The sequence below is a fragment of the Thunnus maccoyii genome, chromosome 20 (genome assembly GCF_910596095.1).
Source record: "Thunnus maccoyii chromosome 20, fThuMac1.1, whole genome shotgun sequence".
NCBI lineage: Eukaryota > Metazoa > Chordata > Actinopteri > Scombriformes > Scombridae > Thunnus > Thunnus maccoyii.
The window spans coordinates 7,792,050-7,936,228 of NC_056552.1; the positions used below are offsets into that span (position 1 = coordinate 7,792,050).

The following is a 144,179-nucleotide window of genomic DNA, read 5'->3' on the forward strand; positions in this document are numbered from 1 at the left end:
TGTTAGGAACCAGAGCTTAGTGAAAAGGGAGAGAAGCAACTTTTTCACAACCTGCTGCAAGGCGAGGGTCATGTTACTGACCAGAGCTAGCACTAGTTAGCGAGCTAATCTGTTAGCGTGTTTACTCTATGACAACGACGACAACAACAACAACAACAACCAAATGTTACAATGGAGACATTTCATTAAGACTTGATTAATGAAAATTATGTTTGCTGTCTTATTACAACAGTGTAATTGAGCTGTGCCCTGTTCATTAGCTATGTGTCATTTCTACAGACAGAAAACAGAGACAAGATCCGTACACTGCACTAATAGCTTCAAGCAAAATTAATGGAGCAATTATTTTTGATCTAACAGATCTTTGTCAGGCATTGTCAAACAGGTATCACAAAGCTGAACAGGTAATATGCTTGATAGTGTAAAGACTGGCTTGAAGGGCCATGGCAAACAAAGTGGAATGTACTAAAATGAACCTTGACCTTTAAAGGGGCAGTGTGTAGAATTTGGCCGCAATAATTTTGCGGAAAATAAAAACTGATGTGTTTGCGTTACCTTAGAATGAGCCCTTTATAGCTACACAGGGAGCAGGTCCTCTTCCACGGAGCTGGCCATATTGCACCACCTTGTTCCTACAGTGGCCCAGAATGGACAAACCAAACACTGGCTCTATAGAGGGCCTTTTGCATTTTTTGCAAGTTTCGTGGCCACCATAGGTTCTCCTACATGCTTGGAGGGGGAGGGGGAGGGAGAGGGGTATTCAGTTGGTTGCAGTCTTGCAATCTGCAACCTCACCGCTAGATGCCGCTAAATCCTACATGCTGGTCCTTTAAACCTTCATCTTCAATACAAGTAATGCTAGCAAGGCTAACAAAATGTTGCCAGCTGACACCTTCCGAGACAATCGGTCATGTGAGCCTCGCATTGCATATATATATATATATATATATATATATATATATATATATATATATATACACACACACACACACACACACACACACACATATATATATATATATATATATATATATATATATATATATATATATATATACATATATATAGCAGTCCATCAAGAGTCCCCCAAGACATCAAAACTTCAAGTGTGGCCATTCCAACAGGTATTATTACATTTGCCTCTACATGTGTTTGGACAACATACTAGCTCGTTTAAAGCATACTGAAAGCTTTACAAGGCAGCTGCATTGCTGTGTTGTGATTGCATCTGCAGCAGGCCCTGTTGTTACTTACCAGACAGAATCTCAGTTTCTGCCCCATTATCCCCCATTACCGGCCTGCAGCCAGCAGAAGAGAGAGAGAGTAAGGCCATGAGGTTGATTCAGGACTGTTGGGGTCCACCATAGGGTGTGAGGATCAAACTGGATCAACAACAGCAAACTGCAGGAGGAACCCTGACTCAAATGACACAGAGATTAATTGGAGTTTTAATGTTAAACAGATCAAAATTGTCTTGTTTGTGGAAGCACAGGTGGCAAATGTGTAGCACATCCATCATCTTTCTGCTCTCAAACCACACATATCTGTGAACAAGAAAAGGCACTATCACATAAATGAGATGGCTTTTCCAGCAAGCTCCTAAGAATTGTAAACTAGATGTCTGGATTGTAATTTTCTTTTCACCGGAGAATCAATAGATTCTGCAGCGTTCTTGACTGAACCTGCTGAAGCGTGCTTCTCAGCCTAATGGACCCACAAGTTCCCATCTGTTAGTGAAAGAGATCTCAGCGGGTCCTCTCCCCTTGCAGTGTCCAAACACAGGATACTGAGCACAGACAAAATGGATGACTTTTATTGGAATTCCAAAAGTCGGCTGGAAAACAAGTGCAGGACAAGCACATGGCTGTTAACCTTAGACTGTAACGAGCACGAAAACAGTTTTACGAGCAAAATGTTACAAGACTGACTGTCGCACTGTGGCTTTGTTTTCGTTGCCATGAACTTCTATTGTTTTGTGTCAAATTTAACCCTGACTGTCAACACTGCAGTTTGTCATGTCCCATTTCCCTCTTTTTCTGGCCGTAAGACACCAGTTTGACTTGAAGTAACACTTCAGCCTTTGTCATCCAACTTCCTCGACAGATCTGCAATATTTCGTCCAGGAGCTGGTGAGAGCAGCAGGTAAGCAAACTGTCAATCAACACCCACACAGCAGAGATCAAAACTATATAAGCCTGCAAATCATATTAACAGAGCAATCATTTCCAAAATGACCACCAGTACACTTATTAGTAGGCCTGAATTTAGTGATTGTGACCATACTGACTTGTTGAAAAAATGTATTTACTTATTTCTTGACACTTTTTGAATGGGAGTCAATTAGAACCAGCATCTAGTGGCCATCAGTAATATTGCACTTTAGGGTATTTCCACACTGGCTTTGGCCTCAAGCGGTGGTAATTGCCAGTTGGTAGTAACTCTGGTGACCTACAGCCTCGAAGAAGTTCTTTGAAGGTCTGCAGTGTTTATTTCCTTTGCACCTTTATCCATCACAGACCGCCCACCTCCTTGCAAAGCACAAACCCTTCCAGATGCATTTTTCTCTCAGCTGCATTAAAACATCCCGTGACGGCGCATTATGAAACACTGCTTCTCAACGAGATGAAATATCCCTCGGTGATCAGACTAATGTGTTGTTGTCTGCTGCTCCCTCTCTCCTCTCGGTCTCCCCCCCAAGCCTTCTCTCTGTGTAAATAATGAATGCCTTCTCCCGAAGAGCAACTGCTTTACCCAGAGTGTGGGTATTTAACTCAACATTTAAAACATTAGCCAGATACTTGGGGCGTATGCCATAAGTGACAGAGGAGGACAGATTAAAGAAGGGAAACAGGAAAAAGAAGTCAGAGAGGAGAGACAGGGAGAGGGATTAGACACGGGAAATATGTTGCGGTTGCACATAAAATGGTGAAAGCAGGAAAGAAAACATGTTCCCTCTGACCACACAAGGATTCGATGGGACTTGATGAACTTTGATGTGTGGGTGTGGGATGGCGACGGAGACAGAGAGGGAGAGAGAGGTAGGCACCATGAGGACTTTGGCCAAATTCATCACCCACATGGTTTAATCCAATATGTTGTGTGGCGGCAGCTTTCATTCATCAGTCTGCTCTTAGCCGTGCTGACTAACACGACCCATCAACAGCAGTAGTTAGCAGGGAGACAATCTCTACACTAAACGGTTGAAATTTTCTTTCCACTCTTTCCAGATTTCAATTAGCTGTCATTCATTGTCAGAGCTCTCTCACATTTGTGTGCTCTGAATGAATGTCGGCAATAAACGGCAAAAGTCACAGTGGCATGGTAGTTATGGCGTCTTTACTTTCCGACATATTTCCAACATGATGTATTTTAATTGATCAAAAGTGGGCATAATTCAGCAAGTGTCGAGTCCTTGGAGTTCTCCCATTTCCCTCACCCACGTCATTAGATCAGGAGGTGGGGGATGAGGAAGAAATTCATAAATGAATCCACAACCACACATGCATTTTACAACTGATACACATACCTTGGATCTGTTATATTGCTCTGATACTTTTATGACCCACCAGCTAATGAGATCAAGCAGCAGTCCAGAGCTGCAGCAGTCCAGTCAGGAGTGAGAAAGAAATCCTGTGCTGTACTTGGCTTTATGTGGTTTAAAATATATTGACTTCAAAGGAGGAAACCTTTATCGGTTATCATATTTTTAACTAAAAAGATTCCTTACCATTCTCTAAATTCATATTTTCAACATTCCTCCTGTGACACATTTTATGAACTGCTGAGTGACTGAAAATGTCCAGGTCCTATATCAGGGCTAGTTTTATGTGATGGGAAGGTTACTCCAAATCTGTATACTCAGCTGTCATGAAAAATATTTAAAAAATTTACAGGAAGAGAAAAGAGAGAGATTTTAATATATAAATACTTAAAAATACTATTTGGACACATATCTGACTTCTAACAAGAGCCAGATGAAATCATATTTTTCATTTTACTGTATCTTTATATCTGCACTGATTTATTTATTTTTTGGCCATTTATAGGCCGAACCTACTCTCCCTTTAGCTCTGTTTTGTTCGCCACCAACTCTGGTGAAATATTTTGCTGTTTAGGTGCTAGATTCTCCACTGCTAGTCCACATCTTATTCACGAGTGAGGGAAAGATGGAGTGTGAGTTTGACAGGCGGTTTGGTGCAGCATCGGCAGTAATGCGAGCGTTGTACTGGACTGTTGTGGTGAAGAAAGAGCTGAGCCAGAAGGCAAAGCTCTCAATTTACCAGTCGGTATAACATCCCAACCCTCACCTATGGTCACAAGCTTTGGTTAGTAACTGAAAGAATAAGATCGTAGATACAAAGTGCCAAAATGAGTTTCCTCGGGGGGGGGGGGGGGGGGGGGGGGGGGGGGAGCTTGGAGTAAAGCTAATGTTCCTTTGTATCGAAAGTAGCCAGCTGAGGTGGTTTGGGCACCTGGTTAGGAAGCCTCCTGGACGCCTCCCTCTGGAGGTGTTCCAGGCATTCTAACTGGTGGGAGACCCCAAGGCAGACCCAGAACACACTGGAGGGACTACATATCTTTTCTGGCCTGGGAAACACTGGGATCCCCCAGGAGGAACTGGAGGGTGCTGCCAGGATGAAGGATGTCTAGGTTTCCTTACTCAGTCTAATGCCACTGCGACCTGGTCCTGGATAAACAGAGGAAAAGGGATCAATGGGTGGATGGATGGATGGATGGATTGATGGATTTATAGTCCACATGCTAGTCACTAACTTTGCCTGTCTGTTGTTTGGTGCTGGGAAGATAGTGTGGTCTGAGTGGAGCTTTTACTGAAATACTGAAAACAGGTGCCTACTGTTGGAAATAGTGCTAATGGGAGAAGTGAACCTAAACAATAAAGCTGTCCAAAAAGACAAACAAACAAAAAAACCCAATTAGCTAAAAGATGCTAAAATGCTCCATAGAGCTGAGGGGAACTGCAGAGTTGGTGATTATTTTCTGTGGGTTTGTCACTGTGAGTGACATCTTCCACATTACACATAGTGATTTGATACATTGCTAATATAAAAATATTTATCAATGCAACTTTAAAAATGAACATTTAAAATAAATACAACATATGGCGAGAATCACTGACAGCCAGGAAGTCCTCCACTCGCTTGCTTTGTGAGCTGCTTCCACTTGAGGCCTCAGGCATGACAGACCCCTCACCTCCGCTCCGTGATGTAATTGGACATAAAACCCAGCTTATTTGAACAAAGCTCTGCAAACAGGAAAAGCTATGAATCAGCAAATAAGATAACTTGTCACAGATGTGCTGGTGGGCAGGTTTGATGGTCAATTAATTAGGGGCCATAAAAAGCCAGTTCCTGTAGGTTTTAGGGAGGAGAGGCCGCTGCTGTAATGGGATCAACCTCTCCATGGAATTGGTCAAATTACTCAAATTTGCCTTGTTGATCTGATTTGGGTGTGTCTGGCCTTAACATGAGTCTCCCAAACAACTGCGGTACTACTAACTACTGTAAGGAGCCTGTATAACTTTTCATTTTGCCTGAATTTCCTGAATCTACAGTAGGTAACCGATATTCCATTATTCCCCCTTGACCTTTAAATTTGGGATAACTCCTCAAGTAAACACAGTAATCAGGTTTCCTGGCCCTCAGCTGAGCCTAATTGAAGATACTCAACTGAGAACTCAATTGTGTAAGTGTGATTTAGTTAGTGCCTGGCCTAATTAAAGTCCTGGAAATGACCTCCAAAGTTCTGTGTGGCATTAATCAGCTAAGACACCTCATCAGCCACCAGAGGAAAGTCTGCAAGGGCCTGCACCCACACAGCATTAAGTCCATGTGTGTGTATGTGTGTGTGCGTGTGTGTGCCGTGAGACTGATTTCCTGGTCTTTAACCCCCGGCACAGCTCTGACAGGATCAGCCACACTGTGGTCTATTGACAGCTCTAATCCTACCTCCGTGTTCAAACCTCCATTGCCTGCCACCATTCTGATACCGCACACGTTCCTCATTTCCCGCGACATGTGGTCCACGCACAGGGACCCCAAGTTGTTTTTAGAGTTACACCCACATCAGCCCCCTCGCTCTAGACACCAAACTGGCTTTCGCTCACCTCCCGGCCACCCTCTGCAAACGTTTGCCTAGATCTGTGGAGGTAATGCATGCAAGTTTTGATTAAAGCACTCCCTTATGTTTTTTGGCTCAGAGCTGCTCAACCATTAACGCCTGTGCCATGAACAAATGGATTGTGTGCTGCTGCCAGGGCCCAGCCTCTCAGCCTGCTCTGACTCTCCTCCATCCAGCTACTCATTCACAACCACACCTTTTTAATGCCTCTTAATGTTCTTCTTGCCTTCCCTTGACCTCCGCATCCATATGTTCACTTTGACAACTTTTGAGCAATTTAACGGCTTAGTTGATACAACTTCTACTTCAATTTGAAAGAGTGACACAAAGTTCCAGTACAAATGAATTCAAACAGCTTTTTGAAGGATACTATTGGGGGAAAGTTGATGGAAAAAATAGTAACACTTTTATAAAAAGGATTTAAAAGTATTTATTTCTAACCTTAAGGGATTTTTTTAAAATCAATATATAGCCTTTTGAAATTAAACTATTTAATAACATGGTATACTTGTTTTACCCACCTCACAAACGCGGTCTGTCAAGAGTCAAATCCAAAGAGGTTTGTCTCTCTACCTTCCAGAACCTCCTTTGTGCCCGGGTGCTTAGTGCAGTCGTTTTGTCTTATCACATTTTCACACAGTCCCCTCTGCAGCTTTGACAATTTTGAAATGCTGCTTTTGTTCATAGTGCTTGAAAAGAGAGAATGAGGGGAACGAGGCCTCAGAGGATCGCGGTACCATCAGCGTTAATGCAGGCGCTCTCCATCTGCCGGCGAAAGCTTCAACGTATGCCAAGGAGGCACTGGACACGGCACGAGTAACCCACTACTCTGAAAGTTGTTTTGTACGAGTGTGCGCACATGCATGTAGGTATTCTGTGCTTGATAAGAGCTTACACCACTGCGCCAGTTATTTGAATCATGTCCAGCTTGACCACAAACGGACCAAAACAGAGGCGGCAAGTCATCAGCTTAAAAATAGTGAAAAGCACTGTTTCTATCCAACTGAGTCTGCATGGGCCGGAGTTGACTGCGAATGATGCACACTTTCCTGGTCCTGGTTTCCCTGTAGGTCCTGATTTCGACATGTACAACCTGTCATTGAGTTTTCCAGCCATAACTGGTGCCATGCTTAGCTGCTCTGGCGTTTCACATCAGGGAAAAGTGAGAGGAGCTAGATTGATTGGTATGATGTGTGATTTTATTGGCAGTATTTTTGTTAGCAAGGGACTAGAGGGAGGAAGAAGGAGGAAGAAAGTGGGAAAGTGTGCTGGAATAGAGTTGATGAAGTGAGGGTGAGAAAAAGGAACATTAAATCATCAGCGGTCTCCTCGCACTACCTTAAAAGTACCCTTTAGATGTCTTTTTCTTGCTTTCATGCATGACACATATTCATTGAGAGGGTGCTGCTAATATGTTATGTCATAGGAGACACGGAAAAACTGTGGAGCAAAGTGTTTCCACAGCTGGCCTCATGCTGGGGCTCATGGAGGTGGATTGTGGCCACACCGCAGGATCCGCGATCAGTCACTAACTACATGTGTCAATCATACAGTCAGCTTCTTCTGTGCCAATCACAGATTTGATCCTGCTCTCATTGCCGTGTTTTCTTTTTACATAAAGCAAGAGGCCCATATCTCACATATGTCCAACTCTATTATAAATTATCAGCTCAGAACAGCTCTTTTAAACTAATGCTAACCAAGATGACTTGTGAGAGGATCTACAATTGGAAAGAAGGAAAAACATTTCTGCAACACTAAATTATTCTCTCATCAATCTCAGTTTCTCAACACTTAATGCATTGTTTATAACACACTGTAATAAAGTTGTAAGCAGATATAAGGACAGTTTTGAGTGTTTATTAATGTGTTTTTTTGTCATCAACAATGACCTCTCCTATAAAGCATCTGTACTGGTGTATAAGATATAATATGACATACCTGCAACCATATTCACTAATATATGATTACACACAAACAAACTCTTACAGTGTGTCATAAACAATTATTAAGTGCTCATACACTTGTACAAATCATTAACAGGCCAATTAAAATTTTTTCAGTAATGTGTTAAAAAACTAATACTGGAGTATGAAGGTTCCTTCTTGAGCTTGGAAATAGTAGTTCTCAAAGGTCCACTTACTAGATGTCCACTGATGCTTTCAGCTACATCTTGTGGCCTTCATCAGCAGATATTGTTTGCTCAGTTGTCATGGAGAGTGAAGAAGTATTTATAAATAAATAAATACTTGATTAAGAAATAATATTAAATAACTGTTAATACACCAGTTGTTGACAAATACATTAATAAGCACTTACGTTCCTTATAGCTGCTTACAGATACATTACTATGTTATTGTGTATTCTAATCATTTGTCAAATGTTTATATGCTGCTTATAAATGCTTATAAATCCTCCTTATTATCCACATTATGAAAATTATATGAACCAAGAATATATGGGAGAATGTTTCATGAGGAAATAATAATGTACTAATATCCAAAAGTAATTAAAAAATAATAATTGGTAGACAATATTTACAATGTAAAGTACACAAGTCAATACTTAAAGTGAGGTGGTAAAACCACGCTGTTTTTGAAAGTGCTGAGTGTAGCACAAGCTTAATGTTAAACACCACATTAGCTTCTGGTACCAAACATGTATAAAACAGAGGCAGCAGAGTACATTAATATTAATGGGTCAGCACTAAAGGCTCCTCTCGTTTTTCTCTCCTTCAGAAACTTGCAAAGTTCTGTAATCGACCGTGAGGAGACCTGTCTCAGACCTGAAAGGTCACCGGTGACAAATTAGTTTGTTGACGGGTCAGTGAGAGGGGTCGTGAGCCCGCAGGAACAGGTCAAGGGGTCAAGTTTGTGCAAACACAAACTCACCGTGTTGTAGCTTCTGTCAGGAGCTGTGCAGACTTGAGCTCTAACACAGAAGAAATAGCGTTATATCAACATTTTGTCAATATTTGCTCTTGAAACACAAAAAAAATTCTCTCTACTACACCTGCTTTTTAAAATACCCTTTTTATCCTCTTATCCTCATCCAGTACCTTCTACTCTTCCTCCTCTTCTTCATTATCATTGAACAACATCATTTATTTTGCCTTTCCTATTCCTGAATAAACAGTGTTGTAAGTCCTTGCTTGTCTTATTTTGTGAGATTGTTGTAGAGTGTGTAAATTGGGTTGTGCAAAAGAGAAAGCTGCTTAAATCTACTGTGTGGGCAGGCAGTGTGCAGATATTTTCTATCGCTCCATTACCTCCCTATTGATTGAAGGGCTGGATTTGATGTGTTAATCCGCTCTCCCTGGTGAAAGATTCCTGTCTTTGGAGACACTAAACACACACACACACACACAGTCTCTCTTGCGCTGACTGAAAAAAAAAAAAAAAGTAATCAACTGAGAATTCTACAAGGCTCCTCATTCACCTCGCAGTCTTCTGAAAGCCTTTGATCAAGAAGTGCTTAGGTTTCACATAAACGGTTGGATACCTTTCAGAGACCATGCTAAGCACACAGCTACTTGGGGGATTTAGGCTACTTTAATGCCTGTTTTCAGAGCTTCTCTGTGGTATTTGAGCCAACACGTTAGCCAAGGTGGATGTCGAGTTATGAACTGCCACACAAGTAGATATCGCAAAGGGGCCAACGAATGTATGATTGTCATGAAATATCAGCTAAACCCGTAGGCTCTTCTTTGTTGTGCGCCAACAAAGCACAGCGCCTTCAAGTTTTTTTGGGGATCCCCAACCTTCTTTTGTCAGCTCCTCTTAATGTTCCGGCTCTTCGCGTTAAATCACGTGGAACTAATTGGGTTATGGCAAAGCATCACAAATGAGAGCAATAAATTCCGTATGAAAGGTGAACTCTGTTAATAAAAAGTCACATGTTTTAGCTGATGATTCTGCATCCACCCGTTATTCCAAAAAAAAAAAAAAAAATCTGAAAGCTGTACAACTTACATGCCTGAATAAATACAGACAAAGGTCTTAAGCCAAATGGTTTCCAGTGTGTCCCACTTGTGTGCCGTTTTACCGACTGACGCGACATCTTTGTTTGGAAACACTCTCCCATGTCCAGAGACACTGTGAGTGAAATGAACCTTTCAGAAATCTTATCAAATAAACATGTTTGCGAGTTTGTCGGTGTTGGCATGTACACTTGTGTGTGTGTGTCCTCTGTAATGTCTCATAAATGTATGAGAATCCCTCTCCGATGTCTGACCTTCTTGTTTCTGTCTGAAACTCTTTGTCTCCAGATCCCAGCCAGCCATTTTACTTGCAGATTCATGAATATGTGGCTCAATTATGTGTTGAGACTCCCCGTAGCTAACTGCGGTAAGCAAACATTGTTTTGCAGGTGCAAGAGGGCAGCTATAATGAAAACAGATACAATTTCTAGTGCTGCGAAGTTGCCTGTAGCGATGATGGATTTATTCCTTCTGAGCGTCCTGTCCCTTTTGATTAGATGAAAACTTATTTTCCAAACCACAACATGTCTTAGCGCTAACCTACACCTCCTACTTCTGTTGTTGATATACAGTTCTTTGGCCAGAATGACACAGCAGGCTTTCTTTTTTCATTTCTCTTCAGTGGGACTCCCTGATTCATTTTTCCTTCCTCCTTTTCTCTAGATACAGGGAATCCTTCCACTTCCAGGAGGACTTACCTCCTGGCTAAAAATGCACTGGCTCCACATTTTCCAGTGGCCAGCGCAGTATTGACAAAAAAGCAACACTCACATAAGAGCACCGCTGCCCCCATGAATCAAAGTGCGGAGCAGCGAAAGGTTAAAAGCTCCTGGGGCCTGCAGACACATTTTTCAGGGGGGCGGGTAATAGGATCAGGGCTTCCATAACTCCCCAGAACAGCCAATCCTCCCTCGTTTCTGCCCGTTTAGCCTTCAAAGAGAAAGTTTGTGTCTGTGACGGCTGGTCAGGGGGTTAAGAGGAAAGTGCATTTTTTCGGTCACAAACTCAATTTCCTTGGTGAGCTGAAGAGGCCATGCTTTAAAACCCAGAACATAAAGCCTGTTTAATTTGTCCCACATACACTATCCTCCTGAACCTCTCACTCTGGTTATGGACAGACCCAATCCTGATTGCATGAGCGGAGGTACAAGCAGCGAGAGAAGTCTATCCGGCATTTTTTTTTTTTTTTTCAAAGTCTTGACCCTATGTAACTAATAATAACACACTGTGTATTCTTTAATGTTCCTGTGACATCCTGTCTTTATGTTGTTATCTTAATGTGGAAAATTTGTCAGCACAGGAAATGAGGCCGAACAAATTAACCTTGTTTTGGCAAGCACTGTATGTTCCTATATTTTATGACAGCGCTTTACAGCTCCTATACATGCTGTGTTAAAGGATGGGCTTTTTAAGACCGCCTTGAAACAATAGTCAGATGCACATATGAATGCTGAAAGACATTTTGCTCACTGTAATCATTCTTCTTGCTAATAACGGCCATTAAAACTCCCCCTCCTAACATGCTTATAATGTAAGTGATGGAGGACAAAATCCACAGTCTCTCACAGTCACACATGGAATTAAACCAATGAGATTTCACAGCAAAATCAGTTCATGTCAGTGGAATAACCACAGTGGGTTCGCTCAGGCAGGTGAAGTAAATCTAGAAACATTTTTCACACTAAGTTTAACCTTGGTGAAGTTAAACGATGCAATAGCAAACTGTCTCAACCATGCTGACTTTTGAGGAAATGAAGAGCTATTGTTTTAGCTGTGTTGCACCATCCGCTTCTATATAAACCTCCTCTGTCTGAGTGTCAAGTGCTCCATAAAAGAGGCACAGTTTGAAGTCAGTCGTGAGACAGGAGCTGACAGTATACATCAATTGAATAAACTGTATTAACTGCTTGTCTGGCTATACTGCTGTTGTCTGACAGGGCTCTAACTCTGTTGTATAAAATACGTATAAAAATAAAAGTGAGATAAAAGAGCATGGAGAGATAGGGAGAGAGAAACAGGTGGGTGGTCTCACCTCTAAAACCTCATAGCACAACGACATGCTAGTCGAGGAGGTCCTATAGAGGCTGCATGTGTCCTTTCGTCAGGGGTCTTGGCAGTAATCAGATTAGTAATAGGAGTCTATGAGAGCATCTGTGAGGCTTCTTCGGGTCATGTGCAGCTGCAAATACAAGGAGATGGAGAGACAGGTTAACCAGGTTTTCCGCTGTTGAAAGAAACCTCTGCATGTTGGTCATTCTGACAGACTGCTCAGTAATACAGACAAGAGAGGGTGGTTAAGTAAACACAGACCACAGTGGATCCCGGGGGGGATCTGTGTGTGTGTGAATGTAACTGTATTGTGGTGTACGTGAATATTTGACAACCTCTTTCTGTCTTAGATTTGTATCAGCTGGAGGAAAAATCCACTTAAAACAAGGTCTCTGCTCTTAATGTTTAAGTATTCTGAATATGCCCGCTAAATGCTGCTTTGACACTGGTGGTAATCTGGGCTAAAAGTAACACCGCTCATCTACATGGCCTTTGTATTTTGTACACGACTCTACAATGTGATCAATTATCACCGTGGCTCCGAGGCTACATGCCTGAATGCCTGAACTGCTCGTCTCTGACTGGGGCAAATACATTTTAGCCGTCATCACTTGAGCGAGAACACCGTCCCTGATAATTAAAAGAGCTCTATTGTCATGTGGCAGAGCTGCTGTTCCCATGCATGCGAAGCTGAGATCAGATGACGATGACAGGGCGAGTGTGGACCGGAGCCTGGGAGTAGGTGACGAGGGGGCAGGGTCCCTGAGGGTGACCTCGGCCAGGCTTCGCTCACCAGCTGCTGCCTTGAAACGGGACACCCGAGCCCCTCTGCAGCCATCCACCTGGATCACTTACCTGACACAGACATGCTGCACACACACAGATACAGATGCAAATGCCAACAGTATCTCTTTCTTACTAATACTGTACAGTGTTTTGCACACACAGTTGCCGTTCAGGGAATATAAATTGTGAAAACTCAGTGCAGTCTCATCTGATTAGTCATGTTTACAACTTGCCTTTGACCAGGATGTTAGGCTAGTTTTTAGAGTCTAATCCAGGGGTACTCAGTTACATATTTCATAACAAAAAGTCCAGAACTCTGCACATGAACTGCATTTCTATATTAATGGAGATGTGACACCTTCGTTGTGTAACTAAGTCCTAAAAAGGTCAGGTAGAGACACTGGTTTAAGTGCTCATTAATGAGTCTACTGCAGTATTTCACTGCATTCATCATTGCATTGACATCACAACTTCAGCTTGTTCAGTTTTGTGGTTCTTACCACCGTGTTTTTGGGATAGTTTTGTTCCAAACACGCCTGCTTGGTGTCGTAATGGCGTTTTGCCATCTCATTCTTCATTATTGCCGCTCATTGCAAATGAAGCACAATGGTACTTCCCCTGGGCAAAATGAGCCTCAGTCTAGTCATCTTTATGCGTGTTTTTCACTGTCAGCCTTTCTTTTTTTGGATCAGCCAGTGCTGAACAAGACATTTTATTTCATTAACTGAGGCTCCTGCATTCCACAACAACCCTGTCGGTGACAACTAGTGGGTTGCTTAGAGACGACAGATGAGGTGTTATTCGGTTCGGGGCTGAATAACAATTTAATCAATTAACATTACACTTCTCTGTTATGTGCTTTGCAGTTCTTGGTTTTTAAAAATCATTCAATTATTTTAGGTGCCTTTTCATTAATACACCCTATCTAAAATTTTCAGAAATACTGTTATTCATAGCATTTGCCCAGTTACAGTACTGTCTACAGCCTACATTGCAAGTCTCGTCAGATATTTTACAGTTTAATGTTTTATAGTACCTGTAACACTCACATTTTGGTGCCTTTCATCCTCTGTCAGTGGAAAACATTAGATTTGCACAAGGTCAAAGAAATAAAAACTGTACACAGTGCAGAGTGCTTCTCTTGCGTGGATCCTGACAGCCCTCAGCCAGAGTTACGATTACACTGAAGAGAAGTGGAGTAAGCCGGCATGCCAGTTAGGTTTGTTATGTAATTTTGAGACAAGAATGGGTTTGTAGCAAGCCATGTTGTCCTGTGTTTATCTGAGTACAAAGATGATTTGACTGACATTAAGTTTGAATCTGGGCCTCCTTGACTGATGACTGAAATCATCAGCGTCACCAGAACAGCAACAAGGATGTAATCCCTCACTGGCTTCCCACCAGTGAGCACGGCCAATGTTTTCATGAATGCATAACCAAAGTGCCACTACTGGGATCAAACCCCAGATCTCTGTGGTATTTGACCAATTTTACTTTGTGATTTTGCTATTTTATACTGTTTATAAGACCCTAATTCTGTCCTCGTGATATATATGTTGTGTTACTGTTGGTCTGTAACTCAGCGTTGTTGCTTGGCCAGGACATGCTTGAAAAAGACATTTTTAATCTCATTGAGGTTTTCCTTGTTAAATAAAGGTTAAATACCATGTACCAGCATGACCACGAAGCATGCTGAGAAAAGTCCACCGTGTTAAGAAATGTCCACAAAGTTTATGACTGTTTTTAAAGGCCAGGCGGCATTATGGGCAGCAATACATCACACTTGAAACATACTTTACAACAGCCAGAGTGTGGCGAAATACTTGACAGCACATGTAAATTATCCTCCATACAACCTCGCTGATTACTGTGGCATCCCTTGAAAGAAATCCATCACCTGATTACACCCAAACCTCTATGGCAACACAATCCTTTCGGGAAAAAAAAGTAACAAACTGCCATACTTGTCATATTTATGAGCATAAGGGCCTCTGTTTGGAGCGGCTAGAGCTGGTTCATACTTCACACAATGACCCCCATGGCATTCTCATTTGTCAGAGCAAGACAAACCTTAACTAAAAGGCTAAATGAGGGAGTGGAGAAACCCTCCAAGTTGGGTGGAGTGACAGAATGGGGAGTGATGCTGCATAAACACACACAGTGTTATATGTCATGGGGCGCTCAGTATTAACAACTCCACTCCCAAAACAGGTTGAAAATCTAATTCAATTGACCAAAGGGACAAATTTGCTTCACTTGGCTGTAGTGGAGACCAACGGCTCAGGTTTCCCCATCGCCTGTGCTATATCTTTACATCAAGTCTACACCATGACCCGCTCCACCAAAATATACAGTCTGAGAGGTAATATTGAATCTGTCTGTAACACCTCACGGGGCTCGGCTCCAGGCTAGTTCATCATGTTGGCTCCCTCAAGTAACACTTTGCCTCCACTGCTGTAGCCTTGGGTGATAAATAATTACTCGTCGGAGCCTTGACGTTTTTTTTTTTTTTTTTTTTCTGTGGTGTTTGCATGCTGTCCCCTCGCTCAGCACTGTGGCACTCCAGTAGTGTCAATTATTAACAAGGTCCTTTTGCCTCAGTGTGTGCTTTCTGTGTGTTTGGACTTTTCTTTTGTATGAATAATAGTATGAGGGAGGAAAAAAAAGAAGTTTAGGTTGCGTGTGTGAATGTGGCTTGACAGATGATTATACTTATTTGTATGAGTTGTTTGAGTTTTTGCGTCTGAATGTCTTTGTATCAGATGAGGAAAGGGACTCAAGGTGCTAACAATGCAGCCTGTGTGTGTGTGTGTGTGTTTGTGTGTTTGTGAGGACCTCTGAGCGTGATGGGCCAATGTCTATAATGAGTGGGAGGTAAACAGGGGCGAGTTCTCATTTATTCATGAGGCAAACAGAGACTGTGCAGTGAATGGGAATAAGTGTGTGATGATTTATTTAGAGCTATTTGTTTCAGGCCACACAGGCTAATTTCCCTCTAAAACAACTCTTTATCCAACTCTGTCATCCCCCTCTATCTGACTATACTCCTCCTTTACAGTCTCACTCTCGGTGCCGTATTTTAACGCTAATGTACACACTGCTGAGGAATGATGCGTTTAAATCACCATCACATCATTTATCATAATTTATTGTTTATTATTGACAGAAACTTGGATAAGGTGGTAATGTATAACTAGAGTTTTTCTTTATCGATTGATCTGTCAGTTATTTTTTTCCATGAATCATTTCACTGGTCTGGTCTATAAAATGTGAAAACCAAGGTAATATCTTCAAAATGCTTATTTTGTCAGGGCCAACAGTCCAAAAGAGAAAAGACATTTTGGGAAATGCACTATTACATGCCTATTCCCCCTAAAACCCCAAATTGCCACTAAAATGACAATTAGTGGTTTCAAGGGGGAGTTATGTGCTGTAGCTATTTCTCAAAAAACAATCGTTTATCCATCTAACCGAATACTTCTGTGCAGTGTCCTCACTGGTTGCCCCGGCAACCTGGCTGTTCATCATTAAGAAATAGTTACAGCATGCAACTAGCTCCCTGTAAAACCACAAATTGTCCTTTTCGTGTATTTTTTTTTTTTTTAATTGTTTATAACAAGATACATCATGTAAATTAGTTTTCTAGAGGTGTTGGTAGGTGCATTTTTAGGGTCCAACACTTTGGTTTTTTAGAGAAATATCTCAACAACTATGGGATGGATTGCTATGATATTTTGTACAGGTTTATGACTACAAACCTGCAACTGTTTCCCCTCTGCTTCTAGTCTTGATACTAGTTGCCTACTAACATTTCATCACTGTTTATGTTCCATGGTATCCCAGTGTATTTAGAAGCAACCCACCAAGCATATTTGGGTTTCTGAAGACCAGAAAATGGGCTGTGATGTTTACATGCTCAAACACATGGATGAGATTCTCAGAAAACTTGACCAAGATACTAGCATCCAAGTGAATGTACTCTCTCTGATCGTGTGACTAAAAGGTTCCAGTGCTGAGTGGCAGGGCTGACAGAGCCTTCAACCAACAGGGCAAACGTCTCCTCCCCTGAGGACGTTCTGGGCTCTAGCCCTCAGACGATCTGGCCGTCTTTGTTTAGAGTTCTGTCACCCTGCTTTTCATCCAGGGGAAGGAAAATTTGAGCTTAACATGAACACATCTTTAATCATGTGTCAAGATCAATTATCACCCTTTGAAAAGCAGCAGCTCTTTTGAAGAAGGTTCTTTTAAGGAGAGATGCCGTGAAAACTTCGAAGTCAAAACACACATGTCTGGAAAGAGTCCTGCTCCCAGACAATCTTAATTGCTAATTTTGTGTGTCGTCTGCTGTACTCGGGGCACAGAAGTGACAGTTCAAAGAGCAGTCCCGCGTTTTATTACTAGAATGCAAACCAATGGTGAAATGCCTTTTCATCACGAAAAAAACAATTGGCCATTTTCATGAGAATGTCTTTAAACTTAAAACCAACAATTTTGCTGAAGCATAGCTAAACATTTCTTTCTGTGCATCTTTTTGCTGCCCACAATCCCTCTGTTCTGTCACAATGAGGAACATCTACAATGCAGTCAAAAATAAAATAAAACACAAACTCTCAGAATATGAATAAGACAGATTTTCGTTGCATGAGGAAAAATTCCACATTTGAAACAGTTTAATGAATCAAAAAACATTTGTTGATGGCTAATGTGTGCTATTCTGTATGTTTGATATAAATGTACATATGTTTACAAGTATGACACACGGGTATCTTGGTAACATCTGGCCATAGTGCACCCGATAAGACTCAAAGTTCTGCTTTGAAGTTTGAAGATCTCTCTTTAAGATACAGAGTCTATGATAGATAAAGCAAACTTGAAATTGAAAGTGCGACTCAGTCACCCCCTCGGCTGTTTTGATTAAGGCTGTGTGTGGAGCGTGCCTGCCAGAGATATTTGCTCAGACTAGGCCAGGGATTAAGGGCTTCTCTTCTGGGATCCAGAGAAAACAGGGGTCTGATCCCCTCCATGTCCCTCCGCGGGGTAGAAGTGGGTGGCGACTGTGTGGGTCAGCGTGTGTGTGTGTGTGTATGTGTGTGTGTGTGCAAGTGATATTGTATGTATGTGACAGAGTGTGAGGTCATGTCTGCATGTATGTACTGTAAGTGTGTGTGATTGCTTGCACATGCAGGGAAAGATGCAAGATTCCGGGTGTGCGCATGATTGTGAAACGCTCTCGCTGCTGCCTTCTTCTTCAAAGCAATCTCTCTGATCCCTTCACTTCATCATTTTACATGGCCTATATGATGCTCAAGGCACTTCACATGCAAGCACGCATGCACACACACACACACACATGCGCTCGGAACCTTGTTTTTCTAAAAGCGCTGGCGGTTGTTATCGTACAGCCCACCCATCTTTCGCTGCGCTTCTGTAATGTCTGTGTGTGCAAAAACAGGCTCAGCGTTTGCGTGTGTGGAGACGGGGCGCGGATGAGTGGAGGTTTTGCCGGCTTAGTTAGAGTTAAAGGGCGGGTGGAGGCAAGCTAATTGTGCACAGGTGACTCCACACAGGTGCTTCTGCGTCTACGCACGTGTGTTTGCGAGAGAAAGAGAGAGAGAGTGATGCCATATTGATGGAATTAGCAAAAGAAGCAAAAAGGGGGGAAATATAAGAAGAAAGAATAAGCGGATCAAAGAGATTCTAGAGGCTACCAGAAATGCCTGTCTTTCTGCAGCAGCTCGCCTCACCCTCACAAAAAACCACCGCATGTGGTCAGCTGTTTTTGAATAGACAGACTTCAAGTTCTCCCCGGGTCCGTGCCGTTGATATTGAGCCGAATGTTCTCTGACAGGGGTGGTCTGTACGCCGCCTTGGAGCAGATGTTGCCGTTCCATTTTCTCTTTCATACTTAGCTGCTCTTCAGAGGATTGAGCGGGAGGATGAAAACTGTCTCTGTTTATTACTGTGAGGAACCGTCGTTGAAGAGGCCCCGCTGACCCACTCAGGAAGGAATAACAAGCAAATTGAACAAGTCAACAAATGGACATCAGCCTCCCTTTTCCTCTGCCCCCCCCCCCCCCCCCCCCCCCCCCCACTCCCCTCCACCCTACCTCTCCACACAGGTTGTTAAAGTCACAACATTGTTTCAGCGCGCTGACGATCGGCATGAATAAGCTTCAGAAATTTGTAGGACGTTCAACCAGGTTTCCTCCTGTAATCATGGTTCATCTGCTAAGTGCCTGTCAGTCTAATTATCCAAATCAGTCAGCAGATGGCAGGAGGAAAAGGCCAAGAGATTCCTTTAGCAAAGAAAAACATACAGGTGTGGAGGGAAGTAAAAGAAAAGATGGAGATGGGGTAGAAAAGAGGAGCGGACATAAAGAGAGATTGATATACTGTATACACACTATTACATCAAGACTAAAGTTATTCTGTACCGTGCTGTTTTGAGCTTTACATTTTACTCACTAGCCTTTGTTGCACAGTTTTTCATACCGTCCACTTGCATTTTTCAGATAAGATTCAGGTTCGAAAAAATACGGATGTATTTGAGAAGTTTCTATTCCGAGTAAACAACAAGAAAGAGAAGTGAAAACCTACTACTGTTTGTTAACGTAGCTTCTGGAACCGGTGGAAGTCTGTGGAGAGGCAGCTAACCAAGAGCTAACCAATCAGAACAGAGCGGGCTCATTGGGAGGGAGGCCTTAAGGAGACAGGAGCTAAAACAGTCTGTTTGAGAGAGAGGCTGAGCTGAGGGGCTGCATAAAGGGCCGGTGTAAGATAAATAACAAGTATTTTGAAGTGTAAATCATGCAAAAATATTCCAGCAGAGCCCCAGAATATAAATATAGACCTGGAAATGTGCATGATACGTCTACTTTAAAGGAAGACTGCAACGTTTTGGGATCTTATTTGAGATTTAGATGAAAAGACTGATACTAAAACTCGCAGTAATATGAAACTAGAGCCAGGAAGTGATTAGCTTAGCTTAGCATAAAGTCTAGAAGCAGAGGGAAACAGCTAGCCTGGCTCTGTCAGTGATGATCTGTTATTTCAGTATTGTTGTATACTCATGTGTTAAATTAACCATTAGCTAGGACTAACTGCATTACAAAGTCAAGAGACCTAGCGGTGCTAATACACAACTTCCTTGTTCCCCAAAAAAGCTTGTACCTCCGAGTCTTCAAGTTGCCAAGGAGCTGCCAGGAAGACCCAAAATAAAGCTTTCAGATTGCGAGCACCTTTTACAATCCTCAGCGCCTCCTTTGACACTCTGCCCAGGAGGCTGGACTGAGATAAGCAGAGACAATATGTGAAGGTGTAACAGTGGAGATAGGAAAGGAGCAAAGGAGGTGTTCTGAGCTTGTTAGATAGATGCGTGAGCAGCACTGCAATGACTTTAATGTTCTCTACTTAACGTTGTGGATATGGTATCCCGTTACACGTTCATTTTTCTGGATGAAAATTAAAATATATAAAGGCCAATGTAAATACAGTATTAACATATAACATCATTTATTCAAGGAGTGCCTTAAAAATTCCCACAACTTCAAGTTAACAACAGTCTGAACAGCACAGTTAGATTGGTAACATTATCTCCCACCCTGCCCCCCCCCCCCACCCCAAAAAAACAATCTAGATTAGGTTCTTTTCTGATGCTCACACCAAAAAAACACAGATGATTTTGTGTCTTTTGAGGCACATCTGCTTTCAGAAAGTGGCTCACAATACAAGTAGACATAAATTAGGAACACAACTCGGCCATTGTTCTCATGCTCCCTGGGGTTTATAAAGACATCCACACACACATCGCCTCGAGGCAAAAGGAAGGCCAGTGACATCAAGTGTATTCAATTCACAAGGAGGCATGTTGAGGAAATTTGAGTCACAGTTTGGGAAGGCCTGCCACTGGAGTCGCTGTTACTTGGACAACAGAGTGCTACTTTATCTTTGCTTGTAAATTCATTAGCTGAAAGTGGGGGGGGGGGGGACAACCGTTGGAAAAAAACAGCGCTGGAACTGAAAACTAAGTGGAGACTAGTGTTACGTATTAGAATGAATGAGCTTAAATTAAAATGAGGATAACAAGTTTTTAGTGTACAGTATATGACAAAGAAAACTCTAGAGACATGGGGAGCATAATAATAAGAAAGCAAATAATCACTGAGGAGTTATTCAAAATACATACATACTGCTTGTGTACTTCTTGAATAAATACATTTCAAAAATACATATATTTTTATCTTTTCATATTCTTTTTGCTAGAAAAATGTTAAAATTTGAAAGCAGCTATGTATGTTTAAAATATGGCATTAAATCGCTCAGTAAGGGCTTTTATCAAAAGCCCCTGGACACAATGTGATTTCACCCAACTTCTTATAAAAGCACTGCATACAATATTTTTCTGTGTCACAGCTAAACACTTCCAAACAGAAAAAAACAAAAAAAAAAAAACAGTTTCTTGTAGTGCACGAAGATATGATGCAAATCCTTCAACAACTTTATCGTCTTTTTTTTAGAGGAAAACATCTCCATGATTGTGGATTAGAGGCAGCTCTGAAAAATGTAACAGTGAAATATTGCATATCAGGGGAGCCACTGAGGGGAGATTGGGCCTTTTTTTTCTCTCCTGTAACAGCCACATATTGCTTAGGGTTAGTGCTGAGGCTGTGTTTCTTTTAGCTTCACAGCCTGTGTTGGAGGAAAAATGTTAGACTGTGAGATTAAAATCAGAATATTGTGGAAAAAGTCATAATATTAGGAAAATTAAGATTTTATGAGTTGTATTATTTTGAGGAAAAAGTAGTAATATTTCAAAATTAGAATTGCAGTATTATAAAAAAACAAACAAACTTCAGATATTGGGGCAGAAATGTATAATATTTGAGAATAACCCAATACTTGTATTGTAACATTTTGGTTGTTCTCAAAAAAAAAAACTTTTTTCATGTAAAGTTATGACATTATTCTCACATTTTGACAATATAATGGCAATATTTTGAGATAAACTACAATATGATAACAACTAAATTACAAAAATTAAATAAAAAGTAAATTTTCTTCCAAAATAAAGCACCATTGGAGCACCATCATATTATGAATTATGAATATCACTTTTATATGAAAAAGGTAATATTTCAAGATCTAACAACCAAAATGTTATAATTAGATTGGGTAGATTAGATTAGATGTATGTTTCAGCATTACAGTTCAATTAAATATAATTTTTGCTCACATAAACATGTTTTGACTGTAGTGTACGGCAACCAATATTTTTAATATTTTAATATATCTTAACTTATATAACTTATTTCTCGTAAAATTTTCACCTCCATTCGTTAAATATTCTGACATTTTCCTTTTAATTATGACTTTATTCTCACAATCTAACGCTTTTCTTCAAATATTACGACTGTATCCTCAAAATCTCTCTTTTCTCCCCCTAGAGTGGCCCCAATACTCCGTCATTCTTCTGCCGTTCCTCTGTGTCACCGAGAAAACAAACATTCAGTCATCCCAGCCAAAAAAACGTCCCGTCATCTGGTAGAACTTCATGTTGAAGGGCCTGTAGAAGTCCCGTAGCCTCTGCACCACCTCAGGGTTAATGTTTGGATGGGTCCGCCCTTTGGTTTTGCCCAGGCAGTGGGGCTTGCTGCTGCCCTCTGCCTTCTTGAGGCACGGGAAACCCTTGGTCTGGTTGAAGTAAAAGTGTTTGTCTGTGATGATCCTCTTGAGCCCCAGGAAGTCCTGCACGCGACCCAGCTCTCCGGCCGGGTCGCTGATCAGCCGCTCGCCGCTAACAAACAGGATCTGGCCCATGGGGAAGTACTGCAGCCAGTTGTCCAGGTGCTTGGCGTAGATGCCGATCTGGATGGCGCTCCACGAGGTGTCGATGAGCCCCGTAGTCCTGTTTTTGAAGGTGAGGCTCTCGAAAGAGGGAATGTCAGGCTTCTTAGACAGCGTCTGTGTGTAGTCCGAGATAGCCCTGGTGACGGGGTCCCTCACGACGACGATCAGCTTGGTGTCCCGGGACATGGCGGAGATCCGGGCTGGAGCCTCTCTGGTCACAAAGTAGCTGGGGGTTTTCTCCATGGTGATCTGGCCCTCTAGGGTTTTGGGCATTAATTCCCTGAGAGGAGAAAAGGAAAAAGAGAAGGGGAAAAAAAGGAAGTGAGAAATTTGTTTGACCTGCACCTTTGACTGAGACACACGCGTGAACTACCGCAGTTGTTCGACTGCTCTTATTACAATAAACATTACAATTGGACGAACTCTGTGTCATCAAATATTCTGAATCCAATCAATCAAGAATAACATTGGAAACAGTTTATTTGCAGGAGTTTATTTATTTGATCTTTATCACGTCTTTTTCTCTAAGCTCAATTAGCTGCCAAGAGGCGAAGACCAAATGTTGATTTGCAGTTTTGGCGCAGCACAACGTTCGGGCACGTCTCTGGGTATAAAGACATTCTTGTGGTGATAGCATGCTGATGCTACCTCAAGTATTCCTTAATGTAGCCTGAAGGCATATGAAATCAAGAGCGGCACTCCCATGGGTCCATTTGAAAGGGGATATTCTTCGCTATCATATGGCAAGAAAAGAAGAATGTCAATCTTTATACCCATACTATGTAATGTTGTTTATAAAATATTGATATTTGAGCCGAAAGGCCCTCTCAGCATAATTAATCACCTTCCTGTCTTTCACCTTTTCCAACCAATGATGGACAAACATCAGAAAACTATTTCAATGCTGCAGTTTCCCCTCCGTCGGACAGTGAAAAATGAGTGTTTTTCTCCTCACAGAACATTGTATTTATTTGAAACATAATTTTGGGTATCGCTTTGTGGGTTTAACAGTTCCACTTGGGCAATGTGAACACACTGTGAAACTGTAATCATAGACTGAATCAAAATGTGCTCACCTCTCTGAAATTAAACGCTAGGGATGAAAGTATACTCATAAATCAAACCTCAAGTATTTAGATAAAAAAAAAAAAATTCCATTAGGCAAATCCTGAGGTTATAACATTTATTTGGCAAGATGCTCATGTCTGCTTGAGTCAAAAAACAAGCTAATCCATTTGGCCTTGCCACACCTCCACTCCCACTCCTCTTTCTCCACTTTCCTTCTGCCCAGCCGCCTTAAGGACACTGACCTTAAGCAAAGTGGGTAAAAGCAGCCCATGAATGATTAACGTGCCCTCCCTCTGCCATTTAGAGCCGCTGCAGAATACAGCTTTAAAATTCACCAAAGTACAGAATGCAGGTGTCAATTATTCATCTGCTTGGCTGGTGCTGCTTAAAGTGAGGACTGGCGCTGACAAAGTGGCCGGGCCCGCTCCCAGGGTAGATGAAGTTTGCCGCCCGTGACAGAACTACTGAGACGCTAAACGCAATTTCTAAAGACCGAAGAAGTCTCGACACTTCAATCTGTTGTTTATGGGACCATGCAGTGGCGTCCACTGGCGAACGTGGGCTCCTTCCAACCGGCGATGTGGTGTGATGGGCGCTGTTTTTTCTGCCTTGCAATAAGGCTGGTAAACAATCACGGTCCGTTTCACATAGACAGAACGAAATGAGGCAGAGGACACTGAAATCTTTGCTGAGGACGAGCTTTACACAAACGGAACGTGTTTCTGAAAAACACCAGCTGTCGTGATGAATGCGATGGTTGGTTTCACTGACGTCTTTTCCTCAAACAGGTCCTCCAAATGAAACAGCGAAGTATTCCAACTGCCCCCCCAGAAAGACACATGCATGCATTTTCTAATTTGACGCCTCCATCGTCAAGACGATATATTTGTCTGTTCCTTACAAATCACTGTTACGACAATAAAACCATTTTCTCATCTGGCACCGCTATGGTTAGGGTCCTACTCCCTCTTTGTGCCTCTAAAACAATGTTACACTCTTTCCGCCTTTGCTCCAGACGGACAAGACTCATAATTCAAGACTCATAAGTTGTTTTTCTTGAGAGGAGAGGACAGTCTTCTCTCCTCAGTCGACACTCCAGAATGTTATGTTTTTACTCTTACAAAGAGATGGATAATGAAAATCAAAACATTTGGATGAGACTTTGTAGGAGGAATATGGAAAATAATTCAGTCCGTGATTACTCCAAAATAAACCATGTCAGAGGAAGAACTCCAAACTGCAACAGAGTCATGATTATTGAGAAGACAGCATGAATGTGTCTTCTGTGTTTTTTCATGCCATGCTTTGAAACAGCTGCCGGTTGAGCTCAGCGTATGAAGTGAAATAGATCCAAAAGCTATAAGTCAATACCTTCGGGCCAATGTCTAAACACATCCAGCCTTTGAGGCTGAGTGGATCTACTCAGCGAAGGAACAGATCACGAGGTCAGCACAAGAGGGGACGCGAAGGAAGTGGTCGATAAGAGCACGGGCTGCAACAAGGGTGCGCAGACGTCTTGACATCCGCTGGCAACATTGACCATCACCTGACCCCCTGAGTCCTCTCGGTATCTGCAAGCTCTCATACAGCTGTTTAAAGAGGTACAAGGACAAGGCTCCTTTCCTCTCACATTAGCTCTGCTCCATCGCCTGAAGAGGCAAAGTGAGACTGTATAATGGTGCTTTAAAACAAACACAGGTCACACCAATGCCATCAGGGAATCCGATGGCTACTAAGCTGACAAGTCAATAATAAAGAACATGCAACATGCTGATTTGGGAAACACCACCGTGCTTTCGGAAACAGCCCTTTCCACAACTTTATGACGCAAAAGAGAGCATTATTGTGTTATGAAAAAGAAATGAGCCTGTACTAAAGGAAGCATCCATATTTGATGGCGTGCGTCGAGCTTGTTCTGTGGTCGATGCACTCACAGCGGTGGTGTGGCGGTGCGAGGGCACTCTTGGGGGATTTTCAGGGTCAGCGAGGTATGTGGTATTGGTGTGCAACATGAAGCCAGCCATGTTTGGAAGTCCAAGTATAAAGTCATAAAGCACTCATGTATTCAGGTTGATGTAAATTTTATAGGAGTTATTGGGAGAATGGTTTCAGGTTCATCTGCGAAGTGCAGTCGTATGAAACAGATACATTCTTGTTCAGTTTCTTAGACAAATGAAATTCACTAGAGCTGCAAATTGTGTTTTTTTTATCATGATATTATTATGATTAGTTGATGAATTGTTTAATCTAGAAAATGTAAAAAACAAACCGCTTTTTCAAACTTGTGTGTTTTGTCCAGTTGAATTGGACTCTGGTTCATTTTCATCCCTTGAGCAATTTCTTTGGGCAAATATGAACACAGCAATCATACCAGGGTTACAGGTTTTTAAAAACCATAACTTTGATTGTTGTGGTGTTTACTATTGCTATGACGATGAGGAAAAAGTAACTTTAGGGTTAGGGTTAGGTTTAGAAGGATGTTAAGCAAGTATAATGTTTTCCATTTTCACCATCTTTACCATGTTAGCATGCTAACATTTGCTTGCACATTCAATTTACAATGAAATTAACCAGAGATAAGCAAATTAATTCTCGGTAATAGAGACTTGAACCATGACCTGAGTCATGTCAGGTCCAAATTATTCTACGTCTAATGGGGGTCCTGTTCTATTTCCTTGGGCCTCGGGTCTGAGTGTCAAAAGGTTGTTTCTTGTTTCTTTATTTGTTGTGTTTGGATCGACTGTATTTTGGATTGGGTTTAATTATTCTCATGTCTCATTTGGGTTTAGTCTCTTTTTTTTATGTAAATTAATTCATACATGTCAGGTCCAGGTGGGATTTGCATGGTTCAATTTTGGATCAGATGCATAATTTTGGACCCCTGAAGACCTCTAAAGCAAATCCTCAAATTTTAGAACCTGGAACCAGTTCACATTTGGCATTTTAGCACAATTATACCAATTAATTGATTATCAAACCAGTTGTAAATTAATTTACTGTTGATCAATTAATCAGTCAACCAACTGTTTCAGCACAAATGCACACCAATGTTATACAAGCAATAAAAAAAAGTTTTAGTTGGGCAAAGGCACTTGGTTTTACAGTAAGTGAACGACACTGGAGTATTTCTTTCCATCCTACAGCAGAAGCATGCAGCACTTTCTAATGAAACTTTATTGGCAGAGTAGGTGATGTAACAGATGACAAACCGTCCAAGTGCTTGAGATTTACTGCAGTTCCAGATTCTGCTTTGATGTCTTCATTGTGCTGCTAAAATATGACTCCCTAAGTACATTGATGCATGAAACACAGGCAGCAGGATCTACTCATGAAACGAGACGCAGACCCAAACCGAAATAAGAAACACGGCACATGAACCAGAGCCTCTCTCCTAAATCAAATTCCCTTCTATTGGCATGCGTTTCAGCTCTGGAGAGAAACAAGAAACACTATTTAAGATGACTAATATGTTTAGAAAATAACAAACAAACAGCTTGTGTACATGACAGAACATAGCACATGTTGTTACTGTACGTCATTCCTCTCATATGGAATTAACTAGCTAGAAAAGGATGCCAGGACTCATTCGAACAGCTCTATTCCCTTTTTAGAGACCAAATCCAATGTACACAGTAACGTGCAATACATCACTCAATGCATTCTTTGTAGGCTCGTCTATAAAGCAAGCACTTTGGAATAAGGGTCCTGATGCACTGCTTTCGTTTTCCCCATTGAACTCATTTCACTCACGAACCAAACTCAACTCTGCTCTCATATACGGGCTGTGACTCATGTCTGCCTCTTATACCAACGCCAAAAAAAAGTTCATGTCTAAATGCACCATAAGGTCTTATTTACTGCAAATCGGGTACACGCACAATATGACAGCATGACATATGAATTAGGGAGGAGTAAAAAAAACTAACAAGCGATCAGCTCCGAATGGGCCGTTTCCTGGTGTTATCCTGGACCTTTCAGAAAAAGGGGGGCTTGGATCGGGGCCAATGTCTGTCAATTGACGGGAGTTGTAAAGACATAGAGGCAAGTGGGCATGAATGCTGTCCACTTCTCCCCCCACAAGCCTTTGATTCATTTTTCCTCTTCCAGCAGGGAGCCCTGGCAGGCATAAATACACTCCCACAGTGTTCCCCTGCCACTACCACCAGATAATAATCTTGTAATTGGCTCAATATTTCTGCTGTTTGCAGGCGAAGCAAGGGCCAGTGCCGCTCCTGGTGGCTTGGACTCACCAGATATTTTCCAGGTCAGTGGATGCTAGCGGAGGTCAGAGAGAAAGGAGGGGAGGGTGATTTAGAGTAATGGCTGCTGTGCGATGAGGGGAAAGCCCACTCCTCTGAGCTCAAAGCTTTACTGCTCTGTCAACCTTGTGCAACAACACAACTCTTTACCTGCCCTGCAGGCTGCAATCACCAGCAGTGCTGCCACACAATATGGCATGCGAGGGAAAGATATGATGTGGGAAGTTGGCGTGTAACAACCTCTGCAAATTACTCTGGGATTCCCATGGAAACATAATGAATGACAAAATGGCATGTTTGCTATAAACTCTAATTCACCTCCCTTTGTATTAATTCTTAGAGAGTGGGGAGGGCAGCGAGTGGTGAAATGTGGCCGAGGCTGGGCGGTGAGGGATACGGGTATTTATAATTCAAGGGATTACAGGTGTGAGCTCCCCGGCAGCAGACAGTCCCGCTCGTTTGTTCTGTTACCCCGACAGCCTCAGACCTTCAGGTTCAACCCATCTGACCTTTTTTTTCTCCCCCTCCACTGGATTTATAATCCTTGTGCACTGTGTCACCTTTGCCTGCATACCTGCACTTTACAGCTCTAAATCCTCGCCCCTCCTGGATAGTTAAGTACTCTTCCAACATGGCTACTTGGGATTACTGCAGTCGAAATCACACAGCACAGAGCATCTAGTGTGTTCTGCTGTTTGGACATTGAATAATCAAATCAAATCAAGGGCAAACAATGTGTAGGATTTTATTCCAACCAAGGGATGGTGATTTTGACTTGATTAAACCCTCCTCCCTGGCTGAGTGTGTGTCGATCACTGAAATATTGTTGCCATTGATTGTAATAAAAGCTTGACTGTCCCCTTGGAACATGAGTGGAGATCCCTGCTTTCAAGACAAACTTCAAACTGAACTCTACTTTTCAATATTTTTCATTATAGTGATAAAATATGCATACCAACCAACATTTTCACCTGAGTCTCCCTATTTTTAACCCTTTCCCCGCTGTGCTCCTGTTTGGTTGTTTCTCCTAGGAAACCTCCATAATTTGCATGACACTCAGCTTTTATTATGAATAGTCATCATACACACGGATCCATAAGTTCTGTATGTTTGTCTGACGTTACCCGATTTGCCAGACCGTCTATGAAACGCAATCTGCACACTGTCACTGTCACCACAACCCAATTCAAAGGGCGTGTGCACAGCTGCTCTGTGTGCAGGCAGTCTTTCCTCTTGTCCTCTGTCCTCCTCCCTCTGCTGCAGATGTGATTCACTGCCTGCAGGTACTACTGGTAGAGAGGAGGGACTGGTTTGTCTCAGCCAACAGCTACGTTTACAAGAATTTGCCAGATTTTATGATACGTGGCAGATAAAGAGTGAGGCTACATACAGACAGCTTTCGTGTTATTAGTTTAACCAGCACGCTGTGGTAAAACATACCAGCAGCGGATGGGACACTGAGGGTAAAGCAGTGGAAAATATCACTTTTCTACATGTTTATGCTTGTTGAACAGGTGGTTTGATAAAGTACTTATTGGCTTTTTACTCGGTTTTGTTGCACCTTGTTGGCAGGTATGACCTAATTCTGACTTCACCTAAAACTACTTATGTTGTGTACACTTTTGTTTATGGCTAATTGGTCCAGTATAATACAATAAAAAGTCAAAATATTCCACTTCTTATACAGAACCTAGTTATTCTGTTAATGAAGAAAAAGAAAATTCTCAAGCAATTTTCACTTTGAATTAAGTTGAAATTATCCAGGGTGGGCTCTTGGAAATAAAGAATGAAACCGGAGTGGTACATGGGAACTGTAGGGGGTAGGAAGCAATTTTGAGAGACACACAATTACTAGATAAGGGAGTCGTTTGTTCCTCGGAAAAACAAAATGGGAGGACAGGGTCTACAGTTTTCCTTTGGGAGATGACAAGGTTTTGATAAAGAATAAGTAGGAAAGGAAAGAAACCCTGCGCGACTCTGGGGACACATAAGATAACAATGTCGCTGTGGATGAAAAACTTTGAAAACGTCTGCTTTAAAATAACAGGAAATTCATTCTCAGATTGATGATTATTTCAAATTAGAGGAGAATGATGTGAATGGGTCTCAAAAGCCTCTGGTTGCTGGTAAGAGGCATGGGAGGACGCTCTGGCCGACAGAAGAGCAGGAAATCAAGACAATCCAAAATAGTTTGAGATCAAACCTTTGAAAACGTCTGAGTCATTAATCAAACAACTTTGTTAAAAACTTCCCAGAGATATGAAAAGACACAGACAAGTGGGAAACTATGTGAAGGATAAAACCTGCTGTCCTCCTTTTGGCCTAAATAGGGGGGGGGACACAATGAGGGAAAGTTAATCAATAATACCAGAGAAAACTGGAGAAAAGCAACATGGGAAATAGTACTAAGCCTCACAAAGTTGCATCTCTGATTCAGTTGCATGCACTACTGGCTGCTGGAAACGTTGGAACACAAACTTCTAGTCTCAAACACCAAATTTGAAAAAAAAAAACAGCGCTGGCATCTCGCCATTGTAATTCATCTCGGTTGATATATGTGGCTACACTTGGAAAAATTTCTATTTCTTCATATATGCTGAAATATTAGCGACCTCATAAATAATGTCTGGAGAGAAAAAATAATCAAGACTTATGAAATTTGTTACTGGGTGAAATTGATTATAAATGGAGTACAAGAATAATATTGTATCATACACTGTAGTAAAACATTTTTTTTTTTTTTTTTTCATAAAAGCTTGTACAAATAAATCTCCCTGCTGGACACTCGCCATACCACCGAGCATTGAGTTTTCCTCTCCTTTTTCCTTTCCATACAACAACCGCTATGCGATTTAGTAAAAAATTTATAGAGTTAGCTTTGCAGTATGTTCTTATAAATTTATCAACAGTGTTTTTAACAGAATCCTTCTTTTTTTTTTTTTTTTTTTTTTCCTCGGTGCTGAGTGTAAGTCCCCGGTTTATTGCGTAAGGGGGAAAAATAAGCTTTATCTTTATGGCGACTTGCTTGTGAATTATTCACCCTTTCTAACTGTGGTGGAAGAGTGAGTGAGGAGGTAAAGAGGCTGCAGGACACGTCGGAGCCGACTGAAGCCTTTTAGACATCGACTAGCGGCTCCGGACTGCGTATCAGCAGAGAGGAGAGAGGGGTGAGGTGTTGGAGTGAGGAAGATAGGTGATAGTGATGGAAGGACGGAAAAAAGAGTAAGAGAGAGAGAGAAAGAGAGGAAGTGAAAGAGCAAAAATAGAAAGAAGAAATAGAGACGGACATAAATATCTCAAATACAACTCCCATTTTATATGATATGTACTGACCAGCTGACACTGCCACCCCCACAGCAATATGAGCTAAAAAACAAAAGTTGTGCCATGTACAAAAAAAAAAAGCCAAGTCTATTTGCCAAACAATACAAACAATTTAATTCCCTTCATTCAGATTCTTTTTTTCTCTGGTTCTGAATCTAAAAGGGTTTTCTCTTTTTCTCCCATAGCCTGAGGTTTACTCTCTATCAGCTCTGCTGCAGATCAAGACAAACTTGTGCACAACTGGTCTTTAAAGGGGACATATTATGCACATTTCTAGGTTTATATTTATATTTGGGGGCTCTACTGGAATATCTTTGCATGATTTACAGTTCAAAAAAATCCTTATTTATCATATACTGGCCATTTATGCAGCCCTTCAGATCAGCTTCTGTGTGAAACAGGATGTTTTATCTCCTGTCTCTTTAAGGCCCGCCTCCCAGTGAACCCACTCTGTTCTGATTGGCCAGCTTCAGGAAAGCTGCCCCTCGGTCACAGCAGAGGTTACCTAAACAAACAATAGTAGTAGGATTTCACTCCTTTTTTTTCATTCTATACTCAAAATGGAGACACGTGTACATGTTTGAACCTGAATCCAATCCCAAATATGCGAGTGGAAAACAGCGACAACACATAGCAACACTGAGCAACAAAGCCTGCGGGAAACTGACGGTTTGTGGACATGCACGAACAGTCTGTCGTCAGTTCGAGGAGTATAGAAATAACAGAAAATGTTGTCAACAGAAAATGACAAAAAGCATGATACGTCCCCTTTAACATTGTTGGAGATGCAGTAACTTTGAAAGTGGTACCAGAACACGTATGTGTGTATTTCTATTTACGGTGCTCCCTGGATGGTTTGAGATAGTGAATTTCAATCTGTCCATAATGCTCCTTTAGTGCATTTACACCTGGGTTTTCATGTGGACAGGTGTGATTACAATGTAATTTGAGATGCATTTCAATGCTGGTTGTAAAATATGGTAGTTGTAAGCCTGTGTCTGAATTAGCTGAGATGCAGAACTGAGTCTGATTATTCCCTGGAGAGTCTGAAAAAACCAAAACAAACTGAAAGCAGCCAACAAAGACAAGGCTATATTTTGCATTTTGTGATTCATGCTCCATTAAACCAAATTATGAGGCAACCTAACCACCAAAATATGACCCAAAGAAGAAGAGTTCTGTATATCTAATGTCATCACATGGAGTGTATGTGTCTACTCTGAGTAGATTCTCAGACACAGTGCTCACATTACTTTTTCATATTTCTCTGACCCACTTGTTCGGAGTTACATGCAGTTTGAGACAGAGCATGTGGAGATGACACTTCAGTGGGATCGGCTTTGGCAACAGCTCACTGCTATTTTTCTTTCTGCCAAGTCAGTTTTTAGGGACTCAACAGCGTGTGGGAGATAAGACACCTAAAACTTGGGTTTAATACCAGATCTCATTTTCAAGGTATTGTGCTTCTTGAATGTTCACTTATATACTGAAGGTGGCTTCATTAGGGGAAATTCAAGTGGTCTTTCTACAGCCCTCTTTATCCTTTCTCTATAGTTTCAAGTATTGAAATAATCTGAGGGAGAAAAATCACAGAGAACCACTTGACTCAAACGGAAACCATTTCAATGGGTATTTAAATTCTACATTTAAGCCTGATTTGGATACAAAAAAATAAAAAGCTCTGTGTCAAATGCATGAGAGCAAAATTAAATGTGAATTTGTTCAGAGCCAAATGGAAGGCTTTGAGGGGACTGCTCTGCGATAATTACCCATGACAAAAGGCTAGGGCTTTTGTCTTTGGGACCATTACCATGGTGATTTTCAAGCTGCTGAAACATTCAATATAAACATTTCAGTCTGCTGAATATGCCACATAGACTGTCACTAAAAAGATAGCCGTTATGAGCCACATTTTTGTTCCGCTGGCACATCCCAGCCTCTGCTGCTCTCGGTGTCGAGAAGAAGAAGAAGAAACTCAAATATTAGAGCTCAGAAAAAGACATAAAAGCTTATGATTTAAAAAAATATAGAGGCTAAACTCTGATAACTAAAGCCCGGTTTTCAGATCCTTCTACGAACACAGCTGCAAAATGATGGGCTGGCAAAAAGACAATCCCCATCCCCCTTCTCTACTTTGTAGACTGAGACACACACACTGGCACAAGCATTCCTAAACATTTCTCAAGCACACTGGTGATATTTATTTCACCAGCAAACACTTATCCCATCTGACATTTTCTCTTTTTCATCGGGGTGAAAAACTCCCCCCAAAAATGTGCAACCTCTTGTGTAAGGTGATGCACTGTACTTTCATTTTTCCCTTTTTTAAAGACTTTCGGGGATCTTCAATCATCAAACAGCTCTACGAGCATATGATGGTGTTTTGTAGAGGTTCTCCTCCGTTCCCCTCTGATGTTCTGAGGAAGAAATATTTTTTTCCTGCTCTGCCCTGTTCCCCAGCCCTTCCTCTATGATCTAATAAGTATTCCAAAAGGCGACTTATTAAACACAGTCTTGTAAGATCAGAGATGATGGTTTCATTACAGTTATCAGTGCAAGGAAAACGTGAGTGGACTCGAGAAAACGTTTTATACACACACAGACACGTTTGGTCATTTAACTCCTGGGAATGTGCTTAAATGCCACTGTTCTCTCACTGAGCGTTAGTATCTTCAGTATGGCAACAGCTATAAAAATGTATCTATTGCAGATACAAGAAAACAGTATTATTCATGCAAAAACATGCATGTCTTTTATCATATTAAGTCAAAACAAGCACCATTGTTTTTGTCAGTGCAATATATATCCTTATCAAGCATTGCTCCATTACCTGTCCTGCTATAAAATGCACTGCGACAGTGGGGGGGAATGATAAATTGCAGCTTATTTCAATCTCTGGCAAATGAACAATCCACAATTCTTCACCGCTTTCAATCCCGACTAGATTCACTTTTTTTTTTTTTGTGCCTGCATCTGTTTTCTATTATAACACACATAGCGGTAGGACTTGCCACGGTTTGTGTTACAGCAGAACAAGTCGACAAGCATCCAGCGGGGAGCTCCTGTAAAAGTGAGAGAATTACTGTCACGGTTACACATAGGGAGGAACATTTATGATGGTTTCACTGACAGGTAACATTAACATGTACAGTAAGGCGGGCGTTATGCTGTAGTCTTTCTTTTTGTTAACTACTAATGCCGTGAAAAGAATTAAAGCAACGATGTGTTCGTTCATCTCTCGATACTTGCTGACATCCTGTCTGTGGACCTCAGTGCCAAGCCCATACATTCCTTGTGAAGATGTAAATAAAACATGTCATAAATATATAGTTTAATTTCTTTAAAGGGCTCAATAATTCTCACTGTAGGCACTGTGGGGTTTTTTTTGCAAAAGTTACTCAAACTGGAGGAAATAGTTTATTTGTTGGGGACTATTTTCAGCCAATGATTAATAGACATTTGGCGCTTTCGGCAAAAGGATGGTGTATGTGGGGTTGACTCAAAATGAACTTGTCACCCAGTGCAGTGCAGTGATGTGATGCAATGTGTTTTTAATAGTTTTTGGATAACAATGGAGCTCTAAGAGGAATAAGCTACAGTATATTGTGATTTTGTTACAGATTACTAACTTATTAGTAGGATCAGTTCATTGTTGGTTTGGTCTTTTAATGGAATTTGTTGACAATAAGAAAAATAAAGTCATCTTTATCCTTTAAGAAGAGATGAGGACGGATATTAATCTGTATAAAACAAACAAAAAAAAGAGATGTGGGGAGTGAGAAAGGCGAGGCTGAAGGAAGGGAGGAATGAGATGAGGAGGCGCTGGGTGTGGTGGTGACTGTACTATGTGTGTGTGTGGTTGTTGCTACATCATAAAACAGACTGTGTTTGTCGCATCACTTTACACACACACACGATGCACACTCACACACAAGGATGAAAAGCTTGCAGAGATGATGTCATGTGCACCCTCAAAAACCCAAATCTTATTCAGAATGTCTGCTTTAATCTTCAACGACATTTCCATTTCATACCGGCAGCACAGGTAAGCATACTGATAATAACACAGCGGCATACTGTACCACACACACACACACACACACACACATATATACACACATACAATTAAAAGTAAGAACTTGACAGGTTGAAAGCCCGAGTCTCAGTCTTGTTGGCTTACTTCTGAGAGCTCTGACTGTAAACCACCTGGGATTTTCTAAAATAGAACGACTTCTGAAAAGGAGTCATTGTTCTGTTCAAATACAAGCATATAGAGAAGCCAAAATTAGTCAGGTAGTATCTCAGCCAACAGAGCTGGAGCAGACAGGCTGGCAGATCTTCTCGCTGTGAATTCAGAACATCACTGCATTTTACTCTCTAGACGTCGTGGACTACCTCGCAGCGGAGAGCCGGTGTCGGTTTCGGCTGCCATCATGCTGAATTGCATTACGTTTTTTTTTACTCTGTTACAGTACTTTGTCTCAGGACCTATAGTCAGCAGAGGGCAAGAGGCAGTAAAACATAATTTCCATATGAAATTCGATAGCTGTAACATAATGAAAGCCAAATATTTGACAGTTAACTTTAAACAGGAGTCTAAGCTTACCTAGCTGAACAAAAAAAGTTAACAAGATAGCAAAACAGTGCTGCACATATGCAACACATACAAAACCCCCCCAAGAGCTCAAGTTACTGTTTAGACTGAATAAGAAGACTGAAAAAAGGAGAGGCAGATAGACAGTGTGAGATATTGGGAGTGGGGGATAAGAGTCAAGCGTCACGTGGACAGCGGTATCGGGGAGTGTAAAAGTGATTACACTGTCTCCATGCTTTCTTCTTCTCTGTCTACTGCCTTTTCCTATTTCGTTTTTTTTCCCCTCCCTCCTCTTTCCTCCCTCTATCCCTTCACTCCCAGGCTCAGAATACAAAGCGCCTGGCACCGTCACATCGCTTCCCTCATCTTTGTGCCAAGCCACAGCGAGAGCACACCAGCGAGCTCGCACCCTCCGCGCCGTCCTGCCACCACAGAAGAAGCAGAGAGGGGCAGAGATTAGCATGTATGAATGCTCCCTCTTATCGCTTCTTTTGACATAAACTCATTACAAACGGGCTCGCGGAATCTCTCTGGGTTTTTTTTTTTCCTAGATTGTAGTGCCAGAGAGGAACAGACAGAGGCATATGAAGATTATGTTCCTTTACTCACATCTAGCGGCTTTAAATATTTGATAGGAGTTTTTTCTTCTTCTTCTTCTTCTTCTTCTCCTTAAACACCGGTGAGAATAAATAATGAGCTTGGTAAAAACAAATTACCAAAATGATTTATGCTCACCGGGGGATGAGAGTGAATGCAGTTCAGGAAGGCAGGCAGGGAGGAGTCGGTGTTTAAGACATGGTTGAATGCGTGATTTCCATTTTGCATCCCTTGCATTATCCATTAAATAAATAGCCCGGGGGGAAATGGAACTTTTGGCGCAGCTCGTTTCTGTTGAGGCAAACAGCGCCGCACATAACGAACAGGTGACGTTGAGGTGTGTGAGGTCTCCGCGCTATCCAGCACCGGTTGCACCAGCTAACGGCGATTGTAAAACAGTGCCAGCGAGGTGGGGCGAGATGGAGAACAGGTTGTCGCTGAAAGAAAAGGTGAAAAATTACCCGCTGTAGAATGTTACGGGGGGCTAAAAACGACACAGAATGGCGAGAGCGGAGCCAGCGGTTGCCTGGGGCTGGGCTGTGACCCAGAATTCAACAGACCCCCAGTGAGAAACCAGGAGGCCCCATCACGGCTGAGCTAAACTGGCCGCGTAACAGGAAAACACCTCCTCTTCCTCCGCAGACTGCAGAGAGGTAACTCCATCTGGGAGGCTGGACGGAGGGCGCAAGATAATATGAAGTGTAACGGAGAGCTGCGGCGTCTGAGGAGCCGCTGACAACGTGCTAATGTTTTAGCCTGTCAGCTCTCTGTGAGCAGAGATGGATGGTTTTAGAAATAGAATGTAATTACAGGGCAGAACCTCATTGTCAGAGTTAGGACAATGTGTATAGTGTAGTGTGCAGGTCTTTTTTTTTTCTCCCCCATCCCGGCTAAAAAAAGGCAAACTGCTGAAGCAGGAAAGTGAGTTTGAGCACAGAGACGAGACTGACACAAACCACAAACGCAAATGATGTGCCTTTTTTAAAATAATTTGAAACATCAGCTTTCATTCACTATATTAAAGTGATCTCTTTTTATTTTTTTTATTCTAGTTTTGGGTTCACGCTATCCCCCCGATCCCACCCATGCCCGCGGAGGCACCCAGACCGACCAATAAGGGTTTCTGGTCCAACAACAAGGTTTTTGATCCCTCACTGGCTTCCCACCATGTACTCTTTATCCTTTATTTTGACATCATTGTGTTAATTATGTTTATCATTATGTTGAGTTTAACTGTGCAAAGAGTCAATATTATTGTTCATCAATTTTCTAGGGCTTTCTAGGCTTCCCAGACACAATGTTGTGGTTTCATGGTGCTGTAACCAGTCAATCGCTACTTGTTTTAGAAATGTGAAGAGTTCGGTCTAATGTCGACAACAGAATACAGTTAGAACAGAGAATGACTACGTTATGTGTGATACGGATATCAGAAACTATCCTCATTAACATCATGGTAATGATTTTTATGATGACGGGGAAAAAGGGAGAACATGAAACATAGTGACAGTTCTATGCCAGATGTTGCACGCTGTCATGAAATCCAGATAAATTTGTAATTTTGAAGTAGCGACGCCTCATTTTAATACTTTACCTCCTGCATTCAAACTGTTTCAACCTTGCAGCTGAGCTAGATTATTGATTTAAAGGCTCCTATACATAAAGAGCTATATATTAACACTATCTCCATGAGGGATGTTGCGCTTCATTCTTTTACGAGCAGGTCTGTGGTGTATTTATGTACAGCATTACAGAGGTATGGTCCATGCAGCTGTTTTCCCGTATCAGTCCAATAACGAATGTTCTAATTCTCCCCAGGTCTGCCTGATTACTAAGCCAGTGCCATAACCTGATCTAATGTGAGCAGGTGATTGCATGTCGGCAGTTCCCCTGCACGTTGCCTTGGAGATGGTAAATGAGGTGTTCAAGAGGGAGGGGACACAGGCTTGATGATTCATGTTATCAATCAGAGGGTTATTTTTCAATATTTCACATTGATGTAATCGTCCTAAAAACACATTAACATTGAGGGAGTACTCCGCAGAGAGATAATGGCTGGATATTTGCGCTGTTATTGAGTCAAACTCTGCCAGGCTTGAATGACGGATGTGCCTTACATACAGAGAGAGGCTGCGGGATGAATAAATACGGTCTGTCCAAATCACAATTAGAAAATAAATAAATAGAGTGTAAAGACAATGATGAGGAGGGGCTGGGTGTGCACGATCATTCAAGAGAACACATTTACGGAGAAAAGAAGCAAACCAAAACGAAATGCATATTAATGCCATTCATATTCATGACAGTTGAATGGAGGCTATTATGAACCACTTTCAATCACATTTGCATTTACATTAGGGGCCTGTAATGCACTTGTAAACCTATAGAATAAATGGTGGCGAAGAAAATGTATAATTAGTTGTAAACAATTGGCATGGGTTTAATAAATGGGTGACTGTATGAGAGAGAAAATGTATCATTTACAGTGATACTGGGTTTTTGGGGCTGTTGCTGATACCGATATTAGGGAGTATGAAAATTCTGATATTGATATATCGCCCGATAATCTCCTATATACAGGACATATATATATATAAACACACTTTTTTTGCAGTGATCCCGCAAATGTGGCTCAAATCAAACACTTGTGACAAAGATATGTAATGGTGGCATGATATTTTACAGTTTAACAATAAACTTTATTATTATAGTGACATCAGTGCATTGAAACAGTTAACTTCACTGGAAATGTATTAATTATGAATTACTATAAATAAAAAAAACACATAGAACATAAAACATATGTGCATATACATTAACCTTTATTAAGAAATATTAAGAAAAAAATACATAAAATGCAGCCTATATGACTTTAAAAAATAAAAATAAAAATATTGGACAACATATACACCAATAGGCCAATATCGGCTGACCGATATATATCGGTCGGGCTCTAGTACAAACATATGTTTGTGAGGGCATGTAGTTCTTCTTGACTGAGTCTGTCTGCATGTGCGTGCTTGTACATTCACCTAGAGACTCAAAAGAGCTTTGTAAGGAGCCATTTTGCTATAATGTGCATCCAAGAGTTCATCGGGGAGAGCTAGAAACGCACGCTGGCACTCGATTGCCAGAAGTAAGAGCTTTGTGGGTGAGGGGGAAATCCCTCCTGCTGGATTTACACCTTGCCAGAGCCGACCCTGTTTAAAAGCCAGTTGGATACAAGAAAGAGAAAAGAAACATAAGAGCAAAAACAGGGCAGTGAAAAAGAATATTCACTGCTGCTGCTGCTGCTGCTGCTGCTGCTTGGCTGAGTGGAAAATAACATGATGTAATAAATGGTATGTCAGAAACAGACCAGCCCACGACAGCCACAGAGTCTGTGCATGCATGCGTGCGCCTGTGCGTGCACATGTGCATTCCGGTGCATGTGTGTGTGTGTGTGTGTGTGTTTAGGGCCTCTCCATTACCGCTCACATAACATTTGGCGGTGCAAACAAAGCACAGAATCATCAATGAGGACCACTACAGCTGAGGCGATGGTGGGGTGAGCCCTTGACAATATGAGCCTAATTACACACAGTTGTCTCAGAAGACCCATAAATCAATGCCCCTGGTGAATCCTAAACAACAAAATCAATACTGTTGCGTCTCAATGGCTATAATGAGAATCTAGTTGAAGGGGAGAATTTTTAATCAGCCATATATTGTGTCATTCCAACGCATTCCCTAAATCTCAAACACATGTTAAATTACAGTATAATGATTAAAACAAAACATTCTGACGTTTTCAATGTGCACTTATAATGGGAGGCAGTTTTGTAGACGAAGTAAAATGGCGCGACACCATTTCATTGTGATTAATAGAGTAATGGTTAAGATATTTCTTGGCTACTGTCTATTGTGATAGAGAGTGGTTAATGATGACTCTGGTACAAAGGGCTTAGTCACACGGAGAGTCAATGTGAAGAAAAGCACGACTCCGAATGTGTAGGGACAACATGTAAACCGGTGGGGGTCCTGAACTCTCATTTGTGTTAATCAAACTTCTCTAAATTGTTTGTATAATGAAATTATGGCTGTCAGGGAGGCCTGGGGGACATCAATTAACCAGATAAGCAAATGAAAATAAATCACTTTTTATCAAATGCGCGGCTGCCCGCCTGTGTGTCCAGTAAACACAGGGAAAAAACAGGAAGTGATTTTGTTCAGCGATTTGAGGGTCCATAAATCCAAGTGACAAGCAATCAGGATCACTGCTCTCTTTGTAGAGCCTGGGAAACAGTGGGAGGGCAGCGAAAACATTACTTTCGATACAGAGCTAAATAGGGTGGGCATGATAATTTTAGATGTGCTGCTACTACAAGTAAAAGCCTTAACCCTGGTTTAACGAAGGAAAATTGAATATATTTCGCTCAATCTTCCTTTGAATATGATAAAAGTACTCGGTTTGTGCTGAAAAAATAAAAGAAAAAGATAAAAAAGGTCACTATTAGTGCATGCATATCCACATCGGTGAATTTGCCTGTTACGAAATATGCTGAAAGCGCAATTTGGTGATCAAATATGTGCGTTGTGCAAGTGCAGCATGGGAGAGCCACGATGAGAACAGGCAGCGCCGTTAATGGATGTGATCACAGCTTCCTGGTGAATAATGCAGCCTTGCTAATTGGCTGGATTAATAATTGATGGGGGCGTGTTCGGCGGGAGCTACAGCGGATGAGGAACACACAACCGTCTTGTTAGAGGACACTTTGAATCCTATATCTCCTGACATCTGTCTATGCTGGTGGCTAGTTTTAAATAACCAGGTTCCTCCTCTTATTGATGATATGGATATGACTGTAGGGGAGGATGTGTCCGTGTGAGACGAGGATGTCAGAATAAACAATCACCCTGACAACATAATGATATAATGAGCCCCGGCCCCACCACATGTTTGACGGTTAAATGACTTCGGTTCATGTCAAGTCCCACAGGCTCCACAATGTTGTTACACCCTTAGTCCAAACTGACCGTGGCTGACTCAGAACTAGCCAGCTGCATAAATAAAAATGACTGCAATAATGCAGAAATGAAACATAAGGTATTGATATAACGTTTTTTTACAAAACGCTCGGCGTTGGATCTGGAACTTGGTGATCCAGCTCGAACTCAGTGACAGGAACTAATGTGGCTCACGGGGGGGGGGAAAGGACACGAGCTGATGAGAAAAGATAGGTGTGGCAAAGAAATGAGACATAGGGGGGTAAGAAAAATAGATTTTACTGTAAACTTGATTTATCCGCTGTTCTTGAGGTGTCAAGTTTCTAGAGGATGCATAAAACCAGCCCATAAAAAGTCTTGTCTTCCTGTCTCTTCGGGTCAACACCTTCGAACCACTGTTGTGCTCTTACAGGACACAATAAGATCAATATCTCAGGGTGTGTTCAAAGGATTTCTGACAATCCGACAGCATTTATTATAGAGTTCAATAGGGGCTAGACACAAAAGAACAGAAAAAACAATGACCTGGTCCGATCATTTAAGTCAATAAAGGATACACCTGTGTTTCTTTCATGAAAAGCGGCAGAAAAAATGACAATTCGTGGTTTTACAGGGGTTTAGGATAACACACAAGGAAGTCACTGCACGCAGCCAAAAATGGTCAAACTCACTGTCGTTTCTACACTGTGGTTTTTGTTAAACGAACAATATATAACATGTTAATTAATTAGCTTTAGAGGTGCTGGTAGGTGGATTTTGTTAACAGAGCCATGCTAGCTGTTTCCCCATGTTTCCAGTCTTTATGCTAAGCTAAGCTAAATGTCTACTGGCTGTATCTTCATATTTAACAGACAGATACAAGAGTGCTATCAATCTTCTTATCTAACTCTTGCCAAGAAAGCGAATAAGCGTGTTTCCCTAAGTGTCGGATTCTTCTTTTAAATTGACATTTTGTTTCCACAGATGATTACATAACTCTCTAAAGGGAGAATGTGTCTTCTGAACAGTGGTGAAAAGCTGCTCCTAGATTTTGCATCCATAATTTCCCTGCCATGGTTCATCTCTCACTTTTCTCATACTGGTCCGCAACTGAGGAAATCTGTTCCCTGCTCCTCTCATTAACATGCAAATCCTCATCTAAGGAGAAAGGATAATAGTGAGAAAAAGAAGCCCTTTTGTGCAACTCCAGAGCACCGAGGATGTTCCTTCCTACTTCTATTAGCTGGACATGTTCCTCTGACAGCGATCTCCCTCCTGTCTAATGTACAGTCAGACCTAGTTACAGTAGCAATTACTAGTGCTCAGGTTAAGATTAATTGAATTACTGGGTGGCTTCCCTGCACTCCTCTGTGGGCATATCAATCACGGCCTGTGCGCTACACAGAACCTTTATCACCCTCTTCCATCTTTATGTAAAAAGACACAGGCTGTGCTGTTGCACTCCATCTATCAATAAACGGGTCTAGGGTGGCAAACTCATTTTCTAACACATTCCTCTCTTTAATCAAGCAGCCTGGCATTCGGGGTAGTTAGTAAAAGCTGTCTGCCATCTTTTCTCCAAATGAATAAAATGATTGAGAAAATTAAAAATAGAGCAGCTGGAATTCTAGAGACTCTTGTTTGACTTTGTGAATTTGAAGAAAAGGGTAAATCTTTACTCTCTATGTCATAGAATATTTGTGATACATTTTAATTGATCATTTATAAAGATAAATCCCTCTATAGAGCACAGTGAATTGCCTGTTTTGTGCTATGCAACCTTTCAAATGTGAAATACAAAAGACTATGTAAAGCATTTGTTTGAACAGCTGGATTTGTACTTGAGGAACCAGGTAGCTTTTCAAAAACCGCACATGCAATGGATCTGCAGTGCTTCTGTTTGAATAAAATCACTCTCAAGGCAGATTAAATGCCACTCTGTCATTCTCTCTCCATTCACCACCTCCATTATTAGCTATTTTAAAAATTGTGCAGGATTTCTGGTCATGGTCTATAGTACTGCCAAACCCTAATCTTCAGCAAGTTTTATTTCACTCATCACTACTATACAACTCTTTGTTCGTCATCTAGCAGGAATATACAGAATACACTGGATGTAGAAGTGCTGAAAGCTCCAAAATAACATCTGAAGGAAATAATGTGCTGGCCTCTTTGTCGATCATGCCAAAAAAATGCCAATCCCACATTTCAGATGGACTCCAAGAGCCACACACACACACACACACTCTCTCAAGCTTAGCTACAGTGTAATTCTCTGTTTTGCATGGAGACAGAGGTTGGGCAGTCAAATAGAGGTTGTGCCTGAGGTGCCGTCTGGCATATCCTCGGCCCATGTCTGCAGGGCGGACTCTGCCAAGGCGACTGGCACTGGCCATGTCCCAGTGGAGCAAGAGAAAAAGGATGTTTGGTGCCACCCTATCACCACACAGGCAGCTGCAGATAGCACACATGGCAAGTGTGTCAGAGTCCATGCCTTTAAGCACAGAGACTGAAAAGGAAACAATTCCATGTTTGGCCAGTAAGCCCAAAAAAAGACCCTTGAAAAGAGTGAAAGACTTTTCCTATTGAGTGAACGGAAGTAAAGGGCTGGAAAGATGAACCTCCAACTTCCTTGAGTAGTAAACACTTTAATGTTTTTTAATTTTACGGGGACTTGAAATACAGGACGGAGATGTGTGCCAGAAAAATGAGGAATCTGTGGCAAAAGTATTTTAAAGAAAACACTATAGGAATGGAAAATGGAGGACCCAAGAGGAGAGGGCTTCCTTCTTTTTATTGGTTCCCATGCTTTCCATAGCTCTGGTTCTCCCCTCTCTCTCTGTCTGTCTCTGTCTTTTGCTCTCTGGTGGAAAATACGTAGGACTCCCCGTCCTGTGATAAAGCTGTTGCCTGTGAGATGGGAAAGAGAGATCCATCACGCTGAGGCGTTGGTTTACCTGCCAATCCGCACCACTGAGGGCTATAACATGTACATGCTCCATACATGCATCATTTACCAAGCCCTTCTGTGCCCAAATAACGTGGGTTTGGCTGCACGTTTCTAAAATCCTAAAGCATACTGGCAAATCCTCTGAAAATCTTGATACGCATGAATTCTGGAGGTTGTTTTGCGGTTTGTTTAGTTCACTTCTACGAAGAGAGCTGAAACAGTCTAGTCTAAAGCCCCTTGACTCTCCAGTGCCAAATGATAGGGTTACAGTCTCTCTTTGTTTGTAGAAGGATAACACTTAACTTCCATCAATCTTGGACTGCCAAGAACAAAATATTGAAACATACAGTAGAGGAACAGAAATATAGTACAGGAAGAAAATTGCCAACATGATTTGTTCCTTTTGGCTGGACCACAATAGCAGGTCCAGCCATATAAACGCAAATGTCTGTCACTGACTGACTGACTTAGTGAGTGACTGACTGATGAAGTAACATCACTGGTCAGCCGAAGGTGGCTGAAGCTTGGGACAGCCAAGTATCCCAGAATGCATTTCGCCACCAACTGGCAACAATGGCGGAGATTTTGAGCCAAGCTAAAAGCTGTTGTAATATTCGCTGTAGGACTGATATGTCACTTTGTTCAGGTAAGAAAGTAACTATTTAGATTTCCAACATGTGGTCAGTGTATCCAGATAATGCCTATGTGGGAATTTGCTCAGGCGTTTACGGAGATGTGAGGGACTGATGGGCGGGTGAGACCAGCTGGTCATCTCAGGCTCTAGAGGCCCAACTCCTGAGATTATCAGCTGGTCAACATCCTTCCTCATCCCATGGAGAACATGATCCGATGAACTGATCTGTGCTCTTTGGTGATTTACCCCTGGCTCCAATGTCTCCGTAGCATTTTGATATATGATATAATTCCTTCTGGAAGATAAATGTTGGTCTCAGATGAAACCTAACAATTGTAGCTGCCGCATTAGTTTGTCTGAAAGTAAAGTGAAGCTTCATGTTTTTACTGGACAGAACAACAGCGTAGACTCTGGGGCTCAATATGTACAGATATCACCACATTTCAATATAAATGTATTAAAATGAACAGCTCAATCTATATTAAATTTCATTTTATTTTATTAAGCTACATAACAGTTTGGACTTTATATAGTCTGCGTCACAGACTGAATGACATAAATTACTGTGTCTCTCTGTCAATGAGGTCATTTTTTTGTGAGAAAAAAGTGTTAGTGGAGCTTTGACTGGAGATTATTTTGTCACAGTACAGTCAGGTAAGTTGTGTTGAAGCTGAGCTGCTGCTGACAGCAAGTGCGTTACTGTTCCAACTGCAGAATGATGGTACTGTGTCCTCCAGTCCTCAGAGTTTGTACTCCTGAGTTGAACTTGCCAAGTCTGAAGTAGCAACTACGCAAGTCCGAACTTGGTGTACTTAGTATTGAGAAAGGCTCTTTGTCAAATTGGCTTCAGTCAAAGCCTGGTGCACTTCCTTGGGACTTGGTCGCCAAGTGTCGCCACTTCCTGTATCCCTCTAGCATTTCATACACAGTCCAGCCATATACTAGGTTTTAACCTTGTTTCACTTCAGTCATACTGCTTGTGAGGAGTGCCTGGAGGCAGGACTGCTGCAATGTTAGAAAACATTACCTGGCAGGTTTCCATAGAGTTCAAGGACAATAAACATCACTTACATTCATGGACATTGCTCGAAAACCACTAAATCAGTAACGGTATATCGCCTGAAAATAGACCACCAAGCTGCAGACATGAAGGTAATGTCTCGAAAAGGTCAAACATCTCACATTTCTCCATCAGAAACAATAAGACGATAGAAATGATGACAGCACATTGTAGCTTTACAGTGCAATATATTTTTGTACAGTCAAGCACAATGTGACCTCAAGTGCTCCTTTTGAAATATGAATCCAGAATAAATGTTTCATAATGTATGGGCTAATACCTCATAAAAAGACCAACAGCTGCTAAGCTGAATGGGCCTGAGATATGATGGGGTAAAACAGGTTGCTGACTAGAGTATACAGAAACCCAAAAGTGAATAAACAACAGAATCCTAGAAACAATGCAACCCGATCCCAATGTTACAGTACCATCTGTTGGCATTGTGAACTCTGAGTGTGGCACATTCTGTGGCAGGCCCCTTGACCCTCCTGACCGTGATCAATCACACTCCCTTTCTGCACATGTTCATCAAAGCTTCAAGAGTTCCTGATCCCTGAGACCTGAAATATTTGGACTAAAGGAACCGGTTAGCGTCCTTCAACTTGCTAGGTTGCAAGAACACGACAAACAGCTCTTACTTTAGCTGCATCAGGTGAATACATCAGGTGTGAGATCCAGGTGGTGTCTGCAGAGCACCCTGCACCTGCTACCTGTCCTCACCCACCCATCGGGGGGCAGATTCCCAGGATGCCAGAGGGCAGCTGCTGACAGGCACTACTTTGGATAGCCCCCTAGCTTCTATCTACCTCCCCTGCATGGGGCCTCCTAGGTTCAGCTGCTAAGGGCATGCAAAGTTGTCGGAGGGGGTGGCGGAGGTCAAGGAGTTGGTGGTGGTGGTGGTGGGGGGGGACTGCAGTCGCTGGTGGGTTACATGCTTTCAGCAGGAGGTGAGTGTCCCGGTTTTACAATTATACCCCCCGATAATCACTTTCACAATCCAAAGGCAGCTCAGAGCTCATGCTCAGGAGGTCTCTGGTGATCACGTTACGTCCGCTGTGTGTGTGCCCTCTACAACCCCAACCGTGACCCTTCCACCTCTGCTGCTCTCTGCTCCACCTGCCCTCCTCAAACCTGCCCTTATGTTAGCAGATGCAGTTCTGCTCCAGAAAAACTGCCTCACTCAATATCTAATTCTGTAAACATCCTGCTTTTTTTTTATCATTGTATGCCAAATATATTTCAAAAAACCATTTTTAGTTAACTCTTACATTGAAATTCCATCTTGTGGAACATTGAGAATTTTTGGCAAATACATCTTGTACTTAAGCGCACATTCAATAACCACATAACTTTTCTGACAATCCAGCCAAACATAGTTTATTTTGGAAAGGATTTAATTCTAAACTTGAAGGTAGACCTGCAGGTTTCATACACTGGGAATCTCCTCTCAGTATTTAAAACCTTTCCCTTCCGAAACAAGTCCCATTCCAACATCCTGTTTCATGACGAAACATGTCTAACTACATTAGAAAATTACCACCCACAGGCATTTCACAGGACCTCTGAGAATATTTCATTACTGCCTGGTATTTTTTATTGCAGCGTCAAAACAGGCTAAATCAAACAAGGGAACAATTAGGGGAAATGGGTAAATCTGTTTTCAAAATCTCGACTGAGAATTGCTTGAACAAATGGCTCCTTTCAAAGTCTCTATAACGAGACCATGGAGGAGCATTTTTAAGGGTTTACACACACAGACACATAACACCAGGATGTTCCACATGGTTTTGGCTGATATGGTTATATAAATCCAGATAGGCAAGTGAAGTATTTGAATGTTGGTTTGTAGAGTGGTGCAAAGAGCCCGGGCAGTGAAGACCAAACTATTTTCAACTAAATCTCTCTATTTTAAAAGTCTGAGTAACATGTCATTCCTGTATTCCTTTCTGGGTGACATCCAAGGGCAGCAGCAAGCGCCAAAAGTACCCTGGAGGTGCTTACAGTCTGCATGCTCATATAAATATGGACACATAGTATACACACACATAGCCTCATGCTCCAGCTGGTGTGTTGTTTTGTCATGACAACCTGCTGCAGGCACACAATAAACACATACACACGCATGTTGGAACTCGTTCTGTATGTTTTTACCAACTGTGTATATGTCTGTGAATTGATAAAATCATAGGAGCTGCTTTAGGGTGACTGTTACAACAACTTTACTGTCCTATAAGACACATAACTTTCAGGAATTTCTTCACATTAACATCTCCAATTTAGAGTTGTCATGCTTTCCACTAGTCCTCAAACCTCTCCACTAGGGCTAGGTTTAAAAAATTAAATTTTCCGATTCAAATCGATCTTCATTTGAATGATCCAATATTGATTCATCAAATCTCAAGTTTGATCTTTTAATATATTTCCTTTTCCCGTGGATGCGTGAAGCTTTTTAACCCCGTTAGTCTCGCATGGCCAGCCTTTGGTTCTACGTACGACGGGATCTGGCTACGTGAGAGACTAGTGAACCTCAGTTGAATCAAAAAACATGGAAGGAGCTGCTCCACCGAAGGCAACGCCACGCCTAAAGGCAGATGTCTGGTTGCATTTCGGATTAAAAAACAATATGAAGACAGAGAAGAGCTGGACAAAAGCAAAGCCATATGTAAAACGTGCAAAATGGAGGTAAAATATTACTAATAGTACTAGTACTAGTGATAGTACCATTGTTATCTGGTCACTTAATACTGACTGTAGAGTCTGTAGAGTTGCACTATATTGTGTTGTAGTAGTAACATGGTCATGTTTAATAAAATGATAATTAATGCTTTGAGGTTAATTCTTAATGCAAACATTAATATTTTTAATAATCTACCAGGTTGGAGGGTTCCTTTTACAATTTACAGCATTAGTTCTCTGAATATCTCTTTCATATCCAAGAAAAAATAGTACTGTAGCTGAAATATCTATAACCCGATCAATATTGAATGAGAATCAGAAATCAAATCGACTTGTGAAATCAGTGGTGACACTCAGCGCTACTCTCCACGCTCAGAATTACAAGTTAAAACGTCAGGCAGCAGTAAACAAGGACAGAGTTTTTAAACCCTGCCACCAAATGAATTGACACCCACTGTAAACAGAGCCAACATATGGGAAACTTGGATGTCGGCCTCATTTCAAACACCGAGAATTCAACAGCTTTTCATCGTCAGCACTCGACAAATGTGACTTTATTTTCTTAGTCTTTTTTTTTTTTCTTTTTTAATGGAGTTGTATCAACAAACCCAATGGGCTAGATTAATATAAGAAGAAAAAAAAAACGCTAATCACAAAAGAAAAAAAAAAAACGGCATTCATGGAATTTAAACACAGTCGAGCACGTAATATTATTCCACACATTTACATCTGGATCTTGAATTGCATTTGAAGAGAAGAAGAAAAAGAAAAAAAAAAAAAAATAGACGCATATCCACATCTGAAGCTTGTCTTGCCACACGGACCACTACCGCACAGAAACACACGGATCAGGCCGCACGACCGTACCGCTTTCTAGCACAAGTCCCTACTGGGTCACTGCTTTTATGATTAAGACCCTTTTTTTATTACCATTACAGAACTTCTTTTCAAATACGGCCAGTTTTATGAACAGGGAAACCCCTAATTTAATATGATTTTTCAGCTTTTCTAGCAGAGCACACTCTTTTCATTTACTCTCTCGTGGCTCTCAGTAATGCATACATAAAGAAAACATTAGGAGGAGAAGCTGGAGTGGGTACACTTGGAGATAAGCACAGGCTACAACATTACAAAAAAAAGATCTGCTGGCATACACCTGTTTATTTCCTAGATATTTATTTCAATTCTGGATTGTTTAAAATCTGTCTCAGCTTTGAGGGCTGGAGGGCAAACAGAACGCCTTGTTGTGTGAAGAAAAATATGTGCGTATCCCTGCTTGTGTGTATCCACATTAATATGTGTGCGGTGGAGCCGGCGGCACGGTGCCCTTGTTGCTTAACGGGTCACACATGTTTTTATGAAGGGTAATTAACCCATTAAGGGATCTGGTGAAGCAGACATCAAAACAGGAACTGCGGCAGGGTCTAGACAGGTGAAAGCTGGGCGTTCGGTAACCCAAGTAGGCCAAAAACATAATACTGACTAGTCTGTAGCATGGACCTCTGCCTTACTTCACAGTATTTGCGTTTGACCTCCTTGTTCGCTCCGAGTGTCCATTTCCACAACAAAAGCCTAACAGGTTGTGTGTGATTATACGGATACACCGCTGAGAAATGTGTAGTGAAATGTAACACTGACTGACTGGGCAATTACTGTAGACCGGGTGTTGGTTTCCTGTTTAACAAAAGGCCTGACTTTATCAGGAGAACATGACAGGGACTTCTGAAATATGCCTCCTGACAGAAAGTGCATGAAAAGCCAGAATAAGATTGTATTCAAAGACATATTTTTTGGGTTGAAACACATTAGTAAAGCTGATTACGCTCCTCTTTTGGTCATAGTGAGTTCAACATGCCGAATATGATCTTCGGGAACACCCAGAAAAACTCATTGAAATGTAGAAGAGTAAATATATAAAGTTGTTACCAAGATCTGAAGAAATACAGATGGTGAGACGGAATTTTACACAACTATACGGAGTCATTGGACACATAAAAGTGAAGTTAAAAGTTTAAAGCTACCAATGTTTCATGTCCTGACAGCCGTGCTGTCAAAACGGCAACTTTTATCCTTCTCAATAAATTACAGATTTTTTTTTTTTGCATCATAGCTTTGGGTGTGAGACTGACTTTTTGAGGGCAGTTGATGGAAATTCCCATAACAAGCCAGACAAGTATAATTCTGGGAAAGCTGGAAAAGGAGGCTGGAGGTGTTGCCACGTCACATTAAGAGCTTAGAGGTGTTAAAGTATGTTCCACACATTCCCATAGGGACAGAGACCAGTGATTCACGCTGAGGACACATATCGACAATAAACAAAGAGGCTCCTGAGACGGAAGCCTCCGCGTTTTAAGTATTCAGTGTCGCTAATGAAAGGAATCACATAATTCGAGCAAATTGGATACAGTGATTAGTCACAGAAAATCTGGCCTTGTTTTCTACAAACATGAACAGTTGTTTCTTTATTTCTTTTTTGTTTTCAGGACAGTATTATTCTGATAGTACGGAGTTGCATCCTAGGAGTTTCTTCCTAAATCTTGACGCGTCAGCTTTCAAACCGTCACGTGTCGGACGAGTTTTAAAAACCCTTACAGCCTTGAAATCTTAAACCGGGCAGCACGGTAACCGACTCCGAGTCACCCTGATTGTGACGATTTTCAACGAGGGGGCCAATTTAAGTTTAGCGATTGCAATCAGACTGATTTCCTGCTTCCGACGAGCACTTCTGAAGTGAGCAAAAACACCTCTACGTGACCTCAAGCTGACAACTGTATGGGACTCAATCAAAAGCTTCCACGCAAAACACAAAGGCCATCAACGGGATGACTCAGACGTCGCTGAAGAGAGAGCTGACACAAGAGTGCTCCGCCGCAGAACAGATGAACTCCTGCAGAGCGGGCCACGCTGTTATAACAGTTATTTATTCCTCTTTTCAATTCAAGGGTCTTTTCTGTTTTAAATGGACAGCATTAAGGGGAACCGGCACTAAGGTCTATCCTTGGAGGCACGGTCCAAATTCCAGAGAATCTTGGCAACTCCTTGGGATAGATGGGACCCTCATGGATATAAAACCCCACAATGGATGAATAGGTAAACAGAAGGGTGTGAAAGAGTGATGGCGAAAAGAGAATGTTCACTCTCAGAGAGGCACAAAGAGGGAGGTGTGTGAGTGGGAGATGGGAGAGAGCCAGAATGTTTGGGGGAGGAGAGGAGAGAGAGAGGGGAAGGGGGGGGGGGAGGGTGAGCGAGAAGGGTCTGGAGGGAGTTGTCGGTGAGCGAGAGTAAAAGTTTTGTCTCCAGGCTTTTTAGAGGGTGCTGTGTGTAGTGTTAACTCAATCAAAAGGTGAATTATACCTCCAGAGACACTCAGGTAACCTTTCATTATAGCCCTAATCCTTCTTAATAACAGAGCCGCAATGTCGGCAATGCCCCATTAGACAGAGAACCACTGAGAGGCAGAGCCATTATTCCCCACAGGCCTGTGGAAATGTGAACACACAACACTCACTCACACACACTCGCAGTGACAGATGAAATCAATCACAAATTCGACTTGAGCGAGCAGACCCCTCCACGAGGAGACGGAGAGACATTGACGGAGAGTAAATGTGTGTTTATGTGCGATCCGGAGTTTCTCGAAAGTTCCACTTTTATTAGGCAGGACTGTAACTGAATATGTGAAATCTAGACTGAAATAAGCCTCTTTTTTTTGGAATAAAAAGGTCTGCAAAGCTTTGAACATGTGTTTTCTAGCTGAAGAGTTTGTAAAAAAAACTTTTTGAAACAGTAAGAAAGAAGAAGGGACGGATGCTGGCACTATTTTTGTCGTGCTTAATTCTAATTTAATTTATTCATGTAAATATTCAAGAAACCATAAAACGCTGAAAACTTAAAGCCTGCTTAGAAATAAAATATACAAATTTCATTAAGTGCTTTTTACTTTCTTCACAGTTTAACTTTTTAGAAGAAAACACAGTTTTACTATTTAGATCAGAAGCTTCATTAGACTTCACACTTATTTCTGTAACTTGGACGAAAAAAAAGATTTGCAGTAGGACAAATGTACAAAAACTATATAAATAATTACATTAAATTGTAACAGAAAGTGTGATTATGCTCTGTGTGTTTATAGGATTTATAAAAGGCAATGAATCTTATAAAAAAAAAGAAAGTAAAATTGGGGAATAAGTTATATTAAAAGTCAGCAAGTCTCATGTTTACTGCAAAAGTGCTTCTCATTAGCCTTCAGAATTGTGCATCTATGTCATAAACATGAAATCAACGATGTTAATTTTAGGAATGACGAAACTGATGAAATTGCACTGAAACCTTTAGTTTTACAAGTGGTTTTACAGGCAGGGGTAGACATCTAGGCTGAGGCAGCAATGATTCAACAGAGAAAACTGCCACTTGGTTGAAATTCTAAATAGTTTGATTGAACCTTGTCTTATTTCCCAGCCTAATCAAGCTGTAAACCGTGATTCCACTATGGCCCTGACCAAAGCAACTTAAAAGGCAGTTAACCCTAAAATCTGCAACAAAATGAGCAGTCTGATAACATCTAATAAAAGCAGGCCCTAATGTAGCGTAATAAATCAACAGGCTGTCCACAGTGACCCTTCCAGCAGCAATTAGGCTACTTCTATAAAAGTTGAGATGTTAAATAAAGATTTCTGGGTTGTGCAGACTAATCTCTATCAGTGATGTAGTAGTTGGCAAAATAAAAAGTTGGATAAACACAATCCATCAGTATGGCAATTTAATGACTAATAACAATATACAGAAGTTGAGCCGAGATTTTAGGAGGGACGTTAATTAATGTATTTTTAATATCCTCCCTCTGCAATAACTTATTACCTTGATGGTAGAAATTAATGTAAAAGATTTATCTCGGGTCTGAAAAAGTGTTTAAACTCTGACTTTCAATTGGTTTCCCCCCCCCCCCCAATTTATAATGAATGTATTAAATATTCACCTGTACCACTCCAGCCCGTTCTCATAGTTGCGGTCGAAGAAGTGCGGCTCCGCTCCAACGGCTCTGATGTCCGGATGAACCCGGAGAAACTCCAGCAGAGCCCGGGTCCCTCCTTTCTTCACCCCGATGATGAGAGCTTGTGGCAGCTTCTTGCTTCCCTCCCCGAGCGGACTGAGTTTACCTGCAAACCTCGGCGACACTTTCCTGGAGGCAACTAAATCCGGCGGCGGCAAGATGAGAGACTCCTCTGATAGCTCAAAAACCTGCCCCGCGCGCTCATCATCCGCGAGGACCCGAGAGGAGCGCCTGGTGGCCCCGTAGCCCGTCAGCTCCGACCCGGCGGTCCATTCGTATACCAGCCTTTTAGTCCTCAGCGACCTCAAGTCCTCGAAAACCCCCGCAGCCCGGCTGGATGAGGCTTTGACCGGTGAGGGCAAGGTGGTGCTGTAGCGGTCGGCGAGGCAGTGCAGGAGGAAGAGAGAGGTGAGGAGGGAGCCCAGCATGACCGCCGCTTTCCTGAAGATGCCTCGGGACGGGGGGTCCAGTTTACTGATGCGGCTAAAAGCCATACCGGTCCCTGGGTGGTCGGTGCAGGAGCCACAGCCATGCTAGGCACACATTGTTGAGTCTTCTTGCCATGAAGAAACCCAGGACTGAGTCTTCATCCACAGTGTGCTGCGGATAACACCTCTGTCTCCTCCAAAAAAAAAAAAAATAGCCAAATGATACCTGATGCGCACAGGTGAGAAAGATAAAGCCCAGCCAGAGCGAAGACAACCAGAGCAGGTGCTTCCAGACACTGTACAACGACTTCAGGTAATAAAGTGTCTTCTTCGCTTGCTCTGTGTAGGATGCCACCACGAGCCCTGATGTACCAGCAGCACGTGTATAGAGTTGTAAACTTGTCTCGCACGTCAGGTTGGTTGACAGGCACATCCCTGGCCAATGAGGAGAAGGTAGAAGCAGACAGGAGCCAATGATATTCCAGCTGGGTGGGGACACATGCATTAACCACCTCAGCCAAATTAGAAGGAATTTTTTCATGTAGTCTGCAAAATATAATTATCTGTGAAGTGGAAAAAAAATGCTGCACAGACACACAACAATAGAAACTACAGTAATGTACAAAGATATATGACACAAACGCATTTGCAAACATGCAAAAACAGACAAATATACATTTTAATACATAAAAAACAAACTCCTTAATGTTAAAACAAAACACACACACACACAGCTATTCTGTGCACATGCTGCAGGGGTAATTTTAGATAAATGTTTGTCAAGGTATGTTAAGTGTATCACCTCCATTTTTTTTCCTGTGCCAGCATGTTTTGAGTTTCCTAAAGTATTTCTTGGATCTTCAAAAACACACGAGGGACCATTTCTCCGCCACATGCAGCTCAAGTCAGGCCACCAAGGAAGATGGCCTCTGCCATGAACTCTTTTTTTTTTTTTTTTTATGACACATAGAAGAACAAAAAAGTGAAATAATGATAACAGGGCACATTATTTCTTTACAAGTGAACAGGAACAGAACCAAATGTTTCACATCTGCTCCTGCCTTTTGGGTATTAGCATGAGAATGTGCAGGCAGTGCTTCAATGCTGCACAGCTCACTGCTCGAGAAAGAGGATGGAGACCTCAACACTGGGCTGTATTGCCAGCGCCAGATGTCCCCCCATGTTGTCGGAACAATACATGGGGGTGTCCCGCATTTAACAAATCACACCCCGTGTCTTTTCTCTGTCTCCCTGATGCTGGAGAGATGCTCAACCCCCTCAAACCAACCGCGATGACACTCAGCATTCCCTCACAGAGGTCAAATGGCTTCACACACTCTTCTTATCATGCTGCTAAATAATGATGCTTAAAAAAACAGATTCTCTTTCTTTTCATGAGTGAATGTTGGACACTTGTTGAAAGCACATTTAATTCATTAATTTTTTTGCAGTTATTGAAGAAACCATTAAACAGAACAGTAGTGGTTCCTAGCTCTCTGGATCAGGAGCCTCCAAAAGGGGTCACAAGTTAAATCTAAAGGGTCGGACATGATTGATGGAAAAGGAGAGAATCCAAACAAACTTCTTCAACAGAAAATAATTTGTCATTTTCTGACTTTTCTTATCATTCTTTTTTTTTCTTGGGAACTACTTAGATAAACTGTAAGTTGAAGAAGCGGTCAGATTGTTTACTTCTTTAGTAGTATTTATACCACAGTGTAAAAATTCTACAAGTAAATATCTTGCATTCAAAATCTTAAGTAAAAATACAGCAGTATTATCAGCAAAATATAAGTGTTATATTATTATATATATTATATATTGGATCATTGTTATGGATGCATTGACATGTAAAAATATTTTTTTAATTATATTTTATTTATGAAATTTTTTCTTTTTTTACATCACAAAGAAAACAAACAAAAACACACAACGCTCACCAAAAGAGTACACAAATGCATTTTAATTCATGCAATAACTTATGTAAAAAATAATTTTAATGTTGTAGCTAGTGGAGATATAGCTAATTTAATTACCTTATAAACTTGCCGGGTAGTTTGATCTGTAACAAAAATCATATTTTATAAGATAATGATATGTTTTGTTTTAAAAATCTAAACATGCAAAGTAATTATGGTTGTGGAATTAATTTAGTGAAATAAAAAGTTAGGAATAGAAGTTTAAAGTCACATAAAATTGAAATATTTGAGTAAAGTAAGTACCTCTAAGTTGTACTTATGTGCAACATTTAGCATAAATGCGCTTAGTAACTTTGCACCACTGATTTTTCCCATTAAAGCCTGTAAAAAGGTTTCAAATTAAGTAATTTTTAGGGGAATTCATTCTCACAGGCGGGTCTGAGGGGTCACACATAGTCACACATTACTTCATTTTAAGAGGACATAAGCCAAGAAAGGCATGAATCACTGATATAGACCATCGATTAGTCTAATAATGCTGTTGTCCTCGGTGGCCTCTGAGTTGGGACTCTAAATTTGGGGTGTGCCTTGTGCAGTGTACCCATTTTGAAGAGTGCCTAATGTTTGTGCTGCGACACATACTTCCTTCAAAGAAAAAAAACAAAACAAAACAAAAAAGAAAAAAAAAAAAAAAGCAGCATTTTGTGTGTAATTACACACCCAGACATGGGCACTTTTAGAAAATGTGCAAGCAGTCTAGAAGGCATGTAAAATCGTAATTCGGCTTTCATCTTCACCGTTTATCCAAATTGCAGCACTATGGTTACACTGACGCAGCCTTTTTGGAATCTTGGATGCAGAGTTAGGTTTTAAGTTTAAAGGGAGCACAAACACAAAATGTTTATTATCCTTTGAATATAATCTTGCATTTTACTTTGCATATTGAATAAATTCTCAAGGAATGCCATGGGAAAGCACACGTGTGCCAAGGCGGTGCCAAATAAAGAATGGCTGAGTTATCTGTGTCTGCTTGTTGTTTCATAGAAATGTATAAACCATACCTTGAGTTGTGCATTAGCTCTCTCAAATGCACCATCAACAGCGAGAATATAGTTGTGAAGAAACAGTTTCCATTGCTTAGCTGGCCAAGTAGTTAGACTGTGTGTCTCAGCCATGCACATAATCTCCAGACAGGTTTATGAACTGAGGTTTGGGAGCTGTCAGTTTGGAGGAGGCATCTTTACTGCCAATATTATGACTTTACGTTTCTCGACCTGAAATCTGTGGCAATAAAATCCTACCTTTTTTTATTTCCGGGACAATATTCAATTTAGCTTTGGACAACCGCTCTCTTTTAGTGGCATATACATTTAAGAATCTAAGAATTTATGCAGGATATTGAATTATTGTCGGAAAAGTACAATGCTCCACGGGGCAAACACGGTTAGAAACAGATGCAGCTAGTAAAAAAATATAAAGGATTTACACGTGGAAATTGTATGGATTTAATTTATGAGTAGTTCCATCCCTGAACTATGATCTGCGTCACAAATTTCCACACAAGCCGTGTAGCTCCTTGGCTCCAGAAGTTCATCTCCTAAAACCATCTCATTTTGGAATAAAATTAACAGTATTGCCCATTTAAGAGCTCCATTAGGTATGTTAGTTAGAGTTTAAGAAAACTAAAATTATATAATACAGTACCTACCCACCCAGACGGTGGTATTGTTGTGTGATATTAAAGAACATCATGCAAATTTCAAACCCTGTACGTGCACATATGTGTATGGTGTGTGAGCCGTGACTCAATGTTTTACTGAAACAGGGTGTTTTTTTCACCGCGAGAGGAAATGTACTCGTTCTATATACACAGCTGTTGGCCATTCATCGAGGTTGAGTTCTTCTGCTCCATTGGCAGGCCGTGCACTCGACAGGAAGGGTTTCTATTGAGCACGGAAACTCAAATAAATTGTGCTCTTAATCAGATTAATGCTCATCTGAAGTAGGCTGTTTCTCTAAATAGACTCAAAATGTCAACATACAACCAATTTGAATAAAGCAAACAGGCAATTACTTCCCATTCATCAATGCTTTATCCTCAGATTTATGTTTGCTGATATTTGCCACAGGCAGAGGAGGAAGCAACTTAACACAATTAATACACTACAAATGTAAACCAACAAACATATAATTAAAAATCTGTGAAGTTGTGTGATGTTCAAATATTTTTTTAAGGGAAAGCAATTATTGTGTGATGCCAAAGCTTGCCCTGTTGTATGTGAAATGACTCTCACACCATCTTGTGTGGTGCGTTACATTTTGTGTCACATTCCTTCCTCCAAGAGGCAGCAGGATCCAGCTGATTATGAGAGAAGCAAGAGGGGAGGGGAGGGGAGGGAGGCACCGTTAGTGTTGGAAGGTTGTGTGGCTGTATGTCCATCTCTGCAGGCCGGTAATCAGGTTTAAAGACAAGCTGGTGTGGACACAAAAAAGGTTAATGGCACATATGGCTGGCTGTGTTGTATTATATACAGGAGGACAATCATCCAAAGTAATCTCCGAATGCACTTGGCACCTGGGATATAATGTCATGGTGACTTTGAGTCGAGCCAAAGAATGAAACAACTTTTAAATGCTCCACATGGGAAATTTTAAACAGGTATCTTACAATTTGGATTGTTTTAAAATGAGATGAATGTTCAATGATTAAAGCCTATCTATAACATAAAACATTCAAAGTTGACAATGCTATCATGCTGATGTTTAGCAGGTATGCTGTTTACCATATTCACCATTTTATTTTAGCGTGTTAGCATGCTAACATATGATAATTAGCACTAAACACAACAGCTGAGACTGATAAGAATGTCATTGCTTTTGTGGGTATTTTATCATTGACCACATTATTGGACTATTGGAAATCAAATATGCAATATCCCTTGTAAGAGTTATTACAATTCATCCTGTGGGGGAACATGAGTGTTTGTACTGAATTTCATGGAAATCAATCCAATATTTGTCACTCAAAACCACAAATGTGAACTTCATAGTGGTGGTGTTGGAGGTGTTGGACTAAACCGGCTGACAGACTGTTTTTGAGTCATGCATGGCTCAAAAACACAGCTAATCAGTTTCATCATGACTGCGTAGGTGTGGTCTGATCAGATTTGTTTCACAGTGGCATGGCAACATAAGCAAACAGCCCCACAACTGTTATTAGATTCAGCCTGACCATTGCACAGCAGTATGTCACATCACCTTTTTCTAACTGGACCCCGTCCTCTTCAAACCAGTGAGAAAAGCAAGTCCAAAGACACAAATACTGAAACATTTCATGTAAAAACAACCAAAAATGTTCTATATTTGGCAGATAATTGCATGTTCATGTAGGACACCATCACTCAGGGTAAGAGGCTGTTTGGGGAAATATGTTTTAAGGGCCTTTTAACACTTTTGATTCAACATTTTCACACCGAAGGCATCAATAAATGCCTTTCTGTCCTTTTTTTTTTTAGTGAGTGGGCCCTCAATGTCCTCTATAACCAGGCTGCAGAAAGAGATGATAGCATCATTATACAAAGTCCAGGAACAAATGCACACCACACTGACCTTTTGACCTCACTACGTGCCTGGGACGAAGGCCAAAATGTGGAGATGGTGGTGGGTGATATGGGATTGATATTGGCGTCCAAACGACCAGCGCAGATGATGCGTCACATGTGAGCCCATTAGAGCCCCATTGGACAGCGGCGTGCTGTGTTCATTAAAAAGCAATATGTGGAGGTCTGATCTGCCATTTCCTGCAGATAAGTATCTGCTCATACATCCAAAGAAGACAGCTAGGCTGTGGGTTGTTTTACCCACCATAGGGCAGCGTAATCACAAAGCATAGATCCTCCAACTGTGAGCTTGAATTCACCATGTTGCTAACTGAGCCTGAAATTGTGTGGGATTGAGGGTTAGGGCCTGCAATCTGGCCAGGATATCTTCACGCTGTTTTCTGTCGTAATGTGATGATGGAGCCCAAGCAGAATCGATTAAAGCAATCATTTGTTGAATCAGGTGTTTTTCTGCCTGGCTGCAATAACACGATGACGTTTCTGTGGTGCTTGTGTTCCGCTGAATAGCCTTGACCTGATGTAGTACAGTGCACGCAGTTCAGCAACACTTTATTTTGGCAAATGACCATGTTTCATGTCAAATAACTGACAAAATGCAGTATCACAGACCATATGGAAATTTTATTAGCTATAGCACTGAATATGTGATGTTATGGTTTTGAGGCATGTTGCACAACCACAACTGGGACTTAAATCACTTCTTCGATGATATCATAGCAATCAGACCCATTTGAAGCGACTTCTCCGAGTGTGACGTTGCACATTTACACACACGCACACACACACATCTCACACCAGCAATATCATGTTATGCCTGCTCTCGCTCCCTCTCACCTGTTTTCTTTGAAAGTGATATCAGTCCAGAGCATGACACCTTAAACCTCCCACATAGAGTTGCGAGTCAGCCCCGGCTTCTACATTGATGGACATGTGAGAGTTAGAGCGCCGTCCAAGATAAACAAGACCCCCAGTTTGTGTGATTATTGTGCATAGTTAGAATAATTCTTAGTGAAAGCAAAGCCGAGGGTGACGGGGGTAGCTGCTGTCAGAGTCGGGAAACCTGACGGCGTGCAGTGTGATGTATGGAAAGCGGCTGTTTTTGGAGATCCTAGCCCACCCTCCTTCCCCATAATGAACTCCCTAAAGGGTGTATGAGCAGAGATGCAGCGATAGACAAGACTGCGGTGCTGGATATGGCGGATATTGCCTTACCTCTGGAGAGGGATCCATTGCTAATGACAAATGGACGGTTGAAGTGACTGGAAAGAGATTGATTTATTTAAATTTTTATCCCACAGACATTCCTTCTTTCCTGGACCATCTATGAGGTGTGCTATGATATTAACTCAAAGCTTTTATGGCTGTCAGATTTCAGACTTTTTTTTTTTTTTTTTGTTCTCAGGTGCAGCCAGGCTGGAAACCACACACTCTGAAAACACCTGAGTTTAGTCCTCCCTGTCAAAGAGGTCATGAGAACTGGGATGCCTGGCAGCGTGAGCGTGTCTGTGAGTATTTTTGGGGTGACGTCTGAAGGGATCGTGTTACATCTGATGTTGCCACCACACATCCTGAGGGGCAAGAGACTAATACACCAAGCAATTTCTTAGCAGTGCTGATAACTGCAAGCGACAAGCAACAAAGTGATTGCCTGGGTCTAAAATCTATTAAAAAGTTTCATGATAACAGATGTAATGTGATTAGAACAATAACACTCAGGCAACTATTGGATCACTATGTCACGTTAAATCTGATTAACTGAGGTAAGTATGTCTAAATATTTCATATAACCACAAACTCCCATTTTAAATTGCATTACTGAGCAGGGCTGATGAGAAGGAAATTATGTTCTGAGGTGATTTTTCTTTGTCAATTGGACAATAAACTCGCCATCTCTCACTGCCAATAGTCCTGCATTTTTCATCTTTCATGCGTAGGTGAGGAGCTAACCTCTCGCCCCTCACTTGCAATATTTACATTAGAGAAGATCTCGCCTGGTCAGATGGAAAATATGTAATGAAGACTATTTGTTAATGTCAGCGTCTGGCCCGGCAGTGCCTCTTGAAATAATCTGAGCCCTTTGGCCATTTACGAACTTCTTTTTGCCTTTTTCTGACACCTCAGAAGTCTAATTAAATTCCTGCCTTGGATGACTCGTTAATAAAAGCTGAAGCGTGAATGATACCTTGTTAGTTGCTGCACATAATCAAAAGGCAGTGAAAAGGTTGTGTTTGTATGTGGCTGCCACTGTGTGTCTTTTTTTAACCTTGTTGCCATCACGTCTTCAAAATTATTGTTTTGGATTTAAAAAAATATAGCAATTGTCGTCTATTAAAGTATTGCTGCTAAAAGTAGCTCCTAACTTACCAGACCTTTAGTTATGCTGGGTATGAAAACTCTGTAATTGCTCCCTTTAAAGCAGGGGTAATTTCACATTGCATCAGGACGACTGATTCACCTAAAAACAGGTCTGAGGTAAAGGTTGGATACAATATTTTCAGTGCAGTGCCAATTAGCTACCTCAGACTTGACTTGCATGCTGGAACAAGAGACTCAGGTAGCCACTTAACTTGACGCAGCATTGTCATTTACATTCCTGGTTTTCAACACTCACAAGAAATTATACATTTGCATACCTTACACATAGAGCTGCAGACCCCCAAAAGATCTTCACATAGAGTTGCTAAAGGTAAGACATTTAATCTACTGTTATTAGTGTCCAAAACCCACAACTGTATGATATTTTGTATCTGGCGTGTGAAAATACACATAATTGAAATGAGTGTTAGTAAGAGCTATCATTTCCAGTCAGTGGGGCTTTTAGATCTTCATCATTATGGTACTCTAGGGATTCAGTACTTTAAATCCATAAAGTTGAGGAGATCACAACAAGCAGATTTAAAAAGAAAATTGAAACAAGATATTCTGATTTTTAGTCCCTAATATGGATCAAGCTCATGGATGTATTATAGGAAGTGGATACTGGACTCGATACCTGTTCACCCGAATAAAAAACTTCCAGGTTTGCTTCCGTGTTGTGCGGCCCACTGAATATGCAAAGTAGTGATGTGGATTTTTTTCTGCAGTACCGTGAATGGCCACTGGGACATACCCTCCCTGCCTGGTAAATGCCCACATCTTTAAAACTGACAAATCCAGGTTGTAATGAGGTTTTCTATACATTTTGAATCTTAAAAACCCAAGCTGAAATATCCCTGATAACACCATCAACGTCCACCTTAAAATCTGAAACCCTTTAAAGAGATGCTAGTAACTTGTTTTGATATACAACAAACATTTAAAGGAACAATCGATGGTCGGATGCTGCCATATTCATGCAACAAGTTACTTGTAGCTGTAACATTTTACTTTAAGTCCCCCTATTCAGCATTTACAAGCAGTTACCAAATGATTTATCACACTATAATGTAGTTGTAGGTAGATATAAGTTTTTATAAATGTATTTGTTAACAATTATATCTCCTCCAGTGGGCCTCCATAACTGTATGCTGGTGTATAAACGGATAATGAATAACAATATAGTACAGTTGTAATTATATAAAATATGTGCTCAAATGAGAAGTTATACAAATACAAATACATTAATAAACACTTAAAATGTCCTTATTCTGCTTACAATTACATTATAGTGTCTTTTAACCATTTATTAAGCATTTATATACTACTTATAAATGTTAAATAGTGGTGTTACCCAATCAAAGTTGTATAATCACTCCTCAGTTGAACCTCTTCTTTCCTCTTTTGGGTTGGGCCAGCACAGTCTTCAACTGTGGAGCACTGGAGTCTTAAATGTTTACAACAAAGTCTCTTAAAGTTAATCACTGCAGAGTAAGTAAAGCCATCAAAGCAATAAATGTTGCTCAACTGTTAGAATTGTAACTACCTCAGGCCTCGCTCAAGTCAGGTGGACTCTTCACCGAGTGAAACTGCTAAAGCTATTAAGGGATGAGAGTCCCTGTGTTGCAGAACATTAACTGAGATCCATCAGCACCAGTGAGGATGCAGACAAATAGTGTATACATAGACAGAGGCGTATACACAGTCACATATCCTGGGAAACTGACACACACAGACATATTTATACACAGTTATACACATGGAGACACCCACACACACACTGATGGCAGGGCCCAGACAGATGTGACTGCTCTGACAATCGAAACAGAGCCACATCTGGCCTAACAGTTATATACTGTATGTAGATGTTTCCCAGGAGTGGTCCCCTGCAATACCCTGCTTTCTCCACCCACACAAGCTAAAGACGCAGCACCGGTGTGTCGTGTGTGTGTGTATATATATATGTGTGTGTGTGTGTGAGTTAGGTGCCATGCTTTCTCAATTTTCCTCCAGTTCTCAACTTGGTCAAAGTGTTACATTCCATACACACACCTCTCCGCAAAGCTCTGGGTCTGACCTAAAAGAAGAGATCCTTTCTCACTCTGATTAGCTGCCAAAGGAGAAGGGAAATGAGAATAAAATATGGTGTCGTAACATAACCTTTCATATCACTTTTACTGCTTGTAGGATGACAGAGAGTGATAAAACGAAAGTCTGGCCAAGGTTGCGTCAACTCTCCTTCATATGTAATGAGGATGGGGAATGCAGATGGATGAAAGAAATCTCTCATTGCTTTGCTAATTATTGGGATGATTTAGGCCCTCGTGGCACCTGAAAAGAAGGAGTGAAACCGATATCAATTATGTTTGACTGTAGGTATTTCTCTTTTGAAAACTTTTTCAGCCTTTTTTAGATTAGCCTCACTACATCAGCTGCACCTTTTAATTGATATCCTAGAACTGTGAGGAGTGAAAGTCTATTATATTACATGGAGAATGAAAAAAAAAGAAGCTATCATTTAATGGGAAAGAAATCCAAGGTTGCTGAGCTTCCTGCTGCTGAAACGGCACTGAACACCGCCTCTGCTCCCCCACCGCAATGTCAGCGCAACCTCATTTCGATGTACAGATAGGAGAGATAGGGCCAACACCTCTGCCGCCACAATTTGACACAACTAATTTAGAACTGGTCTTTTATGGAAGCCTGGAATACATTACCTTGCCAGAACATAATAATAATGGAGAAGCATCAATCAAACAGGCCCTATGCATACATTGTGTAATAAAGCTTATCTCTGGGTGACACAGTCTGTCTGACTCAGCCTGCCAGCCAGAACGAAACTATATGCGAGCTCTGCCATCAGGCACTGGTTAACACTGCATAAATATGCAGTTTAAGAGTCAATGACATTTTAATAAGGTAAAGCTGACAGCTTACCGCTCGCACACAAACACCCAGTTGTTTCCAGTGTCCCAGAATCAAAAAATAGACGAGCTGGTAGCCCATGTCTACACAGAGTCATGCTGTGAGAAAGAATGTTTTTTCTTTGAATATTTATACCCCCCTCAGCTGTCATCACACACCCCCCCTCCGAATTGTCAGACATCGATGTGTCCCCTCCACTCCCTACCCCCCCATACCCCACAACCCCTCCACCCCAAATGTTTCTGTAATTTTTTCCAGGCGTTAACTGGATTCCGCTGCTTGTGAACTGCTTTGGCTCTCATCTCCACTTTCCATATTATTTAGATGGGGCCTTTTTGTTGATGTATGGTTTGGAGCTTGTTTTGCTGACTGTTCTCACCAGCACCTCTCAAAGTCCTCATTGTGTTCAGACGGAGGCAACGTGATGTCATGCCTCCCAAACACCTGGGAAATCCTGGAGTTTATGTCAGAGTCTGTTTGGATGAGGCTTTTCATAGGCGTCTTGCATGCCTGGTGCATTTGGGACAGCTTAGTGTTTGTTAGTCATGATTAATGGCGGTGATGGGTGGGCATACGGATTTTTGGAGGAACAAGGCTGTTGTCAGCTGTGTCCATTAATAACACTGAAGGTTGCACTAATACAATTTTTTGAATTTACATAAACGGACAAAATTCACATTAATCTGAAAATCCCTTTTGAAATACCCCATATTCAGAATTGTTTGACTCTTCTGTGAAATATCCAACAAATTACTGAATTATTTGTGTATTTACACACAGATAGTGTGATCCAAAGTCTAGGACTTTGTTATTTCATGCCATGGCTTCCACTCCACCCTGTCAATCAAAAATAATGTCCGCTGTCATTGCGTCACAGTTGCAGACAGTCACCCGTTTCACAACAGAGGTCAACAGACGGGACTATGAAGGCTCCAGATGGGCTAGAAAAACATCAGCTTCACAAACACACACACACACACACACAGATTTTTCCATTCTTTAAGCAACGCTGATTAGGTCTCTTCACTCTTTAGGGCCTTTTGTATCAACTGGGATCTCACTGCAGTTGGCGATATCCCTCCCTTAGTCCCCTCGTCTTTGGAAAGAATGCCCTTGAACGTCATGTTGTAATCCAAAGACTGCAACACACATGCTGTAGCCTTTATTCTTTATTTGGATCTCCATTAGATCCTATTGTAGAGGGCACTAATAACATTTTTGGTAGCCTGTAGTCTCTGTTTACCCACTGGCACCTAATGCATCACATTTAGCATAGCCGATCACCCCTTGACATCCAGTCTACAGAGGAATGCGGAGATGGATACAGGCAGAGTGAGGGCTAATGGGGATGATCCTCTGAATGTGGACAGTCGCTCATTGTCACTGTGGTTTGGGCATTCTTGGCATTAGAGAGATCAGTGTGAGGACATGGCTCATTGGACTCCAAACGTTTGTAGCCGTGCTTCCTCCCTTTGTAATGATTGAACTCAGAATGAGCTCAGAGTAATGTCAACATGATCGATTTCAGCCAGCCCTTGATGCATCCAGTACAAGGTAGTGACAACAAACAATGCTAAATCTGAAGCAAATAAGACAGTAAAGCACAGAATAACAATGCCAACATGCCCATTTATCTGGATATAGTCCACTTAGCTTCTGAGGCTACAAATCAACAAGGAAACAATGTGAGACAGTCAGAACTAAAACATTGTTATGGGCAGGTTTTGAAATTGTCTAGACAAATCATTAATTCATCAACAGTTCATTCTGCTGTGTTTGCAACCGTGTTTTCTGTCCTTACGATTTTAAATGCAGGGTTGCTGATATCTCATTAGGTGACAGCCAGTCCAGTGATAAGCTGCAGTCAGACAGGATGAATCCCTGTCTAGTCTGCAGGCCTTAGACACCACACCCAGTCCTGAGCCTGGGATACACACACACAGACACATGCACAGGCACACACACACACACACACACACACACAAGCAAATATAAACCTTTGCACAAGAGCATACGTGTACAGTGCATAAATGGACTCACTATCCTCAGCTGTCACAGTCTTCACAGCTGATTTACTGTCTTGCCTTTGAAAATGTGGGCAGCCATATACTTACCGAGCAGGGCTAAGGAAGGGTAAGGGTTTTATTTTAGGATGGTCGTGTATCACCTACGATTGTAAAAATAACACTAAACTGTGCTGGTGATGAACTATAACATCTAATTACCTCATGCCGTATTCCACTCTAAGGATGTATTATTTGTACTGTTTACTACACTACTGTCGAAGACAGTGAGGCACATATTATTTGGACATATGAAGCCATTCCGAATATATTTTGCTGTTTGAAGTTGCACCATCAAGGTAATGCTTTTAGTTTTGATTATAACTCATTTTGACAACTCAAATAGCAACACAGGCAACAAAACACATAATTCTGCAGCATATTCAGTAGTTTGGGGATTATTGCTTTGTTTTGTCAAGTGTTGAAAGCTGTCCAAATCTGAGTATTTTTCTTTTTAAATTAGCATTTTTCAGTCTCACTGGTGTTGTGGCTCAGTGAACTGTGATGTCATAATGTGGGTCTGTCAGTCAGTTGGTCCACCACTTTAGTCCAGACTAAATATATCAACAACTAAAGGTTGTAGATTTCCCCAGGACATTTTCCCCACTGGATGAAGCTTATTGACTTTGGTGTTCATCCAACTTTTCATTTAGTGCCAACAGCAGGTCAAAGTTTCCACTTATCATGTGAAATATCTCAATATCTACTTAAAGGATTGCCACAAAATTTTGGACAGACATTCGTGGTTCCCAGATGATGTGTCCAAATGACTTTGGTGATCCTCTGACCTTCCCTCTGGTGCCACCATGAGGTACACATTTGAGGTTTAGAGTGAAATGTCTTGCAAACTTGATTGGATGGATTGCTATGAAATATGGTGATGAATGAAATATGATGATCCCTGGCTTTATTGCCATCATTGGGTCAAATTTTAAATTTTTGTATTTTTACTAAATAAAATACAAACTCGGCTGTACTTGAATTTAGTGCTAATTAGTAAATATTAGCATGCTAACATGCTAAACTAAGATGAGAATATGGTGTACATTTTACCTGCTACACATGAGCATGTTAGCATTATTATTGTGAGTATGTTAGCATGCTCAAAGAGGGTGGAGAGTACACACATCCAAAAAACTTTACAGGTGCTGGATCAAAAATCACACTAAAGGCAAAAATCAGAGAAAAAGAAGATCTGCACACTGTACTAGTAGCACAAAGCAAGACCTCACAAGTCTTACTTTGTGATGGTGATTTGCCCGAAGAAAGATCTCTGGTGGATCGAAATGTTGCTCAATTAAATTGCTAGGAGCTACTAGTACAGTGTGCGGTTCTTCTTTTTTTCAAATTTTTGCCCTTCAGTATGTTGGCATGCTGACATTAGCACTTAAGTCTAAGTTCTGCTGTGCCTAAGTACAGCCTCACAGAGCCACCAGTGTGGCTGTAGACTCTTAGTTTAGTTAAAGTAGTGGTACAAGAGATTTGATATGAGTAAAGTGTGGAACATAGATTTTGTCCTCTATGGTTAAGGTTTGGTTAGATTTAGATTAAATGATTTAAGTTAATTCATGATTTGGGTTAAAATAACTACTTGGTTAAGTTTAAGGAAACACTGTGGTTTGAATTATTACTGCTTTGTTAAGGTTTGGGAACCTTCATCATCATAGTTACAATAATATTCACTAAGTTACAGTCATGGCTGATGGGAACAGCAAACTAACAGCATTCTCTCATGTTAAAGTCCAATGTTTAGTGGTTCCATTCATCCACCCCGCTTCCTCCTTCTGCTGACCTTTTGGCTCTATAACAACGTTACACTACATCTTCCTCTCCTCCCGACAGACAAGATAATTCCTAATATCACATAAACTTCTGTTGTTTTGAGGCATTTGCAATAACGACTAATGTACTATTCTTGGAGGACAGTCTCTAAGTATAGTAGGTAAGGTCAAGTTAAACTAAGTCACTCGGTGTGTAAACTGTAATTTTGTGGTTGTCAGTTTGGGGAACAATGTTACTGCTTGCTCATTTAAGTTTGGCTAACCTGGAGGTTTGTTTAAAACCTCTGATCTTCTAGCTGCTTATGTACTTGACCCAATCTGACTCCTTTTTAGCAATGACGCCAGGTTCCCAGATCTCAGCAATTAACTTGATGAAAAGAATGTTATTATTACCCCAAAAAGATGGCCAAAAATACAAAAATAAGACCCAGGACATAATAGACTGCAATCATCCTTTAACTAACAAGCTCAACATTCTCAATCACAGTATGTTTGCTTTAAAAAAATAATATAATAAGCCATGGAATAGTGTCACAAAAATTATTATAACAATGTAAAAGACAAGCTGCCAACATTTATATGGTTTAATAGTTGTATAGAGTCAGAGGCCCTCTCGTACACCATGTTTCCTCAAACATGGTAGAAGAAGCAAGGCGTGGGATGGACCTCTTTGAAAGCAAAGGACGTGTTTTAGTACGCTTTTGTGTGTTGTGATTGAGATACATTGTGTACACTATGTATATATTTTCTTTTTAGCGTTGGTTTACATTGTGCCCTCGCCATGTAACAGTTTATATTACACTTAAATCAATCTTTATTACTCGTATGAGTGTGCAGTGGTGCAGACAGATGGAACATCTCCAAATGCTGCAATATGGCAACTTCTATAGATGTCAGTTCTCCCTAAACAAACCTGAAGGCTTTCCACTGGGGCTGCCTTGTGTCATGCACAGCTCCAACTCATCAATGTCAAGTCGAAATGCCTCTCCTCTCCTCTCCTCTCCTCTCCTCTCCTCTCCTCTCCTCATAATTACAAGTCACATATTAGGACATAACTTTGATCCAAACATATATTCCATGCCAAACCAGCGTATTGAGCCAACTAATCCCTGACATGCTAAATGAGTACCTGCTTTGCTAACCTTTGATCTGTGGGGGTTAGGACACGCACTGGTCCAATTACATTCAAGCTTTTATGAGAGGGCAACAACGTGCTCTTTCAAAACCGTCGGGATTTAAGCTTTTTTTTATTACAATGTGAGGCTTGTTTCTCAGACAGCACCCTAAAGTATTAAGGATTAGACGTAAGGGGGGAAAATTGAGTTGGCCAGTTTTTATTAATGTACAGCCACATTTTGGCTTGTTACATGGTTTAATTCTAACCCCTGGCCCCTGAGGACTCTAAAAACTCACCACAGCCACTGCTAGAATTTCAGTCACGCTGTTTGAGGTTAATGACGTCTTGGCAATGAGAACAGTTTTGACTGTGAAATTAAGTTGTTAGAAACAGCATGCATAATGGCATTATGCATTGTGTTGTAGACTAACTGTGATTATTCCTGGGTCAGCTCAGAAATCATTTTGAGGTTTGAGGTTTAGCATTTTTTGGGGGGGGATGTGAGCCGTTTTGCATCTCAAAAAATGTTATTAGCAAAATACACATAGACCCTAGAATATGGACTGCCATATCTACCACATATAGTATATTCTAGTATTTGTATGCTTGGATTGTTCCAACAGACTGTGCCATATACACCTCCATGTCTTTGTGTTTTTCTGCAGAAGCAAGCAGCAACAGTTTTAAACCTCTGGTGAGGAGCCCCGTGGGAACACTGTGCTGTAATGGACAGAAAACTGATGAAACCTCCATTCCCTGACAGCTCTGTGTTTAGGCGTACGTTGGGTAACGGGGTGGGTGTATATACAGCAAGCGTATGGTAAACTGCTCACTAGGGCCTTAGTAAGACTAGGAAGAACTGATTCTAATAAGAAACCTCTCCATCCCTCTGTTCGCCATTTCAAGCCACCCCTACTTAACTGGTCGCATTGGCAGAGATATAAAAAAAAAAAAGCTGAGAAGATCCAAAGGACCAATTTCATTTCAAAACTCAATCCGCCAGTGCATGGGATTTGCATAGCTAATTAGAGGCTGTCTTACCCTTTTTTCTCCCCTCCTCCTCCTCCTCCTCCTCCTCCTCCTCGTCCTCCTCCTCCTCAGAGCTTGGCTTTGTACTGACAGCAAAGGGATGCTGAGCCCCCTCGCAAAGACCTCTGAACCGAGCTTATCTGACTAAATGAAACACCATGTTTCTAATGTAAACCATTTTGTTGCACATCACCGAGCCTCTGTGTCAGCTCAGGCTTCCTCTGGTGGTTTGTTCGCAGTAAGTGTGGAGACATTAGCACTTATGGCTGGCCTACTTTTACAGCAAAGGGAGGTTGTTGTCCTTTATGGCTTTATTTGGCTTGTGTACTGCTATTCTCCTATGGTCCAAGGATTAGTGGTGTAGTGTAGATTAGGCTATTTTACTCTCCATCTAGCTACAAAGGGCGATTAAGAGACATCAGAGATGGGCGTTACATTGATTTGCAATTGTACTTAATAGAGCAGAGTGTTTCTAACTCCTCAGAGAGAAATGTTTGCTCTTTTTCAAACTCGTAGTGCTCATTTTGCTTTGCTTTCTCTTGACATTTCCCATTTCCCCTCTCTTTCTTTGTTTTTTCTGTCTCAATCGCTCATTCCGTCTGCTGCCTCTCCTCCTCGTATCTCAGAGCCTGTGTACATTGGAGAGGGGGTATTAAAACACACAGAGTCACTGGAGGCAGGTTAAATCAGCATACGCGATGAAATGCATTGTTCTTTCTCAATGACTGAGGAATAACGAGGGAGGGGTGAGACGCGACAGAGAAACGGAGACGGACACAGAAAGTGATGGGGAAGGAAGGGTGGGGAGAAAAACCACAGTAATATGCAACCATGTGTAATACTGAGAAGTCAAATGGATATCACACCATATAAGGCGTTTTTTTCTGCAAAGCTTTACACCTAATTACCCCTAAGTGCTCTTTGGATCGGATGTGAGGCAGGGGTCTCATAATCATAATAGAAATAATTTAGTCTGGTGCATATGTAAATGATCAGAGGGAAGAATGATATTTTGGACTGAGTGGAAATGGATAATGAGGGTTCAGGAGTTCAGCGGGGGCATTAGAAAATAAAAATGTCTGAATGCTTATGCTGCAACTACCATTCCAAATGAACAATGGCTTCTCTATTGATTTTCAATATTGTGTTCTTCTCTAATGATATTTTAATGATTCTAGGATTAGCCGAAGACAAATATTTACCTTAATCTATTTCTTCACGTTAACAAAAAATCAGGAGAATTACGGGGGCCTCTGTGAGCGTCTCCATCATGGCAATCACCCATAATGAATGTAAGTAATAGCAGCACTGAGGCACTTCTCTTTAAGTCTTTTAGTGCAGGTTTGTTGTCTCCATGTTTGCCCCCTCACCCCTTCCCCCTTTTCTCCCATTCATTTTCAGTGTCAACCTCTCCAATTCCTGGACTCCCCTCTGAATCTCTTGTGTTGCTGAGAGACTTTACACTGTGTGTTTTCTTAATCATGTGCAAATTAGCCCCTCGTCACCGATAAAATCCTCAAATCCCTTCGGCTTCCACCTCCCCATCCAGTCGGGAACGAACGGGGCATGAGCGAAGCGCCCGCTGGAAAACTCGTCGTCATTTATTTTCACTACGCGAGAGGAAAATATGCACTGTTTGTGTTTGTGGATGTGTTAAAGGCCCACAAAATTTAGGTTGTAAACCCTCTTCTCTAGGTTGTTAATTCCAAGTTCAACATCGGTTCCTGTAGCTGCTTCTCCTCAGTGACTGTGCATCTGTTTTGGTACATGTGTAGACCTTATATGCGTCCCGCAGCTGAGTTTGTACAGTGGCTGCCACGCTGTTGTCTGTGTGGGCCTCCCCCTTTTTCTCTCGCTCACACATCAGAACTGTTGGCTGTTTCATGGTAAGGCAGATCGGTTGACATAAATCACAGGCGGTTTTAATCAGCGAGAAGCAGTGCAGACCAGGCATATAAATGATGGGCCAAACTTAGTTCAACTTCCTCCTTTCCTCTCCCTTCTTCCCCATCTGTCTCCATTCTTTTCCCCGCTCGCTTTCTTTTAACAAGCCCTTTATCTTCCCCGCTTTTCCCACTATCACTTCGCCTCCTCCTCCCGCACTCGCTATCTCTCTGTGTCCTTGACTGCCGGGCTCCTCCTGTAAACATGCCGGGGAATCACATTTTGGCATTCCTGAAACAACTCTGGATTTGATTTTACAACCCAATTAAAGTCGAGTAGTAAATCAGCAGGGCCAAGGAACACTTCTTTATTCTTTTTTTTTTTTTGCTTTTTTTTTTTGCTTTTTCTCAGTGGGCACCTCCGACAAAATTTAGGACTCCCTTGAGCCACACACAAATATGTGAACAGGTTTTGCTTTAAAAGAAATGAGGCTGAGAGCAGGAGACGTCTGACGAGCCTGTTTACTGAGCACAGACGCCGCTGTGGGTGTCCTATCTTTGTGTGGAACGCCTAAACACACACACACACACAAAAACCACTCACTCGCAAACTCAGTCATGTTCATATGATCATTCATTCACACTGTAGTACCTCTCTCTGCCTTTATATACATCTCTCTTCCACACACACACACACACACACAAAACTGGCAGACCTGACTAGATATGGTAAATCTGTCACTAAAAGGGAGGCATTTGATTCATCAGAAAAAAAAAAAAATCAATAGAGGAATATTCTCCACTCTACCAGTGTCCCATTAATCTGCTGGTAGATTAAAATGTCACACAGAGTAGCAAACGGGAGCCGCAGCAGGGCTGTTTTTCATGCAGTTCTATGGCCCAGACAGTAATTGTATGCACTAATCAATCAAGCGATGTGCGCAATTGTCATTATTCATTATAAAGACAACAGGTTATGACAGCCTGTCAACTTTGCTGGAGAAATGTGTGTTAACGACTTATCAATAACTGGCTGCCGTCACCGTGATGTGCAGTGATTTCAGTGAAAGATTATGTGGATGAAAGAAGGACTCCGTGAATACAAGGATAGGATTATTTGCCTTTTTTTAAAAAAAAATTTGAAGTCACCCCTCCACTCAAAAATGTGTTTTTTTCTTCTCGTTCCTTCGGTTGCATGTTTGAGCTTTATTGGGCAGAATGATGTATGTGTGGAGTTTGACACTGGAAGGCTGTCGCAGGAAAGTTTCTCTGTGCTCACCTGAAATATGAGTCAAAGGCACGTACCTGGTGTGATTTGTGACATCATAACGAACTTTTAAAGCCAATTGTGGTCCAGGATGCAACTTATAGAAGTCCGATGTGGAAACTTGAAGCCTCCAGTGCACAAAAACTACTAATACTTGCATATTCAGTCTGCCTTTTTTAATCAGGGAGTAGGAGTAGATGATTTTAAGGATTTTAATTAACTTTTTTTCTTGTGGAAAGCCCATATCAGAAACAAATTAGTATTCCAAGCGGAATATTTTTATACATCTTTAAATATGTCTGTAGGGGATCTTTAAATACTAAAATGTATTCAAAAGGACAACAGATTAAAGTAGTTAGAAATCAGACTCCTTCCACATCTTCTGACTCATTGTTTAACATCTTCTGGCAAAGTGCGATACTTGCTAAACGCATTTGTAAATTGTTTGCTGTGAGGTCTGATTGGAAAGCTCAGCAGACATTGAGAACCATCAGGGGAATTCTCACTGTGGTTTTAGAAGAGCTGAATAAACTAATGCGATTCTGTTCATTACATCAGTAGCTCTCCGTCTGAAAGAAGAAAAGACTCAGACACACACACACACAATCAAAGCGATATTAACATGCTCATACTGTAAAACCCATATGCAAACAGTATTTTTTGGCGCTTGATACCGCTAAGTGATAAATGTAGCAAGCACCTTACAAAGACTGGATGTCAAAGTTAATTTGGCCCCGGCAGACAAGTCAGACCGATGAAGTTCCATATTACTGCTGCTGCCTCACAAAGGCACCATTATACTGTGGTGAGATGTCGTTCATCCACGGAGCTGCACTACACGAAGCCTCCCAGCTCCTTTATTAACTCTGTGGAACTCCTGCTGCAAAGTTGGAGGTGTTACAGGAAGAGGTATGAGACTAATCAGACTCCGACTCAACTCTCTTTGCCAAACAACTGCCACAGCACTTTGACAAATATAGGACGCAGCCTTTGTGCTGTATCTATGCTTTGTTTGGGCTGAGCAGCAGAAGGAAAAATTAGAAATGGCAATTAACCAAATAGAATGAGCACATGCGGTCTGCCATGCATCATGGTTTTCCTGCTGAAAATTACCTCAAATACTAAATGATGTGTCTCACCGCATAGTGTAGGTGTAGCGTATTGAGAAAGGAATCCCCTGCCAAGGGGCCGTTTTACATGGTTATAGCTGTATGTCATGCTCCGCCGTTAGCTACAGTGCCTTTACCATCAGCCCGGCTTGACAGTCCTTCTCAGGCCACACTTTGGATAAGACAGAGAGAGAGCGGCATGGATAATACAGCCAGGGTCAAAAGGCAAGAGGCGCCAGAGTCTCTCATGATTACACAGGTATCTCAACAATGCACTGCTTTGTCTCCAGTGAAGGAGACCGATATGAATTTGAAGTCAAAATAAGGTCACTTTTTGGCATGAACTAAATGACGGATGTCCATCAAAGGGGACTGATTCTAAAAGTGTCGGGGATCGAATCTACAGGGGCTGAATACTCACGATAACCCAGTCAAAGGATATTTTCTAGGCTTAGCAAATCCAGCGCTGTCAAACGCCTATAAGACACTCAATTTATCACGTGTTTGATGTGTTTTTTCAGCTGCGGCCTCCAGAATATTTCCACAAAGTAAACTTTAGGTGGAGAGGAATCCCACCTGTGAGAGTGAAAGTGTGACTATTAACAATGACTGGTTGACTTTTTAAAGTTTTACACCATGTGATTAACTCTTTGCAGCTGTGTAGAGACATGAGCACCAACAATGATCTTTTTTCGCAAGAGATGACCAGAAACTTTTTATTTGTACTCCAGATTTCTAAAGGTTGCATCACTATTGCGTGTTGTAAAAACAACCCTTACTGTTGTAAATATTGTATTGAGCTGCATTTTATTGGCAAATTTCCCTTTCTTGCTGTCTTTGATGAATAACTTACCGATCGACTAGAAGGCACTTGTCAGATCTGAGCTTGAAAATTCTGGATCTGGATTAAATGAATGCAAAGAGCAAAACCAAAGCAGTGTATAACTGAGGAATTTGTAAATGCGGTGTTATTGAACTGATGCATTTGCATTTGGATATTCAAAAGAAAGAAACACTGGAGTAGAAGGAATAATTTCATGGGTGAGTAGTTATTACACAGCTCTACGAACATGCTGACTTTAATGTACCGTTATCACTATAAGCAATGTTAAACAGCAATTAATCTTTGCACTAAGAACAAAGGCCCGACTGTACAACAGCAGTGTAAAATATGTACCGTTATATGGTTCACAGTGCTGGCAAGTGACGACACATGACATGAAAAAGATCCATGCCTTCCATAATGGATGCCTCAGGAAAATCTGCCACATCTTCTGGCCTTAGAAGATCTCAAATGAACAGATACAAGATGACTAAGTGCGACAGTGTGGTGCTGGAGATCAAATGCTGCTGAATTTGATGGATAGGGCGTGTCTTCAGAACGGCCCCAGATCGAATCCCCTAAGGTTGCACTGAGATGGATTCCATCAGAGAAAAGGCAGAAAAGGCCGGCCCAAAACAACTTGGCGGCGAACTGTGACAGCTGAGTTGAAGGAAATGGACCTAACATGAGGCGAAGCACAGCATGCAACACATGACGGGTCTAGATGGAGGCAGATCGTTGAAACCTTATGTCCCACCAGGGACGAGGAGGATTTAGTTAGTAAGTAATCTTTGCACTAGGACTTTCTGTTTTGAGTGAATTTGAGTCCATTTATTATTATTAATATTTGTTATAATTATTGACAGTAAACATGGATACAGCCACACATAGGAGCCTCAAAGAATAAACACTGCTTTCACATTGACTAATGAGATTAACAATAAATTTATATTGATCATGTCTTTTGTTTCCACAAAACAATTAATCGAGCAGAACATGTAACTGTTATACTGAAACTACTTACACAAACTAATGATATAACTTACTGTATGCATAATTTATGTAAATAGTGTGGGAAAGGTCAGTAGAGTGTGTGAGCATGAAAATATGAATATAATTAAAACAGAATTGTGAAGCCTGTTGACATGCGTTGACATTTTTAATAGTTATAACTATGAAAAAAACGTATTGACAACTTAATATGAAAACTGAATATACTTCTAAAATAATTATAAGATGTCGGCTTAACTTAAACACAAGTATTTTGGTATGCAAACCACTATTTTTAATCAACAAAGTATGCTGTAAATGACTGGTATTTTCTAACGTACCAAACTGCCACAAAACATTACTTAAACACTTCATCAGGGACCAGTGGAGTCATTTGCAATAAAATTCATGATAGTCTTGCTGGAACACAAAATGTGAAGGCTTTCTTTTCCATCTTTGTCCAAGCGTTAGGGACAGACAGCAAAAAATATGTCTTGTGATCTGATGTAAGGATTGCAAAATTAAGTAAATTAAATAAGTTAGCAAAATAAGACTGGAGTTTCCCTGAATGGCGTCATTAATAAAATTATCTACTTATGAGTAATTGCGTGGAAAAAGATGGCAAACCTACTCTGGAATCCAGAGGATAACGACGGGTTAGTGGTTTTAATTTAGTAACAAACCTCAAAACCTGAATGACACATGAGACAGAGGGAATGAACGGCAATAAATAAGTCAAAGAACTGGCTCATTATGAAAACATATGGCGACTATACGACATTCTCCTAATGATGCCCTCTCCAGCTGTACCTGCCCAGTGGTGGTGGTGGGACCTCCATGCAGTAAGTAATGAAACGGAGGTGGTGACTCATCAATGAGTGGCCCCTCACTCTGCCGTCATTATTATGGGTAGTTACTTGGTGGTTTGAGCCACTTCCATTGGCATTGTGAAGTGAAGTCTCTAGAGAGGGCAGGGTTGAGCGACGTGATCGTGGGTCCACAGAGGCTGTAAAAAAAAGGACTTATTGTATGGGGTCTGTAAGGGGCCTGATGTGGTGAAGAAGGGGATGTAAAGAGGCTTCCAGGGCTCATCACACACATGCTGCTCTCTCTACATGTTTTTCAAATCCACTCGTAGATGCACACTTTCCTCCACACTCCCTCTCCATCTTTTAATACATGTGTGTGTGTGTGCAGAGAGTGAAACAGAAAGAAATGCTAAAGAGTCTGTTTTAAGAGGAGATTTAAAAGTAGATACCTATCTGGCTACCCTAATTGCCTCTGGGCCATGTGCTTATGCTCAATGGTTCTCTGGAAATGGAGTTTAGGGGTGAAGTGTGTTTTGTAAAAGGAAATGAAGAGGACCCACAGGAGATGTTTTGGGGCCTGAGTGTGAAAAGGGCAAACTGAACAACGGGTGCCACCTGGGACGAAGGTCGTTTCAGTAGCAGAACGTCAATAAAGTTGTTTGGAAATTGACTATGCCATTAGCTAGTTACTGTAAATGGGATGTTAGCACTGAGTACACAACATAAAAAAATCCTAAACCCTGTTTAACAGTGTTTAAATCCCCCTCTTTTTTCTGCGCTAATCCTTGCTTAGTTTGTGCCTGTGGAGGTTTAGGAGAACAAGTTCTTTGTGAGCACAACACGGGATTAACGTAAGTGTGAAGCTGCTAAACCCTCGGGATTACAAAGTTTACTTATGCCTTAAATCATAGTGATAAGCAACACTGGACACTGGTTTTTCTAAAACATTTCACAGAGTCTATCCACAGATCCATTGTTCAGTAAGTTCTAATGAACATATTCCAAAGAGAATAAAATATTTTGTCTTTTTTCATGTTTTTCTTTTTACATGTTTTATTGTTTTGGACATGGCTGAAGAAGCTGTTTTTGATCTTCACCATTTTATTCTCAAAAGATGTATCCCTGTGATATCAGTTGTTTATGACCGGCATGGAGGAGAACAATCTGGGATTTTTCAAAAAATACAGAAAGCACAAAATACTGTAATTGTCTGTAACTATTCTCCGCTGGGAATTATCTTTGTTCAAAGTCTTAAACAGCGTAGTCTCTTCAACATTAGTGTCAAAAAATGGAAGGAATGTGAAGGGATAGAAAAAAGAAAGAAACAACACAGGCCATTCCAAAATAAAAATGTGCTGCAAAATGTCAACTCGAATACTACTTACTGCAGTGGAATATGGGAAACCACAGTCTAAATATTGTGCTAAGGCATCTGCTGGCAATGCTACATTGGCATTTGATCAGCAGTACCAGAAAAAAGTGTTATCAAAACAGTGGTCCTGTGGGATTACGCCCAGTCATTACTAATCCTCCACAGACAGGAGGCAAAGAAAAAGAAGATGTGAGTTTTGTACTGAAACGTGCAAACTTGTAATTTTTTTTTTCTTCATCATCACTTCTTAATGCTTCGAGGTTTAAAGGTTTACTTCCACCCTCAGGTTGACATTGTTGTATTGTTGCACTGTTGTACTTCTTCTACTTTTTACCAAATATATATTATTGAGTCATTTATCATGCTGTTAAGGGATCATTTCTCTTAAATTGTCATATATATCAGCTGACAGTTGTAGGAAATGAGAAACAGAGGCACATTAAAGAAAAACCTTCAAGGATGGGTTCACAATTTTTTAAGTCAGTCTTAAAACAGCAGTCAGGTGTCCATATGAACAGTGAAAGAGGTTTTCCTCGCTGTAATCGTTCCTCCTGTTCATACTGGCTGTTAAAAGATCCCCTTTAAATGCGCTTTCAATGTTAGTGATGGAGGCCAAAATCCACAGTGTGTCCACACGGTCATTTAGTGCAAAAAAATGCATTTAAAAGTTGATCTGAAGCTTATATGAGGCTTCAACAGTCTGAGTCAGTCATATCAAGTGGATATCTGCCACATTTGTCATCTTTTTAGCATAACATTCCCTCTTTGTGTTTCCCTGTGGAGCTGTGTTGGAAGTATCGTAACAAAAACAGGGACTTTGGCGCTAAAAAGAATGTAACATTGAAAGATAAACTTTTAAATACATTTTTGCACAGAAGGAGGACTGAGGATTTTGTCCCCCAAGAGCCTTATGAAGGGATCTTCTAATGGCCAGTCTGAACAGGAGGAATGATCATGGCAAGAAAAAACAAATTCAATGTTCATTTGGGCACCTGACTGTTATTTTAAGATAGACTTGAAAAACTGTGAACCTGTCCTTTGAGTCATCTCATGCATGCAAACATTTAGCACTCCCTCCTAATACACACATACACACACGAAGAAATGGGCAACACGCCAACTCCCCTGCTCCTTGACCACAATACCCTCACTTAACACGTCAACCCAGTAATCACACCCTCAACACATCCCCAACAAAGACAAAGAACAACCGACTTGCCCTCTTCCCCCGCCATTTTGCTTGTATCTGTCTATCATCTGGCTCTGCCAACCTCTCCTTCTCATGTCTGCTCTTGAAAAAGAACAAAATGATGATTAATGTCTTTACTCTAATTAATTAATATACAGCTGCAGATTGGAAAGAACAGACTTGTCCCTCCGTAGGGAAATGGAGGGTAGGTAGTGTGTACATAATTATGTGTGTGTGTGTGTGTGGATGCGGAAGGTTTTCTTTTTTTTTCTTTTTGTGAAGCTGTGTGAGGCAGACAGGTGGTACTGATGGGGCTACGTGATTCACTTTGCTCCGTATTTGCATACATATGACAACCATCTGTGCTAATAGGCCTCTGCGATGTCTCTATTAGGCTCGACGCCACACTGTTTTGCCTGAGGACTGCGGCGTTGTACCAACATTGTGCCCATGTCCGTCGGCTTTATGCAACACACCAGCTGATGCCATCTAGTGAATGGAGATGGGCAGGGATGATTTGGTGGGATACATGCGCAGCAGGAAACCATATGGGCTCCACACTTGTATTTTTAGTATTTGTTCAGCATATCTTGTAGTACTGGATAAGTGTGTTTTAGTAAACAATGACTAATAAAAAGTTTTGAAAGTCAACCATTCTCTGGCTTCTCTGGTCATAAAATGACATAAATAACCTCTATAATGATTCATACAGACACTATTCCTTGCTATTCATGAAGATATACACAGCAGGTAACATGCAGCAGAGAGCTTTTTTAAGGATTTTAGTTTTCAGCGTGCATGCTGTCAGCTGTTTACTGAGAGCAGCCTTGCATCAGTGCCTCACAAATACTTTAATTTACCAGGGACAAAAAAAAAAAAAAAAAAGAAATCCACAGTGAAAGTGAAAATAAACCGAGCGCAGCGAAGGATGCTCCACACAACGCCATGCAATAATGCATTACTCTCAGGGAATCGACGTGGAATTGTCCGCAGTGGTGTTTTAGCAACTCCAAGGTGGTCGAATGCATGACAATTCAGCTGAATGTGTCAGAATGGTTTTGCTATTTCAAGGTTTTCCCACAAATTGCTGTATTATTCTGCCTCTGACACAGCGCCTGGAAACATGATGGAGATGGTGACTGGAGAATACACACAGTTGTTATTATCTTGTTTATCAAGGTTGTAGTTAATTTACCTGAATTCTTGTGGGGGTTTTTTTGAGTTTTGAGGTTTGAAAACTTACCATTAAAGGTACCCTGCCGAGTTTTTAAACGGTAGTGGTGCCATGAAGCAATGTTTTGGTGAGCGGGTCCCTGGTTTGCTTGTATCTCATGCTCTACTACGGTACCGCACAGATGCATATGCATGTTGGCAAGGACAATTGCAGAGAGTAGTAATGCAAGCATGTAGTGTTGCTTGAAAGCCATAAAACACAAAGAAGTAGAAGGTGAACACATGAGACAGGTGGTAGAGGAGAATTAACTTGATTTTTTAGGACATTTTACCTCGGCTGGAAGCATTTCATATGTTACTAACAAGGCCCCAGCGAGAGAAGGTGTAGTTATTTGTATATAAGACCATTACAGTGTATAATAGCTATTACCCAAAGCTATCTACTAGTGATCAACAGAATTGCATTTATTGGATTAAAATATCTTTGGAAATATAGTTTCAGATTATATATAACCAGTAACATAAAACAGCGTTCACTTAAAAAACACTGCATAACTAACATAAACCATTTTTCTCAATGAATGGTTCATTTGTATCTGTTCATATTAACAATGAAACTGTTAATTACTGTATAAAAGTTCTTTGCCTTCTGGGAAAATATCATATTCACAATTCAAGAACAACAAATAATGTTCCCAATTTCAGGCTTTTTCCAATTGGTGTAGAACATTTATTTGTATCCCTTAAAAAGTACAGCACACTGGATGTTTGTGAACTTTTTGTCTTTTTACTATCACTCATTTAATCTATTCATAATGTTGCTCCTGCTGTATGTTATAATTCTAAAACTACTATATGTGTGTGCAGACTTATGTCTCATTGTTCCCTTGTTCTGCTTATTTCAATAAAGCTGTTTGAACAGCAACAACAACAATCACAAGTCATTTGCCACAAAGAACTGGCCACGTTAATCAGCCTAAAAAGGACTATGACTCTCAATGTCACTCTTCCAGAAACCAGCAAAATGTGGAGAAAAAGAAGACTGATCAATGCAAGCTAATAAATATTCAGAAACCTGGCTTTGCAAATGTTTGATGTGGAAAAGAAACACACTTCCTCCAGGATACCCACAATGCATTTTGGTAAGAAACAGTAAACAGAAAAAAAATAACTCTGTTTATGAGAGAAACTCAGCAGGGTGCTTGTACATTAAAAATTTGCAATAAAAGCAACATAAATGTAATACATAAATATGTATCACCACAGGGAAGATGTTCTTAATAAAAGCCAGAAAAGTGAGAAATGAATGGTGCTTCTCTCCTCTGACTCGGTACTTAGAACAGAGGATCATTGAGCCAAGTGATCCTCTACAGCGAAACTTCATCTGAAAGACAGTGAACATATTAGGCACTGAACAAGATTGGTTGAGAGAGGAAAACAGCAGACAGAGAGGGAGAAAACGAGAGACAGAGTACCCCATAAGGGAAGACTGCCAACATCAGCACTCTATTTTATTGTAGGATCCAAGCTATTTTTCTTGAGACTTTCCTCCAGCTTGTATAGAGGAAACATCTCAGAACTGTATGTCTTGGAGATACATAAAAGTCGCTGAACTTGTTGAGTTGCTGTGGCGCCTGCAGAGTTCCAGGCGCTGCACTTTGAACAACTGTGTCTGTTCCATAAATTTACTAATAAGAGAAGAGAAAACAGAAGGGGCTAATGAAATCATGCCTGTTTTCCGCCATGACTCTTCAATCTTACTGCCAAACAGAGAGAACTGATACCGGAAGATTCATAAATCTGTAATATCTGCTCCTTCCTATACAGCACATTATGTCTCTTAACTATGCTACAAGGACTCTGTTCATTTGAGGCAACAATGCACAAAAATTCTCTCGTCAAACTGTTGTTCTTTGAGGGCTTAACTTGACCAAAATGTCATTGCTTTTTTCTACATTTATAGTCAACAAATGTCATGTGCAGAGCCAAACCAACAATGAATTGATCCTGCTTACAAGTATTGTGTGTGTGTGTGTATGTAAAGCCTGATATATCTTATTCTTCTGTGCCGTACACCTCTATTGTTGTCCAAAAACTATTTAAAATATGTCAGTGAGCCACACCGTGACATGTTTCTTCACCACGAAGATTACTTATTACTGTCAGTTCGTTTAGCCTCAAAGACTAATAACAGCAGTCACATTTTCGGTCCCCGGAGAGTAGTTCCTTATACGGCAGACGCCACAGCACATGCGCAGAAACACGGTTCCATTTGCGGCGCTTCACTAGCTTTTTGTTCTACGTATCACAACCTCTTGTACTACATTGTAAATTTCTCAAAGAACGTCAGTATGAAGTCAAGAGGTTGTGATATGTAGCACAAGAAGCTAGCAAAGCACTGCGCATACACAGTGGTGTCAGCCTTACACAGAACTACTCTCTGGGGACTGAAAACATGATTGCAGTTATTAGTCTTTGAAGCCGTTTCTAAACAAACTAACACGACCATAATCTTTGTGGCGAAGGAACATGTCACTGTCGAGAAAAAATGCAGAAAATTACGAGCCATATCCTTTAATCACTTCCTCTTGTACTTGCTTCTCGGTCCAACTCATAAGTTTTATGACATCCTGACCTTTTGCACCATCCTCATGAAGACAAATGAAAAGGACCGTTTTAAATGATACTTTGCCAACCTACTGCAGTTCAGAGAGATCAACTTTGGGTCACAAAAATGGGAAGATGTTGATCACACTATGTCAGTTTGATTTGTGTTTTACAAGAGTCTTGGTTTCTTTCATCTGGAGCTCTTTCATTGTGCATTCATGGTGTCAACAGCAGACTGGAAAGTCATTGTGATCAAGTGTCTGCAGAAGCCAGGAATACTGATCTAAACACAAAAACACTCTCCGCAATTTCCCCTTCCCCTGGCCTTCTTTCTCCTCCTTTAATTTTATCTTCTCTCCTCCTCCACTTCAACCAATTAGCGCTTCCTCTTGTTGATTGCTAAAAGCTTGCGTAGGTGTGATGAGTTCAAACACAAAGAAACGATCCCCTAATGTAATTTTCCTCCTCGCAGTTCCTCCTTCTCACTCTCACCTCCCCTCCTATATTCTCTCCTTCCCTGTTGCTCTGTTTTGACTCTTTAATTTTACCTTCCTCCTCCTTGTCCTCCTCCTCCCGATAGTGCTGACAGCTTATGTAGGTGTGATTAGTTCAAATCCATTGAACCTGTTTTCTCGATATTGTTCTTTTCTACACCTCTCCTCTTCTTTTCCTCACATTCTTCTTCTCTGCTGACTCCTTTTCTTTCTTCTCCTCTTCTTCCTCCTGTTGATAAGTGGCAGCTTGCAGAGGTGGGATGAGCTTTGCCTGCAGCTGTTCCATTGGCCCCCTCCATCAGTGGTTTGGTCCAGACAGCAGACTCCCAAGGCGGTAATGACCACTGAACAGATGATGATAATAACAGCCAGACTAAAGACATCTCATAGCTCATCCTCTTCTCAATTTCACTTTCCTCTCCTCTTCCTCCTTTCTTTTGCCCCTTTTTCTCCCACCACCCTAAGTCGTAACATGTTGACGGCTATAAAATAGAAAGGACAAACACCACTTGGCCTGGCACGTCTCCCTCTCGCACAGAATAAGCAGCGCCCGGTAGTTGAACAAGCTCACATGAGGAAGAGGACGAAGGTTGCTGTTGCTGCTGGCGTGCTTATGAAAACTGAAAAAAAAAACAAAAGACATAATATTATTAACTCCACTCGCCAAACTCCATTCTGCTGAGAAGAGATTTAATTGGAGGTCTCCCCACCTACAACCGCAAAACACCCCCGGGGCCTCTCAGTGGCCTGTTGCGTAATGTTTTCTTGACATTGTGCCTGGCTGAAAATCAATTAGCAAATGCTGCAAGCGAAGAGTGCAGGAAGACTCCTGGACACCATCCAAGCCACTTAATTTGTTCCTGAACGAACAAGAATTATACTGTGCTTGTAGTCCAGGGTGTTGTTTTTTTTTTTGCGGGTTTTAGAGTGTACCAAAATGTTTTCCTGACACTCCCACCCCAATGATCTAATCAGCGCTCCTTTTCACCATCTACCTCGTCTCACTTGATGTGTTCAATCCCTCAAATGCCTCACACTGTCCCCTTTCTATCATCTCTCCTCTCTAGTCTGCTCCTCCCTTTTGTTTTTCTTCACCCAGGAGGACTGACGCTGAAACTGAGGGACTCGGAGGGAAGGGCATTTGAGGAAAAAAGGCAGCTAAAACCAGTACTGTGTATCTGTCATTTACTGTAGAGTGAAGGACAGACAAAAGATAAATCATATCACCCAACGGATTAATATGGGTCTATCTAGATGAGAGCAACAGACAAGGACATGAGCATTCCCTTAGATTTCATCAGGGTAGTTCTGTTGGGAAAAGCTCATATTTTCTTGTTTTAATGGAAATATGACAAATGAGTTTGTGTTGTATGCAAATTGGGGATTAAATAAGCAAAGCAGAGCGCTGTGTAATGCATTGCAATACAGAACATCATAACACTTAACAGAAGAGAAAGACAAACAGGCTCACGCACACACTCGCAGATCCATACACAGTCACTGATGAGTTGAATGACCTCGCTGCCACGGGGGATGCTTATCTTAGAAGTGTCACTTTTATGAGCGAGGGGAAGCGGCCATTAATAAAGGCAAGCGCCAGTGTCTCATTAGACTCACAGTCCCAGTGCCAGCACGGCAGCGAGGGCAGCCATGCACAAGAACTAACAGGGTCATCACGCCGCGAGAGGACTCAGCCCTTACATGCCGAGCGAACACCAGCAATAACATCTCCACTCAGGCAGAGGCGCAGCTGCTTAGCTTTCGCAGCTGTTCCTCGATGCAGTCTCCTCCACGACAACATTTGTATCTGATGACAGTCGGAGTGAATAAACATGAAACTTCAAGTGCAGCACTACCAAGTTTCAATTTCAAAATATTTGTCTCCCTGAAGACATTTTGTATTAGTTTTAACCAGAAGAAGAGAGAAGAGTTTGTTCTGCTCTTACATTTGTGAGAACGGTGTGCATTTCAAGAGAGAGAGGAGAGGAAAAGATGAACCCACAGATGTTTTGTGGTACTGTGGGATCCTTTTTTTTGGTTAGTTTGTGGGTAAAAGATACAAAGATGTCTTTTGAATATTCCAATTCATTGCCAGTGGCGTCTCCAGTCACTATATGTCTCACTAACAGAGATTAGCAATACTACAAGTCTTGCACTGGCATTAAAGGATAGTTCTGGCTTGTTACAACCTGCATCTTATGTTTTTAGTTTTGTTCATTTATGATAACTTTAGCTAAGATAGCTAAGAGTTGTCAGACAATCAGAGACATTGTAAAGAAGTCAGCAGTCTACCAGAGTGTCCAAACCACTATATTTTGAAACTGGGTGCACCCAAACAGTCAGTAATGATCCCTCACTGCACATAAATATTGTGTCTGTGCACAACTACAGTGAGTATGGTGTAGGGTGAAGTTGAACCAGGAGCTTAGTATGTAAATTGTAATAATTTTACAGTTTGCCTTCATTTTCCCCATTGTTTTAAATTGTTTGATTCTCTGCCTGCTTGTGTTTTTGTGCCCAGTCTGACTTATTTTTTAGCAGTTTTTAGCCACGATCCCAGACATCAACAACAGGAGACAGCGCTGGCTTTTTTTTCTCCAAAGTTCAAAAGTAAACATCTTTAAACATCTTAATTTTTACTAAAATGTAAAAACAACATGGCATGAGCTATTTCTTGGGAAGCGATGTCTGAGTGCAGTGACCCTCTTGAGCCCTCGCTGGTTGTTTGGCCATCTCTTAATGACGACAAGAGTCCTACTTGTTGCTCTTACGTTCTTGCATTTATACAGAGTAAACAAACAAGAATTGGCATGCCTATTTCTGAACAGTGCTCAAAGCACAGACATAAGAATCAGAATGACCCTCTCATTTAACCATCCACAAGAGAGCAAATGAGTGCATATCTCAAAATGTCAAACTATTCCTTTAGTTCATATCCACAAATATTGATTCAACACTAAAATCACAGTAACTATGGTGTGCATGATCAATCACTCCCTTTAACATAACATACATGCATGTTTTGTACGTCTACGTTTCTTTCTGCTGCCTTGAAGTCACCGTCATGAAAGTATAGTACTGTGTTCTGTATGAGAGTCTATTGAGCTGTAGGTCTGTGTGACAGTGAGAGAGAGTCTGGTGCATGTGGAAAGCCCCTGCTTGCCTAATGTTTGGATTAATTATGGAATCTCATCCCCTGCCGTCCTCTAGGAGGACACACTTTATCACCCCAGCCTGCGTCTGTTTACCAAAGGAGACTAAGCAATCCAAGCTGACAAAATGTCCTCTCCTTTTCTCCTTCCTTAGCTTTTCACTAGAGTAATTGAGCAATTAAGCGTGATTGATTGATTGGGGAAAGTGAGAAGAGGGAAATCTGCCCGGGGACATAGAAAAAAATCCATACAGTAGCTTTAAATTAGTGAGAGAAATGGCAGGAGCAACCGAGGCAGCCAGACATCTGACTGCAGCGAGGCCGGGGGGAGGGCTTCGAAGACAGATAAGGAAAATAAGACAGTGTGTTTAACACTGTTTGAATGTTTTTGCGTGTGCGTGCGTGAACTTGTGCATATAACTGCGCATGAGAGAGGAGATTGATGTGTGGTCTGGAAGAGAGGAAGCGATGAGGAAGAGGAAGAGGAGGAGGGGTAGAGGTTGAATTGAGAGTGTAATTAGTCTCTGAGTGATAGCAAAGTGGTGTCCAGACCCCCATCACGTTTTCCCCCGGAATATTGCAAATACAGTGTGCATTTCAGGAAGATACACGCGCTGTTAAATTCATGTGATATCAGATTAAAAAAAAGACCACTGGGAGGGACCGTTTCCTTCCTGCCTGCAGCGGACTTTTTGAGGTCATTATTGATGAATAGCCGAGAAAGATTTACAGTTCCATTCCAGTTTTTTTTATTTTTTTTTATTTCACATTTTCATTTTTTCATATCTGTAACTGAATCGAGCGTATACATGTCAGATAAGGCAGTGTTTCATCACCGTAAACACAGTAGGGAAATAGAAAAGTAGCACATCCGTTTATTTTAAAGCTCTTCTCTTTCATATTATTCCCATTGTTTCCAGTCATTGCTATTGTCCTGTTAGGTAAAAGGGTCAAACAGTAATAAACAATCTCATTGACCTCATAACGGGTGCTGTGGCTCCTTGTGGTGCCTGCTGATGTTTATTGTTGCCCTAAAGAGGGTCTTCCAACTAATGGTAAATGGGCTTTTAAATGTACACAAGATTATCTTTAGGGATCTGCCTGAGCCCTTCCTGCACATATGGCTCCTTCCTTTTCTTTTCCAGCCAATTATTGATATATGAGGGTATTAAATATGACACCTGTGTCACAGACAAATCCCCCACACTAGGGTTCAAACATCGTTTAACCGGTGTTAGTTTATCCGCCACTGGTGGCAGCTGCGTGACAGAGATTACCTCGAGGTTCTCGGCCCACCCAAGCAGAACAATATCTATACATTAGCTCTGTCTCCATGGCTGCAGCTACACGCACACACACACACACACACACTCATGCACACATGAAGACAAATGTTAAAACTATCACTTGATCTTAAAATGCCTCTTTTTAAAATGGAACCTGGGGAACTGTAATTTTTTTTTTGTAATATTTCACTCAACTTTTCATCCTCCACAGGACAGCAGTGGATAGGAACAGAGGAGGAAAGGTAATTTTACAAGAATGTGTCGTGTGCGCTGATGGAAACACATACACACAAGGACAATTACATGAACCAATTAGATCTAATATAGCATGATTCCAATAAGCCAGCAGAAATTGCAGGTGGGATTTCCCATTGCTGACAAAGCTGTTTTTTAATTATCACATTTTGAACATGCAAGCAACACTTCCTTTTCTCTCAAAGTGGTGATAAAAGTATAATAAAAGGGAATGGGCAGTTGGTATAAAGCATGTGTCAACAGCTTCTGTGAAACTGAATTAAACATGAGAAAAGTGTCTGAGTTATTCATGAGCTGGGTGGAATAACCGAGAGGTCGAGACTCACTGGCATGAGGATGTGCTGAGTGTTGATGCATGCGATGGCTTTTGAGCATAATCGATATTTGACACAGTCAGCCTAAAAATCAGCTGCACGAATCCTGAGTATGTGGAGGGGAAATCTTGTGAAATCTCAAATGCTGGTTTTTTTTTCATGCTTGGTCGACACCTCTACTTGTTACTGTGGGTGTTGTGGCACAATAATATAAGGACTTCAAGCCACAGTCATTGTTTTTTGGCCACTTGAAGTTCCCAGGAGAAGCTGAAAACAGAACATTAACATTATTGTGTTTTTATAGTGAGCAATTTGGTAAACATTTGCTTATTTACACATTCAGAGCAACATTATCAGTCATTTTGAGTCACTCCTTCTTGCCAACAGATGAATGGTCCAACATTCACTCTCCAAGTAACTCTGTTTCCCTCCAGATATTTCCCTCCCTCTTAAGGGAAATATCTGCTGCTAAATGCTCCACTATGTTCACCAACTAGTTGCTAACTTTGTTTGTCTGCCATTTGGTGCTGTGCAGGTAGTGCACTGTGGGTTTATTAAACCTTTTTTTTGCTGTAAACAGGTGGCTGTTGTTAGTGAAAACAGGATGAACCAAAACGCAGAACTGCAGAATTATCAGTTCACCTTATAGTAATTTCATCCATTGTTAATAGAAAATATTGATTGATCATGAATTTAATTTGCTGTAAATTTGCAGTGATCTGATCTGGAAATAACAGACACTTTAAATGCTGTGTAAAATGTCTCCAAATCAAATTAAAAACAAAAATGTTGCCACTAATTTATGACTTCCTCTGGAGATATTGGAAAATGATCCACACTGGTTATGTGCAGACACCAGCAGGAATGATGTACTTTAAACGAGAGGGGATATCTAATTGGCGCAAGCTTCAAAAAGCCATTCTGCTCTCATCAGTATTATACTCTAAAGATTTCCTCCCTAAAGGCAATAACACTTTGTGCAAGCAATGTACAAGCGTGGGAGAGAGGTTCTCTGATGACCAACTCCTCAACATACTCTCATTCCTGACTTAAACATAACTGTCTCCTAAAACCCCTGTTTCCTTGTCTAAACCTCTCCAATCCTCCATTTGAACAGGATCCAAACCACTGGCAGAGACTCCTCCAACACCTAACGATGGGAGTGTGTCCGGAACTGGCTGGAATTCCAGCTGCAGTCAAAGAGTGCATTGCCTAATTAAAAAAAGACTGAGGTGCTCCAAATGTACCCATTCATGGAGAAGTTTGCCCTCAGTTGAACCTGGTCCGTCCATTTCGTCCATCCATTACTGGTTAGACAAAATGTCCAAAAATTGACACTATGCGATCCCGTTATGTATGATTATGTAAGGCTGTTTTGTTTCACTGTCTTTCTGTGAGATACCACATGTAATCTCTTCCTGTTTTGTTGTCAAGACTAAGAAGGGCGACCTCTGTTTTTTCCTTTCAAGCTTGAAAAACTGCCAGTAAACAGTTTGTTTATGGAAAACCTCTCAGAAGAACCCAGCAACGGGAACCACTTCATGTCGGGAAGTATTGCAAAAACTAAACGCTTGTAAAATGAAGTACACTTAGTTTATATACAATATTATAACAAGACTATCAAATTTATCTTATGTCCCTTTGAGCAACAAGAAAAGATGTTAATAAATATCCAAATGTTGCAATGATAGTACAAGATAATAATATCATCACCTGGTGTTTCCACTCCAAAAAAGAAGAAGAAAAAAAAAACCACAACCCATGGGAAAAACAAATCAATGTGTCCTCATACATCTGCAGCTGAACTTGATAAAAGCGATGCTCTGGGTTTAATGAGAAACACTTGTCATGAGGGGGAAAAAAACTCCTTCAAGTGTCTGTCTGTCATTCCTCATACTTAGCAGCAGAGGTCAAAACACATCTTAACACAATATGTGATTGTCTGAGGTTTTCCTCCGTCATTCCAACACATCCTCATAATGAAACGACCAAACAGGACGATTTTACCAGCACTCCACCATGACTCATAGGAGCGTTTTCTAATATGCCGCCTATTTTGCCAGTGTTTGTTATGTGTATTCGCCAGCAATCATAAAAAAATAATTATGTTTTATGGTGTGACAATGCTGTGGTGAAGGTCTGGTTAGGTTTAGGCTCAAAAACCATTCAGTTAGGGTTAGAGAAAGATCATGGTTTGGTTTGATCATGCCACTGGTCTGGCACTTGCCATGGCGACAGTAAACACCATGATGTTCGAAGTTACGCTAGTGGTCTCCTGCAGCTAAGGGTGTTTTCATACCTTTAGTTTGTTTTCTCTGGTCTAAATCACTTCATGAGTTGGTGAACTTTGTGCGTTTTTATGTGTCAGTTTCTTTTCACACAGAGAAAAATCCAAGCGAGCCAAAATGCAGCACCACAAGCCGCATGAGAACATTCATTAAACTATTAAATTCGCTCATCCACATCCCACTACGCAAAGCTCACCTGGCTACGGAAGCCGTTTAGCTCAAACTTGAAGAGTACGCCTAGTAGTTGAGTCGGATCGAGGTCAAATCACATTCCCACCAGAAGGAACCGCTCCAGAGTTCGTTTGGGACTGGACCAAGACCACCTCCTCTAAAGGGTCTCGGTGCAGTTGTTTTGGTCCACACCCGAGTGTGATTACTGTGTTCACACCTGCCCAAACGAACCGCACCAAGGGGGAAAACAAACCAGAGTTTAATTTAACCAGACAAAAAAGTGCAGATGTGAAAACACCATTAGTCCACTTTTTTCCATCTATCTAGCCATCCACCTCCTCCTAATGTGAAAATTTGTCACCTTATATTGACGTCATCTGAGCTGCATCACTTCCGCAGGTCATAACTACTACGGCTGCTAGATGGTGTAAACGTAACTATAAGTCGTTTTTGCCAGCCTGAATTTTTTGACCTATACTGTTGTTTTTCCTGTGAGGATGGGCTGGTCATTCCCTAAGGGGTTGTGTACAGGACAGTAAAAAGTCCTGAGGGCAACATTTCCCACACAGCATGTTGTTGGTGTGTCCCAGGAGAGAGTAAATAAGCACTGTGTCTTCATCTTAATGATCTGGAAATGGACAAATCTAATTTGTTTAGTTAAATGGCCATGGCAGATTCTGAATTTTATCAGCAAATTAAATTTTGCAGAGGGATAGCTAGGTTTTAGATTAGAATTAAGTGACCAAACACAGGTGCTACCAGCCAAAGAGGAAATTTGATTTAGCTTATTTAAATGGAACAGTGGAGATTTATAACCATTTTCAATTTATTAGGATGTTGAACTGCTTTGGGAAAGATTGAGGTGTAACAGTGTGTTTTGTACTTTGTTCACATTTTAGACATTAATTCTCTCTCTGAATAGAAACCCACAGCTCATCATTTTTCTTTTTTTTTTTCTTTTGTTTGTGGAAAGAAGCCAGCAAAAAATTAAGGCAGATGTTCAGCATTATTCTTTTTCAAACCTAAAAGATACAGAATGTAACGCAGCACAATATCATATGAAGAAAGGGAAAGCAAAAAAAAGAATCTGTCACAAATCACAGCCCCACTTTTGGTTATTAAAATGGAATCAGCGAACAATGTAAGCACAGGTGTTCTCATAATTCTTTAAAGCTAGGTTTTGATGATAGAGCTGATGAGCTAAAGATGAGATGAGCTAAAGTAACAAAATCCTCAAACTATCAAAAAGCGTCTCTATTGTGCTAACAAGTAACAAGCTGGAGACATTGTGCCACTGGGGGAATACACACACACACACACACACACACACACATAAGAAAGATGGCTACCACAAAACCTGGCTACCACATCTAGCACACAGCTGTTTTTCATTGAGGGGTCAAAACATGTTTTCCATTTTAGTTTAAATCAAATTAGTCCTACAGTATTTATAGGCCCTTCAAAGTATGCACACACCTGAATCCGGATGACAGACATTTTTAACTACAACGCACACAGCTGCACACACAGATTTCACACATGAAGTGCGCACAGGCTCCTCGCTGACGGTACATATGTATTTTGGTTGTTGTTTACAATCTCCTTCCTGTGACTTGTTGACATATTTTTTACTTTGGAAAGCTTCTCTCCCTAGCTTGAAATCTTGCCTCGTAACTTCAAAACAGCATCAATTTCTGAGACAAACGCAGCTACTGTGGTATTTTTTGTGGGGTTTTTTCTGATGGTTAAACTTATACTTGCCACACAGGAGACCGTCACAACAGTTCTCAAGTCCTATAAAGTATCCTGGGACTCCTGAGTAAGGAATGTCCATCTATTCCCCATGTCTTCCTCCTGCTCGAGTAACTGTCCTGCAAGTGCCAGATAATGACTATTCCACCTGGCACAAATGTTCTAAAAAGAAACAGAACCAAGTTATGAAAGAAAAAAAAAATCTGTGCAATTCGTTATGCCAAGGTTGATAAAGCATGTATACGTATTAAGCGATTTCATATGGATTTCTCTTGAGTTTTTTCATCTGAGCCTGTCTATTTTTCTGTTGAAAGCCGCATTCGTTTGACTGACACCGTAACGCATACATGCTACACATCGACCGTGTTTTCATCCCTTCACAGAAAGGCCTGTTTAATATTCTTAAGTACCCGAGTAAACATTTGGCATAAGGAAGCACTTGATTCAAGCAGGACGATTCCAGTCAGACACCGGATGGGAAGGGGACATGAAAGAGGCCCTTCACGAATCCAACTGGCCCCTAGGTCAAGTTTCAAACAACCAAACCCGTCATCCTTCACACTCACACATGCACACACTCTTCTAGTCTATGTACACACATTACACCTCAGATGCACAAACATGCACATTCATGCAAAACACACACCACTGAAAACCATGTGTAAAATGTCTGTAAATGTGGAGACATGTACCCAATAACGCCAGGCAATTGGCGGTTTATTGTAAAACTCAGGAATTCAGCCTAATGAAAGCTTTAAGGCTCTGTAAATGAGGTGAAATGAACCTAGAGGTCTTTTGAAAGACAAAGACCTTCAGGGAGATGGACCACTACACAGCTTCTGTATTATAATCTTACACATGATAGCAGATAAAGAGTTACGTATGGTAGTATATGTGGGGATGGAAACTACTTTCTTTTTGCTCTAATTAACTTAACACATTTCCAAAAACTGATTTAAGCTTCTGTTGGTGTGTGCACATTGTAAGGTTAATCGTTATTTTGACAATATGTCTCTTCTTTGTACCTAAGAGGCTGTTTTACTAAAAATCCTTTACAACTTAAAGACACAAATCTGGATTCAGACAAACTCTTCCAGACTGAACATTTTGCGGTCCTCAATTTGTTTAATTCAGAGGGAAAAAGAGGCGGTCAGTAAGTGAAAATCACTCAGAGTGTGGAAAGATCTTGTTGCTGCCCCTTATTGTCACTGGGGGGAAGAAAACACCCATTACAACTGCAATGGGTGTTGGTGCAGGAATGAGCCCATTATGGCTTGGCACACGAGTATGTGACGAAGGTGCTGCACTCAAAACCTTAATTGGACAAGACACGCATGAATTGTATGCTTTGTTAGAAGTGTTTTTCGAACCCTATGATTCAGTTTTACCAGAGAGGAGCCTTAAGAGATGAAGGATAACTGGTCGGTTTAGCAAATACACGTCTGATTAAATTTGCCACCTCTGATAACAAGCAGCATGTAGGGACTAAGGTGGAGGTAACATGACATTGTTATAGTGCCAGAAAACCTCTTATAGAGATGATTGGATGTACAAAGCGCTTAACTTGGATACTAGAGACCACGATTTCTCCCTAACCATGACCAAGTAGTCTTAGTTCCCTAAACTTAACCAAACCTTAAAAGAGCGCTCATTTCACTCCTATAATATCTTCAGACTCACGGTTGACAGGGGAAAAAAGGATCAAGTTCGATGGAGCAGAACCACAGATATCATCTTTTTCATTCCATGCATTCTGAAGCCTTCACCAACACAAACTGGATGTAAAGCTGGTTGATGTCTGAGCTGTATTTTTATGGATATTGCTGGTCTTAGCTGTACAGCACAGCTGAACAGGGATGGTTCAATGAGGGTAAATGGAATCACTGATGCTGGTAAACCAGTGAAGATAAGCATATGATAAAAATCCTGTATATCTCAAGCTTATGTGAGCCTGTTTACTGGAAATGGCTTCCCATGGGGGTGAGAGCCATTGAGCTTAAAGCTGCATAGAGCTGGAGACACAAAAACCCATCACTGGGTCTTTAAGTAATCAACACAGTCAAATCCAACCTGTAGCTGCCTAACATGTTTGTTTGATCTACTGCAAGAAAATTAACTTGATTTTAGACAAATTATAACTGACTGATTCCATAAATTTGTTGCTGTTGGTCATATTTTTCAGTTCATTAGTTCAACATCACTATTTCATACTTATGAAATGGACTTCTGTCTGAGTTATAACCCCCCAGGGGCTGCTGTAAATGCGCCTGCTATAAGTGCTTTTCTGCAGTCTTGACTGTGGTGGGCAGGCTGTGGTGCTGTTCCGCCATTTATTACAGCAGGAAGAGAAAAATTAGGAGACGAGGGAGAGAGAGCACAGCATGAAAGCTGATTTCAACCACCTGTATTCCCAATTGCCGTGCAAGTTCTCTCTCAGCGGCGCACGGTGCACGGATAATTCTTGTTATGCAAATGTTTTTGGTTGAAAAGAAATTATTGATCATAGATCAGAGAAATGTGGCGCCATGCAGGAAATACAGAGGAGTGGTGAGGAGGCTAGGGCAGGTTTAAATGAGAAAAGCAAAATGAATTATGCAAGTCTCTCACACATCCACCTTTTCCTCATTATGTAGAGCCATCTGAGTGGTAATTAAATTCATGCACTGATAGGATTCCCTCGTTTTCTGCCACTGTGCTTTTCTTGTGCACTTTGTCATCCTGGCACTTTCCAAAAAGGGAGGGGAGTCAGTGTCGGAGGGCTGCTGTAAGGACGGAAGCAGTTGTGGAAAAAGCATCGTATCTTTACTTTCTTTTCTCTTTACTTTCAAAATATAATTTCTTAAAAAAAAAAAAAACTAATAGAGTTTCTGCTTCAAATTGCAATCAGGAATGTAATTTACTGGAATATTAAACTCGTACTATATTTGCAACACAGGCAGATACAAAATAGATAGTTTGACTAAAAACTAATCCCAAAGCACTTAATTTGTGGAGTTGTTGGTTGTAATTTTGTTATAAATGGTTATAATTTAAATTTAATATATGCCAAGTGTAATCCGATCTCATGTGACTGTTACTCTCAATGGGTGAGTTGTGGTTGGGGGTTGGGTGGAAGATGATGTAGTGGAGAGCAGACCACCAGTACAGGCGGCCCAGACTGTCACGGTAATGTGTGGAACAGCTTTGTCCCCACAGATAAGAGCGGCATCCAGGAATGTTCCATATTTTTTCCGCCTTACAAGACCCTTTAGACCACAGCTGCCAAGACTCTGTCATACAACCAGCCATGCACACTGACCTGCAGTGAAGAAGGTCCTCCTCTGGCCTTGAGGCTATCACACGGTGTGTAAAACTGGCTGGTTTCCACTGGAAATAGAGCACATTCTCAGAGAATAAGGAAAAGTTCACTGTCATTACAGAACGTGTGTAACGCATGGATATGAAAGGTTAAATATAGTGTAGGTTCAAGCCAATTTATATGGCAGAGATTCTAATAAAGTCACTCTATATGGATCTTCATAGAGAAAGGGCAAAAAGATTCTAACAAAGACATGACAAGTGTACAACTGACTCAAAATTGTCTTGTCAAGAACATTTCAGCTGGAATCTACTCTAAATACACTGAGTGAAATATTTTTAAGATGTTTTAAAATGACGTTTAGTTTTAGTTTGTTTCTTATGTTTAACAATCAGTCGTGTTATATTTTGTTATCAAAGGAAACCTATATTCCCAGGAATGCAAACTGGAGTTACAGTAAATGCAACTGTACAGGGCAGGATCAGGTTATAGTTTATGATTAGGTCAATTGGATATTATTTCCCTTTTGAACCAATAAATGTCAGACAGACTGGGGACAACTCCTCAGTAGAAATGGCATTTTATAGTATTGTATGTTTTTGTACCAACTGCTTTACAATGTCTGCACATTTCCCATGGAACAAGCGTGCATTTATGTTTTCCATGTATCTTGTAAATGTACAACCATGAGAAAAGAAATTACTCATACCTACAATTAAAACAATAAAAAAGATGTATTTCAATGACTTTGATTTAAGAATGAAAGCTTAAATTGGCCTTGGGTGTATATGTTTCTCCCACTGATTCATAGATTTTGATTCTAGCTTCACAGACCAAGCTGCAAATCTGCATCTGATGGTAAAAAATTGCCTCTCAACCCAACATTATTTCAGCAGGGAGGTAGAGACAGTCCATTTTGCAAATTGACTCCTTCAGGAGACTGCGGTCTTGCAATATCCTCGCCTCCCCCATGTACTCCTCTGTTGGGAGATACACACAAAGCAGGAAACCGATCCTGCGAAGACGGCCGTGGATTTATGACGCGGAGGCAAGTGCGACTGAACAAGGCCTATTCCCATCTGGGCTGGGAGCCACTGCCGTACTTGGAGATTTATGACGAGGATGACACAGCTGATTACTCTCGGTTACTGAAGAGAATTGGACATGGAACGGCTTCAGCTCTGTTTAGTGTGTGTATTTGTGTTCCTGCTAAGATAGGGCAAATGGAAGCACAGCAACCCGGCTTTGTTTGTGGTTCTGTTCTCGTCAGACTTGATCTTCACCAAACCTCAATGACATCCATCGCCCAAGTTTCCCATGGATATGCATAGACAGGCTGACTTGTTGTGGTAATGAAAGAATGAATAAATAAATAAATAAGAAACACTTCCAGACTAATGGGGAAAACACATTGAGTGTTGCGCATGCCTTGTCTGGATGTGAAGAAATGTGGAGACTTTGCTGTGACCCCATAAACCGCATGTGCTGTGGACTTCTCCTTATTCCTCTTTACAAATCTGTGGGCTCGACGTTACGATGTGGCCAAATCCTGGACTTTGAGAGTTCAGCCAAACCAAATAACAGCTATACAATGGCTGAGGAGTTGTTATGACCCCTCTGACCCTGTCTGGAACATGTTTCTGGATTATGGTCCCGGACACACTAAACCAGCAAACCGCGTAGTGTCACCTTGTCTGATGCCACATGAAATGGCTCTACGCCCACTTGCCAGAGGCTGCCACCAAACCCAGATAATAAAGTTGAATGAAAGAAATGCTCTCGTTCTCACCCGCTCAATAAATCACAGTGAGGTCAAGTTCAAGTGAAAACAGCAAATAAGAAACAGAGTGAAGCCAGATGGCGATCCATTTTTCCTTGAACTAACATTTAACGGTTGATATGAGATTCAATCTACAACATGTATACTGGGCACTGAGCACTTTGTATATTATTAAAAAAGCATCCATGTTCCTCAGTTATATCATAAACTGGGGTGACACATCTATGTATTTTTTGTTTGTTTTATGTTAGGGGGAAGTAATCTATATATGCCAGGAAAGACAAAAGACAGACATATACATTGCTTGACATCAACTTGGAATAAGTGTGGTTTTCTCACAAACCACTTGCCCCTCCCAAAGCCTACTTTTAGGCCTTTGGGAGGCATAGAGTCCATTCCATGGGTCTCATTCCTCTTAGCTGTTTGGATGAGACTTTGGGTGAAAGGGGTTGCTCTGTGTGATTGATGAGCCATGGCCAATTAGAGGCTTAGCCTTGGAGGCCCACAAAGACACCCATGATCTCAGACATAAACATTGGCGACCATAGGGCCTGAGAATACCTGTTGTCCATGGATAGAGGGCAGGCCTTAAACCAGCAGCTGTGGAGGACAACAGTTCCCCTCTGGAGGTTTTGGATGCCTCACCGACTCAAAATACATTTAAAAAGACGTCGGCAAACATTTTAAAACAAAACAAGAGTCTGTCCCACAGTGAAATTCCACAGGTGATGTCAGTATTCCAGCATGATGCCATCCCAGTTGGAGGTAGGGTGGTGGATCAATCTGACACCCTGCGGTTGACGAACAACAGGGCGCCAGCCAGGGGCTTGTTAGACAAACTATGACAACAAGATGTTGCCCTTGAAAATCAATTATAAACAGGAGAGTGTCTCTGCATCTGTTTCTGCTTGGAGTTATGTAGCACTGTCTGTCTCTTTCTGTTTTTTTAGAAGGCCTGACTCCACTGCCATTCAGATGGTCATCCCTGTGGGATTAGTGATGGCACTAAAGCCTCCAGGACAATGCTTGTAAATCAGTGCAGATGAACTGGGGCAATGACAGGTCTGGGAGGCCTCTGTTATTTGACTAGGCCATTTATTGTGGCTTCCTTGCAGGGGGGGTGTCTCATTATTGGTGCTTAGAGCTTTCCCCAGTGTGAGACGTGTAAAACTAGAATAAAAAATGATTTGGCCATTTTATGAGGGCCATATGTGAGCAGGAGGCTGTCTGCGTGGAGTAACAGCGCCTTTCTTATTAATGTCAATTAATGACCCTTCAGCACTTTGCTTACACAACCTGTGGCCCATGCTACATTCAATTGATTCAACATGTCACCTTTTTTACCACTAAGCGCCAAGGAGCCGTGCTAAAAATAGAAAAGTGGGTAAATTCCTGGACCCTTGAAATTGCTAAAGAGACCCGATTTCCTCTTTGCCACATCGACTTCACAGTAAACCAGACAGGCAAATATCCTAACGCTGTGCTGGCCCATCAATCTTTCTGACATCTTCTCTCTGCTTTAGAATGAATTGTCTTCGCTCGCTTTTAATGTAAATTATGCTATTTTGAAAAGATAAAGGATTTGAAGCAATCATTAGTTATTTTGTGAAGAAAAACACTCAGAGCCATATCTACTGCATTAATACTGTCTTCACTCCCTTTTTTCAGGATTCTTCATATGTGGTGCAATGTTATTCAGTAAATGTTACTTTTTAAAATGTCAAGCTCATTTACTAGAACTATTCCCAGCTTGGACATATTAAAAATGCTGCTTACTCCAAATACACAAACATTCAAACTCATTCTCCAACCAGAAACTACTTTGCTGGTACCTTATTGCAATAGGTGTGCTGTATACTCCCTAGCGTTCCCTGTCTGATGTCAGCCTGCTTACGGTGATAAACTATGTCCTCACCCCGACACAATACAAGCTCTGCCTCCTTTCGTGTCTTTGTCTCTCTCTGGAGAGGATGTTTACAGCCACTTTATTTTTTCAAGATGCAGTGAAAGCAGCGTGATAAAAGGGACTCATACTGAGACCACCACCAGAGGTAGAATAAATGTTAAAGGTCCTATGAAAGACCCCTTTGGGTTGAACAGACCTCACAAACTCCTCCTATTGTTAAAGAGCCATTCCACTCCATTTTGTCCATCTGTTCCTCAGGTCCTGTCTTTTCTCCACCTTATGGTCAGAAGGCATTAAAGGCACGTTTGGTATTGTCTTTACTCATTGGAGTGAATCATGCAAATGGAGCTTCCTGACTTTAGGAGAACAACTCACAAAATTGGAGATAAAAAAGGTGTCAGTATGTCTTGCATATTTTACCACAAACCCTCAATAACAAATTGTATTTCTCATCTTTAAATTAAATACATACCGGTGATGCATACTTGGATAATACAGCAAATTATATAGTCAAAATTCATTAGCTCAAGCTGCCAGACTAATGGTCAGGCAGAGGGATGAGGAGAGCTTTTCCTTGAAATTCATTCCCCTGAGCCTGTCCAACTCACATTCATTGGCAGGGAATAAACTATTCCTTGATGCAATAAACAAAATATTATTCCATTCCAGTCCAGATGAGGTGGGGCGGCAGCGTACTCATGAATGAGCCTGTTTGTTAATTTGAGGCCCTGACGTTCTGTTAAGGATGTCAATCATCTGCAGTGGTAGCCTACAGATTGCTATACAAAAGATTATGGTTTGAAGCAGTGCCCTACACAGCCATAAACTTGGCAGGTCTGATCGTACCCTCACTAACTGTATTCCTGCAGCCCAGGAAGGATAATGAAACAAACAGGGAACACTGAAATTGTATAACAGTCCTCCAGAAATAAATAATATGGTGTAAAACCAAGCAATAAACCTCCTTTTCAGCACTCACATGAAAACCAAACCTAAAGAGGTTGACCGGGTCAGTGCAGAATGAAATCTTGTAGAACAGCACATAATGGTTATCTGCTGCAATAAAGGTGCTCTTGTGCTGGATCTGGGATGGCCTTGTGTGTATTGCTGGCATTCATCAGCCGCTGCATCTTGATGGTGCATGAAGATTACACCATGTAATCTTAGCATGGAAGGAGGAGCTGGCAGTAGAGTGGAATGAACCAGATGAATCAGGAGAATGGGACTCTCGTCTTGGATTGCATTGGGATCTGAGTTCATAGATGGCACCTGTTTTTGTAAAGCTTATTTTGCATCGTGGCCATTCATAAAACAAATCATATGTGTCATATGACTTTGTGTATACTAATACTGCATAATGAACCACGCTTGTGCAGTAAATAACAATTGCGAAATTAGATTACCTTGAAATTTAATTAGCAACCACCACAAGGAATGTTTTTTTTTGTTTCTTTATATTGAAATGGGATCACTCCAATCAGAGCACCATAATAATCATCCTCCTGGGTCGGTAAAATGTTATTGTTTGAGGAAATTAAAAACGCGGTCATATTCTTTTATAATTGTTTGAATAAAGCAACATTGAAAAGTAAAAGCAGTAGAGAGCATATTAATCAGAAGGTTTCCATCTTGTTGGCCGTGGCAGCCAGGGCCAACAAGATGATCACACACATAAATAATAGGCCAAACGGCGGGGCTAGTCAGAGGACATACAAGGGCAAGAGGCAAAAGGCCAGACATTGAATTAGATGGCAATTTAGAATTAAATGAATCCCATCTTCAGCTTAGATTTATGGGTCAGTGACAGTGGTTTTCTGGTATCTGGGTGTCTGAAAAAATAAAACTTCATCTGGTGTTTGTTACAAATTTTATTTCTGTGTTTTCATGTGTTACAGTCTGTTTATCTGCAATGTGTACGACCTTCTTGTAAGGTGTACCAAGACTGATTTTACAATTTAAATAAATAAAATTACCTACTTACATGTAAACACATTCACATTCACAGTTGTTTGGAATGGGGGTAAAAAGCAGTTTGTGTGTTTTATAGTGGAGGTGGGCCACCTTTCCTAAAATATGGACTTTTATAAAATCAAAAGTTGCTTCAGTAAAAAAGGGCAGACACTACTTCACACAGAAAATGTCATATATGTCATATATTTAAGTATTGTTTAACCTTACATCTATGATGGATTAGATGAGTTACATGTATGTATGTAGAGTATGTATGTATGTTGAGTATGTATGTATGTATGTATGTATGTACAGTATGTATGTATGTATGTATGTATGTATGTATGTATGTATGTATGTGTGTATGTGTGTATGTATGTACAGTATGAGGGCCAGTATGCACGTGTAAGTCTATATGTATGTCATTTGCTCCCTTTATGTTACATCAATGTTTTATTTTCTACATCCTTTTATGTTCTTTTATGTCCTTGTCATGTAATTTTTGTTGTAAAGCACTTTTAGCTGCATTTCTTGTATGAAAGGTGCTATACAAATAAAGTTATTATTATTATTATTAGTAGTACTAGTAGTAGTAGTAGTAGTATTGTTGTTGTTGTTGTTATTGTTATTATTATTATTTTCTTACATTGTAAAAAAAATGTTGAAAAAGCTTAATATCTTAAAAAGTATAAAAGTTATAAAAAATAAAAAGTAATAGCATAAATGTCCTCAGAGAACTGAACATATTGATATTTGAATGGATTCTGTAAATGAAAGTATGCAGAAGTAGTTAGCCAGTGAAAAACATACGGAAGAGAAAGAATAATAAAGCTTTGGATAACAATAGTTTTAATGCTTTCAGCAAATAATAATATCATAATATTGTCATATAATAATAATGATAATAATGATAATGATAATGATAATAATAATGATAATGATAATAATAATAATAATAATAATAATAATAATAATAATAAAGTATACATTTGTTTTTTTTAGTTAATGAAAAAGTACTGAAGTATGAAAGTACCAAGTGAATATTAATTAATAGTAAGAAATAATTATTGATATATAATGCATACTTATTATTACGAATTTATATAGGCTAATATTCTCATAGAGAATTCAAGTGTTGTGTCAGAATATTTCTTTAACATTATTCTTAAATACATCTACTTTAGAAAGGAGAAGTAATTTTAGAGCTAATCTTACTGTAAATAACTCAGTAAAGTATTATGATATATACTTATTTCATCGAGGTAATAGTATTATTTCATCGTTGCTTGACATAACGCTCTCCTACTTGCGTGTCTCCTACATACACACACACACACACACACACACACACACACACACACACACACACACACACACACACCGACACCGACACCGACACCCACACACATCCGTGACATACACGCGCGGTCTGACGTTTTGTGCCCCGGAAGTATTTCAGTTTACCTAACGAGGTCAAAATGGCGGCTCGCTGCATGTGAAAGGGTCGTAACGGGAGCCGGCTTTATGATTCGAGAACATGTATAAAGCGCCATGTAGCAGACTGTCAGGTAAAACCAGATATAATGTGGTGTTTTGTTTAACACGTCGTTACATTTCATTGTCATTTTGAAAATTTCCACCTAACGAAAACAGCCCTTTGAGGCTAAGATGGAAGCTAGTTTGCTAGCTTAGCATGTAATGCTAGCTACTCGGATTGCTCCTTCTGCTGTGGTATGTTTGGGAAGAGCAGTGACCTTAGAGAGAAGTCATCCACATCTGTAGACACCATAAAATAACTGATTAATAACGACAACGGTTTCAGTGTTTTTGTGTAAATGTGTTTTATCAAACAGCATGAAAAGCTATCCTAAAAGTCATGTCGATGTAGGTTTTATAACTGTCAGGTTATGTGACAGTTCTTGGTAGTGACGCTATCGACACCTCACTCGTATTATGTTTGTCCCCACGTAACCCAACACGAGTCATACATTTAATTTACAGTTAAATTAACGCAGGCTTATAACTTGCAACAGACCTGCTATCAGTTTTATCTTGGTAACGATCATAATGTTCAGATTTTGCTAGAACTGTTTTGTTTTTGTAATTTTCGAGGCTGTCGTTTGTTGTGCAGATGAACTTTAATACTGCGGTGTTTCTAATTTGGTCTACCCGCATGGATATAAATGGAGTGGCAAAGTAAGAAGCATTTTTCAGTCTGACATCCTGCAGGATATTGCACGGTAACGTTAGTATCATACTGCATCCGTCTCAGTTCAGTGTGCTTAATACATTTCTTGGTGTATGTGAAGTGTTTTAGCCATTCTGAGTACACATTTAATGTTTTAACTGTAAGTTTACATCTCTCAGTTGCCACATGCTATTATATCACAACAAGAAATAGAAATGTATTGTCAGTGATATATCATCATTACGAGGGCTGCAACTAGCTAATATTTTCTTTATTGATTAATCTGTTGATCATTTTTTCAGTTAATCAATTAGGGCCCTAAGTCACCAGCTAGACTCTTCTCCTCTGTAGTACTTGGTGGTGGAACGAGTTACCATCGATTTGCAGAGTCCCTCTCGAGACCAAAGACCCAGCTCTTTCGCGAACACCTCTGCACTTGATGGACTGTAGGGAGAGAAAAAACAAAAAAAAAAAACCCTAAAAAACATGCTTCTAAGCAATTTATGCACTCTATGCATTGCCTTGTTGCACTGCCTGTTGGCATCTACGTCCTATCGGTCCCAAACTTAAGCTTTATGGCACTTAGTCGTGTTGTTGTCTCCTGACTAGATCCCTGATTGTGTTGTATCAGTCTCATATGTACGTCGCTTTGGATAAAAGTGTCTGCTAAATGAAAAATGTAAATGTATGTTATTGTTATGTGTTATTTGGTCCATAAAATGTCAGAATATGGTGGAAAAATGTCCACAACCCAAAGATATCAGTTTACTGTCATAGAGGACTAAAGAAACATGAAAATATTCACATTTAAGAAGCTGGAACCAAAATGATTATTCAGTTGTCAAAACATCTAGCGATTAATTTTCTGTCAATCGCTTATTTGACTAAATGTTGCAACTTTAATTATTACTGATAACATATGAGAGGCACAAACCAGAGCTAAAGCACAGCAGTCATCCTTGTTAGCATGTTTCTAGGAGGCCTGAATCCATTTGGAAATAAGTTAGGATATCTTTTAATTAGGATATCTTAGCTAGACAGTGTTTTTCATCTTGTGTTGTGCTTTTTTACATTGGTTTTGGTGGTTGTTTATTTATATATTTTCTTTTTTCTGTCTCTGCTTGTCCATGTTCCATATGGGATTGAATCATCGTATTTGTCTTGGGTTTTCTGTGTTTTTTAGTTATCGTCAAGTATGTTATGTTTATATTGTTTTATGACAGACAATATGAAACCAAACAAACAGTATGTATTTTAAGGACTAAACATCGTGTCTTATGTTTCTTGTAGGTTTGGTTGGTGTTAGTGTGAAACAGAAGTTGATTCAAAATGTCCCTCGATGTAACCAGACTACACGCAGTCTTATTCAGCTGCATAGAAGAGATCCATCAAACTGGCTGACGTACCAGCATCTCAACTTCCTGAAACGTCAGGTAACTAGTCTCAGTGTCTTCATTTCATCCTCCTATGCAAAAAATGTTGTGTTGCTTTTTATGAATGTATTTTCCTCACTGTACCTTGAAGTAGTACTGATTTTTTTGCAGTATGTTTTTCCATAACAGTAAATGATCCCATTAACCACCTCGTCCACTTGTTTTCTTCTCAGTATGTAGCAAAGAGCAACAATGAGCTTCACCAACGAGCCATCCCCAAACAGGCTCCGGTGCTCACCATTGTGGATGAGAGAGATGACAGCGTTGAGAGGCAGGTCCAGAGAATACCAACTATTGATCCTGCGGTCACAGACGCTGATCCGCAGCCAGACGATGTCGCCAGTAAGGCACAGCCTGAAATATCCACCTTGAAGGCCGCTACAGATGATGCAGCGTTACCGAAAAAATCAATGTCCAGTACGGTTGCGAGTTCGGACGAGACCCCCCATGTCCAGGTGGAGACGGATGAGGCGAGGGAGGCACGTTTAGACCGACAGTGGAAGCAGCTGAAGGTCGATGTGGCTGACCTGCCGGATGTTTACGCCAGACTCGCCAAAATCAAACTCACAGGTAGAATACAAGATGCATCTTTATTATGTCATATGAAATAAGATACTCAGATGGAAGTTGATGCGTGCAAATAATTAACAGAAAGGCTTATGTGATGCAGAATCACATCCACCTATTGAACTATGTGAGAACTTGGTGAAGAAAATACAGATATATATTCATCACCACAGGTACAAAAGTACCTGCTTATTCACCATAAATAGAATAGAACTGTGCAAGCAGCAAGATTACATAGTAGTGCAGAGCATAGTATTAGAGAAAACAGTCAGTCATGTCATTTATTCATTAAGTCTGCGAGTTTATGGTATTATTGCCATGTTGCTATGCAACAATGTGCTCCTTGTTGTCTCACACTTGAGCCACGGTCACACAAGACAAGACCTGCAGTGTAATCTACTTTGCTGCTGATCCGTATGCTCAGTACGTTTCAAACAACCCTTGTTTTTTGCAATAAATCTCTAAATATTCTACTTCTGGTGGAGCTTCACAGCTATGGGGAGCCTGTGGCCTGAGGTGTAAATAGTGTGAAATTATTAGCAGACCTGCCAACCTGTATGCATTTTGACATCGAAGTACGCTGATACGATCTGTCACTCTAAACCATGCAAAAAGCCTGTGATGCCATAGACTCAAGTCTAACAGCAAAAAGAAAAGCAGAAGAAGAAGAGTTCGACCAATCATAGCGCCAGATTCATTCCCCTGCCTTCATCCAAATATCAAGCGGGGATGATCGTTATTGAGAAAAGGGTAATGTCATCTCAGGAGACTGCAAATCAACAGCAGCACAACATAGATTTTATCCCTCTCATTACCCCTCCTTACCTCTCATAGCACTATATTCATAATTATATTATATCATAATTATTATATTCACATTTTTGTCTGTTTTGACTGCTGCATGTAAGCAAATGATGTACTGTTTTTTTTTGCAAATTATGTGCAATAATTCATCGTGTGAACAGCAGTGATTTGCATCTGACACATCTAGGTCACTCAAAAAATCTGTCCAGGGTCGGCAGGTCTGTATTAGTGTGTGGAACATACTGAACATATGGATCAGCAATGGATAAGTAAGTCTGTGGGCAGTGTCAAGCTAGTGGGGCTTGGCCACAGTGGACTGTGTGGGAAAGTTGATCCAGTCTACTTTTGGTGGAATGCAAGCTGATACCACTGCGGCTGAAGGCTGCGGTGGCCAATCACAGCTTGCGAAGAGACTGATCAGAGCTGTACATCCCTGCCATGAAGGAGTACAAAGATGTTACCAGGAGGAGGAGAGGACATTTCTCTTTGTTTGATAACATTAAAAGTATTTTTTTATTTAAAAAAGTAAAGTTGAGAAAAAGAGGGAGAGAGAGCAGCTGTGGTCAAGCGAGCTAGAGAGTGAAGAGAGGCAGCAGTGGTAGGGAGAAAGCCGGTGAATCAGATGAATAAAACGTTATTTTCTGATTTTTTTTTTCCACAGCGGTTACTTTCTAGAGCACAAATAAACACGCCCACACACCTCCACTCAACCCTGCGGCGGTGAGCTTCGGTCTGAATACGGCCTAAGGCATACTCTCAGCTGGATAGTCTGTGAATACTCATTTAATGACTGATTATAATTTGTTTTCAAACAAATAAAAAGAATGCATGAAAAGGCAGTTCATCTTGCACTATTATGATATGATATTATCTCATCTTTTCCTTCTCACCGCTCTCCTTCACTCTACATTGAATCAGGCTTCTACAACAACAAAGCATAACATCTGCAGTGTTCTTTACCAGTTTTTTTTTGGTTAAATATTTTTTGGGGCACTTTTATGCCTTTATTGGATAGTGGTAGTTGAGATATGACAGGAAAGAAGGAGAGATAGAGAAGGGGAATGACATGCAACAAAGGTCCGCTGCAGGAAATGAACCGCGGACGTTGCATTTACATGGCATGCATCTTGGCATGCATAAAGAAGGGCACTCTTAAATTCCTGTTTTGATTTGTTCTGTTTTTCTTCTGGTGATTTCAGCACTGGTGGTTACGACTGCAGCAGCCGGCTATGCAATGGCTCCAGTGCCCTTTGACCCCGTCATCTTCTTCGTGTCTTGTCTGGGAACAGGCCTTTCCTCGTGTACTGCCAATTCAATCAACCAGGTCAGCTATCCTCACAACGAGGCCAAACAAGGCCGTGCATCTCTATTTCAATATGTATGAGTGTGTTTTGTGTTTGGCTCTGTATGTTTTCATACTACATAATCACAGCACAACTAAAAATCAAAAACTGTTTACTGTCATTCATCATAGGATATTAATGCTGTTTCAGGATATTGCGTGTTTGTTAGTGGTGTAATGATACACAAAATTCATAGTTAGGTATGTTTTCGGTACAGCAGAAAAAGAGTTTGGTCCTTTATTTTGAAAAATGTCATTGGCCTTAACTAACAGTTTAGCTGTGCTGCAGTGGTAAAGCAAAACAAACCCTCTGTTTCCTACAAAGAGTCAGGACACCTGCTGACAGCTGTTTTCTGCTGATTCATGGTCGCTCAGAACCGGTTCTCACGACATTCACGTTCACACAGAGGAGAAGGGGACTGAGGAGACGCAAAATTGTTTAAATGCGGGGAAAACAACGCATATTTTAATAATAATGATGGCAGCAACACTACATGAGCATGGGTATCCAGGTTAACCAGGGTAACTTGGCTATGCCGGCGAACATACATCCATCAGCATGCTGTATGCTACCCACATGTTACATATTATTGTTTAGGTCAGGGTGCATACCAAACCGAGGAAAGTCGCTTTTACCGAACTGAACATCCTGTACTGAACAGTTCGGGATGAATACACGAACTGTTACACCCCTATTATTCATCTATTCTTCATGATAGTAGTTCTTTAAGAATGAATTTCAGCTGAAGACAACTTGATATGTCAGTGTGTGTGTGCTAATATTGTAACCGTAGAATATGATCGCAACCGTTTAACAATATCAACAAAAACTGAACATTATAAGCTTCAAAAAGATAGGAGTCGCTACAGGATAACATAAAACAGGTGTATCTAATAAACTGGTAATACAGTGTAAAATGACTGATTAACCACTGCTAATGTACTCAAACTACAAAGATCCCATAAACCAAAAAACACATGCCGCGGGTAATTGTTTCAAGAACTGCAGTAAACAGTACAGATGTTTTTTTGTCTTTAATCTATTTATTTTTTAAATACAAATTTCCGTTTGGAAAGAAAGTGAGGACTCATCTGAGAGCTGGCAAGATATCTGTTGATCTTATAACGCAAAATACATTTTTATTGACATGTTATACAAACAGGAACTTACTTGTTGACATCTACAGGTCTCCTGCTCAGTGTTGCTTGTGTTCTAGAGAAGTTGAAAGAGCCAGCGCAACCCCTTTTTTGTACCCACTCTACATTCCTCTTTGGCTACACATCGCCAAAATGCATCGAGCAGACTGTAATGCTATTATTATTTCCCTGCTGAAAGCTTTTTTGTAGCTATAAACAAAGGAGAGCTGGTGCGCCTAGACACTTAGGATGCCTAGAATAAGTAGGGCCTCCCTCTGTTTCCTAGTGTTGACGTTTTTACATCGGAATGTGCTCCTTGACTCAAGAATATTAGTATAATGGGTGACCTCTCTCTCAGCCCTCGATTAAACTCTGCGTAGTAGTGTCTTTGGCCTGTAATTTGGCAAGGGCCTTGATTACACCACAGGTTTCTGCCCTTAAGGCTAACCCCCCACCCCCCTTCCACCCAAGCCTGCCATAAACCGCCACGTTCCAAGGGCTGCCTTCATTGTTTTACAACAATAACGAAGTTAAGATCATCTTTGACCTGAGTCGCCATTCTGTAATATAGGTACAGTCTGACCCCCCGGTGCTTCATCACAGGGGGTTACGTACGTGGATATAAATGTGCAAATATTTACACAGTTATGTTTTTGTGGTCGTCGTGAATAGTGTCAATCAGTCCAGCACTCAGGTTAAGATTGTATTGTCTCTTCAGCGGCCTGAAACAGAACCGTGCTCCAACTCCTCTGTGTACCTCTACCTCACACTGAGCAGGTGTGTAAATATCCTTCAGGTATTTGAAAAATGTCCCCCCTCTCCTCACGCCGAAGAGAGTAGCCTAGCTTCAAGACGTTCAGAGCGTTGAGTGATGTAAGAGGCTGCTTGCCTCCGTTCGTACCCTGGGTGTCCCTTTATCTGCAGGCCCACCCTCATACAGTTCTGTCAGTCTTCATTTTCTCCACTAACTCAGCTCGAGGTTAAGATATGACATGGTTTCATATTTCATTTAAACAATGTGATTTGCCTCTCAGACCCTCTCTTTCGGCCTCCTACGGTCAGGTCTGGTTTCAAGCCTACAGTGAAGGGGAAGCGCGAGCAAAGGTGAAGTTCAGAGCACACGAAGCCCAAATTGTAGTTGCAAATTAGATAAGTGTGTTTAAACTTGCAGCGAACACTAGATGTCTATCACCACTACAGTATAGTTTTCATAGTGTCAGGGACGTCTTTCACTGGTATGTGGTTGCAAAAATTTGCTTTCCAACAATTTTTTTTTTTGTGATTAATTAAATTTTGGCTCTGTGAACATAGCAGCGCTGCTCCTGTGAGAATTGGCATCTTGTATGTTATCTTCACAGTAACCGGGTCACTGGCTCAAAAGCTTTAACACTCTGGCTTTTGTTCCCACAAAAAGATTTCTAGAAATCTTACTAGGTCCTAAATTGGGTAATAAAGAGAGCATAAAATTATTAAAAAACATTTTTTATAGTCATAGAACTTTCAGATTTTTTATGCTTTAAACCAAAGTCGACCAGTCATGAATCTTTAATATGAAGTCATGAAATGTTTGATATTTTATTCTATGGATGGAGTCTCCACATAGAAATGATATGAAAGAGGGTGTATTAAAAGAGTTAATTTTGCATTATAAAAGTGAGTAAGATGTGTCAGAATTGACGGTGTTATTGATCCGCTTCACATAGTTTCCGTAAGTAAATATACAGCGAACTGTAAAAAGATCCTCGTGGAATATTACTTCAACGTTTCTCTCTGTTTTCACAAATGGTCTTGTGTTTCTCAGCCTGAGATTCATCAGTGCTTACTGTGTTTGAGGCCAAGCATTTTGCTTTTTTGTGGCTAGTAGCTGGTATGTGAGCCTGAGCCTTCACACAAGTCAGATCCATTCTGCTCTCATATCCCCTTGTTCTCTGTCTCACTGTGTAGGGATATTGCACATGCCTTGTCATCGTAGCCTTAATAAGCAAAAGTTTCAGATTGGACTTTTGTTTCAGATAAATCAGCCACCTGTCTCGAAGGGAGACTGACGGATATCAGACAAAGTCATGCAATGGCCCCCTTATTTTATTTAAAAGGCGTCTAAAAGAATAAACAGCATTAGAAAAGGGAACTTCTGTGCCTCGCCTCCCTCTACTCGTCTGGTATGATAAGTATGTGTCCTTCTACATACGATATAACTGGTTGTCGGTGTTGCTTTGTTTGGAGAAGAATGTCATTTTCCTGAGTGTAATTATACACACAGAAGCACAAGAGATGTCATGTGTAACACATAATTGCCCGTTACACTTCCACTGCGGCAGTACTCCGCACCTCTCCGCAATGGACGGACATACTCAGGACTGCCTTTCAGCTCTTTGTCAAAGACACAGCCTCACATGTGTGCGTGTGTGATTGATCTTCACAGTTTGGTCATCCATTCGATTTTCATAATCTTGAAAAGACAAAGTGAATTGAGAAGAAAAAAAAAAACATCCTTCCTTCAGATCTGTTGCCAGGGTTTTTCTGTTTCACTCCCTTTCATCTTGAAAAAAACTGGTGCTTCACTATAAGTGTGGTTAGTCGTGATCAAAGCTTGATGTCTTTTTATATGAAAAATCAAACAAAAGCTTGATGAACAAATCAAAGCAGAGAGTCAAGATCACTTCCTATGGATTCTTCTGCTCCTCCCTAATCCCTTAATTCTTGGCATCTGAAGAGGCAAAGGAGTGTGCAAGTATGTGACCACACAACTGTCGAATTACCTTGAGGAAAAGGAGGGAAAAATGCCTTGAGGGAGAGAAAAATGCTTTGACTCTTGGAAGTGGCAGCCAGACCTTCAGCGGAGCTGTCAAAAACCAAGGCTGCTCTTTGTCCCATTGAGAAGTACCCGTTGGGCAAACAGAAATGTTGTGGTTTCTTTTTAAAATGTTACTCTATTTGGGAAACTGACGGAAGGGTGTAAGCACCCGGAGTCACGTAACAATGGCATGTCACCGTCTAGAGTTTGTCACCACAGTCAAAAGACTTAATGCTGAGAGAGGACAGTCAGCTCCTGCACCACAGGGATGTAATTATTTAAGCTTCCAGTTGACATAGCTCTCGTAGGTTTGCAATTAAGAACTTTTTTTTAACTTTTTTCTTACACCTTTTGTGTTGCTTAGAATGCCATTAAATCCTACGTCAATGGGTCTGACTGAAAAGGGGGTAATTCTCTGTAGAGAACTTATTCCGACAGAAATACCTCAGCCTGCTCAAAATCTCAACAAAGCTTTCACTACAGAGCTCCCTCTGTTTCTGCAGAACACAATCCTGGCTAACGTCGGTAGAAAAAAAGTACTGGTCGGTCTGGTCTCCAGGACCCCGGGCCCCACGCTGGGCACAGCCTCTGCAGGTGTTCCAGCTGTCATCACCTTCCAGTCTGGCCACTACTTCAGCTAATTGGATAATTGGGTCAGACGAGAGTTTTAGGCCGGAGCCTCAAAGACCCCGGGGGGAAGTCTGAGGTCCCCAGCAGTGTAAACAAGCCCCGATATGGCCTTTTACTGTCAAATGAGTGTTGCTCCACTATTTTGACAGCGGCTATAGTGTAAGTCACACCGTGTCAGCTCGCGTGTTTGTTTTGATGAAAATTCAAGCTGGCTTGTTTTGCGGCTGCCTAGTGTCATTTCTGCTTTCGTGACCATGACAGTGAGTTTTCTTTTGTGTCTGCGTCTCTCCTGTGGTGAGCTGTCTGAGGCTGGCACGCATAAGCGAGCCCCCACAAGCCCCCAGCCCAATCCACTCCTACCACTCCAAACTACGCCCTTCTCTCATGTCCTGTGCAGGCATGCATTATTTACCCTCCTGCATGCCTCCTTCTGTGTGTGTGTGTGTGCATCTTGGTCAGCTCCATAGAGTGTCTGAGTACCTGACTGAACATGGCAATGTGTTATGCAGACAATTCTGTGTTATCAGCACATGTTTGACTTTTTAAAATCTTTTTTAATAGATGTGATACCTTTAGTGTACTAACTATTTCAATCACATGCTGTTACAATGCAGGCTTGTTCTCTTAGTTGAGATCTTTATCTCTGACTACTATCTTTTATATTGTTTGAAGTGACAGTCATCTCGTTAATCATATCTATCCAAACATTGGGAGGTCAACGTGCCGCCACCTGAAACGTGATCCGAACTGAGCCTGGAAATTCCCTCACATTACATATTGAATCCCCTGCTTGAGGCATTTCACCTATAATGCATGAATCTGCAAGAGTTTTTTGTGGCTGTACTGCAGCAGACTGGATTTGAAATTAAGTACTAAACACCGACTGTCAGCTTTAGTTTGAGGCTGTTTACATCCACAAGTGTATACATAGTGCTTCATTTAGGGGACAGGAAGTAATCAGACAAGCCAACAAGTAAATGTAAGTAACAGAAGTTTGGAAAGAAGTGAGACAATAATAGGATCACATTAAGTCACCAATAAGGGTTTTTATTAAACTCTTCTCTCTTTTACTCTCCTCCAGTGCATTTTTAAAGATGCTATTTGAATGCATAGAGAGTACATCACAGGTAATGTACCAAGACACAAAGCGAGCAAGATGTGCAAGGATAAGCTGTTTTCAGACGTTAATTCTGCTCTGGGTGTTTGTATATGTCTTTATCATTAAAATATGGCTGATACATTTACTAAAGGATGTTAGTATTCTAGTGTTCATATAAAACAATTAACCATTTCCTTTATACCACAGTGTTACACATTTAATGGACTCCGTTCAGGTCTAGTGTATAGTTGGCGGTGATTATAGTGATGCTTGCCAGCTCGACTCCACAGATATTTCTTATTATTCTTTCAGACAGACCGAAAGCGTCCATTAGCAGCGCTGTAGGTGGTAGGAGGCTTCCTCAGGCTAGGTTGGTAGCAGGGCCCCCAACAGCCAAGGCTGCCACAACAATTTTCCAGGATGGGGGCTCCTCTTGTTGTAGTTTTTGGGGGGTACCTCACATAACACGGTACCTCTTGAGGAGGGTCATTAGTTGTAATAAGACCTCATAGCCGCTAAAACACCAACCAACCATCGCCCTCTTCAAAGACAATGAAACCCTTCCACACTAGATTTGTGTCTGTACCCCACTGAGAAGAAGCGACAGAAGATACGGCTTCAAACGGGCGCTGTAGAATATCTCTAGTATGATGACATTGCTATCCTTTTTTGTGCAATTTATTTTCATTCTTCTTGAAAACTACCCCCCCCCCTCGCCACCCTTCTCATACCAGGAATTGATGAATTGCAGTGGATAGCTTCAAAATAACCCCTACGCTAAGGACACACTGTATTTGTTTTTCTTGTGTTGGAGAGCTTCAAAGATATCTGAAGGCTGATGGAGATGTAACAGTTTCAGTGCTTGTCATATTAGTTCCACCGGCTGTGTACTGTAATTGTTCAAAAGTGTTTTGTCTTTCAAAGGATTGTGTTTCGGGGCATTTTTGTGAGGTGCAAATTAAAAGGTTGAACACATCAAAAGCTTAGCCGAATGGGCGATTTAACTCAAACATGAGTCCTTCCTTCGTGCAGATGCTGCTCTTAAGATCTTGTTTTCCAGCAGCTTAGTTAAAACAAAAGAGAGCAAGCTGATCTTTGACACTGATAGTTTGGAGTTTTTTTGTTCGAATGGTCTCCACCAAGCTGTTAATTCGGCCTGCGAGAAGGGATGGAAATTCCCTTTTAATTGCCTCGCAAGATGTCACGAACGGGACTCGATGGGTATCTCATTCAGTGCTGGATTAAAATGAATATTTAACCAGACAGCCCTGTTTAATAGTTAATTTCTTTTAAAGCCTTTTGTCTTTGTCAACCACGGGGTGCCAATCCATTTCAAACTGTACAAATGGAGCTCTTACAGCCTCAGATGGGAGACAGATGCTTTCCTCTGATAAAGTCATGAACGGCAAATCCACCTAATATATACCCCCAAGATAAATGCCCGAGGGGAAGCAAAGGCAAATACTGTTGCCAGGCAAAATGTAAGCTAGGCTTAGATACAGTGATGTTGATAATATTCTGCTGTCCAATTATATTTTTATTTGTGTGCGTTTGATTACATTTACCATTCTTTTATAAGAATTTGGCAGCAGTGATGCAGTTGAAGTGAGAGTTGATCATCTTTATGTGTTGTGTGGCCAAGAAATCGTCTGTGCTATTTACACGAACGTAGCCAAAGTAGCACTGATGAAGTCCTAGTCGTGATACTAGTGTTAAATTCAGTGTAAAGTTTCAAAAACCAGCTGTCTATGATGCGGCTACTGACCATGCCTGTAAACATCGTATGCATTTCAATAGTAGAGGGATTAAAACATTTAAACGTGCAGACCAAACATAATCAAGTCAATGGACAGAGTTAGAGGGGATTCATTTATGAGTGTATCTAAACTGTATCTCTGCTGGCTGTAAACACACCGTCAGTAGAGTCAGTCAGTCTGATTGGATGGGTCTCAGTTTTCTCCAGTCATAGGTGACCTTGTTTTCAGAAATCTTCATATTCACAGCGGTGAATTTTCCCTTTAAGCAGTTCAGCTTTCTCTCTGATGTGAATCTGTATAATACCAGCTCACCTCATGCTGCCACTACAACCTGCGTTATCAAATTTAATTTGTTCAACAGTGAGAATTTAGGGAAAAAATTATGGAAACAGTTAAAGCAAAAGTCTTTCCTCTTGTCAGTTTTTAATCATCTTTCTTGCATTCAGCGACAGTTATGTCAAATGATACCAGCTATATAATGTAAGTAATGATACCATGATGGCTATAAAGCCTAATATTTCATGGTCACATTTTTAAAATGTTAGCCGTATCATTCTGAAATTAAACTCCACTGGTTGTTAGAGGGAACACATCAAAATTATCACGACTCCCGATCTCAATTAACTTCCCCTTCTCTACGGACACATTAGCCAACATTAGCATACTGAAGGAAATAAGCATTCTTACAAAACAAATTCATTGACCCTTAATTTTTGTTTATGTGTTGCAGAGGTTATATTTACATAACAAGATAAATATACTAGAGTTGATGGAATTAATCTTTTAGCCGATCGACAAAATAATCCAAATCTATTATAACCTACTAATAGTTATAATCATTTTTTTAGCAGAAATGTCAAACATTCACTAGTTTCAGCTTCTCAATTATGAGTATTTTCTAATTTTTTCTATTTTATATGATCATAAACTGAGTATCTTCAGGTTTCAGGCAATTTCCTCTATTTTTGCCATTTTATTGACCAACTGAGTAATAGAGAAAATAACTGGCAGACTCATTGATAATGAAAATAATTGTTAATTTCAGCTCTTAAATGTACAGCTTTTACTTATGATAATACAACACATACTGTATATACTGAACTTAGCTTTGTTTATATAGCCCCTTACACACAACACAGATGATAGATAATACACATAATCATACTTTATGTTCATGGGCTCTTTACTTCTTCACTAAGAACAGGGTGTCCTTACTTCAAAGTAAGAGGAAAATGAGGTTTCTCATCGGAGCTGTCCACAGCGTGTCATCAGCCTTTTGTCAAGATCACACTCAGAGACACACCTACTCACACTCACAGTTGCCTCTCTGAGCTTCCATCTCCGCTACTTGTTTGGGCAAACACACCTCACCACAATAAGAGTCACCTCCGCCCTTAGAGCACGAACATGACTGACTGACTGACAGGCAGGTGGAGCCCCTTCCTCTCCACCTCCCTGATCAGCCTTTAGTTTTTGACAAAACACTGTGATTAAGGGCTTCAGTGACCAACAAGGCAAGATGCAGACACCATTGAGACTTAACTCAGAGGGGGTGGGGGGGGGAGAAACCACCCACCTCAGCACTGTCTGGCACCAATGAACCTTTCTACACCTCACACTGAATTTAGCAATGGGTGACCTCATGCAAGCTGAGTAAATGTTGTTACACCAACCAGCACACTTCATCTGACGTATTTGTTTTTCTCTCTCGGTCGTTACTGTTAAAAATAGTTTGAATATTTACAGTCAGCAGGTTATGAGCATGTTTCTCCCAGAAGTATTCTTAAAATAAGTGTCTTAATTCTTGAGCTGTTTAGCAGTTTTGCTGTTCTTTGCCGTTCTGCGCCTGCTTTCCCTCTGAAACAGATGGTGTTGTGTCAGCACCTCTAACATGCACTGTGGAGGTATCAGTCCCTGTATGTCTAGCGGAGAAACCGTCCCTCACTGAAGCAGATTGCGGACAATGATAACGGGTAACCGAAGATGCACTTCATTTTAGAAGCGGCCCTTTGCATCGATAAACATTAGCAGATCGGGGCCAAAGGTTTGCATGCCTATTCACCAGATGTAATATCACTGAACGTTGCCAGGCATGTACCCAAATGTTTTTTGTTTAGTTGAACAGCTCCAAATGACCCCCTTTTTTTTTTTTTTTTGATAAGTAAAAGTATTATGACTTAATGTCTTTTGCAATGCTAATGTTAGCCAGATGAATGCACACTGTGTTTTGATTTGCGGTACCATGTTGCTTTAAAAGCAACGACAGAAAAGTGGATAACAAATTTCATGAAAGGACCTGTTGTTTTCTGTTGCACTGAAACTTAATCGCTGTTTTTTTTTGATACAAAGACATTTCCAAAGCTCACTGAGTTCTTTGCACTTAATTTTAATACATCACAAACTTTCAGCGTAAAGGTCAGATAAACAGAAAAAAAACAAAACACTTAAAACAATTTATTTATGGATGTTTCTGCTTTTACAGTAGCCAAACAATGAACAAAAACTAGGATTTTTGCAAGGCTGATGAGAGTATTGATTTAGAAAAACATGTGTTTAGGGCATCATGTTTATATATTTGTTTACAGTTTTTTATTTTTCCATGAATCTCAAGTTTGCCCCCCCCCCCCTCTCTCTATTTGAAGGTAACTTAGCCTAAGGCACACTAGGAACACTCTTTGTAATACTGAGATCCGTGGATAATTAACAAAAGCAGCCCTGTTTATGGCGTGCCCGTGAGCCAACACTGCATGCTAATTTGATTCAGCTTTTGGGGCAAGGGCATCATTTGCTGGAAAACAAAATGGTTACCAACATACACCAAGGCTTTCCCCCCCAAGCCTAGGGTTCATCTCACACTCTCAAAATCTTAATAGTCAAGTTTATTCATTTAGTTAAAAAGTCAGCAGCGTTTATTTTTGGCTGTCTCAGAGACCTTTACAACCTGCACAGAACTGATCGGAGGGTGTTTTCTTTTTAAATGGCACACACAGGGTTAAATTCATTAGGCTTTCATTCTTGCCATTTGGTGCAAGATGCATGTATTATGTTAAAGCTTGCTAGTGGCAGTGTTAATTAAGCCCAAATTAGCATTTATGTGGTCGTGGTCAAACTGGCAGATTATTATAACTTCATACAGCCTTCTGTTGGGTTGTTAACAGTGCATCATATAACTGTGTAATTAGAAATTACAACTGTTAGATAAATGTTATAATGTTGTTGTTGCTTTGCATCAACTTTTACTGATTTAAAATGTGTTTGCTCCATCTCTATCTCTATGATTCCCTCCAGTATTAAAACAAAGGGATGTTCTGGATATGTATGCATTACATTGCACCTTATCTATTGAAGACAAATCATCAGAGATCCCTTCGCCACACTGTTGTAAAGTTGTCTGTATGGGACAAGCATTATGAAGACATCACATTATCGCCAGTCAACCTAGATTTACAATCGCTGTCATTTCTCACTACTCTGTAGTTTGAGCAATTGCTTCCGTGCTTTCAGCTTCTGCTCTTATTACTTTGAAATTTTTTTTTTTTTAAAAACGGCTCTTGTCTCGTCTCCGATGATTATTATTCAGAATATATTTCCTGAATCTTAACTGCTGCCCAAGTCCTCATTCATTATATGATCATACAGCAAGCTGAAGAGTTGAAAAAGCTTCAGGTGATATTTAGCATACAAAAAAGGCTTTTGCTTTGGATGAACCACAGCTTTTTTTAGTTTAGCTCATAGCAGAAATACTCTTATGGTCTGTTGTCGTGACGACTATAAAGATGCTCAGATTGTTCGGTGTTAGAAGTAGGTTGGACATCTAAAATATTTAACAATGTTTTGGAAATCTCACTATGTGAATCTATTGAAATTCAATAGAATACAAGTTCATGAAAAAGCTCTGTTCTCTCTCACAACTAATATTCGTGCACAAATCTGCAGCTGCTTTTTCACGATGAACTACAGTGAACCCGGAGTAAACTTACCTACGCTGTATCTCTTCCTGTTCCTTGTGTTATCTTCCCTTAAACGCATGAAGAAGAGAAGCACGTTCCACCGTTCAGACACGAGACCGACATGTTAAATTGCCATCAGATTAACATAAAGGAGCTTCAGTGCGTCTGGCCCTTTGTGTCTCTGCCTGAGTATAACATTAATCGTGCTCCGTATGCATGTGTCGGTCCACCTGTTTTCCCCTCTCACCCTAGGGAAGCTCACCTGCTGGGTTGGGCGTGGTCTCCTGTCTGTCCCTGCTTCAGACACACTACAGTTTGCAGTTATATGATGACATGGCAACGTGTCAGACTCCTGTCATGTAGAAATCGCTGATTACCCTTCACAAACCAGACTAAAGTGTTTGTGTGTGTGTGGGTGTGTGCAGCATGATCATGCATACTAACTGTGGTTGTTCTGACGCCCTTAACTGTACCTACTCCTTTCTACTCTTTCTACCAGGCAATTCTTTTTTTACTCCTCTTTTTTACTTTTTAAGCTAACCCTACTTTAGTATCACAAAGGGATTTTAAAACCACACTTTTTTTCTTCCTGTGTTTATGTCTACAACAAACTCTACCTCCCCTACATTACGCTGCACATCTTAACCGTTTTCTCTCATTTCCAAGGCTCACTCGCAAGCCATCATTTAGAAACATTGCACAAACATTGCCGCGTTGTCAGCCTACAACAAAACGGAGGATGTAAGCGTGGCTGCTTTAAAGGGGCTTCAGTCTTTAAGCCTGTGTTGTTTTATACATCCCCCCTCCCCTCCAAATTTGTAGCTGAAGGTAAGCTGCATTTTATTTTTCCTGCTCCTGTGATAAAGGAGACCTTGTATAATCATTCATGATCCAATTCAGCTGAGAGACTCATGCTGCACTCATCCTCGGTGGCATTATCAGACCTCCTACGTGCTTCCAACACAACAGCCATTAACACACAAAAAAGGCCTTGAAATGCTATTACAGGCGTTTTACTCTGGACACTATTAATGTCACCGCAGGGTCAGTCATTCAAGTAAAAGGAAGTATTGTGTTGCTGTTCATTTTACACCCACACAACTGTTATCAGTTTGAGATGATACTTATCAGGCTGTGTGCCTATAAAAGCACGTGTGTGTGTGTGTGTTACTCTGAATGTTTTTGTCTACCTTACCCAGATCTTAGGGATTAAACATATCCGCTGTCTGTGCTCTGGTAGTGGTGCTGATTGCGGGAGGGGTGGGGGTGTCCTACGCTTTTGCTCTTTCTCCTGTCTCTAGACCTTTTATCTGTATCCTTCTCTTATAATAATTGCTTATAAAGAGACACGTTGAGGAGGGGAAGAGTGGCTCCAATTTCACCAGCCCACAGTTTTAATGGCACTTTACCTATCTGAAATTGTGTTCTTTACTTAAGAGATACACTCTTTTATACAGTTTAGTACAAAGTAGAGGGGGGAATGTATCCTTTAACCTTTTAAGAAGGCTGATAAAACCACTTCTCTATAGAAACTCTTTAACTTTGCAACAACTACATAGACTACTACATTCTTTCCTATATCAATGTGATAAAAACCAATTAAATAAACATCTTAATTGAGATTTTGGGTTATTTAGCTGAAAGGCTTTACCGTCTCGCCTGTCAGTAATCAAGGTTAAAACAGTGTCATCCTTTGGTTTGTGAGCATCAGTGCGATCTCTCTCTCTCTCTCCGAGGAACCGTGCCAGCACTTACTCTTCCCATTCAGACGCGCTGAAAGCTGTGTCACACCACATCCTGACAGGAAGAATTTATGTTACATTCACGGGACAGACGGTTGACAGCTCACTCCTAGAACCCGTCAAGAAGCTAACTGGTTGCCTTTCCACTTGAGGGGATAGCGAGAGCGAGGGGGACACGGAGAATATGGCAGAGAAACGGGGATGGGTCTCGGAGGTAAAGCTCCGGCTGCGGGGGAGGAAAGACTCTAACGGGAACTTTTTGTTACCGTGTTCACAGTCTCCTCCCATTTGCTCCAGCAACCGAGATTGAAACTCCATGGATGAATTATTTACCGCTGTTGCTTTTTTGCCACTGTTTACCGTCCGCTCCCTTGCTTTTTGGTGTATCAGTAAATGTTCCACCTCTGTGTAAACATAGTTTAATCTTTTCCTCATTCTGTTTCCTGTCACTCAAAAACATGAAACTGCAAAAAAAAAAACCAGGTTTAGCACACCAGGAGATGTCTTGAACTGAGTTTATAGGCTGAAAACCACAGCTTTATAATCAGAGATCTAACAGTTGGAGGGCTTTTTTTTATTTATTACCACCAGCCCCATGTAATGGTTGAAGGGTAATCCCTCCTACTACTTGAAGCCAGTTGAGAGCAGACCCTTGATATTAACCATCCTCTCTTATTTGGATCTAGAAGGAGGCGGTTGTGAAACTCTGTAGGATGTGATTTACTATGATAGCAGTTTAACTCCACTGCATAGACTGAAGAGACAAAGCCTGCAAATCTACATTAAAATTCTGCACACATATTAGTTTATTAGCAGAATATTATGATCTTTCATAGTATCCTCCCGCCTTTCCTTGAACCAAACTGTTCTGCACTGCACCAGCTTGCACTACAAGCTTGTTATCAGAAGTCTAGTTTGCAGAGCATGCAGGCGAGGAGAAAAGGGAAAGAGAACAAGGATGCTGATTGAACAATGTCACTTTGTGTTCAGTTAGTTGGATTTTTTACAGGGTGTGTTCAGAGAAACTACTTTACCCTGCAGAAAAAGGCAGGAGGTATTAGACCTGTGACACATATCCCAGCATGCCCAAAGTGTTAAACACATAGACGGTGGAATCAGCTGGATTATCCGTTCTATTTATCTTCACCAAAAGAGTTGTTGTGTAATCTCAAGTTGTGAGTAACTGTAATGAAACGAATGAATTTCCTGTTAAAGCCGACGGACGTAAACAAAAGCACAGAAAATCACAGCTGTCCGATACGCTCCTCACAGCGCATGCTAACGTTAGGGTTTTTTTTTTTGTTGTTGTCGTCAAGTTGACTTATTTCATTAAAAGGTTGATGGCCTTCATCCAAAATTTAAACATAATATCCTTATAAGGTAATGTTAGGAATGAGCAGGGGGGGAAAACACCGGCTGCATGCAGAACCAGGACTCACCGTGCGTCTTCTTCAGAGGGTCCTCGAAAAGGCTCGCTGAATGAGCCCGTCTAGATGAAGGAGTGGATTTAGCCGAGGGTCACCGCCGCAAATACAAACCTACCAGAGGTGCTGATGGCTCCTGTCACGTTATGGAAGAACAGCGAGAGGGCCTTCATATGCTAGTTATCAGTTTCCAAGGGGTTGCCTTTCTGGAGATCTCTTAACCATATCAGAGCAGTATTAAGGCTGACACACACACACGCACACATTCACACTCACACCCATTCCATTCTCCTTGTGGTCAGACGCAGCTGCGGATGAAAAAATCTAAACACTCAGATTCTCTCAAACACACACGGTCATGCACATGCCGCCTTTTCAACTGCACCCAAACTGTTGAGAGGCTTTTGCATGTCATGTCAGTCACACCCGCACAGTTATTTGCAAATGCCTACCGATGGCGGAAAAGACTGTTTATTTCTCTTTAAACAAATGACCACACACACACACACACACAGAGTGCCTCGTTTCATGTATTCAGCTTTCACTGATACGTTTTCCCACAGTATGTAAGACTGAATAGAGCACAGTCAGAGTGTGTGCCCAGTTAATGGTAATCAGGAACTGGAGTGAAATGCCCTCATTAGTGAGAACGTTAACTTATCGGCCTGAGACGAGAGATATGGCCGGCCAGCACTCCAACAAAGGAATTCGTCTTGTTTGCACAGTTGATATGTTTACAGTAGAGTGAAAATGAATGTCTGCCAGCATGGCCCAATGTCTAGCTCTTTGACAAATGATACCAAAACCACTTTCTACAAATAAAGACTAATACTCAAACCTCAAGGTATATCACCTAAATATATAGCACATTTAGTAGTTTACATTTTAGTTGCACATATATGAATCCAAATCTGGGGTCATGAGTGGTAGGTGTTCTTTCTGTGAGGCTAAACAAACTTTTTTTTGTGAGTCAGGGTCTCTCAATCCTAAAGGTCCCCCATCGCAACCCACCGTGAGTTTGGCTTGTAATCCGAGTCCTCCCTCACACTAGGAGGCACTGTAGCCCTGGACACGGCGCAGCATAAACGATGAAAATAGTGATATGATATGACACACAAGACATGTATGATGAAGTATGGCATCACTTCTTAACACAAGGCACATATTCCCTTCAGGCTCCCTGCCATAGCAACTTCAGATATTCTCCATCACAGAACAAACACTCATTTATCTTTGGTGGCGCACCAAAAAAACTTTCCCCTTATGTTGTCTATGGATGTAAAACAGCAGCTGTCAAAGCCTCCTTTGATCAGATGAGCTAGAAAAAAAAGGCAGCGTGTAAGAATAATCCTCAACTTTTAGCCTTTTTCTTTGTTTTCAAGCTTCATCCTCTTTTTCGTTCCGCCGCTCCGTCCCTCTCTTCATGGCCCAGGCGGTGAAAGTACAGCATGCCTCCGTCCTGCAGTAAGCTTTCCCAGATCCTGCCCCATAACTTCACAGGCAAACGGACTGATTATCGGCAGGGCAGAGGTAATGCGGCTCTGCTCGGCATTAATTGGCTGATTAACATGAGGACAGTTTAGCACTTCACTGTCCCACACTCAGGCCATTAATCAAAGAGACTGCGTGCCAGCTGAACTGCTGCCAACAGCTCTGCACAGACCACTATAAAGAGAGGGAGAAGGGGTCTGGGGTTCAGCCCAGCAAGCACACACAGCTAAAAAGGAGATGTGATCCACTCTTTGGCCAGACAGAGTACTGCAGTCTCAAAACAGTGGTTCTTAGAAAGATGGAAAGGATTTGAGTGTACAGCAGCAGGATTTTTCATTTCTGTGGGATTTAGAAGACGAATATAAAGAGGTAGTTACTGCGTGGTTAGTGTTTTTGAAGGTCTGAAGCGAAACGTCTAATGATTTACTACATGCATGTGTTACAGCGCAGACCTGTAAACATGATTAATTCCCTGGTTTACAAGTGATTTTCTAGTCACTCCTTTTTTTTGTCTTGATTTCCTCTCATGTATTAAACAGTGCAAACAATCTGAGCTCCTCATGTCTAATCACACCAGCCGATCCCCTATCATTTCGTCACATCAAAGGAGCGCAGAGGGCGAGGAACCCCGAGAAACATCTGCCAGCTGTCCGTTTGCAGCATTCCAGACACAGACACTTTGTCCAGTTTTTTTATCTTTCACCTCCACTGCAGATAGTGTAAAATAAACATTGCTATTTCAAAGTGACGGAGATGTACTCAACACTTTTTCTAACAACTTCAGTTTTTTTTTTGACCACAGTCTAGTTTTCAGTTGTGTTTCTGTGTGATGCCTAAAGCCCTAGAGGTGTTTTGTATTAAAATAAGGGCTTGGCAGTTTGATCAAAAACTGTGTATCATGGAGTATTTTGAATAGCCCTCATGATTTGAATGGGTTATTTGACTATAACTATTGCCTGGTGTTAAAAAACTGTCCATTATCTATGCTGTGGTAAGCTGCTTGCAGTAGTAAAGCACCTTCTCTATTTCTTTATCCACGTTTTCTTAGTTTGCATTTTCTTACACATAAAAGGGAAGGGTACACACACACCATTGTTAATAGCTGCACCAGTTAATAGGCAGTGAATTACACTGAGGCTCACAGTGCATTTCATGTGATGTGAAAATTAAAACCCCTACTCCGTACTGCACAATATAGCCGTTTCCATATCATGGCACACATCTTTACCAGTGTGCCGTTCATTGATCTCGTAAACCACCAGAGCCCGACTGATGCTGATACCAATATTATATATACAGATTATATACATAAACACATTTTTCGCCATACTACATGACAAAGATTTAATGGAGGCATGTTATTTTACACTTTAACAATAAATCTTATTGTATAAAATGACATCAGTGCACTGAAACAGTAAACTTCACTGGGAATTGAATAACTATAAATAAAAAACACAAAAATATATATATTAATATATAACTTGAATTAAGAAAAGGATTAAATATACGTAAAATTCTGCCTATATAAAAATAAAAAATATATGTCAGCACATATGGAACAACATATACGCTGATACCGATATATCTCTGATAATATTGGCTGACCAGTATCGGTCTGGCTGTATAAACCACCATCCACCATCTCTAATTACAATGCACACTGTCTGCCCACCGTCCATGGTCAGCCTCCCTTCCTGCTCCACACTTTATCTTGTTTACTCCTTTTCAAGATCATCTTCCTATTTCCTCATTTCTTCTCGTCCTTGCTATTTCTCATTTCTGCCTTTTTTTTATATTTTCTGACTTTTTTTTCCCTATTTCTTTACACCTCTGCCGTTCACACAGACACGCACACAAGTTTGTGCAAACAGTTTAATAAGCACTTTGGAAGTGTTGAACAGGTTCTTCAAGGAAGCGGTGTTAAATCACAGCATTGCTCACATGGCTCCGACACCGTTCATGTGACTCTAGAAACATCAATAGCATTTCTGTGACAGAACATCGGTCCCATCTCTACCGCAGAAACACCTTGAAATAACCTTGATCGGCCTAACCAGTGTTTTTGTGTTGTGATGAGTCGGGTTGCATGCCTTACTTGTTTTGTTCAACTACTTTTCTTTCATTTGACTTCAAAACATTTGAATACGTCTGCCAGAACCACTGAATTGACTTCTGAGGAAAGCTTAATCTATGTAAATCTTTGGCGGCTTGTTTGTCAAGTGGCTGATCAGAGACAGTTCACAGTTGGTGTTGAAGGGGGGCTTTGAGAGCTCTTGTGCTCTTAAGTAGACTTGGCTCGCATGCATCGGAGCAACACCCTTCCCTGTAGACGTTTTTGAGTATGCCATTCAACTCAAATGTGCAAACAGGTGACAATTCTGACAAGCGAAGACTCGGGTCTTTTTGTCTGGTTTAGCCGCTGCACCTGGGTTTCCTTCGACAGAGCGAGAGAGACACGCTGTTTAGGCCAGCTGATGTTTCTGTGAGCCAAAGCCATACAGCTGCTCGACTGTGTGTGTGTTCTCGTGCCTGTGTTTAGGCACACTCATGCCTCTCGAGTAAACACAGTAAATGCACAGTGTGTACTTACTGTATCGCTCCTCTCCGCCCATCACTGCACTTCCGATTGTTGTTTTTGCAGGCAGATCGGAGGTGTGTTTGTTGTGTGGGGTCGCTAATGCAACCCTTCTCCCATGGGGAGCGCAATTAAAGTATAAGATTGTCAATTTCTTTGTCTTTCTTATTGTCTTTAAATAAGTGGTTATACGGTCCAACTTCACATCTAAACTCCTTCTGCCTCAGTGTTTAATTTACGCTCGTCAAACCGACACATTTTGCGGGTGAGAATCACCATAAATTATATCACGATACAAAGCCAAGTTATCTTCTTCAGCACAAGAATAGGAAATGCCTCCCTGCAGCCTGTTATCAATTGAGCCCTGGTGGTTGGCTGTGGATCACGTTCAGTCTTTGATAGCTCGGAGGTTCTGGCAGCTGTATTCCCCCCCCCCCCCTCCTTCTTCTTTGCTTCTCACATTGGTCTCGCCTGTTTTCCGTCATCATCTGGCAGATAATTGTCCTTACAGTTATGGGTTTTATGTGTGTGTGTATGTGTTTATGTTCATAATTGAAAGCAGCAACCAGACTCTCCACGACTTCCGATTTAGTCCCCCAGCCACCTTTCTATGGATGTCCTCAGCTGATCCATAGAATAGGGTTTGGTATTGATCTAAGCAGTTTTTTATGTAACTGTATCTTAAGCTTGATCCAAACCTTTATTTGTTTGCTGTAGGTACGCCACCTCTCAATAATAATCCTCTAAAACACTTGAATTGCTCAGTATTGTCAGTGAGTGAACCATGAGTGAACTGCAGGGCTCACAAAATAAATAGTCACCAGCAGTTTCAATTAGATGTGTCATAGTGTGTCAGTGAGTAATCAGAGGGGGTTAAATACCGACAAACAAGCCAAGCCTTTTTTGTACACATGTGTCACAATAAAAACTTAATTTGAACGTTGTACATACAAGCTCAACTGACACTGCTATCTTTACATACACTATACAAAATACTGTAGAGGATGCTAAAGAAATGAAAGGAAAGCTGTAATGCACACTCTATTTTGCTTTAATAATCTATTGGAGGCACATACTGACTCTTTACCAGCACATACAGAGTATAAAAAGTGGCCAAAAAAATGTAACTAGGATGAAACACTCCTTAAGCTTGGAACGCTGAACATTATTGTTATCAAGACATGGGTGCTTGTTATTAAGCACGCTTGCGACATTATCCTATGAAATTAAGAAAAGTTTAAGCTTTTTCATTTTATCTGTAAATTTCTTTCAGGTGTTGTAATTGAAAGGTTAAGAATAATACTTTTATTTGCCTTTAAGTAATAACAGAAACATATTAATTTACAATAATTAAATTATTAACAGTATAATTGTCTCTTTAATGTAGCTGTTGGCTTTATAGAGGATGTTGTTGGAAGGCCTAAATTTTATCACAAGTTTTTACCAAAGGCTTAGTGGTATTTTCTAGTAGTGGGATCAAAAATATACTGGTCTCAAGTCCCCTACTGGAGACTGAGCTCGTTGCTATAGATACCATTAAACGGATGAAAATCTTTTCTAAAGATCTGTCCCATCACAGTCCCATCACATTTAAACACTGCAACGTCTAGACCTACCTGTAGTAGCACACGTGCATACACACAAAATACAAATGGCCCAATTATTTTATTGCCATCACTGTAACACATGGCAGTGTCGGGCGGAAATAATGACATGGGCTGAGGGGGCCGCTGATGCGAACCAGATGAGGCAGTCTGACTTAAAAGGCAGAGAGGGAGGAACGAGAACAGGACTGGACAAACTGTGAAACGACAGCACAGCGTGCAGCGGGGCGGACTGAGTGACTTTGACATTCACATCATATCATCCGTATACACAGAGGACAGGTTCATCCAAACACTGTCCACACTGTAGATCTTGTGTTTCCATAGATTTTCCTCACTCTGCAATATTCTTCTTTGCTTCTTCTGTTATTTTTTTTTTTGTACAAGTGCCTTATACGCCTGTGGGGGCACAGCGCATAGAGCACCGCTGTCCCTTGTGTCCGGGTCTTTTTTTTTTTTTTTTTTTAAACATGCGCAAAGATGTTATTGGAAACAAAGTGGATCCTTTTTATGTGAGCAGTGTTGCAACAAGCTTGGCCCCGGGCCTGCCTGAGGCCTGGTTCAGCACTGCTCTGCTCTGGCCACAAAGTGCATTTCTCTCTCATGCGGCCCCTGACCCCCTGACGCATTTCCTGACCCAGGAAATAGAATTAACACCTCAGCCTGGACCTCGGGGTCCCACAGCCGCATACACAGCTGCGCGTTAGCTTGGCTCAGTCTAGTCGAACCCAACTAGCTAGTGCTCCATGACAACTGAGACTAAGATGGAAAAGGAAAGCAGGACGCTTTCTTTTGAGCATATGTGTACCCACTTTTCTATGTGTTTTATGGCATGAGCATCAAAGGCTCTGTTTCTGTAATTATTAATGGTAGTTTTAACATCAAAATTGTAGAATAGGGATTTCTTGAAGACTAAAGAGTAGCCGTACTGGGTCACTATCATCTATTTCTAGCTATAAATCCTGAGGAAGCTCATTAATGGCTCATACAAGTCATGGGAAAACATAATGCAAAGTCTGACAACCCAGCGGCCCAGATGGAGATTCAGGATTGGCGTGTCAGCAGTCTTTTTTTTTTTTTTTTTTTGAATATGGTTGACCTCCTGCTCTGAGAGGTTTGGTGTGTCTCCCAGACTCCAAACCTCATCCAAGAGGACCAAATCGTTATCAAATATGTCTGATCTTTTCGTAGGTGGTTTGTATTTGGATCCTGACTTAAGTTCCAGTGCATCAGATCTTAATAGTGCAGCCCGCTCCCTAATGCTCTTGAAAATAAAAGAATATATATGATATTAAATACGATGTCCTCCACCCGGGTTTTTTAATAATATGGTGGCTTTCCGATATCGTGAGTGCAGTAAATCTGACGATTGAGGTTTAAGAAGAGAAAAGTGGATTATCTGTTTATTGGATATTTTATGTGAACCATATATCAGAAAAGATGGATCTTGATATTCTGCACTCAAAGTGCTTTATCTGTTTTCTTCATTAGTCAAAGGCTCTTACACAGGCAAGCAAATACACACATTTACGTGCATTTGCTCACACATATACACACACACACACACACGCAGATTAGCTAGTTCCTGCGTTTAAGCACCCCATGTGTTTGCATTTTAGTCACACATTGCCAATCTCATGGGAGCACTTTGAAGCAATACTCCTCCAGAGCAGATCATAAAACAGGAGTATAAGTAGTTTTTCACATAGTTGTATCCCAGAACACCCTCCCCACCCCACCCCTCCTCCCCCAACGCCACCTCCCACCCGACAGCTCACTGCCTCCACCTTCCACCTCTAGTCCATTTACTCTCCAAATGCAGGGCGAACATTTGGTTGGGAGATTTGCTACGACCAAGCTTGCTCCCCTCATTGTTTCTGTCCAGATGTTGCATAGAAAGACTCACAGAGGCAGCCATGGTGGAAAGGTCCCATCTTCCCTCCCGTCGTTTAGTGCTGCTCTAGTCATTATGAACGTAACAAAGGGGGTCTGTACTTATTTGGGCCACTGGGGTGTGTTTAAATTAAGGTGTTTTTGTCTTGATTGTGTTCCCTGCATTAACCCATCCTCCCTTCTGCCTCCACAGTACTTTGAGGTGCCTTTTGACTCCAACATGAACCGCACAAAGAACCGTCCACTCGTCAGAGGACAGATCAGGTACAGTTTTTTTTTCTTATTTTAACCGCATCTGCCTTTTTTTTTTTTCCCTCATGATCTTCTGCATGAAATATTTGGCAGTTCCTTCCCTCCTTCACTGTTTTATTACTTTAAAATGACGATGAAGAATGACTAGCGAATGCCCAGGAGGAGAGAGTTGCAACAGCTCAGCGTGAGCCCAGCGCACACTACATGACAGCTATTGAGTCACACAAGCTGCGTTATGTTCAATTCATACTTGACAAATAACAAAGTCTATTGTTTTCTCGCTCACTGACCTTATCCTTACCTAGTCCTGCTGAGAAACATGTCTTCCATCAACATGATAAGCCTGTGATGTAATAAAAGCCTGTGTGTGTATTTGTGGGTAATATTATAACGAAGTGTACACCTTAAATAAAACAGTAGCACTGAGCACACGTCCAGTATTAATTTACACCCTTGTATTCCACCTTAACTTATTATGAGCCGCCGTGTATGGCAGCCAGAGATCATAGCTGCGAACAACAGAAACGCGTGCCAGCAGCGACGATCCTCTGCATTACACCTGTCAGGTGTAACGCGAGCTTGTTACCAGGAAGGAGGGGGGAGCGGTAAGGTCGAGGCGAGGGTGTAGTTTACCTGGCCACCCCTTACTTTGCTAATTCCACTGTTAAGATGTCAGATAACCTCCGTATTGTCGCTCAGTGAACTGCACTCATCGCCATGCTTCTACAAATCTGACTCAGCGACTGGATATGCTCGTCTCTGCCTGCTCCTTCGGGAACCCGCCGCCCTTAAGCGGCAGGCAGACACACACAGATATTCACTGATGCATACAGAAAAAAAAAAAAAACACAAACCCACCACGTGTCCTCTTCATCTATTGTCAGAGCCAGGAAACTTGCCTCCTTTGCATTTCACTCTTACAGGAAAAGCTCTTATCTGTCCTTTCGTTTTTATTCAGTGAGAACAAAAGCAAACAAGTTGTTGGCAGAAGGAGGAGGAAACGCCTTCCTCTACCAATTCAATCATTCAATCCACATACAGCTAATAAGAGAAAGCTAAATACCTCCGTTGCCAACTAACATATACAAGCAGCATAGGCACTTTAGATACGAGGCTCTGGATCTTGACAGCTATCTCATCCCAGTTTCAGGAATTCTCCATTGACACGCTGTTTAAAAGTGGACTCTCATGCTGTCGATCTGGTGATTGAAGATAGTCTCTCACTGTTTAAACACTGCCTCTTCTCTCTGGCTTTTAGCCTGTTCCTGACATAAGGAGGTGTGTCTGCCCGTCTGTAAGACACACAGAAACACTATATCTCTCGCTCTTTGTGCTCCCCCGTCTCTCCCTCTTTCTCTCTCTCACACTCACAATCTCGCTCAGAGACAGAGAGCAGATGGGAGGCTGGACCCGTCCTGTCAAACAAGCCATCAGAGGGCCACATTTTACACATTCTCCATGTTGTCTTTACGACGAGCTCCGAATAAGCCAAACGACGTTCATCAGCTCCGTCTGTCCTTTCTGAGGGGGCTCTGTCCTCTCCGTGTGTCGTCAACATTGGAAATAGTTTGTCATATTACGTCGGGGCTGCAAAAGTGTATCATCTTTCCCACCTTTTTCTACTTCCTCTGTGAAATGCGGATGACAGCCTTCCATCCTTTGTAGTGGTTTTTGCAGAGTTTAAATCATCCACATGTGATTATGCTAAATAGCTCTCAGCCTGGTAAGAGAAGGAACAAAGAAGATTAGTTTCCTCAACGTTTTTTTTTTTTTTTTTTTAAGCTGAAGATAATTATGATTTGCAACAGAGTGTGTGGTATGAAGGGATTCTTATCATTTGCCATCTGATCTGCGTCGTTCTCGCTAGGATTATTTTGACAAAACATTGTTAGCCACTTACTACCCTTTCACGTAGCTTTCAACCGCCTCTCACGCATGGTCTTCATTAAGGCTGCAACCAACATTTTGGTTGAATCAATGTTTTTATTATTGATTTAATTTGTCGATTTATTTTCATAATTAATGGACTAGTCGTTTGATCCACAAAATGTCAGAAAACTTTTTTCACACCAAATACAACTTTTTTAATCTTGTTTGATTTTAACAACTAGAATTAAGACCATTAAAAACATGAAGCAGGAGACTTATTTCATTTTTTTTTTTTTCAAATGGACAAAAATGGAAAACAAACTGTAAAAGAGCAGTTTTTTTTCCCAAGATGTGTTCATTTCTGGCTGTCAAGTATGTAAGTTTATGGAAATAGTTGTTATTTGTTGGGATATCTAGTCCTGGTGGTAATCTATAGTCTTTTCCCAAATTTATTCCAGTTGTGGAAGTCACTAAGTTTCAGGCCTGTCTAACACATTTGGAAAGTGTTTATTTCTACAGCTTCTTGTCACTTTGTTCTCTCTGACCACTCGAATATTTCAAAGGTAACTTCAGTTTTAAGTAGATCCATCCTGTTTTCTTTAACCTGATGAGCAAATCCCTCATGTTTCCACATTTGGATCCTCGGCCTTGATTGTGGTCTAACCAGATGGCCACATCTTGGGCTTTTCAGTATTGACGTTACCTACCTGACGTTATGACTGCGGCTGTGTCAGACTGTAAGCAAATGACAGTAAACCCACCTCAGGCCATGTGACGCACTCGCCGCCCCCCGCCCCCCCCCCCCCCCCCTCCCCTCCTTTGACCCCCGCTGAGCAGCCCACAGCCAGACTGTCAACAGCCCATAGCCAGCCTGCACGGCCCCACCTCAGCCCACATAAAACAGACATAACACCACTAATCACATTAATGCACCGATCTCCCTGCTCGGCCACACCACCAAAATAAAAAAAAACCCTGTTTGCTTTTTGAAGAAAAGGCCTGCGTTTGGTCAAGATTTTAATCTATCCTCTCTTTAATTTATGGAGCATTTACTGGTGAATTTGAACCAGACCTCGCCGTCACTGCTTTCAATAAAAGATGAGTGGAGGAGGAGGAGGAGGAGGAAGTCTTCATCCGGCTAAAAGCCTGAGCCGCAGTGGTTTTCTTCAGCTAGTTTTGATCTCTGGCGTGTGCACATGCTCTTCATCTTGCAGGGCTACTTTTATCCCTGACAAACTCTTATCAGATGAGCTTCCTCTAAGCCTCCCGTTTTGAGTCTCAGCCATGCTCTGCTGACTGTCAGTGTGTGGCCCCCATGGGTCCGTGTGTGTGTGTATGTATGTGTGTGTGAGTAGCTATCATTGTCTTATCTGATGTCTGCACAAGCCCACAAAACTTTATCATCCCATAGTTCCCATAGTGGTGATGAGCTTTTGTCTGCGTCTGAATCTGCGTACTGTTATTCGCCTTTTATCAAAAAAAACATCTGAAATTCATCTTATACATTCTTTTGTGTCATTTTTCTTTCTCTTACTGATTTACCTGATTCTCTTTTTTTTTTTTCAGTCCCCTTCATGCAGTGTCCTTTGCTCTGGCCTGTGGAGTTCCTGGAGTCGCTCTGCTCACGCTAGCGGTAAACCCCTTGACGGGTTTCCTGGGCGCCCTCAACATCCTCCTCTACACGAGTTTCTACACACCGCTCAAGAGGCTCAGCATCGTCAACACCTGGGTGGGAGCGGTGGTGGGTGCCATACCTCCTATCATGGGCTGGACAGCTGCCACAGGCTGTCTGGAGCCAGGTACGACTCATCAACTGAGAATACGGGGTGATAGTGGACTCTTGTGTATGCACATGTGTGGAGTGAGAGAACATTACTCAGTTGAGGGGCGTCTTAATAGGGACTTTTCCTGGTTTTCTGTTATTTATTTACTAATATGATGTCTGATGTCAATGTTAAACCTGATGGAAAATTCCAAAGCTTCAGGTCAACATGTGTAGAAATGCTTCCTGCAAGTTTGCAACGGTTTTTTCTACCTTGCTGACGTCAGCTTGTCGCACATGCCCATAAACAGCCGTCCATTCCGTAGCCTTTGTTGCTAAGGTTGTTAATAAGGTTTTTCCATGTGTTGTTGTCCACTCGCATATTTTGGATCAGATTTCGTCTCGAACATCTACAGATTTATTTGAGAAGTTGACGTTTGAGTGGGCTCATCAGGAGGCGGGCCTTAAAGAGCTAAAACAGCCTGTTTCAGACAGAGGCTGAACTGAGGGGCTGTATAAAGAGCCAATATAAGATAAATAAGGAGTTTTTTGAACTGTAAATCATGCAAAGATATTCCTGTAGAGCCCCAGATTAAAAATCTACACCTTGAAATATGTCTCCTTTAAACTTGTTTAAATCATAGGACCTTTTGCCACATCTTAACAGTTTGTCAGAGCGCAGTGTGGCTGTGATCACATCGTGTTCCTGCTTCATCAGGACCTCTCTGACCAGGCCTGATCTCACACTACATAAAGCTTTATATACTGCATATATGGCCCAGAATCACTGTAGCGTTCATGTCCTCGTACCTGTGGACTATGCACTTATTGTAACATTACATTAAATTTCCCAATGTTAGTGAAGGGACAGAAACTGAGCAGCATATTCAGCTTGTTAGGTAACACATGACGTGTTCTGCTGTGATAACTGTATGAAATGTTTCATCACGCTGCTGCTATATGCCTGACAAGTGCTCACATGAGTTTACATTTATGCTACAAATATTGAGTGGGCTTTTTCAACATAATATTTAATGAATCTAGCTTTCAATATATAAAATAAAAGCTGCTCTATTCCATTCAATTTCCATTGAAGAGGGCCACTGATTCCATGGCAACCGGTCCTATTCATCACAGCTTTAAAGAACAATCTAGCCCACACTGTGGCTCAGCCTTCGAGAGGAAGTTGACCTTTGAATGAACCGCTGGTTATCAAATTATTAAGCCTGATGAATACAGTAAATAAAACAACACAGTCAAGACTTTTCTAAAACGTCCCCTCAAAGCAGCATCCACTGGTTTCCAGTCACAGAATCACAGCAAAGTCTCGCCGCACTGTTTTCATGCAAGATTTAACATGTTTACTAAAAGCAAGACAAAGAGAAACACGTAGCGTTTGCAGCACTCTGTCGTGTGGCTTTCTGTTTCATGTTGTGCTGACTCACTGATTAGTACTTGCAGTTCACACGACAGTCCACATGTCGGTCCGTTGCCCTCCCACAAGGATGTGAAACACAAGCCACTGTCAAGCTAAGTGCTGGTAAAAATATCTTCGCTTCCTGTCAGTACCGACACTTCTGCTTCGACTCATTTGAGCTAATAAACGTGACACAAAACAGGATGATTGTCCTGACGAGAGCCATCCCTCGGCGAAAAATGTAAATATGATCAGCATCAGTTTGTGCTACTTAAGGTTGAGACAATAATTCATATAACTCTATATCTAAGAGGAAAACATTCACAGTTGTAAGTCTTCTACAAGCTGATGTTAGCATGGTGGTCTTTGTTCTCTACCAGTCACTCAGTAGCTCTGACAGTAAAAACTGAGGGTTAATTATGAAGTTATTTATAAAGACATCAGGAGCAGATGTAACACAGCTGTATTGTTGGGTTTTTTATAGTGGAAAATGTTTTGTTGAAATAGCAGCTTTTGTTTTAAAATGGGTCAGAATGTTTCTGTTTACTTGGGAAAACTAGTTTTATGAATGGCCAAACATTTTTCTAAACACTATGTTTTAAAATAAAAATAATAAAGTTTATATATTTTTTTTGAAGTAGTGGAATAGTAGTGTTTTGTTAAAATTACAAGAATAAAAATATGTACCTTTTATTAAAAAAAAAAAAAAAAACCTTTTAATTTCAGTAGATGGCCTAATATCTTGCATGTGGAGTGTGACAGAGTGCGGTCCGCATCATTAATCCCCTCCCTCTTCATTCCTTTATCTCTACCTCCGTTTCACCCCCTAGGTGCTTTGTTGCTGGGTGGTTTCCTGTACAGCTGGCAGTTCCCTCACTTCAACGCCCTGAGCTGGAACTTGAGAGAAGACTACTCCCGCGGCGGCTACCGCATGATGTCCGTCACCCACCCCAGCCTGTGCAAGCGCGTCGCCCTGCGTCACAGCGTGGGCCTGATCGGCCTGTCGACCCTGGCGCCCGTGCTTGACGTCACCACCTGGACCTTCCCCGTCATCTCCTTACCCATCAACCTGTACATCAGCTACCTGGCCTTCCGCTTCTACCGCAAGGGAGACCGCAGCAGCGCCCGCAAGCTGTTCTTCTGCAGCCTCTGGCACCTCCCCATGCTGCTGCTGCTGGCGCTCACTTGCAAGAAGCCTCGCAGAGATCGGGAGGACACAGCTCTGACTCCAGCTTCTGTACCCATCACACTGCCAAGCTAACTAGATTTATATAGATACCCCGATACCACTGAGACCCTTATTTCAACTGAGATACTCCTTCAGTGTCTCAGTCTGTTTGGACGGTTCAGTGTGACGGACACATTGTTTTACCTGTGTTCTTAATTTTCCCCAGTGATGCTCACTGCAGATCAGGAAATGAGCTGGAAATGATTTGGATCAAAATAGCTGATTTACAGAAAACACACTGAATCATTACATCAGGTTGTAATCATGTCAATGTGTGTGTACTGTATATATACTGTATTTATTTATATAGAGGCCCTGTCCATGTTGTACATGACTGATGTTAAATGACCTTGTACAGTGTAAATTGCTCCTGTGGATCCAGATTGCATTGTACAAATGCAAAAGAGAAGAAGAGGATATGCGATGCACCAGGATGTCATGTAATCAAAAGATGATTTTACAGTCAGTGTATAAAAATAGGACAAATATAAACTTATTCTGAAGCAGCTGCAACACTTAATATTCATCGATTGTTGTTCTGACTTACACTTGATCCCTGTTACTTGACAGTTAATAAGCCTCATTGTATTTTGCTATACAGCAAACGCACTGATGGGTCCTCATTTACATAACGCTTTATTTCAACACGGTTCACCTGCACCAGAAGAGAAGGAATAGTTAACCCTTGTGAGAAAAACACGAGGGCAAATGTCTGACAATAAACACGTCACGAATGTAGTTCCGCCTTTTGTGTCGTCTTTCACTCGTCCGCTGTTTTTCCACTCATATAGAATGTATAAATTGTGCTTGGATGGCTGTATATATATATATGATGTCTCTTATCAAACACTGCTACACCTTGTTAAGTAGTGGTGCTGACTCAGCGTACACATCATATATGGATTTCAGTTTCAATTATAGCCTTAGCGGATATGCTCGCTTTAAGCACAAATCACCGTCCCTCCAATAAGCTTTATTTAACAGGCCACCTCTGCACCTGTCAGTCAACATGTGCTCCCCTTCCGCCCTTCACCCCTATAGTTTTGGGATTTGGTTACATTTCCATCACCGCGCTCGGAGGAAACAAGCGCCACCCTTTCCCCTGGCTGCCATCCTCCCTCTATAAAAGGCGGCTGTGGGATTTAGCCAAGGCCGAGAGACCTGAAACGGCTTGACATCCTCGTAAAGTGTCTGACCGGATACAGAGTTTCATATCAGAGGGTGAAAGGGGGAGTGATGGAGCCAGCTGTTACAGTTGGGAGAAAAGAAGTGGGGAAAAAAACACACACAGACACACACACATACTCAACCTGTGTGGAGATTGAATGTCGTTGCCAACCTCCAGGGCTCAGTGTGAGGGCCTGTCAGGGTTTACAACCTCCTCTCTCTCCCGACAGAGGTACAGCAGTGATGGTGGAGTTGTCTTGTCCCGTCAGCCAAGAAAAAGCAGCTCTCTTCTCTCTTCCTTACATCTCTGGAGTTATTCCCTCTCGGTGTCGTTTCCACTTTTGATGCTGATGGTTGAGTATGTGAATTATGTTAAATATGCACATACAGCATTAGACTTACAGCTGATCCACAACCTACTGAGGCTTAATTTCTTCCTTAGATTACACAGGAAGGATGCCTGAGCTGCAGCTCCTCTGAAAGGTAAATTCATCCTTTTGGAATTAACATTTTTCATACTTAACTCTGAAAAGTCTTGGGCAGGTTTACTCTCTGATTTAGATGTAACATGAAAATGTATTTTGCTTATTGTTACTTCATATGGGTGACCTTTGCTGTGCACAATCATGTATGTGCAGAGTTTGACACTAGAAAGCTGTTTTCACATTTATCTACTGAAGCTTCTCTCTGCTCTCGGTTTTAAGACAGGCACACGCAAGCATGATTTTCTGACGTCACAAGTGCTGATAAGAGAAAGAGAGTTTTCGTAACATCTTGTGTCTAGTAGTTAAACTTTTGAAATTATAAAATTCTATTTGCATATTTGTAGATTGCTGATTTTTCAGTGAAGGAGAAGGAGCAGATTTAAGAATTTTCAATTATGTAATTAAAACCATAGCAGACATAAATTATTATTATTAGAGTATTTTTTGGCAACACTTCATTATAAGGGTACAAATAATACACTTTAAGTAATGGTTAACTAATCCATGAGTCATGATTTAATGCATGACGTAATGCAGGATGTGTCATGGATTCCTGGTGCTCATCATTAACCAATGACCAAACCACTAAGACTTAATGTGATTAGTTTACACTTAATAGTCAATTAATGAATGTTACTTGATACGTTAATTGACAGTTATGGGTTTAATATTAAAGTAACCTGATGGTGTACAATACATCTGTCTAGTAAGCTTGTAAAGGTGGCGTGAAGACCATTGAGCCATGCAGCAACAAGTATGTATCTGACTACCAGTTTGATGAAAGGAAAAAGACTCTGCACGTGGCCGATCAAATGCACGGGTAAGTATATGAGTTGTACCCTTATTATAAAGTGTTACAATATTTTTTTATAGGTCTTAGAGCATGTTTGCAAAAGATCTTTTTGAAACTTAGTAAATCCTGCAGGAAGACCGCAAAGTCCTGTGGAGCAGCATATATCATCTTAAATTATTAACACCTTACATAAAAGAGCAGTTGACTACTAAATCATTAGACATTTATCACACTTGCTCTAAAATGATGGAAAACTTCAGAAAGGTCATGTATTATTATTATTGCACAAGCCAACAATATTTTATGAGTACTTCTCCCCCTCCTGTTTCACTCCTTTTCGTGCATAAAAAAAAGGGGCACGGAGACTTCTCAGTCATTAAATCATTCATGTTATTTGCCTGTTCAGTGTGAGTCGGAGCCTTGACGCCAGAATCAACAAACTGAAGAGCGAAATATGCATCTGTAAACAGGAGAGAGTCCCCCAACAGCAATCTGCAGTCAACCTCACTGCTGCAAGGCTTTAACATCCACACCGACTCTCTCTCACATCAAGAAGAGAGAAAAGGGGGTGAGGGAGGGTGGGGGGGAATACTGTACAACAGGCTCCGATTCCAGGACTCTTCAAACCAAGCTGGATACACTGCAATGAAATCTCAGGATGACGGATGACCTCTGGCCTCTCTTCAAACGTTAGTTGTTGCAAAATAGAATCCAAAGAGCTGCAGTAATCCTAAAGCAATATTTAGACTGAAACTATACAACCACCACAGTAAAACTACCCCTATATGTTCCTGTGGGAATATTAGAGTAAAAAAATACTTTAATACCATGGAAAAAAAACAACCTTCCAATACGACAAACTATTGAAAACCATGAGCACAAGCAACAAGTCTTTTTATTTCTCACGAGGGAAACTGAACTTAATAAATGACACACACACAAAAAAATACAGAAATACTCCTCTTAAAAATATGCAGTTTTGTCAGTGAGAGTCTGGACCTGGTTTGGATCAGATGATCTGGTTTGTCAGTGTTTAGGCGTGACTCTGACTTCGTTAATTGCAGCGAAAAGTAGAAAAATATGTTTCATAAACTATCTTATACAGTTAAAAAACATTTAAGGGGGGGGGGGATGTTGCGCACATTTGAATCTGTCCCTTCTTTCGTTTTTAAAAACATGGAAAATGTGCTGTCATTGGCTCTGTTTCATATGTGAGTCCCCGCGGTTTGCTTTGAGTCATCTCCAACCTCAGATGAAAAATATACGATGCAAAGTTTCGTTTTTTATCTGTTTTTAATTGGAAATTAAATACATATTCCCCAAATGTTGAGCTTTTTTTTTATTCTGATGGTTTCCTGAGCTCTTCAAGTGCTCTCAGATATTTTATTTTATTTTTATTTATTCTTTTTTTTATTTAATAACAGCCTGCGTTTGGAGGATGTCTGAATTATTTCCCAAAAAAATAAATATAAAAGATTTTGGACACATTTTGGTCCGCTTATTTACATACAGGCGAGACATTTTCATGATTAGTCTCTTACTATGATTTGGGTCATATTTCTAAGCAGCTTTTTTTCACAGAAAAAAAAATCAATGAATAAATACAGGCTGTTAATTAGCATTTTATACTCATTGAAAAGGCGTTTTCAACTCAGAAGGAAACTTTGTTGTTTCAATTATCTAGAGAAGGAGCGATTGTCCGCGTGCAGAATTAAATGGATTTAACCTGTTGAATTAGTGAGTTCAGCTCCACACGAGCACATCATTTCTTCTGTTTAAGCCGTGTACTGACATGCTGTTAGTGCAGAGTTGTGTAAAAACGGGATGAAGAAGTAATGATAGTGATACATAAAGACAAGGCTAAACATGTAAAATAAATAAATAAATTTAAATAGTTCTTGCTTACAGTTCTTTTAATAAATGCCGTTAATTATAAAGCCATGATAATAAGTAGAAATTGACATTCATTATTATTATAGTTTTAATTACCATCAACTTAAATTTTTCAGTTTAACAATTAACACACTGGTTGAATTAATTATCAGGTAAATAAATGATTAAAACGTCGTCAGTTTGTTTTAATGTTTTTTTTCTGTTTTAATTAATAATTATAAGAGTTGAACTGAAAGTATTTGACCTCTCCACGTCGCTTCTCAGTCTGTTTTAAATCACACAATACTTCTATTGATTGTATAGACGTGTTTGTTAATTATTGTGTCCAAAGCTCCCGGTGAAATCAGTCGGAGAGTTGATTTTGTTTCTTTGAATAATAATAATAAAAAAAAAGTTGGCACACGTGCGCTGAAATGTGTCAGAATAAATCTACAGGAAACATGTGAAAGCCGTCTGAAAGCGTTTGAACAATATGTCTGTGCCGGAACATGAGGAACAAGAGTTAACTGGCCTCTGTGCTCATTTCGAAAGTTTTTCCAAACTCTCAGCAAAGTCCCGCACACATGCTTCATCTCCATACCGAGGATCCCACGGCCTGGACCTCCCACGCCTTCCTCTGATTGGTCCGCTTGTATCAACAAACCGCTGCATATTTAACTTCCGCATAGCTATTGGCTGCTGCTGCTGTCACTCTTCCGCCTGTCTCTCTATAAGGTCTGGTGCTCAACCGGCAGCCTTAACAAACCTGAGATGAGCCCGGAGCTGCGCAGCGGTGCGTCTGTCGCAGCTCAACAATTCCCCACATTTCAGCCATAACTATGATTAACAAGTCCTCAATGCCTTTTCATTCCTGGATATATAATCCTCTTCGATTAGATTTAGATTAGTCTTTTTGTTTTTATTTCTAAGTTTTATTTATTTGTAGTTTTTAGGTGAGCATGTGCGTAATTTTGCGAGGATTGCAGAGGTGCCACCGGGAGTGAGTTAGGCAATATGCGCCGCTGGGATATGATTTTCAATCGAGAGGCTTATGGAATATAGCCTGGTTTGTCAGAGCTTGTATGCCTTCTGGTCTAGCCCCGTGAAGAAGAAACTAATACTGCTCAGCATCATGTTTTTAATTTGGGTATACATGCTGTACTCCTGCGTGGGCTACTGCTCCACTATGCCAAGTGTGGTGGTGGACAGTTACCGGGGCAAGGAGACTGGTTCGGCGGTAGGCAAGAGGACAGAGAGCAGCAGGACGGACCTGGTGTCCAGACTGCTGGCCAAACCGCAGCCGTGGGAGGATATAGAGACCGACTATGAGGAGCCGTCCATCAGGACCGCCGCGTCCAGAGACCTGCTCAATAACGAGCTGGAGACAGACAGAGCCGACGACTGGGACGAGATGAGGGGCGAGCAGAAGAGAGTCCCGGAGCCCAGCGCCATGTCCAGCTTCTCCAACGGCTCCGGGAGCAAAAAACTGCCGCAGGCGATCATCATCGGGGTGAAGAAAGGAGGGACCCGGGCTCTGCTGGAGTTTCTCCGGGTTCATCCGGACATCAGAGCCGTGGGAGCGGAGCCACACTTCTTCGACCGCAACTACGAGAACGGACTGGAGTGGTACAGGTAAAACTTGTTCATTAAACGCTTGTTTGGATGATCAGAAAACAAAATAGAACTACTTAAAACATTTTAAGATAATTTTAGTTCCCTATAAGACACATTTATAAGGGAGTTGGCACTGCAGTGCTGCAAGCTATTGATCCACACGCCATTATTACTACTACAGCCAACTTATAGGTCAAAATATATGTTTTAA

The 144,179-nt window shown here is 41.1% G+C and overlaps 3 protein-coding genes and 1 long non-coding RNA gene across 4 annotated transcripts in view; 3 read left to right on the forward strand and 1 right to left on the reverse strand.

Annotated features, from left to right (window-relative positions):
• Positions 1-21,201: 21,201 nt before the first annotated feature.
• Positions 21,202-54,584, reverse strand: LOC121886375 (heparan sulfate glucosamine 3-O-sulfotransferase 3A1-like). Its single transcript, XM_042396291.1, has 2 exons — positions 53,898-54,584; positions 21,202-23,078 (listed from the first exon to the last, which is right to left on the reverse strand). The coding sequence occupies exons 1-2, from the start codon at positions 54,464-54,466 to the stop codon at positions 22,457-22,459; spliced, it is 1,191 nt and encodes a 396-aa protein (XP_042252225.1). The 5' UTR covers positions 54,467-54,584; the 3' UTR covers positions 21,202-22,456.
• A 59-nt stretch (positions 54,585-54,643) lies between these two features.
• On the forward strand, positions 54,644-77,365 carry LOC121886376. Its single transcript, XR_006092720.1, has 3 exons — positions 54,644-54,713; positions 61,342-61,444; positions 76,663-77,365. It is a non-coding gene; the product is annotated as an uncharacterized LOC121886376 (long non-coding RNA).
• Positions 77,366-104,529: 27,164 nt separating this feature from the next.
• Positions 104,530-138,775, forward strand: LOC121887599 (protoheme IX farnesyltransferase, mitochondrial). The gene is made up of 7 exons (XM_042398507.1): positions 104,530-104,644; positions 106,555-106,697; positions 106,871-107,267; positions 109,268-109,392; positions 131,703-131,773; positions 135,197-135,429; positions 137,640-138,775. The coding sequence occupies exons 1-7, from the start codon at positions 104,614-104,616 to the stop codon at positions 138,068-138,070; spliced, it is 1,431 nt and encodes a 476-aa protein (XP_042254441.1). The 5' UTR covers positions 104,530-104,613; the 3' UTR covers positions 138,071-138,775.
• A 4,360-nt stretch (positions 138,776-143,135) lies between these two features.
• Positions 143,136-144,179, forward strand: part of hs3st3b1b (heparan sulfate (glucosamine) 3-O-sulfotransferase 3B1b) — a 20,121-nt gene continuing 19,077 nt past the window's right edge. The window contains exon 1 of the mRNA XM_042398253.1: positions 143,136-143,986. Within this exon, the coding sequence (XP_042254187.1) occupies positions 143,406-143,986 (581 nt within the window). The 5' untranslated portion in view covers positions 143,136-143,405. The remainder of the gene's footprint in view (positions 143,987-144,179) is intronic.

Excerpts from the sequence above, each read along its gene's own strand:
- LOC121886375 (XM_042396291.1), bottom strand. The coding sequence starts at position 54,466 with ATGGCTTTTAGCCGCATCAGTAAACTGGACCCCCCGTCCCGAGGCATC. Across the intron at positions 23,079-53,897 it reads AACGGGCTGGAGTGGTACAG|GGAATTAATGCCCAAAACCC; the intron begins GTGAATATTTAA and ends TTCTCCTCTCAG.
- LOC121887599 (XM_042398507.1), top strand. The coding sequence starts at position 104,614 with ATGTATAAAGCGCCATGTAGCAGACTGTCAG. Across the intron at positions 107,268-109,267 it reads CGCCAAAATCAAACTCACAG|CACTGGTGGTTACGACTGCA; the intron begins GTAGAATACAAG and ends TGGTGATTTCAG. Across the intron at positions 109,393-131,702 it reads CTGCCAATTCAATCAACCAG|TACTTTGAGGTGCCTTTTGA; the intron begins GTCAGCTATCCT and ends CTGCCTCCACAG.